Below are 144,179 nucleotides of genomic sequence, written 5' to 3'. Positions count from 1 at the left end.
CCCTTTAACACATACCATAAATCATGATGCACAGATACGGATACTGATTTCACTTACTTCTTACTTTACGCGAGTGATATCTATTATAAATTCTACAATAGCGCAGACAGTATAGTCCTCCATACAGTATAATGGACACCACATAGTGATCCATATAGATTAATGAGCCTCATATATTTCTCCATACAATATAATGGACCCCATATAATGCCCCCATACAGAATAATGGACCCCATATATTGCTCCATACAGTATAATAAGCCCCATATATTGCTTCATAAAGAATAATGGACCCCATATAATTAGTATAATGAGCTCCATAAGATGCTCCATATATAATGGGTCCCATAAGATGCTCCATATATAATTAGCCCCATAAGATGCTCCCCCAAAATCAAGTTACTGCCTCTCCTTTTGGCATATGAAATAATTTTCTGATCATTGGGCGTCTGACCTCTTGAACCCTCAGCAACCTTGGGAATGTGATCCTGAATTGAGCATGCTTGGTTTCTGCCCCATTCATTGTCTATGGGACTGATGAGGACAGTGCTCGGCTACTTGTCGGTCCCATAAACAATGACTGTTGGATCCATCCAAAACGGGCTGCAGATCCACAACCTTAGGGGTGCTAAAGCCCTGTTCTTGGGACTGCTAGGGGGTCCCAGCAGTTAGGATCCCAGGGATAAGAATGTTATTTAGGGGTAACCTGATTTCTTTGGGATTAACCGTTTAATGTTCCTGCAGTAACATCTTGACATGAACATGTCACCCGATACTGCCAGTGATTGTCTGCAGCAGTCAAAGTCCATGTTCAGATGTTATCTGAGACTGGTGGGAAAAGCATAATAGCCAAAGAGGTGGGAAGTTTTTTGAGTGTATTTATCTATGGCAGGAAACCCTCTTTAAAGTGATTGGCAGAAAAAGAGATAGATTTTTTACACCCAAATATACATTGCTATAAATGAATCAATACTCCTCACATTCATGGTGGTCTGAAATGATAAATAACAGTTATGATCGGCACCCTCACCCCAAATATTGGTTGTCAAGGCCAACAATTGGGGTGGTTTTTAGGGGGTTAAATCAGTGCATCTCCTTGCTGTCTCCATGGCAACCCCCTTACATCAGATCACCGTGCTGGGCACTGCCATACCCTGTCCAGCCCTCCATGGGTGACTGCACGGTACCTGCACAGAATGAATCGGAGGTACTGCGGAGTGATGCCATCCAGCGGCAGAAGGGGTGCACCTATCAGCGCAGAAAACCCTCCGCCCCGCCCACGTCCCCACAGCAGCGATACAGAGCCCCCACCATCTCCCCAGCACTTCGAGCAGCTCAGTGTGCAGAGCCCCTGCCATCTCCCCAGCACTGCGAGCAGATCAGTGTGCAGAGCCGTGCACCTGCCATTCCTGCCTCCCTTTCTCCCGCTGCTAACCTGTCCCTTCCCTCTCTCCCTCACAATCTGCTGGCCCAGCTGCAGCACCTCCATCTCTCACCTTACTTGTTTGTTGTCCTTGAGTCATCGTGGACGATCCGTGACATCGGGGGCAGAGATGGAGCGCAGCTGGTGAGCCACTCCACGTGACCCCGGGGACTCGATATCCTAGACAGCGTGAGTGGGCCCCCTGTCTCGCCAGGGCCCCGGCACTTGCCCGGGTACGCCGGGTGCTGACGCCGGCCCTGCCTTATACAGTGCCCTCTCTTGCTATGTACAGCACCGTCCCTTACATATTGGATAATATAGAGCCCATACCGTCCTCTCTTGTTAGATATATAATGCAATGATGGCTGATGGAGCATGGGAAAGCTTCTTTTCTAATGGAGGAGCTGATGGACTGGTAGTCTGATCACCGGCTCCTCCATCAGCAGTCATTTTATATCTAACAAGAGAGCGGACTATGTAATAAAAGAGGGCACTGTAAATAACAAAAATAACAAGAATACACTATGTAATAGACAGCACTGTACATAACAGCAGAGAAAGCTATATAATAAGGGACGGCACCATATATAACTAGAGAGGATGGTACGTAATAAGGGACGGTGTTATACATAATAAAAGAGGAAACTATGTAACTAAGGATGGTGGTCTACAGAATTAGTGAGTACACTATATACTAAGGGACTGTGTTAGACATAGTGAGTACACTATATACTAAGGGACTGTGTTAGACATAATAAGCGATAATAATGTCTTCCTCCACCTTCGCCTGTTCCTAAATCCATTATAATTCCCCCTTCCTCCCTTTCAAATCCCCCACACCCCTCATTGTCCTCCTCCCCCCGCATCCCCATCATTGCCCTTTCCACCACCCCATCATTGACCATTCCACCACCTCCATCATTGCTTTCTCCCCTATCACCCTCATCATTGTCCTTTCCACCACCTCCATCATTGCTAGCTTCCGCCACCTACATCATTGCCTCCTTCCCCACCACCCCTATCAATGTCCTTTCCACTGCCACCATCATTGCTTTCTCCCCCACCATTGCCCTTTCCTCCACCGCCAGCATTTTCTCCTCCCCCACCACCCCCATCGTTGCACTCTCCGTCACCCCATCATTGGCCTCTCCTCCATCTACACGCTACGCATGCACACACACACACCACCACTCATCTCTACACACACACACAGCACCTGTCACCTCTCTGCACGCTCTCCTGCAGCAGCATCACTATCAGCTTCCTCTATGGTGTTATCCAGCCTCGCCGCAGAAAGTAGGATGGATCCCTGCAGCTCCACTGCCATTTTCTCTTGTAGGCAGCGGAACTGCAGGAATCTCTTCCCTGCCCACCAGATTGCCCTCATTATTAGCCGCCCTGCAGGAGCCCCCCAGAGCTTTTGGGCCCTGGTTCAGCAGTATGCTGTACACCCTGTGTGCAGGGGATGCAGAAGCAGGGGGCTCCCTTTGTGGGTGGAGGTCCTAGGCAGTTGCCTTCTTTGCCTGCCCCCAGTGCCGACCTTAGTTATAATATAATAATAATCTTTATTTTTATATAGCGCTAGCATATCCCACAGCGCTTTACAGTTTGCACACATTATCATCGCTGTCCCCGATGGGGTCGGCCCTAGTTATAATATAATAATAATCTTTATTTTTATATAGCGCTAGCATATTCCGCAGCGCTTTACAGTTTGCACACATTATCATCGCTGTCCCCGATGGGGCCGGCCCTAGTTATAATATAATAATAATCTTTATTTTTATATAGCGCTAGCATATTCCGCAGCGCTTTACAGTTTGCACACATTATCATCGCTGTCCCCGATGGGGCCGGCCCTAGTTATAATATAATAATAATCTTTATTTTTATATAGCGCTAGCATATTCCGCAGCTCTTTACAGTTTGCACACATTATCATCGCTGTCCCAGATGGGGCACTCACAATCTAAATTCACTATCAGTATGTCTTTGGAATGTTGGAGGAAACCCACGCAATCACAAAGAGAACATACAACCTCCTTGCAGATGTTGTCCTTGGTGGGATTTAAACCCCGGACCCCAGCGGTGCAGTGCTAACCACTGAGCCACCGTGCTGCCCGTTAACCAATAGTTATGGTTAATGATGCACACAGTGAGGAAAATAAGTATTTGAAATACTGCCGATTTTGCAAGTTTTCCCACCTACAAAGAATGGAGAGGTCTATAATTTTTATCATAGGTACACTTAAACTGTGAGAGGCAGAAAATCACATTGTATGATTTTTTATATAATTGCATTTTATTGCATAAAATAAGTATTTGATCACCTACCAACCAGCAAGAATTCTGTCTCTCACAGACCTGTTAGTATTTTTTTAAGAAGCCCTCCTACTCTGCACTCATTACCTGTATTATTTGCACCTGTTTGAACTCGTTATCTGTATAAAAGACACCTGTCCATACACTCAATCAATCAATCACACTCCAACCTTTCCACCTTGGACAAAACAATAGAGCTGCCTTAAGGGCACCAGGGACAAAATTATAGACCTGCATAAGGTTGGGGTGGGCTACAGGACAATAGGTAAGGAGCTTGGTGAGAAGGCAACAACTGTTGGAACAATTATTAGAAAATAGAAGAAACACAAGATGACTGTCAATCTTCCTTGGTCTGGGGCTCCATGCAAGATCTAGCCTCTTGGGGTAAGGATGATTCTGTGAAAGGTCTGGAATCAGCCAAGAGCTACATGGAAGGAGCTGGCCATTGACCTGAAGAGAGCTGGGACTACAGCCTCAAACATTATCATTAGTAACAGACTATGCCGTCATGGATTAAAATACTGCAGGACACACAAAGTCCCCCTGGTCACACCAGCACAGGTCCAGGCCCTTTTGAGTGGGGACATGTATTGCGAGATTTTAGCCACAACCTCCTTCCCTCAGTAAAAGCATTGAAGATGGGTCGTGGCTGGGTCTTCCAGCATAAAAATGACCCAAAACACACGACTAGGGTGTCTAAGGAGTGGCTCCGTAAGAAGCATTTCAAGGTCCGGGAGTGGCCTAGCCAGTCTGCAGACCTGAGCCCAATAGAAAATCTTTGGAGGGAGCTGAAACCCAATGTTGCCCAGTGACAGCCCCGCAATCTGAAAGATCTGGAGAATATCTATATGAAGGAGTGGGACAAAATCCCTGCTGCAGTGTGTGCAAATTTGGTCAAGAACTACAGGAAACGTCTGACCTCTGTAATTGCAAACAAAGGTTTCTGTACCAAATATTAAATTCTGTTTTTCTATTGTATCAAATACTTATTTCATGCAATAAAATGCAAATTCATTATGTAAAACTCATACAATGTGGTTTTCTGGATTTTTTGTTGTTGATTGTAAGTGGCTTCAGGCTCTGTCACTTAGTGGGAGGGAAGGAGGGTGTTTTTCAGTTTGGTTAGGGGGAGGGAATGCCTATCTGCTGTGCAAACCTGCTAAAGGTCTGGAATGTATGATGGGTAATATATCTGAAATGGGTGATATTGACAAGGATATTTGCATTTAGTCACTCTCAGAACGTTCTCAGAATGAGACTCCATAGGTATACTCGCGGTCAGCAGCAGGCACAAGAACTTTCTCAAAATGAGACTCCATAGAATTCCATGGGCGTCATGAGACATATCACTATGGGATTACTATAGGAACTTCCTGGATTTATTTTTGTAGGCAGTGGATTACTTAGGATTAGTGTTGAGCATTCCGATACCACAAGTATCGGGTATCAGCCGATATTAGCTGTATCAGAATTCCGATACTTAGTTCCGATACTTTTTTCATATCGAATACCGGAATTGGAAGTTCCCATAATGCTAGGAGCCCGCTCGATTTGATTCAGCCAATGGGGATCCTCAGAAGTGTGGGCACATCCTGTTAGGCATGTAGGCATGTTAACTACTGGCATGGCTGTGATTGGCTGCTGAAATGATGTCATGATGCACTATAAAAAGCGCTGCAGCCGCCATTTCTGGTCACTCTGCTGTGAATTCAGTTAGGGACAGGCTGCTGTTGAAGACTGTGAGGGACAGTTAGAAATAGCGATTCCACAAAACATATAGTGCTTAACCCAGGCTACATAAACCACCACTGTAGCTTGCTTTTCCCTAGCAGCGCTGTTTTCACAGCTGTCTGCAAGGGCTGTGTGAGTGCAGACCCACGCTGTGTAGTGTGTCCTGCAGGCACGTCTGCTTGTAGGCCGCCCAGCGTGTGTCTCTGCCTCATACACATTTTTCTTTTATTGCTGCTTTTTTTTTCTCCTGTATAGTGTGCTTCCATACGTATCCATATACGTTGGTTGCAAACACTAAAGGAGTGGACAGCAGAGCCTTTCAGCAGCCTTTCAGTGCTATAGCCCATTTCTCTGCACTGTTTTTGGCTGTCTGATAGGTCTCTCTGTGTGTGAGTGCAGCTCACGTTGCAGTGTGTTCTACAGCCACCGCTAGCTGTAGTCCGCTCAGCGTGCGTCACTGCCTCATACATAGTCCTTTTTTTGCAGCTAATTTAGCCAGATTTTTGCTCCTATATTAGTGTGCTTCCAACTGCATCCATTGTCATTGGTTGGTTGCAAACACTATATAGGATTAGATAGAGGAGCCTTTTTGCTGGCTTGTGCCCTTCAGGGCCAGCCAGGCTAGTATCACCCTATTTTTTGGAGCCTCATCAATTGCATTGTAGGTTAGCTTCCTGCATTGTAATCGCTCCAAAAAGTTTGTGATACTATAGCTTTCAAACTTTGGTCACATCTTTTTCTCCCCCCCCCCCAAAAAAAAGGGAAATAAAGTTCACCAAACACTCCACTTTACAGTTGTCTAGGCCACATTAGATCATATTAAAGTGTAGTACACACACTCTTAGCCAAATTAGTGTTTCTTATACTGGTTAGCAGGTGTTCAGGAATAAGAACACTAAGCCACCCCTTTTTTACTTTTCTGCCTATCTTTATCAGTCTACCAAGATGAAGAAGGCAGGGAGTAAGGCACGTGGTCGTGGCCGTGGAGTTTCAGCAGGGAGAGGACGGGGGGATTCAGCAGGGAGAGGACGTGGGGATTCGGTGTCTGCTGCGGCCACCAGTGACCCGGCATCCCCCACTTTTACCAGGCAATAGTCCTTCATGCGCAGCTTTGTAGGACCTCGCCGTACCCCACTGCTGCGTGACGAACAAATTGAAGCCGTTGTCGGATGGATGGCAGCTAACGCATCCACTTCAATGACTTCCGCATCCTCCCAAAGCCAGAGCACTGAAGAGCAACCATCTGTCTCTTCACCACCTGCCAAATTGCCCAGGCAGTCTGAGAGCCCTGGACAGGAGCCATCTCAATCTTTACTTCTGTTCTCAGAATCTGTTGGCTTGGAAAGAGGTGGCCAGCCATGCAGCATTATAGAGCGTGAAGAAGAGGGAGTATGCAGTGATGCGCAACTGCTTTGTCCCTCTGAATCTGAAGAGGCGGGTGGGCCAGTGCCTATTGTCAGCACACCTCAGTACTCATCTGATGATGATGAGACTCAGTTGCCAATTTCTGGTGCGTACGGTGCTGGCGAGACAACCCAGGACCAGCCGGTGCTTGAAGAGGGGAGTGGAGATGATGAGGTCCTTGACCCATCATGGCGTCAGCCACAGGAAGGTGGTGGGAGCAGCTCTGAGGAAGAGATTCCCTGAACGGCCAAAAGAGGAGGGAGAGGGCTGGGGCAGACTTGGTTGCCTGTAGCCTCCACTTTGGCACCCGTGAGGAGCAATCCTCTTCCAAAACACAAAACGGGCGCTCCCAGGACTTGCAGTGCGTGGTCTTTTTTTGACACAGTTGCAGATGACATTTGCTTTGTCAAATGCAAGCTGTGTCATCAGAAAGTGAAACGAGGGAAAAATGTGAGCAACCTCAATACCACAAATATGTGGAAACATGTGCGTACCAAGCACGAGGTGGAGTTACACAGACACACTGAAGATGTAGGCCAACCTTCAGCAGCACCTACCACCTCTTCAGCTCGTGTTGGGGCCTCTTCCTCTAGCTCACACACAGCTGGTTCGGCTTCCTCACTGGAACGCCATGGAAGAACCACTGCCACTGTTGTCCAGAGACCCAGTAAAATTCCACCCACTGAACCACGTTCGCAGTCATCATCACACTCCCAGGCCACTCACCAGCAATCGGTAGCACAGGCATGGGAGAAAAAGCGGCCATACTCGGCAAACCATCCCCGAGCACTGGCTCTGAATGCCGGCATTGCCAAACTACTGGCCCTTGAGATGCTGTCATTCAGGCTGGTGGAGACTGACACCTTCCGGAACTTTATGTCATTGGCAGTTCCACAATACAATGTGCCCAGCCGCTTTTATTTCAGCAGGCAAGCCGTCCCTGCCCTGCAAAAGCATGTGGAGGGAAAAATTAAAAATGCGCTACTAAATGCCGTCAGTAGCAAGGTCCACCTGACCACCGATGCGTGGACCAGTAGCCATGGACAGGGACGATACCTTTCCCTCACTGCCCATTGGGTCAATGTTGTGGAGCCGGGTACAGATCTGGAGAGTGGCTCTGTACGTATTCTGCCAACTCCAAGGATTGCAGGAATGCAGTCTGTACATATTGAGTCCTCCTCCTACTCTAGTTCCTCGGAATCAGCACTGCGTGAGCCTGATAGGCCAGATATGAGCACAGGTGTGGCCAAACGTCAACAGGCCGTCCTTAAATTAATTTCTTTGGGGAATCGGAGCCACACAGCACAGGAGCTCTGGAATGCCATCAAGCAGGAGAGCGATGTGTGGTTTGTGGCAGCGAATCTCCAGCCAGGTTTGGTAGTGAGTGACAATGGCCGAAATCTAGTGGCAGCTCTGGGCCTAGGCAACCTCACTCACATACCATGTCTGGCACACGTGCTCAATTTGGTCGTGCAGAGCTTTCTGAGGGACTATCCGGATCTTGATGCACTGCTGCACAAGGTTCGCCTAGAGTGTGCTCACTTGCGGCGTTCCAGCATGGCAAGATCGCGCATTGCATCTCTGCAACGCCGATTCCGCCTGCCAGAACATCGCATCATATGTGATCTCCCCACCAGGTGGAATTCAACGTTACATATGTTGGAGCGGTTGTGTGAGCAGCAGGCAGCAGTAATGGAGTACCAGCTGCATCAGGCGCAAACAAGTCGCACTGTGCGCCGGACACACTTCACCACCACTGAGTGGGCCACTATGAGGGACATCTGCCAAGTTTTGCGTGCCTTCGATGACTCCACGCGGATGGCCAGTGCAGATGATGCACTAATCAGCATGACTGTCCCCCTCATCTGTCTGCTTCAAAAAACCTTACAAGCACTAAGTGAGGAGGTTTTTGAAGAGGTCGAGGATGAGCAGTCAGAAATGCCATCTGCTTCTGGCAAGTCTGCGCAACGTGCTTCCACACAAAGGCCCAGGCAGGGGACACTTAGTGAGGAGGATGACGAGGAGTCAATGGAGGAGGAGGAACACATCTCTCCAGAGGAGGGAGGTACACAAGGCTCTAGTAGTCAGTGTGTACAGCGAGGGTGGGGTGATGCTGAGCAGGCAGAGATGCTGCCTCAAGCTGGGGACAGCGTTTCCGGTCCAGTTGGCAGTCTGCAGCACATGGTTGATTTCATGCTGCAGTGCTTGTTAAATGACCGCCGCATCGCCAAGATTCTCCACACGGCTGATTATTGGGTTTACACCCTTCTAGATCCTCGCTACCGGGACAACTTACAAAGCCTCATACCACAGTTGAACCGGGAGCGAAAAATGCGGGAGTACCAAGAAACACTTGTGCAGGCCATCATGTTCTCCATTCCCCCCGCAAGTGTTGCTCGTAGTGCTTTTCAAAGCAGCCATGTGGGTAGAGGCAGTGGAGGAAGCTCTGCACAAAGAGGTAGCAGAGGCAGTGCCGCAGGACAAGGCAAGGCCAGTATGGCCCAAATGTGGAAAAGTTTTGTGGGACCGCCACAAACGGCTACACCATCACAGACGGCTCCAGTCAGCAGGAGGCAACGTTTCCGTCAGATGGTGACAGACTACTTGTCTTGCCCTGTTATTGTTCTCCCAGACGGCTCTTCCCCGTTCAAGTATTGGGTCTCTAAGCTGGATACATGGCCAGAGCTTAGCCAGTATGCATTGGAGGTGCTGGCTTGCCCTGCTGCCAGTGTATTATCGGAACGTGTCTTTAGTGCTGCAGGTGGTGTGGTAACAGACCGTCGCACGCGACTATCCGCCGATAATGTTGACCGGCTTACTTTTCTGAAAATGAACAAGGCCTGGATCTCACCTGAATTTGCCAGTCCTCTTCCAGAATAAATAATTGGCTGGCAACAGGATCCAGGTCTCCTGTTGTGTTCATGTTTCTATGACCTGAACTTTATTTCCTGGGCTATAGCAACGCCCGTTGTTGCTCAGAAGTGCTGTACAGCACAGACAAAACACTCGCTCATGTGTAAGTGGGGTTCGGTAACGTCAGCTGATCCCCTGCTGTGTGTATGGCAAAGTGTCCTGCTCCCTCCACAGTCAAACAAACTCAGATTTACACCTGGCTCCAAGTAGGCCTCGGCCTACTACGTGATTTTCCCTGGGCTCCGACACCGCCAGTTGGTGCTCAGAAGTGCTGTCCGCACAGACAAAACACTCGCTCATGTGTAAGTGGGGTTCGGTAACGTCTGCTGATTCCCTGCTGTGTGTACGGCAAACTCTCCTGCTGCCTCCAAATTCAAACAACGTCTTATCTTAAACTGCCTCCAAGTAGGCCTCAGCCTACAAAATGACTATCCCTGGGCTCCAACATCGTCAGTTGTTGCTCGGAAGTGCTGTTCACACAGAAACAAACACTCGTTCATGTGTAAGTGGGGTTCGGTAACGTCAGCTGATCCCCTGCTGTGTGTATGGCAAAGTGTCCTGCTCCCTCCACAGTCAAACAACCTCAGATTTACACCTGGCTCCAAGTAGGCCTGGCCTACTACCTGATTTTCCCTGGGCTCCGACACCGCCAGTTGTTGCTCAGAAGTGCTGTCCGCACAGACAAAACACTCGCTCATGTGTAAGTGGGGTTCGGTAACGTCAGCTGATCCCCTGCTGTGTGTACGGCAAACTCTCCTGCTGCCTACAACTTCTGACTACCTCTGATTTAATATGTTCTCTGATTTGCCCTCTGTCTCCACTCTGTTTTGAGTATTTCCTCCGGCCTACAACACCGCCTGTTTTTGCTTTCAAGTGCCGTCTGCACAATCAACACTTGTTCCTGTGTTACCTGGGTCCTGTAACATCTGCTCATCTCCAGAGGTGAGTCCGGCAATGTCTCCTGCTTTGTCTATATTCCCACTATTTGTAGTGGAAAAGTGGACAGAGCAGGAGACATTGCCTGACTCACCTCTAGGGAGAAGCTGCTGTTACAGAACCCCAGTAACACAGGAACAAGTGTGGGTTGTGCAGATGGCATTTCAGAGCAGCAACTGGCGTGGTTGGAAGCCTGAGGAAATATTCGAAACAGAGTGAAGACAGAGGCCTAATTGGAGTACGTAGACAGTTAGTAGTAGTCTAGAAACAATCTAAAACAGCCACCAAGTAGGCCTCAGCCTACTACCTGATTTTCCCTGGGCTCCGACAACAGCAGTTGGTGCTCAGAAGTGCTGTCCGCACAGACAAAACACTCGCTCATGTGTAAGTGGGGTTCGGTAACGTCAGCTGATCCCCTGCTGTGTGTATGGCAAAGTGTCCTGCTCCCTCCACAGTCAAACAACCTCAGATTTACACCTGGCTCCAAGTAGGCCTCGGCCTACTACCTGATTTTCCCTGGGCTCCGACAACGCCAGTTGGTGCTCAGAAGTGCTGTACGCACAGACAAAACACTCGCTCATGTGTAAGTGGGGTTCGGTAACGTCAGCTGATCCCCTGCTGTGTGTATGGCAAAGTGTCCTGCTCCCTCCACAGTCAAACAAACTCAGATTTACACCTGGCTCCAAGTAGGCCTCGGCCTACTACCTGATTTTCCTTGGGCTCTGACACCGCCAGTTGGTGCTCAGAAGTGCTGTCCGCACAGACAAAACACTCGCTCATGTGTAAGTGGGGTTCGGTAACGTCAGCTGATCCCCTGCTGTGTGTACGGCAAAGTGTCCTGCTCCCTCCACAGTCAAACAAACTCAGATTTACACCTGGCTCCAAGTAGGCCTCGGCCTACTACGTGATTTTCCCTGGGCTCCGACACCGCCAGTTGGTGCTCAGAAGTGCTGTCCGCACAGACAAAACACTCGCTCATGTGTAAGTGGGGTTCGGTAACGTCAGCTGATCCCCTGCTGTGTGGAGGGCAAAGTGCTGCTGCCTCCAAATTGTAACTACTTCAGATTTAAACATTCTCTGATTTGGCCTCTGTCTCCACTCTGTCTCTAGTATTTCCCCTGACCTCCAACACCGCCAGTTCCTGCTCACAGTTGCCGTCCACGCATTCCACACGTGTTCCTGTGTTACTGGGGTTCTGTAACGTCAGCAGATCCCCCAATATGTGTCCGCCACTGTCTCCTGCGCTGTCCACCTTCCCACTGCAAGCGGTGGGAATGTGGACAGAGCAGGAGACAGTGGCAGACACTCATCAGGGGATATGCTGACATTACAGAACCCTAGTAACCGAGGAACACGTGTGTATTGGGTAGACGGCTGCTGTACGCATAAACTGGCGGTGTTGGTCGTCAAGTGAAATCCTGGAAACAGAGTGGAGACAGATGCCTAATTGGAGCACGTTGACAGTCTGTTGTAGCCTACAAACAATCTAAAACTGCCACCAAGTAGGCCTCGGCCTGCACCCTGGTTCTCCCTGGGCTCCAACAACGCTAGTTGGTGCTCGGAAGTGCTGTCCACACAGAAAAAAACACTTGTTCATGTGAAAGTGGGGGTCGGTAACGTCAGCTGATCCCCTGCTGTGTGGAGGGCAAACTGCTGCTGCCTCCAAATTGTAACTACTTCAGATTTAAACATTCTCTGATTTGGCCTCTGTCTCCACTCTGTCTCTAGTATTTCCCCCGACCTCCAACACCGCCAGTTCCTGCTCACAGTTGCCGTCCACGCATTCCACAGACAAAACATTCACAAGTTTCTCTTAGATTGCTCTTATATTTAGGGAAGTCCTGTGCCTTTAATGCTCTTTCTGCTCTGGATTCATTGCTGCTGCTTACATGCTGCGTTTGTCTCTTGTATTCATCCACAAGTTTGCCTTTAACATACTCTAGTGACAGCTCATCATCTGGCCGTGCAAGGAAGACCACTTAATAGAGGTGCAGCAACATGAAAATCTTTAATTTCTTCTCCAATGCCCCTGAGACGCTACACAATCTCTAGGGTGTGTCTTTTATTGTCCTGCATATTGTTTCCATCACTTAGCTTAGACTGATACAGCTTTCTCATGAGCTAAAGCTTATTGCTGAGACTTGATCTTTCATGCACTCTCTGTAACTCATCCCACATCTTCTGATTATCAGCTACACTGAGGGAGATCGTGCATTGTGCTTTCTGAGCCTTCTCTAGCCAATCATCTGGAAATGGATGAGGCACTTGTTCATGAGTATATTTCCATATACCTTGTCTTACGAGCAGCATCTTCACCTTGAATTTCCAGGACTGGTAGTTCTGGTTAGTGAGGCTTGGTACAGAGAATTGACAGGATTGCTGCTAGTGGACATCTTCTCTGTTGCTCTGTGCTGCTTTTACTCTGGGCTTCTGTTGCTGTGTTACTCTGGGGTTCTTTGTCACTCTGGGCCCCTAACCTGTTGGCAGCGGATTATTCAGGATGCTCTCCAAGCGTGTAACAACAGAACTTCTTTATTCAGGAACAAACAGGAACAATACATGATAAGCTTAATAGATCAGGAAAAAAATCATTTCTGTGTCTCTATCTGTGCAGCATCTACAGCAAGATGCTTCTCACATGCACAGACACACTAAAAACAGGAAATACAGTCACATGAACTTCCTGTGTGAGCCTCTGGGAGTTTTTTTTCTAACTTTATGAACAGCATACAAATCTAGCAACTATACACTCATAGACAGGAATGGAGTTGTTGCACCAAACATATTCCAACAATTTTTAGTTACCATAATTAATGGGTAAACAAGGAAGTGTGGGGGAGTCTTTATTCAAATAAAGTATTTTTTTCTGTGTGTTTATTTATTTTTACTATTAGGTTAGTAATGGGGGTGTCTGGCTGACACCTCTCCATTACTAACCCTTGAGCTTGGTGTCAGGAAGCTGTGGGCATGAACCCCAAAACAATTAACTTGATTGCCACTGCACCAGAGCAATCAGGAAACGCCAAGACTATGCGCCAAAATTGGCTCATCAAATATGATTCCCTGCTCCCGGGGCAGCAGCAGACTGATATTTTTCAGTTTGAAATGGCCTAATTACCATGGGCATTCCTAGCCTGTTAATATCAGTCCCTAGGTGTGTGCTTTCCATTAGCTGGTTATTAAAAATAGGGGGACCCCATACTTTTTTGTTTTTCATTTATTAATTATTACTAATAAATAGAGTTGAGCGAAACGGGTCGAAAAAATTCAAAAGTCCCCGACTTTTGGCAAAGTCGGGTTTCATGAAACGAAACCCGACCCTAGGATGAGGTCGGCCACGAGGTCGGCGACTTACGCGCCAAAGTCGCGTTTCAAAAGTTTGTTTTGCGCTCTTTTTCAGCCAATCAGGATCCACGGACACTGTGGGCAACGTGATGACCTAGGCACGGGTCACCACCATCTTTCAGAAGGGCATGCAAGTGATTGGCTTGCTTTGGTGGGCGTCACAGGGGGTATAAAAGGGCGTGCACGCCGACCGCCATCTTACTTCTGCCGATCTTAGTATAGGGAGAGGTTGCTGCTGATTCTGTAGGGAGAGCGTTAGGCAGGGAAGAAGACAAAAAAACTGCTTCTGCTGCTAGCGATTTGGCCTGCACAACACACAAGTCACTGTGTGTGCAGTGCAAGGGGAGGCTATATTGTGGTGTATCAGTGGTGTTGGTTGTTGGGCTGCCTTTTAAGGCTTCCTGACACTCTGGCATTGCTGTTTACCCACTGCTCCGCAAACTGCTTTTTTAAAAGCAATCCAATCTCCCTTATCCTCTAGTCACTTTTGTCACAGCTGCGCCATCGAGCCTGTCACATAGCGCTCAGATATCAGTGGGCCTCACACAATCCACAAGTGTCCAGTGTCCAAAAGTGTGCGCAGAGATTCAAAATCTCCATTATCCTCTCGTCACTTTGGTCACAGGCAGCTGTGCCATCGAGCGTGTCACATAGCGCTCAGATATCAGTGGGCCTCACATAATCCACAAGTGTCCAGTGTCCAAAAGTGTGCGCAGAGATTCAAAATCTCCATTATCCTCTTGTCACTTTGCTCACAGACAGCTGTGCCATCGAGCCTGTCACATAGCGCTCAGATATCAGTGGGCCTCACACAATCCACAAGTGTCCAGTGTCCAAAAGTGTGCGCAGAGATTCAAAATCTCCATTATCCTCTCGTCACTTTGGTCACAGGCAGCTGTGCCATCGAGCGTGTCACATAGCGCTCAGATATCAGTGGGCCTCACACAATCCACAAGTGTCCAGTGTCCAAAAGTGTGCACAGAGATTCAAAATCTCCATTATCCTCTCGTCACTTTGGTCACAGGCAGCTGTGCCATCGAGCCTGTCACATAGCGCTCAGATATCAGTGGGCCTCACACAATCCACAAGTGTCCAGTGTCCAAAAGTGTGCGCAGAGATTCAAAATCTCCATTATCCTCTCGTCACTTTGGTCACAGGCAGCTGTGCCATCGAGCGTGTCACATAGCGCTCAGATATCAGTGGGCCTCACACAATCCACAAGTGTCCAGTGTCCAAAAGTGTGCGCAGAGATTCAAAATCTCCATTATCCTCTCGTCACTTTGGTCACAGGCAGCTGTGCCATCGAGCGTGTCACATAGCGCTCAGATATCAGTGGGCCTCACACAATCCACAAGTGTCCAGTGTCCAAAAGTGTGCGCAGAGATTCAAAATCTCCATTATCCTCTCGTCACTTTGGTCACAGGCAGCTGTGCCATCGAGCCTGTCACATAGCGCTCAGATATCAGTGGGCCTCACACAATCCACAAGTGTCCAGTGTCCAAAAGTGTGCGCAGAGATTCAAAATCTCCATTATCCTCTCGTCACTTTGGTCACAGGCAGCTGTGCCATCGAGCGTGTCACATAGCGCTCAGATATCAGTGGGCCTCACACAATCCACAAGTGTCCAGTGTCCAAAAGTGTGCGCAGAGATTCAAAATCTCCATTATCCTCTCGTCACTTTGGTCACAGGCAGCTGTGCCATCGAGCGTGTTACATAGCGCTCAGATATCAGTGGGCCTCACACAATCCACAAGTGTCCAGTGTCCAAAAGTGTGCGCAGAGATTCAAAATCTCCATTATCCTCTCGTCACTTTGGTCACAGGCAGCTGTGCCATCGAGCCTGTCACATAGCGCTCAGATATCAGTGGGCCTCACACAATCCACAAGTGTCCAGTGTCCAAAAGTGTGCGCAGAGATTCAAAATCTCCATTATCCTCTCGTCACTTTGGTCACAGGCAGCTGTGCCATCGAGCCTGTCACATAGCGCTCAGATATCAGTGGGCCTCACACAATCCACAAGTGTCCAGTGTCCAAAAGTGTGCACAGAGATTCAAAATCTCCATTATCCTCTCGTCACTTTGGTCACAGGCAGCTGTGCCATCGAGCCTGTCACATAGCGCTCAGATATCAGTGGGCCTCACACAATCCACAAGTGTCCAGTGTCCAAAAGTGTGCGCAGAGATTCAAAATCTCCATTATCCTCTCGTCACTTTGGTCACAGGCAGCTGTGCCATCGAGCGTGTCACATAGCGCTCAGATATCAGTGGGCCTCACACAATCCACAAGTGTCCAGTGTCCAAAAGTGTGCGCAGAGATTCAAAATCTCCATTATCCTCTCGTCACTTTGGTCACAGGCAGCTGTGCCATCGAGCGTGTCACATAGCGCTCAGATATCAGTGGGCCTCACACAATCCACAAGTGTCCAGTGTCCAAAAGTGTGCACAGAGATTCAAAATCTCCATTATCCTCTCGTCACTTTGGTCACAGGCAGCTGTGCCATCGAGCCTGTCACATAGCGCTCAGATATCAGTGGGCCTCACACAATCCACAAGTGTCCAGTGTCCAAAAGTGTGCGCAGAGATTCAAAATCTCCATTATCCTCTCGTCACTTTGGTCACAGGCAGCTGTGCCATCGAGCGTGTCACATAGCGCTCAGATATCAGTGGGCCTCACACAATCCACAAGTGTCCAGTGTCCAAAAGTGTGCGCAGAGATTCAAAATCTCCATTATCCTCTCGTCACTTTGGTCACAGGCAGCTGTGCCATCGAGCGTGTCACATAGCGCTCAGATATCAGTGGGCCTCACACAATCCACAAGTGTCCAGTGTCCAAAAGTGTGCGCAGAGATTCAAAATCTCCATTATCCTCTCGTCACTTTGGTCACAGGCAGCTGTGCCATCGAGCCTGTCACATAGCGCTCAGATATCAGTGGGCCTCACACAATCCACAAGTGTCCAGTGTCCAAAAGTGTGCGCAGAGATTCAAAATCTCCATTATCCTCTCGTCACTTTGGTCACAGGCAGCTGTGCCATCGAGCGTGTCACATAGCGCTCAGATATCAGTGGGCCTCACACAATCCACAAGTGTCCAGTGTCCAAAAGTGTGCACAGAGATTCAAAATCTCCATTATCCTCTCGTCACTTTGGTCACAGGCAGCTGTGCCATCGAGCCTGTCACATAGCGCTCAGATATCAGTGGGCCTCACACAATCCACAAGTGTCCAGTGTCCAAAAGTGTGCGCAGAGATTCAAAATCTCCATTATCCTCTCGTCACTTTGGTCACAGGCAGCTGTGCCATCGAGCGTGTCACATAGCGCTCAGATATCAGTGGGCCTCACACAATCCACAAGTGTCCAGTGTCCAAAAGTGTGCGCAGAGATTCAAAATCTCCATTATCCTCTCGTCACTTTGGTCACAGGCAGCTGTGCCATCGAGCGTGTCACATAGCGCTCAGATATCAGTGGGCCTCACACAATCCACAAGTGTCCAGTGTCCAAAAGTGTGCGCAGAGATTCAAAATCTCCATTATCCTCTCGTCACTTTGGTCACAGGCAGCTGTGCCATCGAGCCTGTCACATAGCGCTCAGATATCAGTGGGCCTCACACAATCCACAAGTGTCCAGTGTCCAAAAGTGTGCGCAGAGATTCAAAATCTCCATTATCCTCTCGTCACTTTGGTCACAGGCAGCTGTGCCATCGAGCGTGTCACATAGCGCTCAGATATCAGTGGGCCTCACACAATCCACAAGTGTCCAGTGTCCAAAAGTGTGCGCAGAGATTCAAAATCTCCATTATCCTCTCGTCACTTTGGTCACAGGCAGCTGTGCCATCGAGCGTGTCACATAGCGCTCAGATATCAGTGGGCCTCACACAATCCACAAGTGTCCAGTGTCCAAAAGTGTGCGCAGAGATTCAAAATCTCCATTATCCTCTCGTCACTTTGGTCACAGGCAGCTGTGCCATCGAGCCTGTCACATAGCGCTCAGATATCAGTGGGCCTCACACAATCCAAAAGTGTCCACTGTCCACAAGTGTGTGCAGAAATTCTAAATCTCCCCTGTCCTATAGACACCTTGTACCTTGTTTTACATTACTATATAGTTTGTTGGATTTTGTCTACATTTCTACCAAAAATGAGGAAGGCTGGTGGAAGAGGCCGTGGAATTGGGCGGGGGTTGTCAGCTGGTAATGATGGTGTTGGTGGTGGATCTGATGGTAGTGGCAAGAGCAAAATAGGACCGAATGCAGGAGGTGCTGACCCTGCGTCATCGTCTGGCTACATAAGGCCTCGAACGCTTAGTTTTCTAGGAGTTGGCAAACCGCTTTTAAAGGCAGAGCATCAGGAAAAAGTTTTGTCTTACATTGCTGACTCAGCCTCCAGCTCTATCGCCTCCTCTTCTTCAGTTGTAAAAAGTAAAAGCACTGAGTCGTCATTGGAGGCTCATGTTCATGAACCACACCTTTCCTTGTGTCCTTCACCCCAACCAAGATTGAAGGATGACGCAGGCCATACTACTGATTACTCCATGGAGCTGTTTTCACATACCATGCCTGGATTATCAAGTCAAATGGTGAATTACCCAGGCCAAGATGAATCTGACATGGAGTGCACTGATGCACAGCCGCTGATGGATGATTCTGCTGGTACATTCACTCAGAGCACTACATTGTGCTCGCAGTGTACAGAGCCAGATTTTGACCCTGATGAGACTCAGGTGCCCCTTCCCGCACACTATACCACCATACACGGTGACACAGAGAAAGGTGCACATGACATAGAAGAGGAGGTGATGGATGACCCAGTTGTTGACCCAGATTGGCATCCATTGGGGGAAGAGGGTGCTGCTTCCAATAGCTCAGATGAGGAGCATCCACAGCAGACATCGACATCGCAACAGCTGTTATCTGGCAGGCCCGGAGCACTCCAAAGACAGGTTCCAAACATCAAAAGAGTTGCTGGACAGCTTGTCCAGAGGGTCAAAAGATCACAGCGTGCTAGGCCGCAAAATGTCTGCCAAAGTAGGAAGAGTGCAGTGTGGCACTTTTTTGAACAAAATCCTCATGATCAGGCCAAGGTTATCAGTAAGAAGTGCGCAAAGACCTTTAGCCGAGGGAAAAATCTGAAAAATTTAAATACCAGTTGCATGCTTAGACATTTAACCAGCATGCACTTGCAAGCGTGGACACAACACCAAACCTCAAGTGCCACATGTGCAACTGATCACAACGAAGGTAGTCAGCAACGCTACATTGTTTCCCCCACTGTAAGCCCACCGGTTAGCACAGCAGCAAGTGTTGAGGTGTCGTTGCAAGACCACAGCAGTCAGGGAATCCCACTGTTATATCAACGAAAGACTGATTCTAGGCCATCAGAAAGAACACCAACTCCATCACCATCATCAACCCTCTCTCAGTCCGCCCTGTCCACCGCTACTTCCACCATATGCAGCTCTCAAGTCCAGCTCACCCTCCCAGACACTATGAGTAGGTCAAGAAAGTACTCAGTCTCTCATCTGCGTACACTGGGTTTGAACGCCCACATTGCCAAACTAATCTCGTTTGAGATGATGCCCTTTCGGTTGGTGGAAAGCACAGCTTTCCGCGAACTCATGGCCTATGCAGTACCACGCTATGACCTACCCAGTCGCCACTTCTTCTCTCGCAAAGCCATCCCAGCCCTCCACCATCATGTGAAAGACCGCATTGTCCATGCACTCAAGCAGTCAGTGAGCGGAAAGGTGCACCTCACAACTGATGCATGGTCCAGTCGGTATGGCCAGGGCCGTTACGTGTCCATCACTGCGCACTGGGTTAATGTGATGGATGCAGGGTCCACAGGGGACAGCGGTGGTGGGACAGTGCTGCCTAGCCCACCGTATAGGAAACAGTTGGCTGTAGGCGTTCGACCCTCCTCCTCCAGAAGCGAAAGCTCGTCCACAGAGCGCAGTCGTACGAGCACTCCATCTGCAGCTGCCACTGTTGCACACGATGTGTCCCCCTATCGAGCAGCTAGTGGAAAGCGTCAGCAGGCTGTGTTGCAGATGATGTGTTTGGGCGACAGACACACCGCCGAGGTGCTGGCCGAGTACTTGAAGCGACAAACTGAGTCATGGCTGGGCAGTGTACATCTTGAGGCAGGCAAGGTAGTTAGTGATAACGGCCGTAATTTTGTGGCAGCCATAGCCCTTTCAAAACTCAGCCACATACCTTGCTTGGCTCACACCTTGAACCTGGTGGTGCAGTGCTTCCTCAAAAATTATCCGGAGTTAACAGCCCTGCTCCAGAAGGTGCAAAGACTGTGCGCGCACATCCGCCGGTCGCCTGTACACTCCGTTCGTATGCAGAAGCTGCAGCGATTGCTCCACCTTCCCATCCACCGCCTCATTATCGACATTGCAACAAGGTGGAACTCCACCCTGCACATGGTGGAGCGGCTGTGCGAGCAGAGGCAGGCCATAATGCATTTGTGGGAGGATACACGGCCAGGCACTTTGAGAGCAGACATGGAGTTGACAGGCGTGCAGTGGTCGAAGCTGAAAGACCTTTGTAAAGTCCTTCAGTGTTTTGAGGAATGCACACGGCTGGTAAGCACAGACGACGCCATCCTAAGCATGAGCATCCCACTTATGCGTCTGCTCATGCAAACTTTGACGCACCTTAAAGAGCAGGCGTCTGCAGCCAATGTTGATGAGGAGGAAGAGGAGGAGGGAATAATTGATGACATTCAGCCATTGTCTGCTCAGGGACCTCTCCTGGACGAGGTGGAGGAAGAAGAGGAGGAGGAGGAGGATGATGGGGATGATTACTTAGGGGAGGAGGATGCATCTCGTGGGGCAAGTGAAAATGTTGGCGTGGCAAGGTCTGGTACAGGGTTTGTGCGTGACTGGAGGGATGTGGATTTGCCAGAAAGTGCTCCTCCACCCAGCACTCGCAGTGCATCATTGACACCGGGAACATTGGCCCACATGTCAGATTATGCCTTGCGGATCCTAAAAAGGGACCCCCGCATTGCCAAAATGATGAACGATGACGACTACTGGTTGGCCAGCATCCTGGATCCACGCTATAAAGGCAAATTACAAAACATCATGCCACAGGAGAACCTTGACCTAATATTGGCTAATAAACAAGCAACTCTGGTAAATCGGTTGCTTGAGGCATTCCCAGCACACAGCAGCGGTGATGGTTCTCACACGAGCCGTACGGGCCGGGGGCAACTTGGCAGAGGTGTTCGTGGTGCACACAGCAGAAGTGGCGTTGGAGACAGGGGTTTCATGACAATGTTGTGGACTGATTTTTCAAATACCGCTCACACAACTGGTAATACTGCATCGATGGAAAGTGACAGGAGACAGCAGTTGTCAACTATGGTTACAAACTACTTTTCCTCCCATATCGATGTTCTCCCACACAGGTCATTCCCCTTTGACTATTGGGCCGCTAAACTGGACACCTGGCCTGAATTGGCCCAATATGCCTTACAGGAGCTCGCTTGCCCAGCTGCAAGTGTGCTATCGGAAAGAGTCTTCAGTGCAGCTGGATCAATCCTGACAGAAAAAAGGACCCGTCTGTCAACCCAAAATGTGGATGATCTAACCTTCATTAAAATGAACCACGCATGGGTTTCCAAGGATTTTGTCCCACCTTCCCCTGATGACACATAGGGTGACAGAAAAATGGCTTGCTTTGGTCCACCTCTTCCTGGTACTTCACCTATTTCGCCTTTTGCATCAGCTGAATGTCCAACATCAACATATGCCACTTTCTAAAACTCCCTAACTGTGCTGCCTCCCCCCCCATGGCCGGGGTCACCACCTACCGCACAACACCGTGCGAGTGCCGTTGCCCTGGACAGGTGGGTAGGCCGACTCTTGGGCGCGGGCACTGGCACAGGGTCCCTCATAGTGCAATCAAGTGTCTCTGACGGTGATGGTGCACACCCACCGTCAGACACACCGCCGTACTATGAGGGGCCCAGTGCCAGTACCGACGCCCACGAGTGGGCCCCCCTTGCTTGGGCAGGGCCCCAGCATTTGCAATCTTTACCTCTCCATGCTCCTCCGCTGTGTAATCTGGGCCGTCAAATCCATACTGTGCCTGACACCGTCTGAGCCTGCCTCCTGAGACATATATTTTGAATGTGTACGCTATCCATACATGTTATCCGGGGATACGGTACCCTTTCTAACCTTTGTGCAATCACGTGCAATCCATACTGGGCCTAACACCGTCTGAGCCTGCCTCCTGAGACATATATTTTGAATGTGTACGCTATCCATACATGTTATCCGAGGATACGGTACCCTTTCTAACCTTTGTGCAATCACGTGCAATCCATACTGGGCCTAACACCGTCTGAGCCTGCCTCCTGAGACATATATTTTGAATGTGTACGCTATCCATACATGTTATCCGGGGATACGGTACCCTTTCTAACCTTTGTGCAATCACGTGCAATCCATACTGTGCCTGACACCGTCTGAGCCTGCCTCCTGAGACATATATTTTGAATGTGTACGCTATCCATACATGTTATCCAGGGATACGGTACCCTTTCTAACCTTTGTGCAATCACGTGCAATCCATACTGGGCCTGACACCGTCTGAGCCTGCCTCCTGAGATATATATTTTGAATGTGTACGCTATCCATACATGTTATCCGGGGATACGGTACCCTTTCTAACCTTTGTGCAATCACGTGCAATCCATACTGGGCCTAACACCGTCTGAGCCTGCCTCCTGAGACATATATTTTGAATGTGTACGCTATCCATACATGTTATCCGGGGATACGGTACCCTTTCTAACCTTTGTGCAATCACGTGCAATCCATACTGGGCCTGACACCGTCTGAGCCTGCCTCCTGAGACATATATTTTGAATGTGTACGCTATCCATACATGTTATCCAGGGATACGGTACCCTTTCTAACCTTTGTGCAATCACGTGCAATCCATACTGGGCCTGACACCGTCTGAGCCTGCCTCCTGAGACATATATTTTGAATGTGTACGCTATCCATACATGTTATCCGGGGATACGGTACCCTTTCTAACCTTTGTGCAATCACGTGCAATCCATACTGGGCCTGACACCGTCTGAGCCTGCCTCCTGAGACATATATTTTGAATGTGTACGCTATCCATACATGTTATACGGGGATACGGTACCCTTTCTAACCTTTGTGCAATCACGTGCAATCCATACTGGGCCTGACACCGTCTGAGCCTGCCTCCTGAGACATATATTTTGAATGTGTACGCTATCCATACATGTTATCCAGGGATACGGTACCCTTTCTAACCTTTGTGCAATCACGTGCAATCCATACTGGGCCTAACACCGTCTGAGCCTGCCTCCTGAGACATATATTTTGAATGTGTACGCTATCCATACATGTTATCCGGGGATACGGTACCCTTTCTAACCTTTGTGCAATCACGTGCAATCCATACTGGGCCTGACACCGTCTGAGCCTGCCTCCTGAGATATATATTTTGAATGTGTACGCTATCCATACATGTTATCCGGGGATACGGTACCCTTTCTAACCTTTGTGCAATCACGTGCAATCCATACTGGGCCTAACACCGTCTGAGCCTGCCTCCTGAGACATATATTTTGAATGTGTACGCTATCCATACATGTTATCCAGGGATACGGTACCCTTTCTAACCTTTGTGCAATCACGTGCAATCCATACTGGGCCTAACACCGTCTGAGCCTGCCTCCTGAGACATATATTTTGAATGTGTACGCTATCCATACATGTTATCCGGGGATACGGTACCCTTTCTAACCTTTGTGCAATCACGTGCAATCCATACTGGGCCTGACACCGTCTGAGCCTGCCTCCTGAGACATATATTTTGAATGTGTACGCTATCCATACATGTTATCCGGGGATACGGTACCCTTTCTAACCTTTGTGCAATCACGTGCAATCCATACTGGGCCTGACACCGTCTGAGCCTGCCTCCTGAGACATATATTTTGAATGTGTACGCTATCCATACATGTTATCCAGGGATACGGTACCCTTTCTAACCTTTGTGCAATCACGTGCAATCCATACTGGGCCTGACACCGTCTGAGCCTGCCTCCTGAGACATATATTTTGAATGTGTACGCTATCCATACATGTTATCCGGGGATACGGTACCCTTTCTAACCTTTGTGCAATCACGTGCAATCCATACTGGGCCTGACACCGTCTGAGCCTGCCTCCTGAGACATATATTTTGAATGTGTACGCTATCCATACATGTTATACGGGGATACGGTACCCTTTCTAACCTTTGTGCAATCACGTGCAATCCATACTGGGCCTGACACCGTCTGAGCCTGCCTCCTGAGACATATATTTTGAATGTGTACGCTATCCATACATGTTATCCAGGGATACGGTACCCTTTCTAACCTTTGTGCAATCACGTGCAATCCATACTGGGCCTGACACCGTCTGAGCCTGCCTCCTGAGACATATATTTTGAATGTGTACGCTATCCATACATGTTATCCAGGGATACGGTACCCTTTCTAACCTTTGTGCAATCACGTGCAATCCATACTGGGCCTAACATATATTTTGAATGTGTACGCTATCCATACATGTTATCCAGGGATACGGTACCCTTTCTAACCTTTGTGCAATCACGTGCAATCCATACTGGGCGTGAGAACGGCTGGCGAGCTGTTAAGCAAGCTACAGCACCTGTCCAGACAAGTACAGGGATTCCCTAGCGAGGAGACTTATTTGCTTGTTTTCAATGTTGGGACAGCAATTTTTGGGGAGCACTATACTCTGGAGAATGATAGATGGGGCCCACCATACACTGGAACATTCCAAAGGTGGACATCAGACACTGGAGCAGCATTTACAGGGCCCATTATACACTAGAGCATTAGAAATGGGGCCCATTATGTTTGGAGCATTATTTGGGCCCATAAGACAGTGGAGCTTCATCCATGGGGACCAACATATACTGTAGCATTATGTGGAGCTCATCATATACTGTTTCAAACATTATATGGGACAAATGATTCTGTATGGAGAAATAGATGGGCCTCGTCATGAGATGTAAAAAGTGAGGTATTTTTCATTGTACTATACCGCTATTTATCTGCCGTATCGGAGCATGATGAGTTGTGGTATGTGTTAAAGGGGCGCTCTTTCGCCCAGGGCACATGAAAACCTGCAGCCAGCCCTCCCCCCCCCACAACTTTAGCCAAATAACCCCCATTTTTCAGTGCGTAACTTGTATTATGAAGTTAATTAAGGTTGACAAGCTTAAGTAAGAAGAATTGATGCTTTTGGCATTCAAATGGGCACTGTAGGTGTGTTTCCTGTCCTCCTCTCACTGCTGACTTTTATTCCCCATTGACTTACATTGGGTTTCGTGTTTCAGGATGACCCCGACTTTTCCCTATAATCGGACGATCTTGCTCGACCCGACTTTTGGAAAAGTCGGGTTTCACGAAACGAAACGCGACCCTAAAAAAACAAAAGTCGCTCAAGTCTACTAATAAATACATGAAAGAAAATATATAAATTAATAAATGACCTGGGGTCCCCTGTATGTTTAATAGCCAGCCAAGAGAAAGCTGGGGGCTCATATTAATTGACTGGGAAAGGCAATGGATTTTTGCACCTTCTCAGCCTAATAAGACCAGATTTCAGCCGCCCAAGTAATGGTGCATACATTAGATGCACCAGTTTTGGCGCTTATCCTCGGCTTGTCCCGATTGCACTGGTGCAGTGGTCATCAGGATAATGGTATTCTTGGATTGATGTCAGCTGTGTAATTTCCGCTGACATTAAGCCCACAGGTTAGTAATGGAGAGGTGTCTATCAGACACCCCCATAACTCCCCCATAACTATCTCAGGATTCAAAAAGAGAAAATAACACACCGAAAAAAATCTTTATTTGGAGAAAACACAGAAAAAGCATTTTTTAAAAAAAATCCTATTTCTTCCATTTTTTAAAAAGATAAATAATCCACAGGCTCCGCAGTAATCCAAATGGAGGCACCACGACGATCCCTGTCTTCTTCATCCAGTGTATGTAGCCCCATTCATAGAACACAGCTCCACTGACTGGAGCAGCAGCCAGGGAGCATTTAAAGGAGACTTTAAGGTTACTGGAGTTTCCTGCTGCTGGAGGACCTGAAGGCTGTGAATTCTGGTAACCTTAGTTCTCAGCCTCTAGGTGTTCCAGCAGCTGAAAACTTCAGTAACCTTAAAATCTCCCTTAAAGGCTCCCTTAAGGTGACCGAGCCTCACAGCTGCCAGGAGACCTGGTGGCTGTGATGCTGGTTACCATTAAGGTTACATGAGTTCACAGCCAAAGGGTCTTGCGGTAGCCCAAGTGCTGGAATGATGAGTGCCGAACTCGAAGTCACTTTTTTGGCCAGCTGCCCTCGTGAGAAGCAGCCACTGTGAACTGAGGTAACATAAGTGTAGTTACCTCAGTTCACAGTGGCACTGCCTTCATGAGAACCAGCTGTTGTGAACTGAGATAACCTTAATGACATCTGCTTAGTTCACAGCAGCTGGGTCATGCAGAGTGCAGCGTGAGACCCGACAGTGGATGCTGCTCCAGTCTATGGAGCTGCATTCTCTGAATGGAGCTCCATAGTCTGGATGAAGAAGATTGGAATCATTGTGGGACCTCCATATTATGGATTACGGTGGAAGCTGTGGATTATTTTCATTTTTTTTTAGTAAATAGGGAAAGAGGGAAATAGTTGGGGAGTTTTTGCTCAATTAAAGATTTTTTTCGCTGTGTTTTCTTCTCTTTTTACTTACTGGGATAGTTATGAGGTGTCTGATAGCGGACATCACACAGATGACATCAGCCCCACAATTCCATTAAAACGATTGCCACTGCACAAGGGCACTCTGGAAGTGCCAAGGCTAAGCACCATAATTGGAGCTTTTAATGGATGCACCATTTCTGGGGAGGCAAAGGAATGTATTTTTAGGCTGAAAAGGGGCCAATATCCATGGCTCTTCCCAGCCTATTAATGTCAGTCCACAGCTGTCTGCTTTGCCTAAGCTGGTTATTAAAGATAGGTGGGATCCCACGTAATTATTTTTATTCGGACTCCCATGACAGCACCACGAGAGAGGGGATCCGCCCTTCAGGAACAGGAAACCTACAGATACAAAAGGACGGCACCTCTCCCACGCATCAGTTGGTTTCCTGTTCCTGAGGGGACGGGATCCTGAAGATGACTAGATCCCAGGCCGGCTGGCCGGTTCAGGTAGCGGGGGGGTCTCCTACCTCGGCCTGGTGTGGAGCTCCTGGAAGACGCCACGGTGGCCCAGGATGGATGGCACGGCAGTGGCGTAGACAGCAGGGAGCGGCGTCCGGAGGAGGTCCGTCTCCATAAGCAGACCGCGCCGTGAGTATACCCCCCGGGGACTCCCAGCTCCAGCGGCGCGATCGTGGTGGTCGGGGGGGCCGGCGCGGCTGCAGGGCGAGCGCGGCTGCAGGGCATTGGGGCCGGGGAGCGCTCCATAGTGCAGGGCCCGGGCATTCCACGTGACTTCCGGTTATGTCGGGAGTCGCGGTGACGTCAGGGGGCGGAGCCTCGGGGCGCTTCCGGGTCGGCGGCACCACTGCACAGGCGCGGGGACCCAAGATGGTGGCGCCCATCGGGAGGACGCCGGTAGGCGCCGGTTCCCCTGCCAGAAGCGGCGCCAGCTGGGGGGGAGGAGCCCTAGTAGAAGGGGGGGCGCGGCAGGAGATAGCTGCTGTCCGGAGGAGGGGTATATAGGCAGGACCCTAGATGGGTGCCTTGCCTTGGCCACATTATTGCAATCAGTAATGGAGAGCGATCAGGAGCAGCAGCAGCAGCAAAAGCAGCAGCAAAAGCAGCAGCTACGGCGGCAACAGCTACAATCTTCACTGCCGCCCCTGGATGACCTTAGGCAGGTCAAACAGAAGAAGAAAGAGGCCCGTGACAGCAAGAAGCGTCCGGAACGAAGTGACCAGTCCAGTCATAAGAGCTCCGCTAGGCGGACAGGAGCATCGACTGAGAAAAATCCCCCTCATTCTCCGGGGAAGAAAGCTACGAGTAAAACCAGACACACGGAATGCGCACTCTGTGCATGCCTGTTACCAGATTTATGCCCCAAAAAGTTATGTCCCCCCTGTATCCAGCAGACAGTGGCGGAGGAGTCGCCCGCAGTAGCGGCGTGTTTAAGGGATATAGTAAGGGCAGAGATGAAGGAAACCCTAAAATCCCTGTCCCAACCAGAGAGTGTGAGAGGTGAGGACCCGGTGGAGTCGGATTCCTCAACAGAGTGGAGGAGAAGTAAGGGCTCCCACATTTCATCTCCCTCGTCCTCCTCAGAAGACGAGGACTCTGGTCGGTTTTGCCTGCCGCTCGACCGAGTAGACAAATTGGTAAAAGCGGTCAGAGGAACAATGGAGGTGGAGGAGCCGAAGCCTCAATTATCCATGCAGGATGTGATGTTCGGGGGGCTGGAGCAGAGGAAGCGTAGGGTCTTCCCACTAAATGAAAAGATCCAGGATCTCATCCGCAGAGAGTGGAAAAAGCCAGATAAAAAAGGGTCGCTACCACCAGCCCTCAAGCGGAGATATCCTTTTGACGATACAGCAATGAATACTTGGGACAAGGCCCCCAAATTAGATGCAGCTATAGCGAAAGCATCGAAAAAATCCTCGCTACCCTTTGAGGACATGGGGTCCCTTAAAGATCCTCTTGACAGGAAGGCAGATACCTTCCTTAAAAATACCTGGGAAATGGCAGCCGGTTCCTTAAGACCAGCAGTAGCATCGACTTGCACGGCCAGGTCCATGATGGTCTGGTTGGACCAGTTAGAGTCACAGTTAAAACAAGGAACATCTAGACAGGCAATCCTTGGGGCCCTTCCAATAATCCAGGATGCCTCGGCTGATGCAGTCAGAATGGCCGCCAGGGCAGCAGGACTCTCTAATGCGGCTCTGAGCCCTGTGGCTGAAGTGCTGGCCGGGAGATATTCAGTCCAGGGCGAAACTCTGCACTATCCCGTGTGAGGGGGAATATTTATTCGGAGCAGTCCTGGACGAGCTACTGGAGAAGGCCGGGGATGATAAAAAGAAATTCCCAAATCTTTGGTCCGCATCTTACGACGTCCGTTTAATAGAAGGAGATTCGGTCAAGGGAGAAGGCGTAACCCGTCACCTAATAGAGACCGTCCCAGATGGGAGGATAGAAGGAGAAGAGGTATGGGCTTCATGTTCAGACGCTCGTCGAGAGAGCGTAAAAGACAAAACCAATGACTAGCAATTCCCGTGGGGGGTAGACTGTCATCCTTCCTCCCAGCATGGCTACAGATCACCAATAGTGACTGGGTGCGGAATGTGATATCCACCGGACTCAGGTTGGAGTTCACTCAGGTCCCACGGGATACCTTTAAACCTACACCCTTAAGGTCTTCACCCTTCGAGCAGGCGGCTTTAGAAGCAGAGGTCGTGAGCCTGTGTCTAAAAAACGTTCTGATAGAGGTTCCAGAGTCTGAGAGAGGAAGAGGGTTCTACTCTCCCTTATTCCTAATCCAAAAGCCGAATAAAACATTCAGAACGATTATCAATTTACGTTTCCTTAATGAGTTTTTGTTTAAACGCACCTTTAAAATGGAGTCCATTAGTTCTACAATAAAGATGCTGTTTGAAGGGTGTTTTATGGCGGTAGTGGACTTAAAAGACGCATATTATCATGTGCCCATCCATGCAGATTTTCAGCAGTTCCTGAGAGTGGCGGTATCAATAGATGGTATAATCCATCATTATCAATATAGAGCCCTTCCCTTTGGTCTCTCAGCAGCGCCCCGGGTATTTACAAAAATAGTGGCCGAAGTTATGGCTCATTTACGGGAAGTTGACATCTTAATTATTCCATACTTCGATGATTTTTTGATTGTGGGAAATTCAGTAGACCATTGTCTGTCTCAGATTAAAAAAGCTGAGTCCAGATTAGAGAACCTCGGATGGATAATAAATTACGAGAAATCCCGTTTTCAGCCCTTAAGGGTCCAGAAGTTTCTAGGCTTGCTGTTAAATTCAGAAACTCAGCAGTGTCTGTTACCCGTAGATAAATTACAGCAGATACAGCAGCAGGTTCTTCGGGCAATCGATAGACCCTCCATGACCCTCAGGCAGGCCATGTCCCTGTTAGGCTCCCTAACCTCATGCATTCCAGCGGTCAAGTGGGCACAATTCCACACTAGGGCCCTTCAGAAAGACGTCCTGGTTAATAGTAGAACCTTAGAGGGCTCCTTGCAGGGTCAAGTATTGCTGAGCCCCTCAACTATTACATCTCTTAGGTGGTGGCTCGATGTCGGAAATTTGGCCTCGGGGGTTCCCTGGGTAATACAGATAACCCGCGTAATAACCACAGACGCTAGTCTTTGGGGTTGGGGGGCCCATATGGGGGAAATAGTGGTACAGGGACAATGGGGCTCCAATGCTGAGATATCATCTAACCAGAGGGAGCTGCTGGCAATTGAATTGTCCATTAAAAAACTCATTATGTATCTACAGGGCCATCATGTGAGGATACTCTCGGACAACCAGGTAGCGGTAGCCTATGTCAACCACCAAGGTGGAACCCGCTCCAACGCCCTGATGCGGATAACCGAACGTCTCCTTCAGATAGCAGAGAAAAATTTTCTATCTTTAACCGCACTCCACATCAGCGGAAAAGACAACATGAAGGCAGACTTTCTAAGCCGCAGGGCCCTAAGGCAGGGAGAATGGGCGTTAAACTCACACATCTACAACCAGATTGTCCGCAAATGGGGTCAACCGGAGGTGGACCTCTTTGCCACCAAGGAAAACAGGAAGGAAAAAACTTTCTGTTCCCTAAATCCCAGGGAAAATCCACTGGCAGTGGACGCCCTCCTAATAAAATGGGACTTCTCGCTGGCTTATGCCTTTCCACCTTTGAACCTTCTACCTCTGGTAGTGAGGAAGATCAGGGAAGACGGGGCAAGTCATATTGATTGCCCCCTTCTGGCCCAGAAGGACCTGGTTTGCATGGTTGAGGACCATGTCAGTAAGCGATCCTTGGGTACTGCCGAACCTTCCAGATCTCCTCTACCAGGGGCCAGTCAACCACCCACAAGTAGCAGGACTCCGTTTGACGGCATGGTGTTTGAGAGGACACTATTGAGGGATAGAGGGTTCTCAAAAAACCTAATCAATACACTTCTAAAAAGTAGGAAACAAACCACCACAGGTATCTATGCTAGAACCTGGAGGCGATTCCTGTCCACCTGTGAGTTTAATATCAGGGATGGAATACCCATAAAACAGATTCTAGAATTCCTCCAGAGGGGTCTCGAGTTGGGCCTTTCCACGAGTACACTGAAAGTACAAGTTTCAGCTTTAGGGGCCCTATTTGCATGCGACATTGCCGGTAACCATTGGGTTGCAAGATTCATTAAGGCACTTACCAGATCGAGACCCATACTCAAAGATAGGTGTATGCCTTGGGACTTAAATTTAGTCCTGACAGTCATGACAGAGAGACCGTTTGAACCTCTGGATTCGGCTTCACTAAAAACGATATCACTTAAGACAGCCTTTTTGGTAGCAATAACATCGGCACGTAGAATAGGCGACATACAGGCACTTTCCAGATTACCTACGTACACAGAATTCATACAGGATAGAGTAATCCTAAGGCCAGACCCGGCATACCTTCCCAAGGTAGCATCTCATTTTCATAGGACACAAGAGATAGTTCTGCCTTCCTTCCTCCCTAATCCAACCAATCCTAAAGAACAAAAACTTCCGGCTCTAGATGTTAAGAGATGCCTACTTAAATATTTAGCAGCCACAGATCCTTGGAGGAAGGAGAACGCATTATTTTTATCCTTCCAAGGTTCCAGGAAAGGGTATAGAGTGTCAAAGCGCACGTTAGCGAGGTGGATTAGGGAGGCTATCACTCTTGCCTACACAGCAGGTGGCGGTCCGGCTCCACAGAACCTGAGGGCGCATTCCACTCGTGCCATGGCATCATCCTGGGCAGAGAGAGCGGGAGTATCAATTGACCAGATATGTAAGGCGGCCACCTGGTCATCTCCTTCCACCTTTTTTAACCACTATCGGTTAGATATGGGTGCCTCCTCAGATCTCACCTTCGTGCTAAGGGTGCTGCAGGCTGTAGTCCCTCCCTAAATTAGTTTGCATCTCTGTAATTCTCTCGTGGTGCTGTCATGGGAGTCCTTACGTACCGGTAACAGTATTTTTTGGAAGCCCATTACAGCACCCTTAGTTCCCTCCCTTGTTCACGTATAGGGGTGCACCCCTTTAGAAGATTGTTTCACGAATTTACCTTATGTGGGAGATGGTATAAAGAATTGTAAATAGGATAGATAGGTTGTATATATTGTGTATATGCGGTGTACTAACCATGGTAGCCTCTCAAGCTCTGTAATCCAACTGATGAGTGGGAGAGGTGCCGCCCTTTTGTATCTGTAGGTTTCCTGTTCCCGAAGGGCGGATCCCCTCTCTCGTGGTGCTGTCATGGGCTTTCGAAAAATACCGTTACCAGTACGTAACTTAACACTTTAGGGTCCCCCCATTTTTAATAACCAGCAAAGGTAAAGCGGAAAGCTGTGTGAGCTGATAAATTACTTAGCTGGCAAGGTCTATGGTTATTGGCCCTTTCCAACATAATAAGACCAGCTCACAACTGTCCGCTTACCCTTGGTTATAAAAATAGGGGGCCCTGATGTCATTTTTCATTTATTTATTAACAAGTACAGGAAAATACACATGCAAGGCACTGGTCCATTTGGACCTCCGCCTCCTGGTTCAAGATTTTTTATTATTATTCTATGTTATTTGAAGTAATTTACCTATCCACATTAATTTGCAATTGTCCTGCTCTTACCCCCCATTTTGCTTCCTTTTTCAGCCCCCTAGCCATTACAATGACCATTTTACAGCACCAAAGTTCGGGTCCAGGATCAAGTTTGGATACTTGGACAGATCTTTTTCTCAAATTTGGCCGAACCCGCTGAACGCGAATTTCCACTTTGTAGCTCATCCCTAAATATCTCCCCTTAAACTTGAGTCCATTGGTGACTAGGTCCAGATTAAAGTTGAAGCATGGTTGAAACTTGCCTCTCTGGGCTTTGGAAAGACAAATCTGAAAGAAAGAAAAAAATTAGCCTTATGCCAAGCATTCTTTATGTACTGCATAATTCTCCCTTCTGGATTCCCAAATATTGATTTAGGAAGATGCATAACATTTTCAGGGACTTGGTTTGGAAAAGAATATACCTAGGAAAAAGTGGGAGAAGATATAGCTACCTATAAATATGAGGGGGAAGGGGTTGGCCTTTACACATACTGTACTTGGGGTTATTTTCTAGCCTCTCATTATCAGCATTTTAGATGATGGGCTTTGTAGAGGTTACAGGGGGCAGGTGTCCCAGTGCTGAAATTTCTTGCGGAGAGAGGTAATTTAGTAGAACTATTAGAGTCTTTCAGGCTTAGGTCCAAGCCCGGATGCTTCCCAACTTTAATCAGTGTCCATAAAATCTGGTGAGCATGTAAAAAATGATTGGGAATGGGAGAATATTTCAAGTACATCCCTATCTGGTATAATCCCTGCTTGAGAGAATTGTAACATTTGGAAGGTTTTGGGGAAGAGGAGGGGATTATGTAAGGAGAGTTATTTTTGCACATTTGAGCATTTAAAACAGACCTTTAATTTAATGGAATTTCTCCCCTTTTTGAAGGACAGATATGCAAGGACAGTATGCCCCAGTTTCCACTCTCGCCTTAGAGTTTCCTAAGGTCTATGTGTTGGACAGCAGTGTCCCAAAATGTAATCAGCAAAAAGAGTTGAAACAAATGTGAATTATTAGATAGCTCTACGGGTATTAGCTTCACTTTGCTTTAGTAACTTTGTTGATACCCTTTACTTTTTAATTCTTGATCTCCTCAAAGTAAAAGAGAAATTTCTATCTTAGAAAGTCTTGGGATGCTTTCCAACAAGCAACAGGTCACCACGAGTTACTCTGGGAAGCAGATATTGATAACATTTTAACATTAAAAGAAGGGTTCAATTTCATGGATTGGGTTCAAACACATCTTTTTTTATTAAAAAAGATCAAACAAAACATTGCACCGCTGTTATTGGTGACCAAGACAAATATTTTATTCCATATATAGTTGTTCTGTCGAACTTCTTCTAGTAGAATATTTTCTTACTAACAGTATATCTCAAATATCACACATAGACCTATGGAGAATCCCTCATTTCCAGAATTGGTAGAGACCCAGTTGATAAGAGATGTGGCCAGTTGGAGTCTGTGGTCAGAGACAAACAGCTGTGAAAGCCTGTATCTTCTTTCTACTAACCTATATCGATAGGTTATATCGAAAGTCATCACCTCTCAAGAGCACATATGACCATTAGATACACATGTGGTCAAAATTGTTGGTACCCCTCGTTTAATGACAGAAAAACCCACAGTGGTCACAGAAATAACTTGAATCTGACAAAGTAATAATAAATCAAAAATCTATGAAAATGAATAAATGAAAGTCAGACATTGCTTTTCAATCATGCTTCCACAGAATTTAAAAAAAAAATAAAACTCATGAAATAGTTCTGGACAGAAACGATGGTACCTGTGAGGATTCTAATAATAATAATAATCTTTATTTTTTTAATAATAATCTTTATTTTTATATAGCGCTAACATATTCCGCAGCGCTTTACAGTTTGCACACATTTTCATCACTGTCCCCGGTGGGGCTCACAATCTATATTCCCTATCAGTATGTCTTTGGAGTGTGGGAGGAAACCGGAGTGCCTGGAGGAAACCCACGCAAACACGGGGAGAACATACAAACTCCTTGCAGATGTTGTCCTTGGTGGGATTCGAACCCAGGACTCCAGCGCTGCAAGGCTGCAGCGCTAACCACTGAGCCACCGTGCTGCCCTAAAGGGGCAACCCGAAAGTGGACCCTCTGGGTCGTGGCTCCAGAGCCCCCTGAGGGTGAGCGGACCAGGTGATAACCACCCCCTATACAGGAAGTGTTAGGGGCAGACCCAAGTGAGATGGAACCACGATGGCCAGAGCCAAAGGGGCAACTTACGGCTACACAGGAAAGTAGAAGAGGGAGGCAGGAGTGAAGCCGGAGCGTAGGTGTGCACCGACAGGTACCAGAAGTGGAGGGCCACGGGAGGCACAGGACAGGCTTGGGGGCTGGTGCTGAAAAAGAAGAAGGGACAAAATGAGACAAGGGAGCAAAGGACTGAGAGGTACGGCTGAAGTCACAGGGTTGACCGGCAGGGTCAGAGTTACAGGGCAGACGGACAGTGTCAGAGGCACAGCACAGACAGGCAGGGTCAGAAGTACAACGCAGACTGACAGTGTCAGAGGCACAGCGCAGACAGGCAGGGTCAGAGGTACTGTGCAGACGGACAGGGTCAGAGGCACAGCGCAGGCAGGCAGGAACAGAGGTACTGCGCAGACGGACAGTGCCAGAGGCACAGTGCAGACAGGCAGGGTAAGAAGTACAACGGAGACAGACAGTGTCAGAGATGCAGGGGCCTGAGGACGAGGAGTGATGCTGGGCAAGAAGCTGGTGCCACTGTACATGACGAACAGGTGTCTTACCAGAGGAGACGCCGAGCAAAAATACCCGGTGGGTGCCGCCATGATGGGGCGATGCCCCCGGGTTACAGCTTCCTAGGAGGCTCAGTGGTGAGGCAGGCGCTACTGCGCATGCGCAAACCCCTGACGCGCTGCGACCCCGAGAAGGTAGACGGGGAGTGACGCAGGGATATGTCGGGAGCGCGCCAGGAGGCGGGAGCGGCCGGGTGAGTGGGCGTAACAGTACCCCTGAAAATAGTGTGACAAAAGGGACATGTTAAATCAAGGTGTGTCCACTAATTAGCATCACAGGTGTCTACAGTCTTGGAATCAGTGAGTGGGCCTGTATAGAGGGCTACAGATACTCACTGTGCTGTTTGCTGACATGGAGTTTATCACACTCAATTTTGACCAGAGGAAGCGAAGGAAAGAGTTGTCTCAGGAGATTAGAAAGAAAATTATAGATAAACATGTTAAAGTAAAATTTATAAGACATCTCCAAGCAGCTTGATGTTCCTGTGACTACAGTTGCACATATTGTTCAGAAATTTAAGATCCATGGGACTGTAGCCAACCTCCCTGGACGTAGCCGCAGTAGTAAAATTGATGACAAATCAAAGAGACGGATAATACAAATGGAAACAAAAGAGCCCAGAAAAAAGGTGAACTTCAAGCTCAAGGAACATCAGTGTCAGATCGCACCATCTGTCGTTGTATGAGCCAAACTGGACTTCATGGGAGATGACCAAGGAGGACACCATTGATGGAAAAAAATCATAAGAAAGCCAAACTACATGTTGACAAGCCACAAAGCTTCTGCAACTTTTTGGCAAGGCACATCAGCTCTATGTTCACAGACAGAAAAATGAAGCCTATCAAGAAAAGAACACTGTCCATACTGTGAAACATGAAGGAGGCTCTGTTATGTTCTGGAGCTGCTTTGCTGCATCTGGCACAGGGTGTCTAGAATCTATGCAGGGTACAATGAAATCTCAAGACTATCAAGGGATTCTAAAGAGAAATGTGCTGCCCAATATCAGAAAGCTTGGTCTCAGTCGCAGGTCATGGGTCTTGCAATAGGCTAATGATCCAAAACACACAGCTAAAAACACTCAAGAATGGCTAAAGATGAAAACATTGGACTATTCTGAAGTGGCCCTGACTTAAATCCTATTGACCATATTTGGAAAGAGCTGAAACATGCTGTCTGGAAAAGGCAGCCTTCAAACACGAGACAACTGGAGCAGTTTACTCTTGAGGAGCGGGCCAAAATACCTGTCGAGAGGTGCATAAGTCTCATTGACAGTTACAGGAATCGTTTGATTGCAGTGATTGCCTCAAAAGGTTGTGCAACAAACTATTAAGTTAAGGATACCGTCATTTCTGTCCAGGCCTATTTCATGAGTTTTATTATTTTTTTTAAATTCTGTGGAAGCATGGTTGAAAAGCAATGTCTGATGACTTTCATTTGTTCATTTCCATAGATTTTTTTTATTTATTATTACTTTTGTCAGATTCAAATAATTTCTGTCACCATTGTGGGTTTTTCTGTCATTTAACGAGGGGTACCAAGAATTTTGACCACGTGTGTAGAATGCATCCAGGAATTAGAGGATCATCACTTGATGGAACTTGTCTCAGTATAAAGAACTTTTGGATCCATAGAGTGGATTTCATTTTTACGAGGTTATAGCTAGTCAAGAAACTCTCCAGTGATGTGTGTACAAGATACAGTGGAATCGGGGCACATTTTTGCAGATAATTTGAGAATGCCTGATGATTAAATTATTTCAGTCTGGGGCCATACTTTCCTAAATGTACTGTATTGAGAAAAGTTTTGGGACACCTCAATATTATGTCTTATTGGAACCTGTAATGTTGGTTTTAGCTATTCAACTGCCTCTAGTGCATTGTTAGTGATGCAATGTGCATCACTAACATGGTTTTTCCTAAAAAAAGCTCCCAATATTATGCTTAAATAACACTTTCTATCATTAGTGGATTCCCTTAACATACCTTTCATTTTACAAACTGACGGCACATCTAGAACTAGTCTGAATAGGTGCATACCAAAAAACAGCTTACATATCAAATAAGAAAATGGTTGCACTCAATTGCATTAAGGCATATCAAATATGAAATATGTGAAATACGAATAGCATAATGGCTTTTGTAATCTAGAAAAACATATGAGATACTTGGCACAAAATTTGGCCAAAAGATGTGAGCCCATTCACCAACGTCAAGGTGATCTCATTGAACGGGTCCCTATTCTAACTGCCTAGTGTGAACTAACCTCTGGCTAATAACATGGTAAAGCCTGTATTTATAGGAAGATAGGAACCAAAATGTGATTGGATGTAATAAATGTTATTAGCCAGAGGTTAGTTCACACTAGGCAGTTAGAATAGGGACCCGTTCAATGAGATCACCTTGACGTTGGTGAATGGGCTCACATCTTTTGGCCAAATTTTGTGCTAAGTATAAGTATCTCATATGTTTTTCTAGATTACAAAAGCCATAATGCTATTCGTATTTCACATATTTCATATTTGATATGTCTTAATGCAATTGAGTGCAACCATTTGATACCTTTTATTTTAGCTATAGGGATGGCACATTTCATCATTTCAGTCACGGCTCAGTCAGTGTCCTGTTCAAATTATGCATGTCCACATCATTTCGAATGATTGCTGTGAGTTGCCTCTTTGAAATACCTTGCGTGCGTACTGACCATTCGCTCCCTAGAGTGCAGAGTGGAGGGGGGACAGTGGCATGCAAAGCGTGCGCAATTACACACAATATAGCCATTGTCTCACAGCGGCTCTGGCGCATGTGCACATCTGACATGAAGCTAGGGCTGTACACCCACAGTCAGCATGCATGCCTGAGGAGCGGATGGGTAGTGTGCATGTGCAGGATCATCTATTTCCTCTTGTTTTCATGAGGCTGATTATAAAATGCTGTCTCTGTGGTATAGAGTCCCAACTCACCTACACTCTAGTTTCCCTGAAGCAAATCCCTGAAGCAAATCCCATGTGTTGGCGATCCAGAGACGAGGAAAGTGATCTGATACATATTTTTTGGTCCTGAAAGCTCCTTACTCCTTTTTGGATGAAGAATAGATGCAAACTTTTTGACAGTGGGGGTGATCAATGAGTGGAACAGGCTGCCACGAGAGGTAGTGAGTTCTCCTTCAATGGAAGTCTTCAAACAGAGGTGGACAGACATCTGTCTGGGATGATTTAGTGAATCTTGCTTTGAGCAGGGGGCTGGACCAGATGACCCAGGAGGTCCCTTCCAACTCTACCATTCTATGATTCTAGTGTTGCGTAGGTTCACAGACCATACAATTGACGTAAACCCAGCTCTTGTCCTCCTCCATCATTGTGACGTTCACATTAAAATATATAGGCACTTTACATTAAGGCTACGTGCCTACGTTGCAGAAATGCTGCGGAATTTTCCGCAGCATTTCCACAACTTCCCGCCACGGGTAAAACACATGCGGAATTCGCATGTGTTTTCCTGCAAAACACAAGCGTTTTGCAAGTGTTTTTAGCTTGCAGAATGCTAGCGCTTTTCCAAGCAATTTGAAGCATTGCTTGGAAAAGTGATTGACAGGTTGGTCACACTTGTCAGGCATAGTGCTTGACAAGTGTGACCAACTTTTTACTATTGATGCTGCCTATGCAGCATCAATAGTAAAAGATAGAATGTTAAAAATAATAAAAAAATAAAAAATATGGTTATTCTCACCTTCTGACAGCCCCCGATCTCCTCAGCGGCACTCCCGGTACGTTCCGTTCCCAGGCACGAAGGACCTTTGCGACGTCATGGTCATGTGACTGCGACATCATCCCAGGTGATTTGCGCAATGCTTCTCTGGGAACGGAAGTTGCCGTCAGTGTCGCTGAGGACCGGGCCGACAAAGGGTAAGTATATCCCTATTTTTTATTTTAATTCTCTTTTTTACAGGAATATGGTACCCAGGGCCTGGAGGAGATGATCCTATGCGATTCCACAGCGGAAAAATCCGCAGCATTAGCACAGCAACTGCGGAATCCCATAAGATTGCATGGAAATGCTTTTTGTTAGCTTTTTTAAGCGTTTCCGTTTCGGTGGAAACACTTAAAAAACGCAACGTGGGCACACAGCCTAATACATTTAATTGCGACTTCTCGAGCATGTGCTCCTCTGTTGTGGAAAAAAGACTATTCCAAAAGTTCCCCTCTGGTTTTCTAGAATGAATGAAGTGATGTTAATGGAGGAACTAACCTCTACTGTCAGTATTTCATAAGATCGTTTTTGCAAAACCTAGTTTCATTGGCTGGAATTCAGATCCTCTGCGTCACACTGGACCCTTATTGGGGAAAATTGAATTGATAAGAACAGGTCCTCATGCCTGCTCACTAGAGTTGAGCAACTTTTGGTTTTTTAGGGTCGCGTTTCGTTTCGTGAAACCCGACTTTTCCAAAAGTCGGGTCGAGCAAGATCGTCCGATTATAGGGAAAAGTCGGGGTCGTCCCGAAACACGAAACCCAATGTAAGTCAATGGGGAATAAAAGTCGGCAGTGAGAGGAGGACAGGAAACACACCTACAGTGCCCATTTGAATGCCAAAAGCATCAATTCTTCTTACTTAAGCTTGTCAACATTAATTAACTTCATAATACAAGTTACGCACTGAAAAATGGGGGTTATTTGGCTAAAGTTGTGGGGGGGAGGGCTGGCTGCAGGTTTTCATGTGCCCTGGGCGAAAGAGCGCCCCTTTAACACATACCACAACTCATCAAGCTCCGATACGGCAGAGAAATAGCGGTATAGTACAATGAAAAATACTTCACTTTTTACATCTCATGACGAGGCCCATCTATTTCTCCATACAGAATCATTGGTCCCATATAATGTTTGAAACAGTATATGATGAGCTCCACATAATGCTACAGTATATGTTGGTCCCCATGGATGAAGCTCCACTGTCTTATGGGCCCAAATAATGCTCCAAACATAATGTGCCCCATTTCTAATGCTCTAGTGTATAATGGGCCCTGTAAATGCTGCTCCAGTGTCTGATGTCCACCTTTGGAATGTTCCAGTGTATGGTGGGCCCCATCTATCATTCTCAGACGGTGTTAGGCCCAGTATGGATTGCACGTGATTGCACAAAGGTTAGAAAGGGTACCGTATCCCCAGATAACATGTATGGATAGCGTACGCATTCAAAATATATGTCTCAGGAGGCAGGCTCAGATGGTGTTAGGCCCAGTATGGATTGCACGTGATTGCACAAAGGTTAGAAAGGGTACCGTATCCCCAGATAACATGTATGGATAGCGTACACATTCAAAATATATGTCTCAGGAGGCAGGCTCAGACGGTGTTAGGCCCAGTATGGATTGCACGTGATTGCACAAAGGTTAGATAGGGTACCGTATCCCCAGATAACATGTATGGATAGCGTACGCATTCAAAATATATGTCTCAGGAGGCAGGCTCAGACGGTGTTAGCCCCAGTATGGATTGCACGTGATTGCACAAAGGTTAGAAAGGGTACCGTATCCCCAGATAACATGTATGGATAGCGTACACATTCAAAATATATGTCTCAGGAGGCAGGCTCAGACGGTGTTAGGCCCAGTATGGATTGCACGTGATTGCACAAAGGTTAGAAAGTGTACCGTATCCCCAGATAACATGTATGGATAGCGTACACATTCAAAATATATGTGTCAGGAGGCAGGCTCAGACGGTGTTAGGCCCAGTATGGATTGCACGTGATTGCACAAAGGTTAGAAAGGGTACCGTATCCCCAGATAACATGTATGGATAGCGTACACATTCAAAATATATGTCTCAGGAGGCAAGCTCAGACGGTGTTAGGCCCAGTATGGATTGCACGTGATTGCACAAAGGTTAGAAAGGGTACCGTATCCCCGGATAACATGTATGGATAGCGTACACATTAAAAATATATGTCTCAGGAGGCAGGCTCAGACGGTGTCAGGCACAGTATGGATTGCACGTGACTGCACAAAGGTTAGAAAGGGTACCGTATCCCCGGATAACATGTATGGATAGCGTACACATTCAAAATATATGTCTCAGGAGGCAGGCTCAGACGGTGTCAGGCACAGTATGGATTTGACGGCCCAGATTACACAGCGGAGGAGCAGGGAGAGGTAAGGATTGCAAATGCTGGGGCCCTGCCCAAGCAAGGGGGGCCCACTCGTGGGCGTCGGTACTGGCACTGGGCCCCTCATAGTACAGCGGTGTGTGTGACGGCGGGTGTGCACCACCACCGTCAGAGACACTTGATTGCACTATAAGGGACCCTGTGCCAGTGCCCGCGCCCAAGAGTCGGCCTACCCACCTGTCCAGGGCAACGGCACTCGCACGGTGTCGTGCGCTAGGTGGTGACCCCGGCCATGGGGGGGGAGGCAGCACAGTTAGGGAGTTTTAGAAAGTGGCATATGTTGATGTTGGACATTCAGCTGATGCAAAAGGCGAAATAGGTGAAGTACCAGGAAGAGGTGGACCAAAGCAAGCCATTTTTCTGTCACCCTATGTGTCATCAGGGGAAGGTGGGACAAAATCCTTGGAAACCCATGCGTGGTTCATTTTAATGAAGGTTAGATCATCCACATTTTGGGTTGACAGACGGGTCCTTTTTTCTGTCAGGATTGATCCAGCTGCACTGAAGACTCTTTCCGATAGCAAGCGAGCTCCTGTAAGGCATATTGGGCCAATTCAGGCCAGGTGTCCAGTTTAGCAGCCCAATAGTCAAAGGGGAATGACCTGTGTGGGAGAACATCGATATGGGAGGAAAAGTAGTTTGTAACCATAGTTGACAACTGCTGTCTCCTGTCACTTTCCATCGATGCAGTATTACCAGTTGTGTGAGCGGTATTTGAAAAAATCAGTCCACAACATTGTCATGAAACCCCTGTCTCCAACGCCACTTCTGCTGTGTGCACCACGAACACCTCTGCCAAGCTGCCCCCGGCCCGTACGGCTCGTGTGAGAACCATCACCGCTGCTGTGTGCTGGGAATGCCTCAAGCAACCGATTTACCAGAGTTGCTTGTTTATTAGCCAATATTAGGTCAAGGTTCTCCTGTGGCATGATGTTTTGTAATTTGCCTTTATAGCGTGGATCCAGGATGCTGGCCAACCAGTAGTCGTCATCGTCCATCATTTTGGCAATGCGGGGGTCCCTTTTTAGGATCCGCAAGGCATAATCTGACATGTGGGCCAATGTTCCCGGTGTCAATGATGCACTGCGAGTGCTGGGTGGAGGAGCACTTTCTGGCAAATCCACATCTCTCCAGTCACGCACAAACCCTGTACCAGACCTTGCCACGCCAACATTTTCACTTGCCCCACGAGATGCATCCTCCTCCCCTAAGTAATCATCCCCATCATCATCCTCCTCCTCCTCTTCTTCCTCCACCTCGTCCAGGAGAGGTCCCTGAGCAGACAATGGCTGAATGTCATCAAGGATTCCCTCCTCCTCTTCCTCCTCATCAACATTGGCTGCAGACGCCTGCTCCTTAAGGTGCGTCAAAGTTTGCATGAGCAGACGCATAAGTGGGATGCTCATGCTTAGGATGGCGTCGTCTGCGCTTACCAGCCGTGTGCATTCCTCAAAACACTGAAGGACTTTACAAAGGTCTTTCAGCTTCGACCACTGCACACCTGTCAACTCCATGTCTGCTCTCAAAGTGCCTGGCCGTGTATCCTCCCACAAATGCATTATGGCCTGCCTCTGCTCGCACAGCCGCTCCACCATGTGCAGGGTGGAGTTCCACCTTGTTGCAATGTCGATAATGAGGCGGTGGTTGGGAAGGTGGAGCAATCGCTGCAGCTTCTGCATACAAACGGAGTGTACAGGCGACCGGCGGATGTGCGCGCACAGTCTTCGCACCTTCTGGAGCAGGGATGTTAACTCCGGATAATTTTTGAGGAAGCACTGCACCACCAGGTTCAAGGTGTGAGCCAAGCAAGGTATGTGGCTGAGTTTTGAAAGGGCTATGGCTGCCACAAAATTACGGCCGTTATCACTAACTACCTTGCCTGCCTCAAGATGTACACTGCCCAGCCATGACTCAGTTTGTCGCTTCAAGTACTCGGCCAGCACCTCGGCGGTGTGTCTGTCGCCCAAACACATCATCTGCAACACAGCCTGCTGACGCTTTCCACTAGCTGCTCGATAGGGGGACACATCGTGTGCAACAGTGGCAGCTGCAGATGGAGTGCTCGTACGACTGCGCTCTGTGGACGAGCTTTCGCTTCTGGAGGAGGAGGAGGAGGGTCGAACGCCTACAGCCAACTGTTTCCTATACCGTGGGATAGGCAGCACTGTCCCACCACCGCTGTCCCCTGTGGACCCTGCATCCACCACATTAACCCAGTGCACAGTGGTGGACACGTAACGGCCCTGGCCATGCCGACTGGACCATGCATCAGTTGTGAGGTGCACCTTTCCGCTAACTGACTGCTTGAGTGCATGGACAATGCGGTCTTTCACATGATGGTGGAGGGCTGGGATGGCTTTGCGAGAGAAGAAGTGGCGACTGGGTAGGTCATAGCGTGGTACTGCATAGGCCATGAGTTTGCGGAAAGCTGCGCTTTCCACCAACCGAAAGGGCATCATCTCAAACGAGATTAGTTTGGCAATGTGGGCGTTCAAACCCAGTGTACGCGGATGAGAGACTGAGTACTTTCTTGACCTACTCATAGTGTCTGGGAGGGTGAGCTGGACTTGAGAGCTGCATATGGTGGAAGTAGCGGTGGATAGGGCGGACTGAGAGAGGGTTGATGATGGTGATGGAGTTGGTGTTCTTTCTGATGGCCTAGAATCAGTCTTTCGTTGATATAACAGTGGGATTCCCTGACTGCTGTGGTCTTGCAACGACACCTCAACATTTGCTGCTGTGCTAACCGGTGGGCTTACAGTGGGGGAAACAATGTAGCGTTGCTGACTACCTTCGTTGTGATCAGTTGCACATGTGGCACTTGAGGTTTGGTGTTGTGTCCACGCTTGCAAGTGCATGCTGGTTAAATGTCTAAGCATGCAACTGGTATTTAAATTTTTCAGATTTTTCCCTCGGCTAAAGGTCTTTGCGCACTTCTTACAGATAACCTTGGCCTGATCATGAGGATTTTGTTCAAAAAAGTGCCACACTGCACTCTTCCTACTTTGGCAGACATTTTGCGGCCTAGCACGCTGTGATCTTTTGACCCTCTGGACAAGCTGTCCAGCAACTCTTTTGATGTTTGGAACCTGTCTTTGGAGTGCTCCGGGCCTGCCAGATAACAGCTGTTGCGATGTCGATGTCTGCTGTGGATGCTCCTCATCTGAGCTATTGGAAGCAGCACCCTCTTCCCCCAATGGATGCCAATCTGGGTCAACAACTGGGTCATCCATCACCTCCTCTTCTATGTCATGTGCACCTTCCTCTGTGTCACCGTGTATGGTGGTATAGTGTGCGGGAAGGGGCACCTGAGTCTCATCAGGGTCAGAATCTGGCTCTGTACACTGCGAGGACAATGTAGTGCTCTGAGTGAATGTACCAGCAGAATCATCCATCAGCGGCTGTGCATCAGTGCACTCCATGTCAGATTCATCTTGGCCTGGGTAATTCACCATTTGACTTGATAATCCAGGCATGGTATGTGAAAACAGCTCCATGGAGTAATCAGTAGTATGGCCTGCGTCATCCTTCAATCTTGGTTGGGGTGAAGGACACAAGGAAAGGTGTGCCTCCAATGACGACTCAGTGCTTTTACTTTTTACAACTGAAGAAGAGGAGGCGATAGAGCTGGAGGCTGAGTCAGCAATGTAAGACAAAACTTTTTCCTGATGCTCTGGCTTTAAAAGCGGTTTGCCAACTCCTAGAAAACTAAGCGTTCGAGGCCTTATGTAGCCAGACGATGACGCAGGGTCAGCACCTCCTGCATTCGGTCCTATTTTGCTCTTGCCACTACCATCAGATCCACCACCAACACCATCATTACCAGCTGCCAACCCCCGCCCAATTCCACGGCCTCTTCCACCAGCCTTCCTCATTTTTGGTTGAAATGTCGACAAAATCCAACAAACTATATAGTAATGTAAAACAAGGTACAAGGTGTCTATAGGACAGGGGAGATTTTGAATTTCTGCAGACACTTGTGGACACTGGACACTTTTGGATTGTGTGAGGCCCAATGAATATCTGAGCGCTATGTGACAGGCTCGATGGCACAGCTCTGACCAAAGTGACTAGAGGATAAGGGAGATTTTGAATCTCTGCACACACTTTTGGACACTGGACACTTTTGGATTGTGTGAGGCCCACTGATATCTGAGCGCTATGTGACAGGCTCGATGGCACAGCTGTGACCAAAATGACTAGAGGATAAGGGAGATTTTGAATCTTTGCACACACTTTTGGACACTGGACACTTTTGGATTGTGTGAGGCCCAATGAATATCTGAGCGCTATGTGACAGGCTAGATGGCACAGCTGTGACCAAAGTGACTAGAGGATAAGGGAGATTTTGAATCTCTGCACACACTTTTGGACACTGGACACTTTTGGATTGTGTGAGGCCCACTGATATCTGAGCGCTATGTGACAGGCTCGATGGCACAGCTGTGACAAAAGTGACTAGAGGATAAGGGAGATTTTGAATCTCTGCACACACTTTTGGACACTGGATGGACACTTTTGGATTGTGTGAGGCCCACTGATATCTGAGCGCTATGTGACAGGCTCGATGGCACAGCTGTGACAAAAGTGACTAGAGGATAAGGGAGATTTTGAATCTCTGCACACACTTTTGGACACTGGATGGACACTTTTGGATTGTGTGAGGCCCACTGATATCTGAGCGCTATGTGACAGGCTCGATGGCACAGCTGTGACAAAAGTGACTAGAGGATAAGGGAGATTTTGAATCTCTGCACACACTTTTGGACACTGGATGGACACTTTTGGATTGTGTGAGGCCCACTGATATCTGAGCGCTATGTGACAGGCTCGATGGCACAGCTGTGACAAAAGTGACTAGAGGATAAGGGAGATTTTGAATCTCTGCACACACTTTTGGACACTGGATGGACACTTTTGGATTGTGTGAGGCCCACTGATATCTGAGCGCTATGTGACAGGCTCGATGGCACAGCTGTGACAAAAGTGACTAGAGGATAAGGGAGATTGGATTGCTTTTAAAAGAGCAGTTTGCGGAGCAGTGGGTAAACAGCAATGCAGGAATGTCAGGAAGCCTTAGAAGGCAGCCCAACAACCAACACCACTGATACACCACTATATAGCCTCCCCTTGCACTGCACACACAGTGACTGGTGTGTTGTGCAGGCCAAATTGCTAGCAGCAGAAGCAGTTTTTTTTTCTTCTCAGCAGGACAAAAAAAAAAATTGGGATTGCTTTTAAAAAAGCAGTTTGCGGAGCAGTGGGTAAACAGCAATGCAGGAATGTCAGGAAGCCTTAGAAGGCAGCCCAACAACCAACACCACTGATACACCACTATATAGCCTCCCCTTGCACTGCACACACAGTGACTGGTGTGTTGTGCAGGCCAAATCGCTAGCAGCAGAAGCAGTTTTTTTGTCTTCTTCCCTGCCTAACGCTCTCCCTACAGAATCAGCAGCAACCTCTCCCTATACTAAGATCGGCAGAAGTAAGATGGCGGTCGGCATGCACGCCCTTTTATACCCCCTGTGACGCCCACCAAAGCAAGCCAATCACTTGCATGGCCTTCTGAAAGATGGTGGTGACCCGTGCCTATGTCATCACGTTGCCCACAGTGTCCGTGTATCCTGATTGGCTGAAAAAGAGCGCAAAACAAACTTTTGAAACGCGACTTTGGCGCGTAAGTCGCCGACCTCATGGCCGACCTCATCCTAGGGTCGGGTTTCGTTTCATGAAACCCGACTTTGCTAAAAGTCGGCGACTTTTGAATTTTTTCGACCCGTTTCGCTCAACTCTACTGCTCACCTCTCCCCTCGCTCCTGCTCTCCTTCTTCCTTTTTCTTTTCTCTGCTTTCCTCTTGTATTATTCTTTTTATGGCTACGGTCTCTTACTCAAGTTTGCTTTGTCATGGAAGTTTTAATCCTATTCCTTTAGTGCGAAACTTGTGCTTCTGTCTTGGATCATCCTGATGGCTTTACTGTTCAGACATTACTGCCTTTTCTTTATGATAGTTTTTATTAATACTACAAACTTTATTTCGTTTCTCTGTTTAGCTATCTTGGAATATTCAGTGCCTTGTGGTTGTGTAAGGGATTGAAGGTTTTACACCTTTAAGCTCCCTATGCTAATGTATGTATATATGCATATATATTTCGTTGCTACGTGATCTCATTATAATGCTGTGCTTAATATGTGTATATAAGGCTATTATGTATATATTTACCTTCTAGCATAAAGCAATAATGTTAGTGGGCCTCTAGATGGGGCAATGAAGTGTATACAGTACAGTAAAGGGTTTAGTGGGAATGTAGAAAGTTAATATAGAAGGGGTTACTTAGCTTAAGGGAAGGGAGCTTCCTGGTAAGGGACAGTGGGGGCGAGGATGCCCATAGAGCTCGGGAGGCCTTTGGCCCTGGCAAATTGGATACCCCGCAACGTTATTTAGAAGTGAAAGCCCAGTCTTCCAGAACAGGGGGAACAGCATCACCACAGCCAGAGCAAGAAGCAGTAAAGCTACAGCTGAAGTACAAGTAACAAAGCTATAGCTACAGACATTTTCTAGAGAGGAAACTACATTGGAGTACACGGCAGGACAGACGGGTGGTTACTCATCATGTGGCAGATTCTAGAATGGGCAGACGCCCTCATGGCCAGGGCAAAATGGCCAGGGGAACTCTCAAAGGAAGCCAGGCTGCACAGGGAGAATACTGAGGAAACGTATAGAATGGTGGGACCCGATCTCGAGCCATGTAACAGAGCAAGTAAGGAAGAGAAGGAAGAAGTGTTGTGTGATGTGAATACTCCTGTAAATGCTGTACTGGATCTGGATGCACTGGGAAGTTCCGAGAGTAAAGTTTTGTATTTTGAATTATACTTCGACTGTGTCTCTGATCATTCACCCAAGGCCAAAGGCGACCCCATGAAAAGGAGGGTGGACCTCATCAGCACCAGGAATGTAGAGGCAAGTGAACTACACAAGAAATGTAGTGTGTCTGTGAAGGGAGGCCAGGTCTCTGGTGCCCCGGTGTCCTCGGCCATGACTACGGCCCTGGCCGGCCTTTGCAGTTGTATTACTTCTCTCTCAAAATTCAATAAATAAAAAAATAAATTACAACTTGACTCAAAAAACAACAAGCCCTCATATGATGAAGAAAAGAGGAATATCTCGCTATGAGCACAAAAATCTAAAAAACAACTGTAACCTCAAGAAGTTAAAGGGAACTTGACAGCTTTCCGAAAACCATCAAACCGCCACCATGCATTTATTACTATCTTTATACCATTCCGAACAAGCCCTTTTTATTGTCTTATTAATTACTGCATATGCTAAAAACTACTATAAAAAATACATTGTTTTTTGCTACTTTGAGAAACTTGGATCAGGTTCACGGTTTCCTCCATGGAACAGAATTGAAAATAGAATGATTTTTTTTTTCTCCTTTTAAAATGGCTCTGATACAACTTTATACACGAGTGAAATGAGGAATGTTAGTAAAAAGATATAAGTAGATTTATTTGCTTATCATCAGTATAATCATTTTGAAAGTAAAAATCCTTTTCTCATATGATGTATATTTTTGAGATTGAGTAGTTTTTGAGCCATTCCTGTTACATATATATGCAGACATTTTCTTACAGGATATTATTCATCTTTGTGAAATATATACTTTGGGTACTATTTTCTTTTACCTGTTTTTTTTTTTTGTTAGATTTTTTTTACCTCCCTCTCCTTTTTTTCTTCTCTCTTCTCCTGTGTATACATAGGGTTGACAACTAGGCACATCTGTGACTTGTCTATTCCACATCTACTTTCTACTCTCTATATTTTCATAACTCCTGCATGAGTAAGTGCTTGTGTACCTCGAAAAATGTCGACCATTGCGCTAACATGCTTTTTAAACTTTACTTTTTCCTTTTTTAATCTTCAAATAAATGTGACGTTTTAATGAATTTTGTGATTTCTGGATTTCCGAATTTTTCCATGCTAAAAACAATGTTATAACTGCAGTGGCAATATACTAATTGGTTTGTGACTAGTTATGGGAAACATTGTTTTCCCCAGACTAGTCATCCCACTTATCATGTGGGCATGAGTAACATGATTTACAAAAGCAGCACTACCACTGGCTTGTCATAAATCTCTGCCTCCCTGACAATGCACACTAAGTTTGGTATACGCACCCTAGTTTCAATGCACGTGACCAGGGAGGCAGCAGTGACGCAGATCTCACACAGCCGTTCCTACCAACTCATTGCAAATTTCTGCCTCCTGACATTGCGAAGTAAGTCAAGTCCACCCCCTCGACTTCTTTGACGAACTGAGCATACCCTGATAGGCAGTGGTAACGCAGGACTTACCCAACCATTACCGCTAACTCTGCAAATCTCAAGGATGGTTGTGTCTTATGTCACCACTACCTCCGTGGGCATGTGCAGTGCACCCACAAAGCCGGGGTGTGTATACCCAGGTCACTGAGCATAGTCAGAGAGTCATAGATTTGCAAAGAACCGATGGTGATGCCATTCTTGCATGCCACAATACTCATGCACACAACGTACAATAACATGATTACTAGAATGACTAGTCTGAGGAAAGCAAGAACCCCACGACTAGTAATCCACTAATTAGCATATCATCAGCACAGTTCTAAAATAGTTTTTAACATTTGAAGATATCAATAAGACAATAAAAAGAGCTTGTTAGGAAGGGAATAAAGATAAGTACATGCTGTGGGTTTCGGGAATCTGGGGAACCTGTAAGATGTCCTTTAAGTGAATGTTCTCTCTTGCTGTATGTTGACCCTTAGTACATTAAAGACGTCATTTCATCTTGGCCTCGTTCTTCCTTTCAATTTCTCTTCATTGTGATGTTGGATTGAATCCTAGTCACGTAATGCTCTTCTACTCTTGGATTGGATCCCAGTCTTCATGAGCAGACATATATTAACCATAATTGTGTTGTTTTTTCATCTTTTCAGATGTAAAGGTGAAAAAACAAAAGCATAAAAACCCAAATTGAACTGTGCCCCCATAAGAAGGATTACAGAATACCCCCCTCTACATACGAGGGGTGGATAATTAAAGATTTCCCCTGACCCACTTCTATTTATCACAGGACAATGAAACTACCCATGTGTGATATAAGTCTCTATAGATTACGTGCCAATTTGCAACTCAGGACTGATAACGGTCTTGATTTTACAGGTGCTGAAGTGGTGTGAGGTTTGATAATGGACCCAGTGGAATACAGCACAGTCATCAAGTTCCTTTCCTTGAAAGGCCACACACAACTAAAGGAGACATTTGATGAGATGAAAGAGGTTCCCCATCAGATGATGTAGTCAAGAACTGGCATAGTCAATTCAAATGTGGTCGTACTTTGGTGCAAACAGCTCCAATTCCAGGGCGACCTCACTCTGCTATTGATGAACACACCATCCAGCAAGTGGGGATCTCCATTTTGGAAAATCAACTTTAACCATTCACCACCTAGCCCAAAATGTCAAGATTAGTGTGGGGACCGTGCTAAAAAATCATCCAAGACCATCTTCACATACATAAGGTATCTGCGCGCTGGTTGTCCTAGCTTCTCACACCTTTCCAGAAGCAGGAACGAGTGGAATGCTCTCAGGCTCTATTGACGATGTGCCATGAAAACCAGGAGGACTATTCAACAGACTGATCACACAGGATGAAATCTGGGATCTGTATATGCTTAGAGGTCTCTTCTAGGGTCTGTATTTGTCTAGGGGGTCTGGTCTGGGGTCTGCATTAGTTTATGTGGTGTGATGACTTTGATCATCTATGGGATCTGGTCTGTGGTTTGTATTTGTCTAAGGGGTTTGATCTAGGGTCTGTATTAATTTTAGAGTCTAATCTAGGGTCTGCATTAGTTCAGAGTATCTGGTGACTGTGATTATCTATGGGATCTGGTCTGTGGTCTGTATTATTTCAGACTATCTGGTGACTGTGATTATGAGATCTGGTCTTGGGTCTGTATTAGTTTACAAGTCCTGGTTATAAATACATTAGGGGTCTGCAGGAAATCTGGAACCTCAAGCCTCAAGTATTTGAATAGAAGAAAGTAAAAAAAATTCTGTCTAATCTCCATACTGTTCATTTTGTGTGCCGCTCTAGTTAATCAGACCTTAAAATCTACCCTTGTCATCAAACCCATACATATAGCAGTAACACAAACAGTTGTAGCAAAGCTGAAGGTGTTTTGAAAGTGATTGTGAAATTTCTCTTCCCTTAAAGGATAACCGTTGTTTTGTATTTAATGAAGTGAGTCCATAGTACACTGAACTCCATTCACACTTGTGTATCTTTGCTGGTTTATTTCCTATTTCATTCCCTGCTGTGTTAGCAGCAAACTTTTCTTATTAACCCCTGTCTGTTAATTTATCCCATTCTTTAAATTGTTCTACCTGTCTTCCTGTGTCTCCATCCTTCTGTTCACACCTGGTACCTTTCATGTACAATTAAAGGCATATAAATAGGGAGCACTAGGTCTATGCATGCATCTTCTCAAGTACAGCTTTTCAGTTCACATTAGAAATATACCAGAAGTGTCCCAGAAGTAACCAGAACCTAATAACTAGAACTGTTTATCAGATGTGCTTTCCCCTTCATCACCCACACTTACTTTTCACCATGCTAACTTATGCTCTTATGTAGAAATTGCTGGAACTTGGGATGTCGTCATGGACAGGAGGCAGATCAGGAGTTAACAGGTTTATTAACAACAAGTTTACTCCGCAGAGGAAAAAGGAGAGCGTTAGGAATGAGGGCAGAACTGGGAGCTAGGAAGGGTCAGGGCAGGAACGAATGATAATTCAATAGGAAGACAAAGGAAAAGGCAAATAAACTTATCAGTCTGTAGTCTTCTTGATTGTAGCATCTCGGTTCTCCAATGGTGGCACTGACAACAGCGGCATGTGATGTCTCGGAGCGGTCTGTAGAGGACAGGTTCCAATCCTTGGAGCAAGTGAAAAGTCTGAAGGATGCAAGGGGTTCCCACACTCACTCGTGTATCAAGAAGGTAAATCCAATATGCTTCTCTATCCCGCAATAATTTCTCTCTGTCTCCACCTCAGGTTCTTCTTTTGATTTGTTCTACAGCATAAATTTTAATGGATGAAAGGTTCCTATTATGAGTGGACACAAAATGTTTTGACACATTAGATAAGTTACGAATTGTGGGCTGTACAATATCATATAGATGCTCCCGAATCCTATCCTTTAACTTACGGATAGTCGAACCCACAGATTTTAAGTTACAATGTGTACATTCCACAATATAGACAACAAAGTTTGAATTACAATTTAAAAAATCTTTGATCTTGTATTCTTTGTTGTTTGAAGAATTGAAAAAAGATAAGGAAAAAAGAGAAATTTTATCTACAAAACAGCGGTGTGTCGATGGCGGCAAAATTCTCCCCTTCAGTCGCTAACTTGGTAATAGCATGGTGGGAAGAACTGTTTATTTTCGATGTAAGTAATCCTTTTTTGAACAATATAGAATGGTACATAAGATACATAGACAATCTGTTAATTATATGGAAAGGGGATGCTCATCTTATTCCCCTTTTCATTGATTATATTAATGTTAATCAATTTAACTTGAAATTTACACATTCTTTTGATAGATCCACAATTTGCTGTTTAGATCTTCATTTAACTGGGATACCGCAGCAATGCATTTCCTCTTCTACTTACCGCAAAGAAATAGCTGGCAATACAATTTTGCCTGCACGCTCCCTTCACCCTGCTCACACAATTAAAGCGACTCCTGTGGGCAAACTAATTAGAGCAAAAAGAAACTGCAGTGAGAAATCGTCTTTAGATGGGGAATTTATCTCCATAAAAAGTCGTTTAAACAAATGTGGTTATCCAAATTGAACAATAAATAGAGCCGCCGATATGGTAAATAATAAAACAAGAGAAACATTACTTAAACCGAAGTGTACCTCTAAAAATAGAAACCAACAAAATGATTGTCCCACACTAGTTCTTACTTATAGCCCATATTTTAACCCCTTTCTGACATCCGACGTACTATCCCGTCCATGGGACCCGGGCCCCTATGCCCATGGACGGGATAGTACGTCTCAGCGATCAGCGGCGCCCACGTGGTGAGCGCCGCTGATCGCGGCCGGGTGTCAGCTGATTATCACAGCTGACACCCGGCACAATGTGTCAGGGGCGGTCACGGACCGCCCCCGACACGTTAACCCCTTGCACACCGCGATCAAACACGATCGCGGTGTACCGGGGGTTAAAGGGAAGCATCGGCAGGGAGGGGGCTCCCTCCATGCTTCCCTGAGCCCCACACGGCAGCGCAATGTGCAGTGCTGCTGCGGGGGGCTCCTTTCATGCAGGCCCCCGAATCCAAGATGGCGATGGGGCCTTCGGGGGCCTGCAGGAAGCTGGCTTCCTCAGTGCCTGCAAAGCGCAGGCATGAGGAAGCCTTCTGCACTGTCTGTGACAGATTGCTGATCTGTCACAGTGATCTGTGATGTGACAGATCAGCGATCTGTCACAGGACAGTGATGTCCCACCTGGGACTATTTAATAAAGTTAAAAAAAAAATTAAAAAAAATGTTAAAATAAATTAAAAAAAATCGCCAAATAAATTAGAAAAAAAAAAAAATATTCCGCCAAATAAATCCATTTTTTGGAAATAAAAAAACAAAAAAACAATAAAAGTACACATATTAGGTATCGCCGCGTCTGTAACGACCTGCCCTATAAAACTGTCCCATTAGTTAACCCCTTTAGCGAACCCCTTAAAAAATAAAAATAAAAAACGAAGCAAAAAATAATGATTTATTATCATACCGCCAAACAAAAAGTGTAATAACGCGCGATCAAAAAGACGCATATAAATATCCATGGTACCGCTGAAAACGTCATCTTGTCCCGCAAAAATCAAGCCACCACACAGCATCATCAGCAAAAAAATAAAAAAGTTATAGCTCGCAGAATAAAGCAATGCAAAAATAATTATTTTTTATATAAAATAGTTTTCATTGCATAAAACCGACAAAACATAAAAAAACGACCTAAATGAGGTATCGCTGTAACCGTACTGACCCGAAGAATAAAACTGCTTTATCAATTTTATCGCACGCGGAACGGTGTAAACGCACCCCCCCAAAAGAAATTCATGAAACACTGGTTTTTGTTCATTCTGCGTCCCATAAATCGGAATAAAAAGCGATCAAAAAATGTCACGTGCCCGAAAATGGTACCATTAAAAACGGCAACTCGTCCCACAAAAAATAAGACCTCACATGACTCGGTGGGTCAATATACGGAAAAATGATAGCTCTCAATATGTGGTGATGCAAAAACTATTTTTACAATAAAAAGCGTATTTTAGCGTGCGACAGCCGCCAAACATAAAAACCGCCATAAATAGTAAATCAAACCCCCCGTTATCACCCCCTTAGTTAGGGAAAAATGATAAAATTAAAAAAATGTATTTATTTCCAGTTTTCCATTAGGGTTAGGGTTAGGGCTAGGGTTAGGGTTAGGGCTAGGGTTAGGGCTAGGGTTAGGGCTAGGGTTAGAGTTAGGGCTAGGGTTAGGGTTAGGGCTAGGGTTAGGGTTAGGGCTGAGATTAGGGTTAGGGGTGTGTTGGGGTTCGGGTTGGAGTTAGAATTGGGGGTTTCCACTGTTTGGGCACATCAGGGGCTCTCCAAATGCAACATGGCGTCTGATCTCAATTCCAGCCAATTCTGAGTTGAAAAAGTCAAATGGTGCTCCTTCCCTTCCAAGCTCTGCCATGCGCCCAAACAGTGTTTTACCCCCACATGTAGGGTATCAGCCTACTCAGGTCAAATTGCAAAACAATTTTTGGGGTCCAATTTCTCCTGTTACCCTTAGGAAAATAAAAAATTGAGGGCAAAAATATCATTTTTGTGGAAAAAAATGATTTTTTTATTTTCACGTCCGAGCGTTATAAACTTCTGTGAAGCACTTGGGGGTTCAAAGTGCTCACCACACATCTAGATAAGTTCCGTGGGGGGTCTAGTGTCCAAAATGGGGTCACTTGTGGGGAGTTTCAATAGTTTAGGTACATCAGGGGCTCTCCAAACGCACATGACACCCGCAGACCATTCCATCAAAGTCTGCATTTCAAAACGTCACTACTTCCCTTCCGAGCCCTGACGTGTGTCCATACAGTAGTTTTCTCCCACATATGGGGCGTCAGCGTACTCAGGACAAATTGGACAACAACTTTTGGGGTTCAATTTCTCCTCTGACCCTTGGGAAAATAAAAAAATTGGGGACTAATTGATCATGTTTGTGGAAAAAATACGATTTTTTTATTTTCATGCCCTGGCATTATAAACTTCTGTGAAGCCTTTGGGGGTTCAAAGTGCTCACCACACATCTATATAAGTTCCTTAGGGGGTCTCGTTTCCAAAATGGGGTCATTTGTGGGGGGTTTCCACTGTTTAGGTACATCAGGGGCTCTCCAAATGCACATGACACCTGCAGACCATTCCATCAAAGTCTGCATTCCAAAACATCACTACTTCCCTTCCGAGCCCCGACGTGTGTCCATACAGTAGTTTTCTCCCACATATGGGGTATCAGCATACTCAGGACAAATTGGACAACAACGTTTGGGGTCCAATTTCTCCTGGTACCCTTGGGAAAATAAAAAAATGGTGACAAAAAGATCATGTTTGCGGAAAAAATACGAATTTTTTATTTTCACGCCCGGGCGTTATAAACTTCTGTGAAGCACTGGGGGGATCAAAGTGCTCACCACACATCTAGATAAGTTCCTTGGGGGGTCTAGTTTACAAAATGGTGTCATTTGTGGGGGGTTTCCACTGTTTAGGTACATCAGGGGTTTTCCAATCGCTACATGGTGTCCGATCTCAATTCCAGCCAAAAACGTCAAATGGCGCTGCTTCCCTTCCGAGCTCTGCCATGCGCCCAAATAGTGGTTTACCCCCACATGTGGGCTATCAGCGTACTCAGGACAAATTGCACAATAACTTTTAGGGTCCTGTTACCCTTGGAAAAATAAGAATTGAGGGTGAAAAGATCATTGTTGTGGAAAAAATATGATTTTTTAATTGTACGGCTTTATGTTATAAACTTCTGTGAAGCCCTTGGGGGTTCAAAGTTCTCACCACACATCTAGATAAGTTCCTTAGGGGGTCTAGTTTCCAAAATGGTGTCATTTGTTGGGGGTTTCCACTGTTTTGGTACATCAGGGGTTTTCCAATCGCGACATGGTGTCCGATCTCAATTCCAGCCAAAAACGTCAAATGGCGCTGCTTCCCTTCCGAGCTCTGCCATGCGCCCAAATAGTGGTTTATCCCCACATGTGGGGCATCAGCGTACTCATGACAAATTGCACAATAACTTTTAGGGTCCTGTTACCCTTGGGAAAATAAAAATTGGGGTGAAAAGATCATTTTTGTGGAAAAAATATGATTTTTTAATTGTACCGCTGTACGTTATAAACTTCTGTAAAGCCCTTGTGGGTTCAAAGTTCTCACCACATATCTAGATAAGTTCCTTGGGGGGTCTAGTTTCCAAAATGGGGTCATTTGTAGGGGGTTTCCACTGTTTAGGTACATCAGGGACTCTCCAAACGTGACATGGCGTCCGATCTGAATTCCAGCCAATTTTGCATTGAAAAAGTCAAACGGCGCTCCTTCCATTCAGTCGTCCCCCCCCACATATAAGGTATCAGCGTACTCAGGACAAATTGTACAATAACTTTTGCAGTCCAATTTCTCCTGTTACCCTTGGTAAAATAAAAAAAATTGAACCTGAAGTATTTTTTTGTGAAAAAAAGTTAGATGTTCATTTTTTTTAAATATTCAAAAAAATTCCTGTGACGCACCTAAAGGGTTAATAAACTTCTTGAATGTGGTTTTGAGCACCTTAAGGGGTGCAGTTTTTAGAATGGTGTCACTTTTGGGTATTTTCTATCATATAGACCCCTCAAAGTGGCTTCAAATGTGATGTGGTCCTAAAAATAAAATGGTGTTGTAAAAATGAGAAATCACTGGTCAACTTTTAACCCTTATAACTTCCTAACAAAAAAAATTTTGGTTCCAAAATTGTGCTGATGTAAAGTAATCATGTGGGAAATGTTAGTTATCAAGTTTTTTGTGTGCTGTATCTCTGTGATTTAAGGGCATAAAAATTCAAAGTTGGAAAATTGCGAAATTTTCAAAATTTTCGCCAAATTTCCATTTTTCTCACAAATAAACGCAAGTTATTTGAATGAAATTTTACTACAAACATGAAGTACAATATGTCACGAGAAAACAGTGTCAGAATCACCGTGATCCATTGAAGCGTTCCAGAGTTATGACCTCATAAAGGGACAGTGGTCAGAATTGTAAAAATTGGCCCGGTCATGAACGTGCAAACCACCCTTGGGGGTGAAGGGGTTAAAGAAATCAGTAAAATAATTAATAGAAATCTACATTTACTCCGTAATGATGATATTATGGACAATTTATTAACGAATGGTGTCAGGATTGTTTCTAAGAGAGCCTCAACTTTGGGGAATTTTTTGCCTCCAAGTTTATATAGTACAAATAGAAACAAAAATAATAAAAATAAAAACTGGTTATCGATAATGGGCTATTATAAATATGGTCAGTCCCCCTGTAAAACGTGTTCTTTCTCATTCAAAACCTTATGTTTTTTCAATTATTCAAACAACAAAGAATACAAGATCAAAAATTTTTTAAATTGTAATTCAAACTTTGTTGTCTATATTGTGGAATGTACACATTGTAACTTAAAATCTGTGGGTTCGACTATCCGTAAGTTAAAGGATAGGATTCAGGAGCATCTATATGATATTGTACAGCCCACAATTCGTAACTTATCTAATGTGTCAAAACATTTTGTGTCCACTCATAATAGGAACCTTTCATCCATTAAAATTTATGCTATAGAACAAATCAAAAGAAGAACCTGAGGTGGAGACAGAGAGAAATTATTACAGGATAGAGAAGCACATTGGATTTACCTTCTTGATACACGAGTACCTATGGGTATGAATTTAAGAAAAGAGTTCATGCTTTATTATTAATTATATGTATATAATTTTTTGTTGTTTTTCTTTATGTTATGTATAGTATTATTTATATTTTATTTTATTTATTTTCTTTTTTTGATTTTCTGATATATCCTGGATTTTGACTTTGTAATTTCCTAAATAATTAATTATGTGTGTCATGTCAGCCATGTCTGTCATGTCTGCCTTGTCTTTTTTGCCTCAAGAACCCCTGGAGCGGTGTGCACGCGCATCTCGTGTCTGCTATCTTGCATGTTCCCTAGAGCAGTGTGCACACTCACCTCATGTTTGTTGAGCTGCAGGATGCCTGCGTTTCTGCTCTGCCTTCTGTGATCATCTCATCATGTCTAGAACCCCTGATCATGTGTCCTTCCTATGCTCCAGCATAGGCTGGTTTTGCAATCATCCCTGCATGTCTGGAATCCTGATCATGTGACTGCTTCCTGTGATCCTGGAGGATCTGAACTGGAAGTTCTCCGCTGGTCCTGACCCCGAAGTGGAGGTGCTATGCCCTATATCAGACCGCCCCTTCCTTTTCTCAGGGTCTGAGTATTGTGTTGCTTCCCTGCATGGCTGCTTGGTCTGCTGGGTCGCTCCTTCTATTCTGTGCCCTTGCACTTTGCTCTGTCGTGCGTCTCTGCACACGCTCCGTGCTCGTATTCCGTCTCTTGTCTCGTGCTTTGTCTCGTGTTGTCCTTCGTGCTTTGTTTGTCCTCGCTATGCTTCCTTGTTATGCTATGTTCTGTACCCTGTCCCTGACGTGTCTTTCTACACGTGCAGGCCTCCGCTCTGTACCTTGTCCCTGACGTGTCTCTCTACACGTGCAGGTCACCGTTCTGTACCCTGTCCCTGACGTGTCTCTCTACACGTGCTGGCCTCCGCTCTGTACCCTGTCCCTGACGTGTCTCTCTACATGTGCAGGCCTCCGTTCTGTACCCTGTCCCTGGCGTGCCTCTCTACACGTGCAGGCCTCCACTCTGTACTCTGTCTAGTCCCAAGGCTCTCCCTTGGCCCGGCTCTGGGCTTCGGTCTACGCTTCGCTGCTAGACTCTGTCCCTGTCCCTGGCGTGTCTCTCCACACGCGCAGGCCTCGTCTTGTACTTTGCCCCTGGCATGCCCTCTGCATGCGCAGGACTCTGCCTCTTACCCTATGCCTTGTCTCTGATGTTTCGTGCGCCCTTGCACTTTTCATACTAGGCTTTGCCATGCTGTTTCGCACGCGTCTCTGTCCTGTACCTTTGCCTAGCCCTGCTTTGTGGCTCCGTGCCCTCGTGCACGCGCCTGGTCGCCCTGTGCCTGCCTGTTGTGCCTCAGCCATGCCGCCTCTAGTCGTGCTCGCCTGTGTGCCTCAGCCATGCTCGCCATCCAGTGCTATAGTGGTTACCTGCTGTGTGAGCTGCAGCTGTGCCGCCACTAAGTCGTGCCTGCTTGCTTATGCCACCGTCGGTACCGCTTGCCGGTGCCCCAGCCGTGGTTACCGTGCTCCCTTGCACGCACGCTGGTTTTCGCACTGTGCCTTTTCATGCTACTCTTGCACAAAGTCTTTTCCTTACTTTGCTCTGCTCTGAACCCTGTCTTGCCTGCCGGATTCCGTAACCTGCCGACCGCTGCCAGAGGTCCGGACCTAGATGACTGCGGCCTGATGTCCGGAACTGATTTCCGCAGTCTGATTCCTGGACCCTGTCGGTCGATGCCAGCACCCCGGATTCTGATGCCACTGTACCCTATCTTGGTCCCTGGTGTGTCCTCTGCATGCGCAGGCCACCGTCCCTGTACCTGTCCCTGGCATGCTCCTTGGCCTGTGAACCTGACCCGGGCGTGTTCGTTGACATGCATCCTGTTTCTAACTTTGTCTTGTCTCCTTGCATGGAACCCTGGTTTGCTTACCGGATGTCCGGAACCTGCCGATCACCTTCAGAGCTACAGAACCTGATGTCCCGGTTGATCGTTGCCTGCTGTCCAGAGTCCAATGTCCTCGTGCCTCTGTCTACCATCTGCACGTACCATGCTTTGGACCTTGGCGTGCCCTTGCACGCACCTTGCTCTATGTACTCTGTGTGTTCACGTTTTGCACCTGTTATACCCTGAAGTGTTCCTCATGCCTTGGACCTCGGCATGCCCTTGCACGCATCTTGCTTTATGTACTTTGTGTGTTCACATTTTGCACCTGTTGTACCCAGAAGTGTTCCTTAATGAAGTTTCCTTGAACTAACGTCTTGTTTCGCCTTGTCTTGTTTCCCTGAGCCAGCCGTCTGGTTCAGCTGCCGTGGTGGCTCACCTCCTTGGTCTTGCCCCTGACACTCCCTGTATAGGGGGTGGTTCCTCACTAGGTCAGCTCGCCCTAGGTGGGTGGGTGCCACGGCCCAGAGGGTCCCCACTCATTCAAGAAAAACGACTCAGCGTAAGCTGACGCTCGTCACAATGTGCACCTGTACATTGTCTTAATATGCTGCTAAGTTACCTCCATGGGGTCATTCTGAGTTTAAGAGCGCTCAGCGCTCGAAACACGTTCAGAACCTCCTGGGCATCTCTCTGTGCGGTCATCCCATGCCAGGGTAAAAACCGCAATGACGATCATAGCAGCCATATCTGTATTTTGATGAAATGAATAAAGAAACCTTTGGATTTTATTCCTTGAGCTGGACTTCCCTTTTTCCTTGGAGTATTTCAGGACATGTCCTTGCTCGGATCTTGCTGCCTTACTAGTAACTAAAGGGGTGAGCTGAATCTAACCTTTTTTTTTTTCCTTTGCATATAGTAGTAGTACAGAACATGGAATTGACTACCAATATGTACAATATTTATTGGTAGCACTAAGAACGTGTTTTCCAAGAGTAACACATTGTAATTGTATTAAATTGTGTATTCAAGTGTATAGTTATATATTTAGGCATGCAGGTTTATTTAAAAAGACCAATTGTTTTAAGTTCCTACATAGTTGGGACTCTTTCCCAAGAGTCAATCTCTATATATAAAAATCAATGTGTGTGTATCACCAACCAATCACGAAGCATCTTTCATTTCACCAGAGTTGTTCAAAAGAAGCTAAGCTGTGATTGGTTGCTATGACCAACAGTTTTCCTTGCAACCAATCACTAAGCATCTCTCATTTCACCAGAGCTGGTTAAAAGTAGCTGAGCTGTGATTGGTTGCTATGCGCAAGTTTTCCCACTTGACAACACCACTGACATGGTGGGAGAAATCTAGCATCCCCAGGAACATAAGCTCCAGCCATCGTCTGTCCCCCAGAAAGGAGCAGTGAGTACATGACAGAAATGAATCCCCCCTCCCGTATGGTATCATTATGTGACACACATGAATGTAGGAAAGTGCACATAGTAAATGTCATGTGGATTTAATATTTTCTCACAGACACTTTTATGTATTAATGATGTGTTACTGTGCTCTGATGCTGAGTTTTTTAAAGTGCTACTTTCCCCATATTTCACCTGAATATACCCATATAACACGAAATGCTTTTCCCATAACAACCCATTAAATATGATACTATACTGCATACAGATGCTGTACATCCATAAGCAACTCAGCCGGACAAATTACAAGTTGACGGTGCATGAAAATGTGTGTGAAGGTTTCTCTACTGTACTAATGTATAAGGTTTGCGCCTGTCCATTGGTGAAAAGCATGACTGTGATATTTATGGTGTCAGATAAGTGAGAATATCATTAATCCACTAAATGTCCACAATATTGAAAAAATCGCACTTCCATACAATTGCACAAAAAACAATGGAGGCAGCTATTCATACCGACATCCAAAAAGAAGAAGAGAACCATAAGTATGACAAACAATTTTGTTTATTAAACAGTAAAAATATTTAAAAGAGCTACCAATTGTTTTCATCCAAACATATACCCCTGGGGGGCAGCATCAACTATAGCACATATAAATTTACAATATAGTCTTTGTATGATAATATCGCTCAATAAACATAAGAGCACAATATTATAAGCACACCAATAATAGCAATAATAAGTGTGTAATAAGAGGATGGCAAAAAGGAATCCAATTAAACCGAGCCACAATCATGCATACTCACTATGTACCTCAATGTCATATACCTCCAAATATCCTAATCCATGCCCAATAGATAAATACTATATGCATGAGTATGCCCAAATATAACGCGTTTCGCCCCCGGAAGAAGCAAGCGGGCGAAACGCGCGTCGGGTCGCGGGGACAGCATCACACACGGCACATATCCCTGTTTATATTTTAAGTAAGTACACCATTATATTTGGGCATACTCATGCATATAGTATTTATCTATTGGGCATGGATTAGGATATTTGGAGGTATATGACATTGAGGTACATAGTGAGTATGCATGATTGTGGCTCGGTTTAATTGGATTCCTTTTTGCCATCCTCTTATTACACACTTATTATTGCTATTATTGGTGTGCTTATAATATTGTGCTCTTATGTTTATTGAGCGATATTATCATACAAAGACTATATTGTAAATTTATATGTGCTATAGTTGATGCTGCCCCCCAGGGGTATATGTTTGGATGAAAACAATTGGTAGCTCTTTTAAATATTTTTACTGTTTAATAAACAAAATTGTTTTTCATACTTATGGTTCTCTTCTTCTTTTTGGATGTCGGTTTGAATAGCTGCCTCCATTGTTTTTTGTGCAAGTGAGAATATCAGCCTGATCAGTAGAAAACCTGGGATCTTAGTGAACCATGTTTCTGTGCAATTTCACTATTCTACTTTTACTGGCTTTGAAGGGATGATATGGGATATTAGGGGTAGTAGTCCGGTAGCTCTGGCTGATGGGATGATGTGGGATATTATAGTGAATGTGGCTATGCGGAGCGGGCGGGGCTATATACTCAGATTTATATATAGATATAATCATTATAATTTGTTATAACTAACCGTAGTTAGTTACTATGCCCGGGAAGCGCTGGGCTCTTCAGCTAGTATATTATATATAATAATAACCATATTGTATAAATATTTTGAAAATTGATTGTTGCTTTTAATTTAAATGTGTTCATTCCACATTTGATATATGATGGCAAAGAAGGGGCATATTTGGCCCCCATAGCAGTTCTACAAAGAAAGTTGTCTTATTATATGTTGTAATATTTTTGGACCCTCTTGTTTGTGCATTGGAGAAACTGATGGAAGTCCAGAAAGTCGTTATAATATAAAACAATTCTTCATTATCTGAAGAATCACTGCTTCTACACAAAGGTAACTGATATGTATCAGACAAGCTCAAGAACATTGGTACTGATTCCCTATAACAATATTTCCACATCAATGTCACTGTCCATGACTTACAGCAGTATTATAGACCATGACAATGGGTATTTAGATGTACATACAGTATATAGTGGCAACACTGTAGACCTGTTTCACCAGAGCAACATATTGTGACTGTGTATAATTGTGTATGCAAGTATATATACTGCTCCAAAAAATAAAGGGAACACAAACAGCCTGTTGCAAATAGAATAGTGTTCACTTTTTATTTTTTGAGCAGTATATTTATGTACGCATGCATTTTTATTTATCATGCCCAAGGATGCCAAATTATGGAAATTTTACTGTTCAGCATTTGAACTTGTTGATATACATTGAATGTCCCATAAGTAAAGTGTTTCCTAGAAATGATATTAGAATGACTTCCTCTAAATTATTAGGAAATTTATCTGGTGGGAGCAAAGGGATTATGTCTTCAAAGGAAATATTCATTTGGAGCCAAAATCTAAAATACCTGCAACAAAGTCATTATTTCCACTCATTTTTAAGAAATGTATTCTCGATTTCATCGAAAATGATGTTTTCAGGGGTTGACTGCGGGTAAAGAAACATTGCAGCTTTCTTTCAAAAGCAGCGCCACACCCATTCCAGTTTTTAGTGGTATTGCAACTTTACCATACATACTTCATCTGAGCAGAGCTACACTACCACATACAACCCAGGGACACATATTTAAAGAAGAAAGTCAACATGTTCTTCTAATCATGATTAACCATGTAGGGAAGGTGTACAATTTTTTTTATGTCCCCTTTATGAATTATAACTGCTCTACTGTCCACTCTTATGAACTATATATCTTTTTTAGCCCCCCACTGTTCTTGATTTATAAGCTATGACCTCCACCCGGTCCCCACTTCATGCTGTCCTTATCCAGTGTTTCCATTCATGCTGTCCCAATTTACACAATTTTGCCGATGCTACCCAATCTTCAGGTGGTGCCCATCTTTACACTGTCTTCCCCATGATGCATCCTCCGAATACGGTGCCTCACATCCCACTGACCCTACTGCCCCACTCCCCATTTACAGTAAAAAACACTTTAATTTTAAGCTCCAATAAGGAGTGCTTACAGTCCCCACCATCTTTGCCACCTCTGTGATGCTGCAGTGTAATGACAGCAGCGTGAACAGGTGACCTCAAAACACCACTGCACCTTGAGGCACTAAGCTGATTTGTTCTTTTCTGCCTTTGCATCACTCATAATTTTATTGTATTTGTATCCTAAAGATGCAAATACAATTGAATCCAGGAGGAAGGAACCATGCAAGCTTCCTATGTTATATAGGTTTGCTGTCATTGTAACAAATGGTTAGAGTGAAACTGTAAGAACTGATTAAATTCCATCCTTGATTTTTCTACAATGTCATGAAAATGTAGCAAATTTGCATTAGAAAATAAAATTATAATTAAAAAATTGAAATGCATTGATGGATATAGGGACAGACATATAGCCTGTGCAGATAGTGCAGCCACATAGTGGCCCAGAAGGCAAAGGGGACACTTCATAACTACTTTAAATGGGGGAAGGGCTTAGCACTACTAACGAGTGGGGCTTAACTCTTAACTGTTGGTTGGAACATTGGAACTTCTAACTTGAAACTGTTAATGCCGTTGAAGTAAGCCTAACTGATTATGATGTAGCTTATGCAGTGATAATTGGTGCAATGCTGTGTGCATTTGAGCTTGTCTGATGTATATGTTTAAATTATGGTTTGCATTGTGTTTGTGTAACATGTCTTATGCGTTTGCTTTTCTTCTGTGATATGTCTGATGCAAGCACTGTGCTTGTATATGAAGTGTTCTACTTGAGTTATGTGTCTGATGTGTGCGCTGTGCTTGAGTGACTTGTCTGATGTGTGATCTGTGCTTGGATGACGTGTCTGATGTGTGCCCTGTGCTTGTGTGACATGTGTGATGGGTGTGCTATGCTGTGTGACATGTCTTATGTGTTCCCTATGTTTGTGTGATGTGTCTGATGTGTGCTCTCTGCCCTGTGCTTGTGTGACATGTGTAATTGGTGCACTGTGCTGTGTGACTTGTCATATGTGTTCCTTATGTTTTTGTGATGTGTCTGATGTGTGCCCTGTACTTGTGTGTGTTGAGTGCACTATGCTGTGTGATTTTTGATATGTGTTCCCTATGTTTGTGTGATGTGTCTGATGTGTGATCTGTGCTTGGATGACGTGTCTGATGTGTGCCCTGTGCTTGTGTGACATGTGTGATGGGTGCGCTATGCTGTGTGACATGTCATATGTGTTCCCTATGTTTGTGTGATGTGTCTGATGTGTGTGCCCTGTGCTTGTATGTGTTGGGTGCGCTATGCTGTGTGACTTGTCATGTGTTCCCTATGTTTGTGTGATGTGTCTGATGTGTGTGCTGTGCTTGGATGAGATGTCTGATGTGTGCCCTGTGCTTGTATGTGTTGGGTATGCTATGCTGTGTGACATGTTATATGTGCCCCCTATGTTTGTGTGATGTGTCTGATGTGTGATCTGTGCTTGGATGACGTGTCTGATGTGTGCCCTGTGCTTGTGTGACATGTGTGATGGGTGCGCTATGCTGTGTGACATGTCTTATGTGTTCCCTATGTTTGTGTGATGTGTCTGATGTGTGCCCTGTGCTTGTGTGACATGTGTAATTGGTGCACTGTGCTGTGTGACTTGTCATATGTGTTCCTTATGTTTTTGTGATGTGTCTGATGTGTGCCCTGTACTTGTGTGTGTTGAGTGCACTATGCTGTGTGATTTTTGATATGTGTTCCCTATGTTTGTGTGATGTGTCTGATGTGTGATCTGTGCTTGGATGACGTGTCTGATGTGTGCCCTGTGCTTGTGTGACATGTGTGATGGGTGCGCTATGCTGTGTGACATGTCATATGTGTTCCCTATGTTTGTGTGATGTGTCTGATGTGTGTGCCCTGTGCTTGTATGTGTTGGGTGCGCTATGCTGTGTGACTTGTCATGTGTTCCCTATGTTTGTGTGATGTGTCTGATGTGTGTGCTGTGCTTGGATGAGATGTCTGATGTGTGCCCTGTGCTTGTATGTGTTGGGTATGCTATGCTGTGTGACATGTTATATGTGCCCCCTATGTTTGTGTGATGTGTCTGATGTGTGATCTGTGCTTGGATGACGTGTCTGATGTGTGCCCTGTGCTTGTGTGACATGTGTGATGGGTGCGCTATGCTGTGTGACATGTCATATGTGTTCCCTATGTTTGTGTGATGTGTCTGATGTGTACGCTGTGCTTGGATGAGATGTCTGATGTCTGCCCTGTGCTTGTATGTGTTGGGTGGGCTATGCTGTGTGACTTGTCATGTGTTCCCTATGTTGGTGTGATGTGTCTGATGTTTGCGCTGTGCTTGAATGACGTGTTTGATGTGTGCCCTGTGCTTGTCTGATGAGTGCAAAGGGTGCGCTGTGCTGTGTGACTTGTCATATGTGTTCCCTATGTTTGTGTGATGTGTCTGATATGTGTGCTGTGCTTTGCTGATGAGTCTGATGTGTGCCCTGTGCTTGTGTGACATATGTGACATGTGTGATGGGTGCGCTATGTTGTGTGACTTGTCATATGTGTTCCTTAGGTTTGTGTGATGTGTACGCTGCACTTGAAAATCCAGCAATTTAATATGGCTTTGCCCGTTCCAGGTATCACATCTGAGTGCGCAGAAAATACTGGCATTTTTTGTGGTACTGTAGTATTTTTTGGAGTGTCTTATAAAATTTTTTTTACCCCATTTGGCTGCCCCAAAAATACTTATCTGGCAAAAAGATATTTAGCGGGCCAAAAAATATTTAGCTGCCAAAAAAATAATTACCTGCCGAAAAAAATATTTAGCTGCCAAAAAGAATATTTAGCTTTAGTTCATATATTTAACACTGTGTTTTGTCACGGATCGCATATCATTGCGCTAAATATTTTACAATTTCAGTCTTCCAAAAAAATTTTTTTGGTAGTGTCATAGCCTACTTATTCACACAATTTTACTGTCAACAAAAGAAAAGGGCCACACATTTAACAGTGTGCTATCTCCGTTAGACGCCTGATCTATCTCTGGGCTACAAATTTGAGCATTTCAGGCCTGCATTCACCTTTATTGGCTGTGTGTTACCTTAGTTCTCAACACTATTGTGCTGTAAAAAAAAAATACAGGCCACATATTTTACAGTGTGGCATCTCCGTGACATGCCTCATCTATCTGTGGTGTACAAATTGTGGCATTTCAGGCCTACATTCACCTTTTATTGCTGTGTGCTACCCTAGTTCTAAAGACTATTTTGCTGTTAAAAATAAAAATACAGGCCACATTTTTTACAGTGTAGTATCTCTGTGACACGCCTCATCTATCTGTAGTGTACAAATTGTGGCATTTCAGACCTGCATTCACCTTTTTTTGCTCTGTGTTACCCTAGTTCTAAACACCTTAGTGCTGTAAAAAAAAAAAATACAGGTCACATATTTACTATGTAGTATCTCTGTGACACGCCTCATCTATCTGAGATGAAATTCCATGTAGAGATGCCCAAATATTTGAGCAGCTACGGTCACATGATGGTGACGGTGGGAACGTGTCACAAGAGGTGGACTATGATGAGACATAATTGCCAGACACTCAGGAGGAGGACCAGGAAATGGAAGAAGAGGTGGTGGATGATATAGAAACTGACCCAACCTGGCAGGAGAACATGCAGAGCAAGGACAGCACAACACAGGAAGAGGGAGGCGTAGCACCCCAACAGGCAGGAAGAAGCAGTGTGGTGGCCGCAGACAGAAGGCGGGCAACCAATCCCCGTAATACCAACATGACGGAAGTTGCCAGTCCAACTGTTAGGTCTAGAGTTGAGCGACTTTTGTTTTTTTAGGGTTGAGTTTCGTTTCGTGAAACCCGACTTTTCCAAAAGTCGGGTCGAGCAAGATCGGCCGACTATAGGGAAAAGTCGGGGTCGTCCCGAAACACGAAACCCAATGTAAGTCAATGGGGAATAAAAGTCGGCAGTGAGAGGAGGACAGGAAACACACCCACAGTGCCCATTTGAATGCCAAAAGCATCAATTCTTCTTACTTAAGCTTGTCAACCTTAATTAACTTCATAATACAAGTTACGCACTGAAAAATGGGGGTTATTTGGCTAAAGTTGTGGGGGGGTAGGGCTGGCTCCAGGTTTTCATGTGCCCTGGGCGAAAGAGCGCCCCTTTAACACATACCACAACTCATCATGCTCCGATACGGCAGAGAAATAGCGGTATAGTACAATGAAAAATACTTCACTTTTTACATCTCATGACAAGGCCCATCTATTTCTCCATACAGAATCATTGGTCCCATATAATGTTTGAAACAGTATATGATGAGCTCCACATAATGCTACAGTATATGTTGGTCCCCATGGATGAAGCTCCACTGTCTTATGGGCCCAAATAATGCTCCAAACATAATGTGCCCCATTTCTAATGCTCTAGTGTATAATGGGCCCTGTAAATGCTGCTCCAGTGTCTGATGTCCACCTTTGGAATGTTCCAGTGTATGGTGGGCCCCATCTATCATTCTCCAGAGTATAGTGCTCCCCAAAAATTGCTGTCCCAACATTGAAAACAATCAAATAAGTCTCCTCGCTAGGGAATCCCTGTACTAGTCTGGACTCCTCGTCGTCCCCATCTTCCATCTCACTGCACAGTATTTCAACCTTGCAAGTGCTGTGATCCTGAGCAAGCAGGGGGGGCCCACTCGTTGGCGACGGCACTGCCACAGGGCCCCTGATAGTACGGTGGTGTGTCTGATGGCGGGTGGGCCGAACCTGCACTTTCATCTGCAGCTTCCTCTTTGTCATCGTGTAAGATGGAACTGTATATGGGAAGGGTAACCTGAGTTTCATCAGGGTCAGATTCAGGCCGTGTAGCGTGCGAGGGGAATGTAGTGGTCTGGGTCAATGTACCAGCAGATTCATCGAGCAGTGGCTGGGCATCAGTGCACTTGTGTCGCCCCCAGGAGTACGGTCGCCACAGTGGCATTACCTTCCTCCTAGGGAGTGTGATGTCATGCTTGGGAGCAACGAAGGATCTCTCTAGCAGGTTAACTGATTGGGCGGCGTTATTTCCACGAGTCATGACCCTCCAAACAGCGTTCATGAAGGCAAAGTGTTTGTTTTACGTGGGCAGTATGGTTGCAAAGCTGAACCTTAAAGGAATGTCCAGAAGGGCACCACCAGGAGTGGAGCCTACGGTTTAATTCGACTCCACCTGGGAAACCTCAACCATGCCAGCTACAGAAAAGATGCACACATTGCAAGCTTAATTCCGTTAATGAACGAGACTTCGTCATGCCCCGCGGTCCGAGTCCGGCTTACTAGAGGGACACGTGAGGCTCTGGCACATGAGATTGGCCAATAACTGGTGTGTCATGCCCTTACATGTCCGTGGCTGCATGTGCGCTACACTGAAAAGGCCAGCGTTTGTCGCTTACAGGTGCAGATAACCCGCTGAACAACGTTAGTGATGGGGATCTGTGATTACAATTATTACCCGCGAACGATGATTTCCCAGTAAGTGCAGGTCAACCGCAGTTCCGGAATTAGGCCTAACGTCATTCCTGAAAAAATGAAAAAATTACGTGTGCAAACCACAGGTGCTGTAGCTTGCTTAACAGCTCGCCAGCCATTCTCAGGCCCAGTATGGATTACACGTGATTGCACAAAGGTGAGAAAGGGTACCGTATCCCCGGATAACATGTATGGATAGCATAATGTACACATTCAAAATATATGTCTATACATCAGGAGGCAGGCTCAGACGGTGTTAGGCCCAGTATGGATTGCACGTGATTGCACAAAGGTGAGAAAGGGTACCGTATCCCCGGATAACATGTATGGATAGCATAGTGTACACATTCAAAATATATGTCTATACATCAGGAGGCAGGCTCAGACGGTGTTAGGCCCAGTATGGATTGCACGTGATTGCACAAAGGTGAGAAAGGGTACCGTATCCCCGGATAACATGTATGGATAGCATAGTGTACACATTCAAAATATATGTCTATACATCAGGAGGCAGGCTCAGACGATGTTAGGCCCAGTATGGATTGCACGTGATTGCACAAAGGTGAGAAAGGGTACCGTATCCCCGGATAACATGTATGGATAGCATAGTGTACACATTCAAAATATATGTCTATACATCAGGAGGCAGGCTCAGACGGTGTCAGGCACAGTATGGATTTGACGGCCCAGACTACACAGCGGAGGAGCAGGGAGAGGTAAAGATTGCAAATGCTGGGGCCCTGCCCAAGCAAGGGGGGCCCACTCGTGGGCGTCGGTACTGGCACTGGGCCCCTCATAGTACGGCGGTGTGTCTGACGGTGGGTGTGCACCATCACCGTCAGAGACACTTGATTGCACTATGAGGGACCCTGTGCCAGTTCCCGCGCCCAAGAGTCGGCCTACCCACCTGTCCAGGGCAACGGCACTCGCACGGTGTCGTGCGCTAGGTGGTGACCCCGGCCATGGGGGGGGGGGCAGCACAGTTAGGGAGTTTTAGAAAGTGGCATATGTTGATGTTGGACATTCAGCTGATGCAAAAGGCGAAATAGGTCAAGTCCCAGGAAGAGGTGGACCAAAGCAAGCCATTTTTCTGTCACCCTATGTGTCATCAGGGGAAGGTGGGACAAAATCCTTGGAAACCCATGCATGGTTCATTTTAATGAAGGTTAGATCATCCACATTTTGGGTTGACAGACGGGTCCTTTTTTCTGTCAGGATTGATCCAGCTGCACTGAAGACTCTTTCCGATAGCACACTTGCAGCTGGGCAAGCGAGCTCCTGTAAGGCATATTGGGCCAATTCAGGCCAGGTGTCCAGTTTAGCGGCCCAATAGTCAAAGGGGAATGACCTGTGTGGGAGAACATCAATATGGGAGGAAAAGTAGTTTGTAACCATAGTTGACAACTGCTGTCTCCTGTCACTTTCCATCGATGCAGTATTACCAGTTGTGTGAGCGGTACTTGAAAAATCAGTCCACAACATTGTCAGGAAACCCCTGTCTCCAACGCCACTTCTGCTGTGTGCACCACGATCACCTCTGCCAAGCTGCCCCCGGCCCGTACGTCTCGTGTGAGAACCATCACCGCTGCTGTGTGCTGGGAATGCCTCAAGCAACCGATTTATCAGAGTTGCTTGTTTATTAGCCAATAGTAGGTCAAGGTTCTCCTGTGGCATGATGTTTTGTAATTTGCCTTTATAGCGTGGATCCAGGATGCTGGCCAACCAGTAGTCGTCATCGTTCATCATTTTGGCAATGCGGGGGTCCCTTTTTAGGATCTGCAAGGCATAATCTGACATGTGGGTCAATGTTCCCGGTGTCAATGATGCACTGCGAGTGCTGGTTGGAGGAGCACTTTCTGGCAAATCCACATCTCTCCAGTCACGCACAAACCCTGTACCAGACCTTGCCACGCCAACATTTTCACTTGCCCCACGAGATGCATCCTCCTCCCCTAAGTAATCATCCCCATCATCATCCTCCTCCTCCTCTTCTTCCTCCACCTCGTCCAGGAGAGGTCCCTGAGCAGACAATGGGTGAATGTCATCAAGGATTCCCTCCTCGTCAACATTGGCTGCAGACGCCTGCTCCTTAAGGTGCGTCAAAGTTTGCATGAGCAGACGCATAAGTGGGATGCTCATGCTTAGGATGGCGTCGTCTGCGCTTACCAGCCGTGTGCATTCCTCAAAACACTGAAGGACTTTACAGAGGTCTTTCAGCTTCGACCACTGCACACCTGTCAACTCCATGTCTGCACTCAAAGTGCCTGGCCGTGTATCCTCACACAAATGCATTATGGCCTGCATCTGCTCGCACAGCCGCTCAACCATATGCAGAGTGGAGTTCCACCTTGTTGCAATGTCGATAATGAGGCGGTGGTTGGGAAGGTGGAGCAATCGCTGCAGCTTCTGCATACGAATGGAGTGTACAGGCGACCGGCGGATGTGCACGCACAGTCTTCGCACCTTCTGGAGCAGGGCTGTTAACTCCGGATAGTTTTTGAGGAAGCACTGCACCACCAGGTTCAAGGTGTGAGCCAAGCAAGGTATGTGGCTGAGTTTTGAAAGGGCTATGGCTGCCACAAAATTACGGCCGTTATCACTAACTACCTTGCCTGCCTCAAGATGTACACTGCCCAGCCATGACTCAGTTTGTCGCTGAAAGTACTCGGCCAGCACCTCGGCGGTGTGTCTGTCGCCCAAACACATCATCTGCAACACAGCCTGCTGACGCTTTCCACTAGCTGCTCGATAGGGGGACACCTCGTGTGCAACAGTGGCAGCTGCAGATGGAGTGCTCGTACGACTGCGCTCTGTGGACTAGCTTTCGCTTCTGGAGGAGGAGGAGGGTCGAACGCCTACAGCCAACTGTTTCCTATACCGTGGGCTAGGCAGCACTGTCCCACCACCGCTGTCCCCTGTGGACCCTGCATCCACCACATTAACCCAGTGCGCAGTGATGGACACGTAACGGCCCTGGCCATGCCGACTGGACCATGCATCAGTTGTGAGGTGCACCTTTCCACTCACTGACTGCTTGAGTGCATGGACAATGCGGTCTTTCACATGATGGTGGAGGGCTGGGATGGCTTTGCGAGAGAAGAAGTGGCGACTGGGTAGGTCATAGCGTGGTACTGCATAGGCCATGAGTTCTCGGAAAGCTGCGCTTTCCACCCACCGATAGGGCATCATCTCAAACGAGATTAGTTTGGCAATGTGGGCGTTCAAACCCAGTGTACGCGGATGAGAGACTGAGTACTTTCTTGACCTACTCATAGCGTCTGGGAGGGTGAGCTGGACTTTAGAGCTGCATATGGTGAAAGTAGCGATGACAGGGCGGACTGAGAGAGGGTTGATGATGGTGATGGACTTGGTGTTCTTTCTGATGGCCTAGATTCAGTATTTCGTTGATATAACAGTGGGATTCCTTGACTGCTGTGGCCTTGCCACGACACCTCAACATTTGCTGCTGTGCTGACCGGTGGGCTTACAGTGGGGGAAACAATGTAGCATTGCTGACTACCTTCTTTGTGATCAGTTGCACATGTGGTACTTGAGGTTTGGTGTTGTGTCCACGCTTGCAAGTGCATGGTGGTTAAATGTCTAAGCATGCAACTGGTATTCAAATTTTTCAGATTTTTCCCTCGGCTAAAGGTCTTTGCGCACTTCTTACAGATAACCTTGGCCTGATCATGAGGATTTTGTTCAAAAAAGTGCCACACTGCACTCTTCCTACTTTGGCAGACATTTTGCGGCCTAGCACTCTGTGATATTTTGACCCTCTGGACAAGCTGTCCAGCAACTCTTTTGATTTTTGGAACCTGTCTTTGGAGTGCTCCATGCCTGCCAGATAACAGCTGTTGCAATGTCGATGTCTGCTGTGGATGCTCCTCATCTGAGCTATTGGAAGCAGCACCCTCTTCCCCCAATGGATGCCAATCTGGGTCAACAACTGGGTCATCCATCACCTCCTCTTCAATGTCATGTGCACCTTCCTCTGTGTCACCGTGTATGGTGGTATAGTGTGCGGGAAGGGGCACCTGAGTCTCATCAGGGTCAGAATCTGGCTCTGTACACTGCGAGGACAATGTAGTGCTCTGAGTGAATGTACCAGCAGAATCATCTATCAGTGGCTGTGCATCAGTGCACTCCATGTCAGATTCATCTTGGCCTGGGTAATTCACCATTTCACTTGGTAATCCAGGCATGGTACAGCTCCATGGAGTAATCAGTAGTATGGCCTGCGTCATTCTTCAATCTTGGTTGGGGTGAAGGACACAAGGAAAGGTGTGGTTCATGAACATGAGCCTCCAATGACGACTCAGTGCTTTTACTTTTTACAACTTCAGAAGAGGAGGCGATAGAGCTGGAGGCTGAGTCAGCAATGTAAGCCAAAACTTTTTCCTGCACCTCTGGCTTTAAAAGCGGTTTGCCAACTCCTAGAAAAGTAAGCCTTCGAGGCCTTGTGGAGCCAGACGATGACGCAGGCTCAACACCTCCTGCATTCGGTCCTATTTTGCTTTTGCCACTACCATCAGATCCACCACCAACACCATCATTACCAGCTGCCAACCCCCGCCCAATTCCACGGCCGCTTCCACCAGCCTTCCTCATTTTTGGTAGAAATGTAGACAAAATCCAACAAACTATATAGTAATGTAAAACAAGGTACAAGGTGTCTATAGGACAGGGGAGATTTTGAATTTCTTCACACACTTGTGGACACTGGACACTTATGGATTGTGTGAGGCCCACTGAATATCAGAGCGCTATGTCACAGGCTCCATGGCACAGGTGTGAAAAAAATGACTACAGGATCACGGAGATTTTGAATTTCTGCACACACTTGTGGACACTGGACACTTATGGATTGTGTGAGGCCCACTGAATATCAGAGCGCTATGTCACAGGCTCGATGGCACAGGTGTGAAAAAAGTGACTACAGGATCACGGAGATTTTGAATTTCTGCACACACTTGTGGACACTGGACACTTATGGATTGTGTGAGGCCCACTGAATATCAGAGCGCTATGTCACAGGCAGAAATTGGCTAGTGTATCACAAACTACAAGGTGTATATAGAATTGGGCAGAATAGGAATCTCCCTAGAGTGTAGGTCTGTAAGAACGGAACAAGTCCTCCACTTATCCTTCCACAGTGACACACAGATAGCTTCACTGTGGCCGTGATAACAGCCGTTACACGGTACTGAGAGGAGCGTGCACGTACACGGCTGTCCGGTGTACGTAAAATTGTCAAGCTCCGTGTTTTTTAAGTATACGGACTGACACACGCTGTCTCTCTATAGTTTTGAATGGGATCAAACAGCAAATATATTTAACTGTTTGAAACCTAGACAAAACTAGAAGGTGCAGGTCTGTAAGAACGGAACATGTCCTCGACTTATTCTCACAGAGTGACACACAGATAGCTTCACTGTGGCTGTGATAACAGCCGTTACACGGTACTGTGTGAGGAGTATGCACCGCTGTATGGTGTGAAAAAATGCACGCTCAGTACCTCAGCAGGACAAAAAAGAAAAATTGGGATTGCTTTTAAAAAAGCAGTTTGCAGAGCAGTGGGTAAACAGCAATGCAGCCGTCAGGAAGCCTTAGAAGGCAGCCTAACAACCAACACCGCTGATCCACCAAAATATAGCCTCCCCTTGCACTGCACACACTTGCCTGCCTAACGCTCTCCCTACAGAATCAGCAGCAGCACCTCTCCCTATGCTAAGATCGGCAGAAGTAAGATGGCGGTCGGCGTGCACGCCCTTTTATACCCCCTGTGACGCCCACCATAGCAAGCCAATCACTTGCATGCCCTTCTGAAAGATGGTGGTGACCCCTGCCTATGTCATCACGTTGCCCACAGTGTCCGTGGATCCTGATTGGCTGAAAAAGAGCGCAAAGCAAACTTATGAAACGCGACTTTGCCGCGTAAGTCGCCGACCTCGTGGCCAACCTCATCCTAGGGTCGGGTTTCGTTTCATGAAACCCGACTTTGCCAAAAGTCGGCGACTTTTGAAATTTTTCGACCCGTTTCGCTCAACTCTAGTTAGGTCTTCTTGAGTCTGGTTGTTGTTTAAATACTCTGCCGATAACCCCAAACAGGCCATTTGCACCACCTGCCATGCCTGCATCAGCAGGGGTAGCAAAACTACCACACTGACCATCACCAGCATGATCAGGCACATGACAACAAAGCACCCGACTTTATGGGCGAAACCACAGGCTCCAGGAACAGTGTCTGCGGGTAACACCACTGCTCCTTCCACTGTTTTTCGTGAAAGTCAATCCTCTGTCCACGGTGCATGCGAAGATGCCTCCTGCCCTGCACCTGTTGTTACCCACACTAACTAGCACCATCATCGAGAACGTCCACGTACTTGTCCCTTGCGCTCGAAATGTTGCCTTTTAGGCTCATGGAGATGGAATTGGGTCGCCCTTCCAGGGCTGTGGGATACTCGGTACCGGGCCGGTGTCGGCGGGATGTGTCACAGCAGCGGTGACCCAGTCTGTGGCCCTGGGCACCCAATTAATGGGGGAAATTGAATGGTAGAAAGTAGTGAATGGAATAGTTTGTGACGCCACCCGTGGTGTTCGGCAAGTGAGATGTTAGGCCGACGCTGCATGCAGATCCTCTGGGGCTGGTGGTGTGTTGCAGCCAAGATGGTGAAGCTCCCCTCAGGTGGAGCTGTAGCCCCAGGGCAGTGTAGATGTAGGGGAAGAGGAGAGGCACCCGCGGTGTAGAAGCTGGTACCCAGATGTAGCGGTGCTGGGTACGTTGGCGCAAGAATGAATGGAGGACACAAGGGCTTGTAGTTCCAAAGCTTTACTCACAGTCTGTAGTACACACAGGTGCCTGCCTCCGTGCCGTGTCCTCCAGGTCAGGGACTCAGTCAACCTCCAGGCAAGATGGAATGCTCTCTTCCAATGCTCCACCAACATGTACCTTTCTGAACGTCTCCTCTTATAGCGCCTTTAAGTGTGAAGATCTCCTAGTACTGAGTTACACTGGAGTTCCTCCTGACAGATGTTCCCAAGAGCTCTACTTGTACATCAGACAGCTGTAGCCTGTTTCGGGGACTCCTCACTCCTGAGTCCCGGCTCACTATCCAAGTTGCTGTTGTGCCCCAAGTCTTAGATGGGAGTAGTGCATTTACAGCCCACTACTGCACCGGTGTCTGCTGCAGGACCATTAGCATCCATACAACCTCGGAGACCGGGCCCCGGCCTTACGCTTAGAACTTCTATGCAGGGTTCTCTCCTAACCCACGTCCTCTGGTCCCTTTTACTCCTTCGTTCTGTACTAATCTCTCTCTCTTATGGAAGATCAGGTTTCAGTTGAATGTCTTTCTCCTTCTTTCCTTTCCCGTGCTAGCAGACCCAGGTCACTGAGGTCTGCTGCAGCACCTCCTTCCTCCATCCCTCTCTCAGGGATCTTCTTTCCTCACTCCTCTGAGTAGCTTCCTCTCCCAGACTGACCTGTAATCCTAAATATTCCAGCTCTTTTATGTATTCTCAACTCCACCCGCCTCCCAGCACGTTTATTGTTCCAAGCAGGGAACCACCAAAGGTGCTCTGCTACTCTCTGAGCAAGGAGCCGCAATGTGGCTTTGCTGAACTACTCTGTTGTGTGGGGTGCGAGTGTTGGAGCATGGTCAGGAGCCTCCAACTTACCTGGATGGTGGGGCACCACACCTCAGGAGGAGGTGCAGTACCTCTGTGGCGACTGAGCCTCATGGGCGCCACAGAAGCTTTCTGCAACCTGATGGCGGCGGCCGTCCCAAGGTATTCGGTCCCCAGCTGGCACCATTAGCCGTGCCCTCAACAATGCTGTTACTGGGAAAGTCCACCTTACCATGGACACGTGGACAAGTGCTTATGGGCAGGGACAATACATCTCGCTGACGGCACACTGGGTTAACATAGTGGAAGCCGGGATACAGTTGGACCTTATGATGGAACAAGTCCTCCCAACGCCTAGGATTGCGGACCCTACGTCAATTAGGGTTGCCCCCACAGTGTACAGCTCCTGCATCTCCTCCTCCTCCTCCTCTTCAGCTTCCATCTCCGAAATGAGCACATCAGTCTCAAGCTGGAAGCACTGCCTCAGCCAAGCGGCAACAGGTTGTGTTGAAGCAATACAATTTCTTTTTTGGGAGGTGTATTCCCATGCACCTTTTCACACCCACACATTTGTATACACTTCCTGATTTTGGCTATTTGGTGTCATCCTCCTCCTTCGCCTCATCTTCATCATCCACCACAACTAGAACACCAGGGTCAACGTATTCCATCATGCTACAGCCACTTTAGTTTTTGGCAAGGGTGTTATGATGCCCGTAAACAAATTTAAAAAAATGTACCCCCCTAGGGGAAAATGTTTGTCAGCCCGTACAGTTAGTGTGTGGGCATTCCAAGTATAGGAGACCCGTTCACAATCCATGATTAAGACTGTTTAGGTTGAAACATGTAGGATTCCTTCCCTGCACTGGGATTTTTTTTTCCATACATCTGTGCTTTTTTAATATAATGGCTTAATAAATATCAAGTTGTAAGAATCATATCTCCTGTGGTCGCTGGATACAACTCTTCTTGCACATTGGAGCTCCTTTATAATGGGAACATTTTTTATGAGGCCTTCTTTCACGTCTCTTTCAAGGGGCATTGGAGTGCCTCCTAATTTTTGGCAGGCCTTACATTCACTGTATAGGAAACCACAATGGAAGACCCACTTCCTAATAATGGAAACATTTTTTTCAGGAGGCCCAATTCTACTTTGGTGCAGGCCAGGCCTTGCATTAAATGCATAAGCAAACAGTATGGGAGACCCACTTTCTTATAATGGGAACATTTTTGTCATGAGGCCCTCCTGTATGTCTCGTGAAAGGGGTATTGGGGTGCATGTGAATTTGGTGCAGGCCAGGCTTTGCATTCAATGCATAAGCAAACAGTATGGGAGACACACTTTCTTCTAATGGGAACATTTTGATCATGAGGCCCTCAAGTACGTCTGTTGAAAGGCTTATTGGGGTACATGTGAATTTGGTGCAGGCCAGGCCTTGCATTCAATGCATAAACAAACAGCATGGGAGACACACTTTCATATAATGGGAACTGTAGGGATTGGTCAGCTGCTTCAACACTGCAATTCTCCACTACAGCTTCATCTTCAACACTGCAATTCTCCACTACAGGGTCTTTAGCCTCAACACTGCAATTCTCCACTACAGGTTCTTCAGGCTCACCACTGCAATTCAAAAATGCAGGTTCTTCAGGCTTAGCACTGCAATTCACTGCATAGTCAAACTGTATGGAAGACACACTTTCTTCTAATGGGAACATTTTTGTCATGGGGCCCTCAAGTACGTCTGTTGAAAGGGTTATTGTGGTGTATGTTACTTTGGTGCAGGGCAGGCCTTGCATGCAATGCTAGCCAAACAGTATGGCAGTACCAAATGAATAAAGTGAACTTGGTTTTCCTGTGGCCATCCAGTACATGGGCTCAAAGGCTTATTGGGGTGCGTGTTACTTTGGGGCAGGGTAGGCCTTGCATTCAATGCATAAGCAAACAGTATGGGAGTACCAAGTGAATACTGGAACTATGGTTGCATGTGGCCATCCAGTACATGGCTTCAAAGGCTTATTGGGGTGCGTGTGAATTAGGTGCAGGGCAGGCCTTGCATTCAATGCATAAGAAAACAGTATGGCAGTACCAAATGAATAATGTGAACCTGGTTTTCATGTGGCCATCCAGTATGTGGCTTCCAAGACTTATTGGGGTGCATGTAACTTTGGTGCACGGCAAATATGGCAAAAAAAATGTCAGCTTACCCCAATGTCTGTAGATAAGTTCCAATCCAATTCCTCGCACGGATCAGTCAGAGCAACCAGAAAGTGCAAGACAAAAAAATCCAGCGTGGAATGAAAAGGTAAAAAATGTGCTTTATTACTAGTTACTAAAAAGGAAAAACATTTTCCAAACAAGCATGCAGGCAGTTACAGCTCCATGTAGGACAAGTGACACAGATCTACGTGTTTCAACGCTAGTCATTTTCAAGATCTGGCTCATGGTGAGAACACAGATCTAGAAATACTGAGCTTCTCTGTAGCAGATGCGACCTGACAATAATTAGCTGATTAAACACACATGAACATGAAATGGTAACAGGAGAGGGAAGAAGAAAAAAAAAGATATTTCTACACAAAAACCATAAAAAATTAAACAGATAATGCAGAATACAGGTAGTTAAACAGAAAAACATTTAAAAAAACTTTGTCGATGCTAAGATCAATACTGCTTAATCAAATCACATCTGGCATTCAAGCCAACTGGAGTGCGAGTATCTAGAGTAAAGATCCAGTAAGATTCCCTGTTAAGGAGTTTGCGTCTGTGATCGCCTCCTCGTTGCGGTTTAGAGACTCTTTCAATGCCATTGAATTTAAAAGATTTTAAATGGCTGTGTTCCCAGCAGCCACAAGTTTGCTGGCAAAAAAACTTGGAGACAAGAGATTGTTTAAAGTTGGTGCCCGTTTAGCTGAAAAATACACATGATCGTTAATCACAGTTCTGAGCTTATGATCTAAATTAAGTATAGGAAGATATTTCTTAACAATGGATACAATTTTGTGATATTCAGAACCATATTGTGTAGTGAAGGCAATGGAGCTTTCAGAAATTTTATTTTTTGGGGTGTTTTCTGTAACAAAAGATCCCTTCTATCACGTTGTGAAGCTTTACTAATGACTCTATTTAGGATATGATGAGAATAACCACGCTGTAAAAATTTATCTCGTGTTTTGGCCACCTCCTTTGTGTATATATCAATATTAGAGCAGTTTTTTTTCAGCCTGATAAATTCACCATATGGTAAATTATTAACTACATGAGGAGGATGGCAAGATTTAGCTGTCAAAAGAGTTACATGCTGTGGATTTAGTAAAGGGTGAAATAATCACAGAATGTTCAGTTTTATTGTAGGGAAGGTGGATTGACGGGCGGACCTGTTTGCAGTGGAGAGACAGAGATGTAGTGTATTGTCGGTGGACTGGGTGAAGAGACAGCTGGGAGTAGAGCAGACAACAGTCCCTATGTTAGACCCCGAGTACCAGCCATACACCCCCACAAAAGACAGGAAGACGCTGATGATGACCTTGTAGGTTAGAGCCTTGGGCATGGTGGTCCGAATGAAAGAAGTTGACAGAAGGGGAGAAGAGTGGGAGGAATGCATCCGTAGAGTAGTCCGGATGGATCTAACCAAACCTAAAGGAATTGTCATGGTGGCATATGCGCTGCGAGTGAGCCGTAAGCTACTCGGAGCGCTATTGCTCCCGGTTTGGTTCAGCACCCGCGTATTGCGAGTCTGGCTCAGCAACCGGCCTGACAAAAGAAGGTGGGGAAGTTTCAGAACGGAAAAGAGGGAGGCAAGATTGTCGAGGACAACAATGGATAAAGGAAGGGGGAGTGTGGGAAGGTGGATTGACGGGCGGACCTGTTTGCAGTGGAGAGGCTGAGGTGTAGTGTATTGTGGGTGGACTGTTAGAGTAAAAGATGGGAAACAGCTGGAGATAAAGAGAAAGAGTGTAGTATTGTAGTTTGACCATTAGAGGGTAGTGGAGAGTGTAGGGATGGGACTGAATAACTGCCATTGGTTGAAGAAACTGTCAAGTCATGGTGGGCGGGGTTACCAGAACAGGATGGATAAAGGGCTGAGGGAAGGTTCTGGAAAGGTCAGTCAGTGAGGGGAGCTCAAGAGATAGGATGCTCTGCTGAGGAGAGAGGACAGAGAAGAGGCTCCGTAGGGGACTGACAGTTGAGACGGTCACGGGGGGGTGGCCAAAACAACAGAAGCCACAGACGGAGATGGCCTGGGGGTACCAAACGGACGACGTACTCAGAATGGTGAAGCGCTGTGGTAGATAGGCCTAGGGCAGCCACGGCGAAAAGAACCATGGGGGGACGCCGAGACTACAGCAAAAGAGAGTGAAGGTATCCGGGCCTGTGTTCGAAGAAGTGTGAAGCTGCTGTGGTGTATTGCTGTGAATTTTGTTCTCATGATAAATGGTAGGTAAATTTCAAGTGGAATTCATTGGCATTGAAATATTTCACAAAATGAATGGCTTCCTCATTAGAGCCTCCACAGACAAACAGGAGGTCATCAATATAACGACCATACCATAATATCTTACTACTGTATAAATTGTCATTGTTATATAAAAAAAGGCTCTTCCCAACGGGACATTACCAAATTAGCCAAAGAAGGGGAGAATTTGGCCCCCATGCTGGCGCCACTTGTTTGTAGAAAGTACCTGTTGTCAAAAGTAAAATAGTTATGGCTAAGTCGAAAATTTACTGCCATATATAGAAAATCTTTTGTTTCGGTATTGTACAGACTGTATTTGCTTAGATGGTATTTAAGACATTCAAGTGCCACAGAATGGGGAATCGAAGGATACAGGCTCACAACGTCGCATGAAAGCCACATATAATTATCCCTCCAGACAAAATTATCAAAAATACTGGTTACATATTTGGTATCCCAAATGAAGTTGGGAATCTCTTGAACAAGCGGCTGGAGATGAAAGTCCACCCATGCACCTAGATGTTCTCCTATGGATTCAATCCCAGAAACTATTGGTCTCAAAGAAGGTGGAAACAATCCTTTATGTACAGTTGTGGCCAAAAGTATTGACACCCCTGCAATTCTGTCAGATAATACTCAGTTTCTTTCTGAAAATGATTGCAAACACAAATTATTTGGTATTATTATCTTCATTTTGTCTTAAATGAAAAAACACAAAAGAGAATGAAGCAAAAAGCAAAACATTGATCATTTCACACAAAACTCCAAAAATGGGCCAGACAAAAGTATTGGCACCCTCAGCCTAATACTTGGTTGCACAACCTTTAGTCAAAATAACTGCGACCAACCGCTTCCGGTAACCATCAATGAGTTTCTTACAATGCTCTGCTGGAATTTTAGACCATTCTTCTTTGGCACACTGCTCCAGGTCCCTGATATTTGAAGGGTGCCTTCTCCAAACTGCCATTTTTAGATCTCTCCACAGGTGTTCTATGGGATTCAGGCTGGACTCATTGCTGGCCACCTTAGAAGTCTCCAGTGCTTTCTCTCAAACCATTTTCTAGTACTTTTTTAAGTGTGTTTTGGGTCATTGTCCTGCTGGAAGACCCATAGCCTCTGAGGGAGACCCAGCTTTCTCACACTGGGCCCTACATTATGCTGCAAAATTTGTTGGTAGTCTTCAGACTTCATAATGCCATGCACACGGTCAAGCAGTCCAGTGCCAGAGGCAGCAAAGCAATCCCAAAACATCAGGGAACCTCCACCATGTTTGACTGTAGGGACCGTGTTCTTTTCTTTGAATGCCTCTTTTTTCTCCTGTAAACTCTATGTTGATGCCTTTGACCAAAAAGCTCTACTTTTGTCTCATCTGACCAGAGAACATTCTTCCAAAACGTTTTAGGCTTTTTCAGGTAAGTTTTGGCAAACTCCAGCCTGGCTTTTTTATGTATCGGGGTAAGAAGTGGGGTCCTCTTGGGTCTCCTACCATACAGTCCCTTTTCATTCAGACGCCGACGGATAGTACGGGTTGACACTGTTGTACCCTCGGACTGCAGGGCAGCTTGAACTTGTTTGGATATTAGTCGAGGTTCTTTATCCAACATTCGCACAATCTTGCGTTGAAATCTCTTGTCAATTTTTCTTTTTTGTCCAAATCTAGGGAGGTTAGCCACAGTGCCATGGGCTTTAAACTTCTTGATGACACTGCGCACGGTAGACACAGGAACATTCTGGTCTTTGTAGATGGACTTGTAGCCTTGAGATTGCTCATGCTTCCTCACAATTTGGTTTCTAAAGTCCTCAGACAGTTCTTTGGTCTTCTTTCTTTTCTCCATGCTCAATGTGGTACACACAAGGACACAGGACAGAGGTTGAGTCAACTTTAATCCATGTCAACTGGCTGCAAGTGTGATTTAGTTATTGCCAACACCTGTTAGGTGCCACAGGTAAGTTACAGGTGCTGTTAATTACACAAATTAGAGAAGCATCACATGATTTTTCGAACAGTGCCAATACTTTTGTCCACCCTCTTTTTTATGTTTGGTGTGGAATTATATCCAATTTGGCTTTAGGACAATTCTTTTTGTGTTTTTTCATTTAAGACAAATTAAATGAAGATAATAATACCAAAGAATTTGTGTTCGCAATCATTTTCAGGAAGAAACTGAGTATTATCTGACAGAATTGCAGGGGTGTCAATACTTTTGGCCACAACTGTATCTTGGGAAACGCATCATATATCGGTGTAACTGGGTAATCATTATAGAGAGAATCAGCGATTTTTTTTTTATCAAAGACTTTCATATGAAGACCCTCTTGAACGATGTTATAAATATCTTGGTTGTATTCCAAAGTAGGATTAGCCGATATTTCTTTGTATACACATGTATTTTCAAAATCTGAAAAAATTAATTTCTTGAACATTCCAGCATTCATGAGAACAATAGTGCCACCTTTGTCTGATTTCTTGATAATAAGATCTCTATTATTTCTCAATTCCTCCAAAGCTGATCTCTCTTGTGATGTCAGATCATCCTTGTAATTTTTATTATTTTTAGACTCTGATTTTAAAGCGATTAAGTCTCTCTCTATAAAGTCCTGGAACTGGTCCAAGACAGGTGGTCTGGACTGGAGAGGATAGAAACAAGGATTACTTGTGGTAAATCTGTTATTAATAGACAAAGGTTCAAAACTGGATTCTTTCCTCAAAGCATAAAGATTAAGCAATGTTTTTTGTTCATTAAACGATTTCATAGTGTCAGGAGGGTACTCATCTTGTTGTGCTTCAAAAAAATAAGCCTCATCAGGTCCTGTTCCAAAAAAATGGCATTTTACGGTTAAATTGCGGACAAACCTATTAACGTCCAAAAGAGTATTAAAAAGATTAAATTATGTAGATGAGGAAAAACCCAAGCCTTTATTCAAGAGAGAGATTTGGTCCTCAGAAATTATGTAGCTGGATAAATTCCATATCGTACCTCTTTTAATAGCGTTTCTTCTGCCGGAAAGGATAGCAGCTTCTTTCTGTACTTTCTCCCCGCACGTTTGCGTCGTTTTTTGGATTCTCATTAACAGGTTTGAAAGGCATTTTTTTATTTTGAAAAAGTTTTTTGCACTGCTGGTTGATGCTGCAGAGGAGTCTGAATGATTATCTGAGGAAAACACTGAGATGTCAGAAAATTCTTCTGAATCTTTAAAGCTGACTCTATTAATGTTGTTACTCAGTTTAAAAAAGCATTTTTTCAAGATGGAGTGGGGTTTATTTTACCAATTATATACCCTGTCTAGGGTGTAGTCTTCCACATCTCGTGCAAATTTTGGTCCACGGCAGGCCTTGAATTCAATGCATAAGGAAACAGTATGGGAGTACCAAGTGAATACTGGAACTATGGTTGCATGTGAGCATTCAGTACGTGGCTTCAAAGGCTTATTGGGGTGTGTGTAACTTTGGTGCAGGGCAGGCCTTGCAGTCATAGAATCATAGAATCATAGAATCGTAGAGTTGGAAGGGACCTCCTGGGTCATCTGGTCCAACCCCCTGCTCAAAGCAGGATTCGCTAAATCATCCCAGTCAGATGTCTGTCCAGCCTCTGTTTGAAGACTTCCATTGAAGGAGAACTCACCACTTCTCGTGGCAGCCTGTTCCACTCATTGATCACTCTAAATGTCAAAAAGTTTTTTCTAATATCTAATCTGTGTCTCCTCCCATTCAGTTTCATCCCATTGCTTCTAGTCTTTCCTTGTGAAAATGAGAATAAAGATGATCCTTCTACAATGTGACAGCCCTTTAGATATTTGTAGACAGCTATTAAGTCTCCTCTCAGTCTTCTCTTTTGCAAACTAAACATTCCCAAATCCTGCAACCTTTCCTCATAAGACAGGGTTTGCAGACCAGTCACCATTCTGGTCGCTCTTTTCTGAACTTGCTCCAGTTTGTTGATGTCTTTTTTAAAATGTGGTGCCCAAACCTGGACACAATATTCCAGATGAGGTCTGACCAAAGAGGAGTAGAGGGAAATAATGACTTAACGTGATCTAGACTGTATGCTTCTGTTAATACATCCTATAATTGCATTTGCCTTTTTTGCTACTGCATCACACTGTTGACTCATATTAAGTCTGTGATCTATTAGTATACCTAAGTCTTTTTCACATGTGCTGTTGCTTAGCCCTATTCCTCCCATTCTGTATATGCTTTTTTCATTTTTATTGCCCAGATGTAGCACTTTGCATTTTTCCCTGTTAAAAACCGTTCTGTTAGTTGCTGCCCACTGCTCCAGTTTATTTATATCTTTTTGAATCCTCTCTCTCTCTTCTCTAGTATTAGCTATCCCTCCTAGCTTTGTGTCATCAGCAAATTTAATCAGTTTACCCTCAATTCCTTCATTTAAATCGTTGATAAAGATGTTGAACAATACAGGGCCCAGGATAGAGCCCTGTGGTACCCCACTTGAGACATTCTTCCAACTGGATGTGCAGCCTTTTACGACCACTCTTTGGGTCCGATCACTAAGCCAGTTATGAATCCACCTTACAGTTGCCTTGTCCATTCCATACTTAGTCATTTTTTCAATAAGGATTTTTATTGCCCAGATGTAGTACTTTGCATTTTTCCCTGTTAAAAACCGTTCTGTTAGTTGCTGCCCACTGCTCCAGTTTATTTATATCTTTTTGAATCCTCTCTCTCTTCTCTAGTATTAGGTATCCCTCCTAGCTTTGTGTCATCAGCAAATTTAATCAGTTTACCCTCAATTCCTTCATTTAAATCGTTGATAAAGATGTTGAACAATACAGGGCCCAGGATAGAGCCCTGTGGTACCCTACTTGAGACATTCTTCCAACTGGATGTGCAGCCATTTACGACCACTCTTTGGGTCCGATCACTAAGCCAGTTATGAATCCACCTAACAGTTGCCTTGTCCATTCCATACTTAGTCATTTTTTCAATAAGGATTGTATGAGATACTTTGTCAAATGCTTTGCTGAAGTCAAGATATACTATATCTACAGCATTTCCTTGATCCACCCAATCAGTGATTCTGTCATAGAAGGAAATTAAGTTAGTCTGACATGATTTATTAATTACAAACCCATGCTGACTCTGTTTAATCACTTCATTCTTATCCAGGTACTGACATACATGTTGTTTAATAATTTGTTCAAAGATCTTTCCTGGTATAGAAGTCAGACTCACCGGCCTATAGTTGCCTGGGTCCACCTTCTTCCCCTTTTTGAAGATAGGAACAACATTTGCTCTTCTCCAGTATTCTGGGACTTCTGCTGTTCTCCAAGAATTTTCAAAGATTATGGAGAGGGCTTCAACAATTTCTTCTGCTATCTCCTTCAGTACTCTGGGGTGTAATTCATCTGGACCTGGAGACTTGAATTCATTTAGGTTAGCTAAGTGTTTCCTCACTATCTTTCTGTTTATAGATATCCTGGATTCTTCTATTCCCTTAATAGGACAGTGAAGAACAGTTGATGTTACATTTCCTTTCTGAGAGAAAACAGATGCAAAATAGGAATTTAGAAGTTCGGCCTTCTCAACATCCTGTCTCACCATTTCATCATTTTCATCCTGTAAAAATCCTATAGCATCTTTGACTTTTCTTTTACTTTTAACATATACCCAAAATCCTTTATTATTGCTTTTGACATCTCTTGCAAGCCTCAATTCATTGTCAGCTTTAGATAATCTGATTTGTGCCCTGCAGGTTCTGCAGACAGCATTATATTCTTCTTTAGATATGCCTCCCTCTTTCCATTTTATAAACATTTTTTTCTTCCTTTTTAGCATGTGCTTAAGTTCTGTGTTCATCCATCCTGGCTTCCTTAAATGCTTCCTATTCTTCCATCTTTTCGGAATTGTTAACAATTGTGCTTTGAGAATTTCATTTTGCAAGATTTCCCATCCTTCCTGGACATTTTTGTCTTTAAGGATATCCAGCCATTGGATCCCTCCAATTCTCTTTCTGAATCCCTTAAAATCTGCCTTTCTGAAATCTAACCTTGACGTCTGAGTCTTCACAGGTCTTCCTCCTCTAGTTATCCAAAATTCTAAAATAGCATGGTCGCTACCTCCTAGGGTCCCAGACACTTTTACCTCCTCAACCATTTCCTCCCTGTTTATAAGGATTAGATCCAAGGTAGCAGTTCCCCTTGTTTTCTCCCCTACCTTTTGGAAGATAAAGTTGTCACAAGAGAGGATAAGAATTTCCTTGACCTGTTAGTTTTGCCTGAGAGAGATTCCCAACAAATGTCTGGATAGTTGAAATCTCCCATGACAACTATGTCATATTTTTTGGAGAACTTGGCCATTTGATGCATAAAGAGTTCATCCATATCTTCAGCTTGCACAGGCAGCCTATAGTAAATGCCTACAATGGTGTCCTTTCCATTGTTCTGTCCTTGTATTCTTACCCAAACAGTTTCCACAGAACTCCCAGTCTCTGAAGCTTCAATCTCTGTGCAGATATACGCGTTTCTAACATACAATGCGACACCTCCTCCTCGTTTATCAAGTCTGTTTCTTGCAAATAAGTTGTATCCTTCTAGCCTTGTATTCCAATTATGTGTATTGTCCCACCAAGTTTCAGTGATTCCAATGACATCATATTTCTTTTCCTGCGTTAGTAGTTCCAATTCTCCTTGTTTGTTGCCCATGCTTTGTGCATTAGTATAGAAACATTTTAGTTCGTGTTTGGTTTCTCTTTCTCCAATATTTTTATTAATTAGATTCTTTTGTCTTTGTTCTTCCTTTCCACTTCTAATAGCAGAGTTCTCAATAGCATTTGTCAGGTGTATGGCTTTTTCTGGCCTTTTGCTTCCCTTCCCATGTTGTTCTAGTTTAAAGCTCTCCTTACAAGTGTAGCAAGGCGACTTCCAAATACATGTTTTCCAGTCTTCGTAAGGTGCACCCCATCTCTAGCAAGTAGTCCATCATATCGCTTACTCAATGCATAAGCAAACAGTATGGGAGACACACTTTCGTCTAATGGGAACATTTTTGTCATGAGACCCTCAAGTACGTCTGTTGAAAGGGTTATTGGAGTGCGTGTTACTTTGGGGCAGGGCAGGCCTTGCATTCAATGTATAGGCTAACAGTATGGCAGTACCAAAGGAATAAAGTGAATTTGGTCTTCCTGTGGCCATCCAGTACATGGCTTTAAAGCTTATTGGGGTGCATGTAAATTTGGTGCAGGGCAGGCCTTGCATTCAATGCATAAGCTAACAATATGGCAGTACCAAATAAATAAAGTAAACTTGGCTTTCTTTTTGCCATCCAGTATGTGGGTTCAAAGACTTATTGGGGTGCATGTGACTTTGTGGCAGGGTGGGCCTTGCATTTAATGCAATGGCTAACTGTTATGATTGAGTCACCGTAGGAGGCAAAAACAGAAATGCTAGCTAAGTCCAGAAAACCAGAGAGGTTGGCAGCTATCGGATTGCAGACCCCTGAACCTATCAACACAACTAGCAGTAGCCGTGGGGGGTTCCTACGATGCCCTAGACCCCTCGATCACAGCCGGAGAATTAAATAGCCTAAAGACAGAAAGGGAAATCTAAACTGCCCCAGAGCAGACCCCAAAACAAAAGGCAGCCCCCCACATATAATGACAGTGAAGCAAGAAGAAAGAACACAACACAGACAGAAAGATATACTGAGCAAAGACGGGGCCCAAGCTAACTAGATAGGAAAGGACAGGAAGGCTGCTGTCTGAAAAACCCTATGAAAATAAGAACCAACAGACTGACAGTGAAAAAGGCCCTGAAGACGCTAGGATTCAAAAAGACTATGTCAGTACTCAGGAATATTCTGAAGACAGAGCAACAGGCAAAAGAAGAATCAGCTCACCCCAGCAGGGAATGGCAGAATCCAGAAAAGCAAGGCAAACAAACACAAAACACAAATGCTAAAAGGCAAAGCAGAAAACTTAGCTTTAGAGGAGCAGGAATCAGACTGGTTTCCTAGAAGTCCACAGAGAAATCACCCGCAGGGCAGAAGGGCGTCGGCAGCCTTATATCCAGTCCATGACTCCACTCAGCCAGTCATCATCATTAGACTCAGGTGCCTGATAATCAGGCTCACTACCTTCCTTTACCAGAATAGGGGGTTCACCAGACCTCAGTGACGAAGGGGAAAATGAACTCACAACAGTACCTCCCCCTTGAGGAGGGGTCACCGAACCCTCAACCACGCCACCAGGGCGATCAGGGTGAGCCCGATGAAAGGCACGCACCAATCTTTTGGCATGAATATCCCTGACCATAACCCTTCCACTTAACCAAATACTGGAGTCTCCGTCTAGCCAGACGGGAATCCAGTATTTTCTCTACCTCATATTCTATGTTACCTTCAACCAATACAGGGTCTGGAGGTGCCACCCCAGGAACAACTGGTTCAACAAACCTCTTCAACAAGGACTTATGGAACACATTATGGATTTTAAATGTGACAGGGAGAGCCAAACGAAAAGAGACCGGATTAATAATCTCCAAAATCTTGTAAGGTCCAATAAATCTAGGCTTAAACTTAGGAGAAGCCACCTTCATAGCAATATTTTTTGATGATAACCACACCATATCACCAATCTTAAACTGGGGACCAATGGTCCTATGTCGATTGGAAAACCGCTGGGCCTTTTCCTGCCCTGAAGAAAATCGAGGATGAAACCCAAAGTTACAAAAAAAAGGTGACATCAAAGTGGCAGAACTAGCTCTATTATTTAAAGCAAATTCGGCCAAGGGCAAAAATGAAATCCAATCATCCTGATCAGCGGAAATAAAACATCTCAAATACGACTCCAAGGTCTGGTTTGTTCTCTCTGTCTGCCCATTGGTCTGAGGGTGAAAAGGAGAGGAGAAGGACAACTGAATTCCCAGCTTGGAACAGAAAGTCCTCCAAAATCTAGACACAAACTGAACTCCTCTGTCAGATACAATGTTCTCAGGAATCCCGTGCAAGCGAACCACCTGTTGCAAAAACAGGGGCACCAACTCAGAGGAAGACGGCAACTTAGGGAGTGGTACCAGATGAACCATCTTAGAGAACCTATCACAAATCACCCAAATAACAGTCATTCTTTGAGAGACCGGCATATCAGAGATGAAATCCATTGAAATATGGGTCCATGGCCTCCTGGGGACCGGCAAAGGCATCAACAACCCACTAGAGCGAGAACAAGATTTAGACCGGGAGCAAGTCCCACAGGACTGCACAAAATTCCTGACATCATGAGACAAGGTGGGCCACCAAAAAGAGCGACTCACCAGGTCTCTAGTACCAAAAATACCTGGATGACCAGCCAATGCAGAGCAATGAACTTCAGACATCACTCTCTTCTTCCACTGGCCAGGAACATACAACTTTCCACTGGGACAACGCTCAGGTTTGTCCTCCTGGAACTCTTGTAGAGCAAGTCTCAAATCAGGCGAGATGGCAGAAAGAACTACCCCTTCGCCTAAGATGGTAGCAGGCTTGGTCACCACAGGAGAATCAGCAAAGAAGCTCCTAGAGAGGGCATCTGCCTTGACATTCTTAGTTCCAGGAAGAAAAGAGACCACAAAATCAAAACGTGTAAAAAACAAGGCCCACCTAGCCTGTCTAGGGTTCAAGCGTTTAGCCGACTCTAGGTAAATCAAATTCTTGTCGTCAGTGAGGACCACAACTTGATGTTTAGCTCCCTCCAACCAATGTCTCCACTCCTCAAAAGCCCATTTCATGGCCAACAGTTCCCGATTCCCCACATCATAGTTACGTTCAGATGGAGAGAACTTTCGGGAAAAGAAAGCACAGGGATTCATTTTAGATGTTACAGGATCCTTTTGGGACAAAACAGCTCCTGCACCAATCTCAGAAGCATCCACCTCTACCTGGAACGGGAGTGAGACATCAGGTTGCCGCAAAACCGGGGCGGAGGTAAATCTTCGCTTCAGCTCCTGAAAGGAAGCAACAGCCTCCGGAGACCAATTCAACACATCAGTACCCTTCTTAGTCAGATCAGTCAATGGCTTGGCAATACTAGAAAATTTTGCTATAAACTTCCAATAAAAATTAGCAAAACCCAAAAACTTCTGGAGGGCCTTCAAAGAAGTGGGCTGAACCCAATCATAAATGGCCTGTACCTTGGCCGGGTCCATTTCAATAGTTAATGGAGACAAAATAAATCCCAAAAATGAAATCCTCTGTACTCCAAAAAGGCATTTCGATCCTTTGACATACAGGGAATTCTCCCTCAAGATCTGGAACACAGTCCGAATATGTTCCACATGAGAATCCCAATCCTTGGAGAAGATCAAAATATCATCCAGATAGATAATCAAAAATTTATCGACAAAGTCTCGGAAAATATCGTTCATGAAGCACTGGAAGACAGAAGGGGCATTAGTGAGCCCAAAAGGCATCACCAGGTACTCAAAATGTCCCTCCGGAGTATTAAACGCCGTCTTCCATTCATCCCCCTGCTTAATGCGGATAAGATTATACGCCCCCCTGAGGTCAAGCTTGGTAAACCAGCAAGCACCTCTAACTCTAGAGAATAGATCCGAAATCAGGGGTAACGGATACTGATATTTAATAGTAATTTTGTTGAGGGCACGATAATCAATACAAGGCCTTAAAGAACCATCATTTTTGGCCACAAAAAAAAAAACGGCACCTAAGGGTGAAGAGGATGGTCTAATATGACCCTTCTCCAACGCCTCCTTAATATAGGACCGCATAGCCTCGTGCTCGGGTACAGATAAATTGAAGAGCCGACCCTTGGGAAATTTACACCCCGGGCTCAGTTCAATTGCACAGTCATAACTCCTATGAGGAGACATGGACGCAGACTCATTCTCACTAAATACATCATAAAAGTCCTCCAAATAGTCAGGAACATCATGCGACTGAGGAGAGGTGGAAAAAAACCGGAGCCTCACTACAGGCACACAGACAACCCCAACTCACCACAGACACAGATTTCCAATCCAAGACTGGATTATGAATCTGCAACCAGGGAAACCCCAGAACAATCATGCAGACCATGTAACACCAAAAATCTGCAATTTTCTTGATGGTCTGGGGCGACCCGCATGACCACCTGGGTCCAAAACTGAGGTTTATTTTTCGCCAAAGGAGTAGCATCAATCCCCCTCAAAGGGATACGCGTCTGCAGAGGTGTCATCGGAAATCCACAACGTTTAGCAAAATCCAAGTCCATTAGGTTTAGCGCTGCTCCCGAATCAACAAAAGCCTTGGCGGAAAATGTGAACAGGGAGCAGATCAGAGTTATTGCCAGAAGAAACTTAGGTTGAACACCACCAACAGAAAACGTGTGTGCAAAGCGTTTCTCTCGTTTAGGACAAACAGAAATAATATGCGAGGCATCGCCACAGAAAAAACACAGCTTATTACGCCTTCTGAACTCCTGACGTTGTGCCTTAGACAAAACTCTATCACATTGCATAGGTTCAGACGTCTGTTCTACCGGTGGCAACACCTCTCGTGCAATCCTGCGTTCACGTAAACGCCGATCAACCTGAATGGCTAATGACATAGAATCGTCCAGACCAGAGGGAACAGGAAATCCCACCATAGTATCTTTTACGGCTTCTGACAAACCCTTCCGAAAGAGAGCAGCCAAGGCATTATCATTCCAGGTAGTAAGGACCGCCCACTTTCGGAACTTTTGACAGTACAACTCTGCAGAATCTCGACCCTGGTTCAATGCCAACAGGGTCTTTTCAGCCTGATCAATAGCATTAGGTTCGTCATACAACAACCCCAAGGCTTGAAAGAATGCATTCACATTAGTCAGAATAGGATCATCTGGTTTCAAAGAAAACGCCCAATCCTGGGGTTCGCCACGCAGCAAAGAGATGACAATTTTAACCTGCTGCGCGGAGCTCCCTGACGAGTTAGGCTTCAAGGCAAAAAATAATTTACAATTATTTTTGAAACTCAAAAATTTAGATCGATCCCCAAAAAATACATTAGGTGTAGGGATCTTTGGTTCAACAGCATGCGAACGAGCAAGGTAGGCGGAAATTCCCCGCACTTCCGCAGCGAGCTGCTCCACACGATCAGACAATTGCTTTATCTCCATTGAGAGAAAAAAAATTCCCCCTATGGCCTCAGAGATATAGAGGAAAGAATATACACACTCTTTTTTTTTTTTTAAACACAATTCTTCCCTGCTATTGAGTACCCTAGGATCTGCGGTATGGCGGGTGATTCTGTTATGATTGAGTCACCGTAGGAGGCAAAAACAGAAATGCTAGCTAAGTCCAGAAAACCAGAGAGGTTGGCAGCTATCGGATTGCAGACCCCTGAACCTATCAACACAACTAGCAGTAGCCGTGGGGGGTTCCTATGATGCCCTAGACCCCTCGATCACAGCCGGAGAATTAAATAGCCTAAAGACAAAAAGGGAAATCTAAACTGCCCCAGAGCAGACCCCAAAGCAAAAGGCAGCCCCCCACATATAATGACGGTGAAGCAAGAAGAAAGAACACAACACAGACAGAAAGATAGACTGAGCAAAGACAGGGCCCAAGCTAACTAGATAGGAAAGGACAGGAAGGCTGCTGTCTGCAATCCGTGAAAAACCCTATGAAAATAAGAGCCAACAGACTGACAGAGAAAAAGGCCCTGAAGACGCTAGGATTCAAAAAGACTATGTCAGTACTCAGGAATATTCTGAAGACAGAGCAACAGGCAAAAGAAGAATCAGCTCACCCCAGCAGGGAATGGCAGAATCCAGAAAAGCAAGGCAAACAAACACAAAACACAAATGCTAAAAGGCAAAGCAGAAAACTTAGCTTTAGAGGAGCAGGAATCAGACTGGTTTCCTAGAAGTCCACAGAGAAATCACCCGCAGGGCAGAAGGGCGTCGGCAGCCTTATATCCAGTCCGTGACTCCACTCAGCCAGTCATCATCATTAGACTCAGGTGCCTGATAATCAGGCTCACTACCTTCCTTTACCAGAATAGGGAGTTCACCAGACCTCAGTGACGAAGGGGAAAATGAACTCACAACAGCTAACAGTATGGAAACCAAATGAATCATCTGAACTTGGTTTTCCTGTGGCCATCCAGTACGTGTGTTCAAAGAGTTATCGGGATGCTTGTTACTATGGGGAAGGGCAGGCCTTGCATTCAATGCATATGCTAACAGTATGGGAGTACAAAATGAATAATGTGAACTTGGTTTTCCTGTGGCCATCCAGTACGTGGCTTCAAAGGCTTATTGGGGTGCATGTGACTTTGTGGCAGGCCAGGCGTTGCATTCAATGCATATTCTAACAGTATGGCAGTACCAAAGGAAAAATAATGGGAACTTTGGTCTCATGTGGCCATCCAGGACATCTGTTCCAAGGGTTATTGGGGTGCATGTAACTTTGGGGTAAGTCAGGCCTTGCATTCAATGCATAGGCAAACACTATGGGAGACCCACTTTCCTATATTGGGAATATTTTTTCAGGAGGCCCTCCTGTACGTCTCATTAAAAGGTGTATTGGATGTGTTGTAATTTTTGGCAGCCAAGCCATTCACTGCATAGGCAACAACTGTATAAGAGACCCACTGTTTAATAATGGCCCTTTAAGAAGATTAATACCGCCTGATGCCCATGAAAAAATAGGCTCTGTGACTATAAGAGTCCCTCCTTCATAAATGAAACAAGATGTGTCTGATGATGTGTCACACACCACATGGCCCGCTAAGGTTGTAAAATGTTACAATGACATTTCCCAGTGAATGCATTTGTATTGGTTGAAAGCAATGGTAACATTGAAAAACGCATCAAAAACGCTATGTGTGAACATAGCCCAAGTGGGGGAGGAACATTTTTGTTTTGGGTTAATTATTTTGCCTTATATAATAGTCATTACCCTGGAAAGGATGGAAAGGATGTTCCTTAACATATTTCCCAGGAAAATCAATTTGGCTTCGTTTTTGTATGTTTTTTGGTGCGCCTGTAAAAATGGTGTAAGACTGACAATATTGCTCAAAGCTGTGACCTGGGAGTCAGAAATGCTTCCAGGGGTGATCCCCATAATGGTCCTATGTCATTTCAGCAGTGTTTCCATCATTTTCAGATGTTTTTAGACCTTAAAAGGACCCCCGGGGGGAAACATGGTAAAAATGCTTGGGTCTCCCATAGACTTACATTGGGCTCGTTGTTCTGGTCTAGTCCAAATTGCTCGACCCGAGAAGCGAGCACCCGAGCGTTTTAATGCTCGCCCATCACTACTCATATGTGTTGCATATGTTTGTGTGATGTGTCTGATATGTACGCTGCGCTTGGATGAGATGTCTGATGTGTGCTCTCTGCCCTGTGCTTGTGTGATGAGTGTGATAGGTGCGCTGTGCAGTGTGACTTGTCATATGTGTTCCATATATTTGTGTGGTGTGTCTGATATGTACGCTGTGCTTGGATGACGTCTCTGATGTATGCGGTGTGCTTGTGTAACGTGTGTGATGCGTGTGCTATGCTGTGTGACTTGTCATATGTGTTGCATATGTTTGTGTGATGTGTCTGATATGTACGCTGTGCTTGGATGACGTGTCTGATATGTGCTCTCTGCCCTGTGCTTGTGTGATGAGTGTGATAGGTGCGCTGTGCTGTGTGACTTGTCATATGTGTTCCCTGTGTTTGTGTGATGAGTCTGATGTACCCGCTGTGCTTGGATGACGTGTCTGATGTATGCGGTGTGCTTGTGTAACGTGTATGACAATTGTGCTGTGCTTTGTGACTAGTCATATGTGTTCCCTATGTTTGTGTGATGTGTCTGATGGGTGATGCGCTGTGCTGTGTGACTTGTCATATGTGTTCCCTGTGTTTGTGTGATGTGTCTGATATTTGCGCTGTGCTTTGTGTAATGTGTCTCATGTGTACGCTGTGCTTGGATGAGATGTCTGATGTATACGGTGTGCTTGTGTAACGTGTGTGACAATTGCGCTGTGCTGTGTGACTTGTCATATGTGTTCCCTATGTTTGTGTGATGTGTCTGATATTTGCGCTGTGCTTTGTGTAATGTGTCTCATGTGTACGCTGTGCTTGGTTGACGTGTCTGATGTGTGCCCTGTGCTTGTGTAACGTGTGTGACAATTGCGCTGTGCTGTGTGACTTGTCATATGTGTTCCCTATGTTTGTGTGATGTGTCTGATATTTGCGCTGTGCTTTGTGTAATGTGTCTCATGTGTACGCTGTGCTTGGTTGACGTGTCTGATGTGTGCCCTGTGCTTGTGTAACGTGTGTGACAATTGCGCTGTGCTGTGTGACTTGTCATATGTGTTCCCTATGTTTGTGTAATGTGTGTGATGTGTACACTGCATTTGGATGAGATGTCTGATGTGTGCCCTGTGCTTGTGTGATGTGTGTCTGATGTTAGTGCTGTGTTTTTGTAAAGTATTCTTTTCTTGTTACATGGCATGCACTATGATTTGTTGACATGTGTCTAAAAGTGTCTAAAATGATTTTGTTGCAGGAAATGTGTTAATTTAAAGGGAACCTATCAGGTGTTTTGGCTGATATAAGATACGGCCATCACCTTTCAGGGCTTATATACAGCATTCTATAATGCTGTATACAAGCCCCCAACGCGACCTGGAAGAACTGAAAAATAAGTTTTATTATAATAACCTGCGGGGCGGTCCGATCCGATGGGTGTCGCTGGTCTTGGTCGGGCACCTCCCATCTTCTTACAATCACCGCCCTGCTGCTTGCTTTTTGTGGATGATGTGACCCTGCATGCATCATCCACACAGGCTCCCTGGCATCGCACTCCTGCGCAGGCGTACTTATCTGCCCTGTTGAGGGCAGAGCAAAGAACTGCAGTGTGCAGGTAGTGGAAAAGGTCAAAGAGGCCCAGCGCCTGCGCACTGCAGCCCTTTGCTCTGCCCTCAACAGGGCAGATAAGTACGCCTGCGCAGGAGCGTGATGCCGGGGAAGCCTGTGTGGATAACGCAGGGTCACACCATCCACAAGAAGCAAGCAGGAGGACGGAGATTGTAAGAAGATGGAAGGTGCCGGACCAAGATCAGCAACACCCATCGGACAGGACCACCCCGCATGTGAGTATAATAAAACTTATTTTTCAGTTCTTCCAGGTCGGGTTGGTTACTTATATACAGCATTATGGAATGCTGTAGATAAGCCCTGAAAGGTAATGGCCGTATCTTGCTGACAGGTTCCCTTTAAGGAATGTTCTAGTGCACATTTTTTTTTATGCCCGTTGATTTGAACTAGAGTAAAATATTAAAATCAGAGTTGGTCATCCTCCCATCCAAAATGTCTTTTCTCTACAGATATTTTTACAACCTGAAGTGGTCACATCATTAATAGAACACACTTGACCGCTGCAGCCAGTGACTGAGCTCAGCATCTATGATGAAAGCTGCTAAACCCAGTGATTGGATTAAGTGGTCAAGTGTGTTGTAGTGGTTACATCACCACTACAGCCTGTAAACATAGCCAAGAGGCATTGCTGGACCTGGGTCGGTGAGTAGCTATGATTTTACTAATTCTTTCTAGCGCAAGCCTATTGATATACTGTATAAAAATCTAAAATGGAAACCCCCTTTAAGTGGGGTGGGCCCATACATGGCTATTTGCTCTGTTGTGTCTATACCTGAATGGAAACATATATTTGGTATATCCTCTGGAGATTTTCTATAAATGTCTTTTACGGAAATACCCTTTTGATAACACATTTACAAAAAAAAATGTCAGAAATTACCTTGAAGGGACACTAATTTCAAAATATGACAGAATTTGACAAATTTGTTAAAAATAAAATAAATGGAAAATTATTTATGTTCTATAGATTGAAAAAGACATTGTGAAATATTGTCGTTATCCACATAGTACTGACATCCAGAAGCCAAAGAAGCCGTCAATCTTCTAGGAAGGAAGCCGTCCTCAGTCTTCTACCAGCATCCAGTGAATAGAAATAGGAGATTAGAGGGAATTTGTTTAAGAAAAGAAATAGGGTACCGTTACACTTAGCGATGCACCAGCGATCCCGACAACGATATGGATCACTGGTGCATCGCTAAGTGGTCACTAGTGAGCTGCCAAACAGGCAGATCTCACCAGCGACAGCAGCGGTCGGGGGTCGCTACTTACCTGTCAGGCGATCCTGACGTCCTCCCGCCCATGTCCACGCATCGCTCGTCGGCGCCACAGGAAGCCCAGCAGGAAGCGCCCAATGAGAAATGGTCCAGGACGTTCCCGCGCGACCAGCGATGAGCAGCGGGGGAGCCGGTCGGAGGTAGGTATCAGACATAGCGATATCGCTAGCAATATCGCTGCTACTTCACAAAATCGGTGAGGTTACAGCGATATTGCTAGCGATATCGCTATGTGTAACGGGCCCCATAACGAGTAAAGTGAATTAAACATTGAGAAGTGTTTATTATCATGAACGTTTACATAGTACTAAAAAATCTTTACTTACCGATTGAAACCTCAGCAACTCACGCAGTGATGTTTCGGTGATGTCCATGGACTTTGTTTGCTTTCCTGCAGTGATGACGTCATATATAGTTGTGCTCAAAAGTTTACATACCTCAGCAGATTTTTTGCTTTCTTTGCCTTTTTTCAGAGAATATGATTGATAACACCAGAACTTTTTCTCCTCATGGTTAGCGTTAAATCATAAAGACAACCCAAAACATCTAAATAACCCTGATCAAAAGTTTACATACCCCATTACTTAATACCGTGTATTGCCCCCTCTAACATCAATGACAGCTTGAAGTCTTCTGTGGTAGATGTGGATGAGGTTCTTTCTTTTCTCAGATGGCAAAGCTGGCTGCTCTTCTTGGCAAAAGCCTCCTGTTCCTGTAAATTCCTGGGCTGTCTAGCATGATCTCCGTGCTTGAGATCTCCCCAGTGTGGCTCAATGATATTGAGGTCAGGAGACTGAGATGGCCACTCCAGAACCTTCACTTTGTTCTGCTGTAGCCAATGACAGTTTGACTTGGTCTTGTGTTTTGGATCGTTGTCATGTTGGAACATCCAAGTATGTCCCATGCGCAGCTTCTGAGCTGATGATTGCAAATTTGCCTCCAGTATTTGCTGATAACGTGCTGCATTCATCTTTACTTCAACTTTGTCCAAGTTTCCTGCGCCTTTGTAGCATACACATCCCCAAAACATCATCGATCCACCTCCGTGCTTAACAGTAGAAATGGTGTTCCTATCATCATAGGCCTTGTTGACCTCTCTGTACATGCATGTGACCATGGCATCCAATCACTAGCCTCACTACATCCATGTTACTACTGCAGCAACCAATCAATCTCACCAGAGATGCAGCCAAAAATGGTACAAAGGGAAATAAGAGACCATTAGTGACTACTGAAGCTTTGGCTCTAGAGGATAGGGGACACTGATTGGAGTTTTTTTTTATTTCATTCTTTTTTTAAGCAGTATTATGCTTGACTTTTTGAAATCCCAAACCACTCCCTGTAATTTATCTTTTCTTTGAAAGGTTTCTTATAAACTAATTAGTTTAAGGAGCTCTAGAAGATTGACAATCCCTGGGGGCTAGGGCTGATGATATTACTGCACCTCTCACAAATTCCAAATTCTTTTGACTTAATGGAAAAAAAATCTCTTGTGCTATAGTGTAGGGAAGGTGGACGGACGGACTAGTCTGAAGAAGAAGGAAAGGGATGCACAGTGTAGGTAGGTGTCAGTTATTACAGTGGGGAAACAGCTAGGAAAGTGTAGTGGACGTGCAGTACCTTGGGTGGACATTAGATGGCAGGGAGGAGTGTGAGTAAAGGACTTGACAGCAGCTTAGGGCTTTAGAAACCGTTGGTCATGGGGGGCGTGGTGACAGTTGGAGTGACAGTTTCAAGGAACCGGGTGAGCTATAAATTCTGAGGGAGGGTTCCAGAAAGTTCCAGTCCCCAGGGGGAGCTCAGGTGACAGGAGGACTACGACAGTCTGTGCACTCTGAGGAGAATCCAGACCAGGGGGACTGAGGAGAGAGGACGTCAGGGGGGTGGTCCTGACAGGAAAGGACCGCAGTTGAGACGAGGTACTGGGTGTAAGACACCGTATGTGACACGACGACTGAGCAGTAGAAGCGCTGTTGGTTAATGGGCCTAAGGCGGCCACAGTGACGGAACTGTCAGGAGCGTCGACAGTAAAGGAGGGGACGGTGTGTGCAGACACGTCTCCAGTGTACGGTGTGAGAAGCGGCTCTGGAAACGGAGGGCCGCGAGGTGTGCCGTCAGTCGGACGGCAAGTGAAGAAATAAACTTGGACCTGTTGCACCCAGAATCTGCCTCCATCGTGTCTCTGTTGTCATCTCTGCGCGGTATAAAAGTAGGACCACCCCCCCCAGCTCGGCACCCCACCACCGACACTACATTTGGCGTAGTCGGCAGGATCGCCGCCGCTAATACCCCATCTTCTGCGGCAGACCTGCCTCAAAGAATGGAAAAGGACTTGGACTACTCTGTTTGGATTACAATTACCTGTGGATTACAAATGACCTACCTGTGGAATACAAATGGGAAGCGCTGTGGCGGATCTGTGTGGCCAGCAGAGGATCCGGGGCGGTACCAGGTACTGTGCAGTATGGCGGTGTTGCTTCAGCGCAGAGGAGAGGTCTGGGTGTTTGCAGTCGTGTTGAATGGACTGGGACCCCCTCCAACGTACCCCAAAAGGAAGCAGTATGTGCCTGGAAATCGACGCTTCCATATATTGGACCCTGACAGGATGGTGGAGAGGCCTGCCGACACCTCACCTCACAGAGGGAGTGGCACAGAAGAAAAACTTGGCTGCGGCTGTCTGATGCCATTCGAGTGCTGCCCAACGGACGGTATGAGACTCTGCAGGTGTCGGGGCATCGGCCGCCTAGAATGGCAGTGGCGGCAGGAGAATGAGCTGAGACAGAAGACGTCATCTTCGGGTCCATGGGCAAGAAGAGGAATCTGTGCGGAGCCCGTGCGGAACCAGAAGGAGCGGCCGCCATTGATACCGGCGGAGAGTCTCCCCGCGGAGCCCCTGAGTCTGGAAGCTAGGCCCGCTGAGCAGCGAGTTGGAGAGCGGAGGCTGCGGGATGAGCCGTGCGGTGGTGTGACGGAGGCCGTGGCGCCGGGGAAGGTGAGAGTTCCCCCGGCCCTGCCGGCGGCTTCACAAGCGGCCCCTATCATTTTGCCACAACACGCAGCCTCCAGTGTACCGGAAGGCCCGGCTGCGGAGGGCCCTATGCTATACGTGGAATTGAGCAAGGCCCTAGCTCCCGTTCCCGAGCCTTCCCGCCCGGAGTCACCAGGGCGGAGCTTATTTACAGAAGGCGCGGTTGCGCTCCCTCGGCCGGTGTCAGCCTCATCACCCGAACCGGCCGTTACTCCGGCTTTGCTGGAAGTTGTGGATGCGGCCTACCCTGCGGCCGTGGTAATGCCAGTATTGGAACCGGCTAGGGTCTGTTTAACGGGCCCTGTGGACCAGCCCTCCGGAATCACGGCTGCTCCCATCTGCTACCCGGCCCCAGCGGCTGCTGGGCCACAGATATCATCGACCGCCTCTGCCCCGCGCCCCTTCTCGGCAAGGTCCCGCCCACCGGACTCTGGGACTGGCGCGGTACCCTCCGTTTGGGTTGCGGAGGTGGTAAAACAAAAGAAGGTTCGAGAGCAGGAGGTATGGAGCCTGCTTCATTCAAAAGGGGAGGCTGGCATGGCGGTGGAAAGATCCTGGGGGCGGCTGGTGTACACCAATGTGGCCCGGGGGTATGGCTTCATATGTGATCAGACTGGTCAGAAGGTATACGTGAACGTAGCCTCCATACGCCACGGCCGTGCCCTGGAAATAGGGGACTTTGTCTCTTATTATAAAGAATACTGCCCCCGCGGGTATTATGCGGTGGCGGTACTGGCGGTACCTGAGGAACGCGAACCCCCGTAAAGAGGACTGTATTGGACACTCCCTTCACCCCAGGAGTTCCACGGCTGTGGGCCCCTTGCTACTGGCCATCAGGAGATGGCCTGGACTGTCAGAGTCTGAAAGAACAGTTCTAGTTTTAAAAAAAAAAAATGTTTTATGTGATTAAGCTGTTTTTTTTTAGAATGTTCCTCTTACAGGATGTTATTTTACTGATTTGGAAACTTGACAGAACGGGGATACGAAGACAAGAGGGAGTGTTCATGTCCAAGGAAGGGGGAGGGAAAAGGAGTACTGGCGATGTTTATTGTTGAACGTTGAGTTTTAAAGCAAAAGAAAATGAAAAAAAAAATAATATAAAAATGGGTACTTGTGCTATTATAAAGTTGTTTGATGTATAATATGCAAAGTAAAATGCAACAGGTCCGGGTAAGGGAAGGTCTGCGGGACCAAAGGAAAGTGTGAGATCCGGTAGGGATCTAAGAGTTGAGGAGGTCTGGGAGACCGGGACGCCGACCATGACATGTAATTGAAAGAAGGAAAATGAGTTGGAAGACGTGAGAAAGACAGCCGTCCTAGGTCAGGTCCCCAACACCACGGACACCCCTGAAGAAGGAAAGGCGGGCGCCGGCAATGATCTGGTAGGTGAGTGGCCTCGATCATGGCGTACCGGATAGTGAAAGGTAACAGTAGGGGAGAGTAGGGGAAAGATACACGCCGTAGAGAGAATACGGGTGTACCTTGCCCAATTTGAAAGACGTTGTCATGTGGCGTGCGCGCTGGTGAGTAGCAGTAGGCTGCTCAGAGCATAGTGCTCCCAGTATAGTTCGGCCCCCGCAGATAGTGGGTTTGGCTCAACTTCTGGTCCGACAACAGAATGTAGGTGTAGATTCAGAACGACGAAGGCAGGGATGACGATTGTCGAGGACGACAATGGACAAAGGAAGGAGGAGTGTAGGGAAGGTGGACGGACGGACTAGTCTGAAGAAGAAGGAAAGGGATGCACAGTGTAGGTAGGTGTCAGTTATTACAGTGGGGAAACAGCTAGGAAAGTGTAGTGGACGTGCAGTACCTTGGGTGGACATTAGATGGCAGGGAGGAGTGTGAGTAAAGGACTTGACAGCAGCTTAGGGCTTTAGAAACCGTTGGTCATGGGGGGCGTGGTGACAGTTGGAGTGACAGTTTCAAGGAACCGGGTGAGCTATAAATTCTGAGGGAGGGTTCCAGAAAGTTCCAGTCCCCAGGGGGAGCTCAGGTGACAGGAGGACTACGACAGTCTGTGCACTCTGAGGAGAATCCAGACCAGGGGGACTGAGGAGAGAGGACGTCAGGGGGGTGGTCCTGACAGGAAAGGACCGCAGTTGAGACGAGGTACTGGGTGTAAGACACCGTATGTGACACGACGACTGAGCAGTAGAAGCGCTGTTGGTTAATGGGCCTAAGGCGGCCACAGTGACGGAACTGTCAGGAGCGTCGACAGTAAAGGAGGGGACGGTGTGTGCAGACACGTCTCCAGTGTACGGTGTGAGAAGCGGCTCTGGAAACGGAGGGCCGCGAGGTGTGCCGTCAGTCGGACGGCAAGTGAAGAAATAAACTTGGACCTGTTGCACCCAGAATCTGCCTCCATCGTGTCTCTGTTGTCATCTCTGCGTGGTATAAAAGTAGGACCACCCCCCCCAGCTCGGCACCCCACCACCGACACTACACTATGAAAAGATTGTGCTGAGCATTTGTCTTGAAATGAAAGTCTCATTAGAAAATTATCTCAAATTTACATCAAGTTTTTAGTTTAATCATATTTTAAATAGGTCTTTTACTTCTAAAAGTTTTTCAAGCCACTGTAATGAAACATTTAAATCCTAGTCCTAGGTGGCTTGAGAGCCTTAATTTCCATATCTCTCTCACACAGATCTGTTCTAGCTTTCAGCATAAAAAATACATGGCTGCTTTTTTCTGAAAATGCATCTCAACCTCAGCCAGTGGTGGACCACATAGCCTCAACGATGTCCCAGTGTGGGGACACGCAGCCCAAGGTCTGCGTCACCGTGCATCTGTGGTGCCCCCAGGGGTATAGTCGCCACAATGGCATTGCCTTCCTCCAGGGAGGGTGATGTCATGCTTGGAAGCAAGGAAGGGTCTCTCCAGCAGTTTATCTATACATGCAACACAGTTCCCACTCCAGGCCAACAGAGGGAGCTCTGAACCAGGATTGGGGGAGGAGTGCTCTCTGAGGGCCAGGAGGGGAACAGTTAGTTAGTGTGAGGAGGGTGAAGTGTGCAGATGTGGAGAAAGAGCTGGGAGATCGAGCAGAGAGGAAAGGCTCATCTCCAGCGACAGCGCATGATCTGGAGCCTGGTCTCCATGGTTGTATGGACACTCATGGTCTTGCAGCAGAAACCAGAGGAGTAGGAAGTTGTAAATACTCGACTCCCACCTAAAACTCGGAGGCACAACAGCACGGTGTCAGCCAAGAGAGAAATAGCGGCTACAGCTGTCTGCCATACGAGGTATTCAGAGAAAAGATAATAAGGAGGAACGTCAGTGTAACTCAGTACTGGATTTCCCTCAAGTGAGCGCTAGGAAGGAGACTACACAACCCATCTGCTGACAGAGAGATCCCTGAATTGCTTCCAGGCTAGCCTGCCCTTGTACCATCTGTAATCAGGACCCTGGACTGCATTTGCCAAATAAAGGTAAAGAAACTGCACCCTGTCGTGTCCTTACCTCCTTTCTGCTACTTCCCCAGCACCTATACATCCCTGTGCCTACCACTGCACCCTGCCCGCAATATTCATCCACACTGCCCTGGGACTACAGCTCCACCTGTGGGGAGCTATAACATCTTTGCTGCGCCATACCATCAGTCCCAGAGGATCTGCATGCAGCATCGGCTTAACACCTCCCTTGCCGAACACCACAGGTGGCGTCACGAACTATTCCTTTAATCAACTACATTCCACCATTCAATCTCCCTTTTACTTGGGCGCCCAGGGCCATGGACCAGGTCACCGCTGCTGTGACATTCCCATCTGAGAGACCGGCCCGGTACCGAGTACCCCACTGACCCAAACTTGGCGTCACAAACAGGATTACGGAGCCCGGCAACCCTGGGTCCTATGTGCAAGAGACTGTATTGTGTATTGTTAACTGTTGGCGCCATTGCCGCCATTATCCCGCTGCTTGGCGCGCGCAGGAAAACAAAAGAGGCAGGCCTTTGTGGGAGGAGCCTGCCGAAGAGCGCGAAGCAGTGAAGTCCCACGTGGGAAGAGGAAAAAGCGCGCAAGAAGTGGGAGGAGCTGAGGTCTTCAGCCCGGAGCATCGGGCCTGCGAAGCGGCCGCCGGTAAGCTCACACAACCCCCTGCCCTGGCTAATGTTAACTAGGGGGGGAAGAGGATGTCTGCGCCACGCAGCAATGCAAATTGATCCTGACAGTGTGAAGGAGGAAGACAAACTGTTAAAGGAGCAGTTCATTGAAGGACTCATATCCAGTACCCACAGAGCTCAGCTGCGCATCATCACCCTACAAAACCCTGACCTGGACTTTGCTGATTTCAAGGACAGGGCTATTCGGGTACTGCAGGAATCAATTGCCAACCATCCAGTGCCCCCTAGGCGCCCAGCGATCACCTACCACCAGGAAGCAACATCTTTCCCTTCATCCCTGTGGAGGCTGATGCCCAGACTCTGGATAAAGACCCATCTGATCTACGTCTTCAGGTCCAGGAGTTGACCAAAGGAATGGCTGCACTTACTAAAACTGTGCAGTCCTTGCAAGTGTCCTCCAAGGAGAAGATCCAGCTCGCCTCCAGTCCAGAGGATGTCCCGTGGCTCCGGAAGAAGAGGATTCCGCCACTCCGAGGAAGGAACAACGACCGCTATGACAAGGACGGACATCCCATCTGTCGTAACTGCTACAGGACAGGCCACATCGCCATGTTCTGTCATTTAAACGAACAACCCCTGGGGCAGAGGGCAAACCCCCAGGAATAGGATCCCCAGGCCCAAAGAACTGGAGAGCCAAGTATGTTGGAGGGAGACCAATCCTTCCAGAGGTGATTGACGGCATTCCCCTGAACGCTTTGCTGGACACTGGCTCCCAGGTGACCACCATGCTGTACATTCTTTACAAGAGGTACTGGGCTGACTCTGAACTTACCCATGGCCCAACTGATGAACGGACAGTAGTTGCCAGTAATGGCCAGTCTTTACCCCAAGTAGGATGTAAAGAAATTACTGTTAAAGTGGGTAGAGTAGAGTTAAAATCTCAAGGTCTGATAGTTGTGGATATTGATCGACGTGAATGTAATCCCATGATGACTTTTAGTACCAATGTAATTGAAAATTGTCTTTCCGAGGTTATTGTCTTGTTGCAACAGGTGGCTGAGACTGCTGGTTCCGGTGAACAAGTCTTGCAGAAGGAGATCAGAGCCCTGATGCAAAGACAACAGGTAGAACTCTCTGGCGGAGAAATTGGCAGTGTCAGAGTGAGTGATGGTTTCCCCATTGCAATACCCCCCAGATGTGTAATGTTGATTTGGTGTCGGGCAGCTATAGGTCTCAGAGGAAAGGATTACCAGGCATTGGTAGAACCAGTGTACTCTGATAGCCGGCCCACTGTCCTGACAGCCAGAGGGGTAGTTGATGTACTGTACGTAAAGGGAGAGTACCTGTACGCCTTTTGAATTGTGGGGAGGAGGAGGCCACAATACCTCGGTACGCCACAGTTGCTAAGCTGCTCACTGTTAGTAACAACGCATTGCAGGCAGCAGAGCCCTTGGTCTCACCGATCAGGTGGAGGACAATGGCTCTGTGAAGCAGCTGGAGGAGTGGTGCCAGCAACTGCAGGTGGGGCCTGACTCTACACCTTCATACCAGAAAAATGGGGTTTACAGAGTGACCCAGGAATATGAGTGGGTGTTCAGTAAACATCCCCTAGATTTTGGGAAGGCAAAAGGGGTTCAACATCATATCCCCACTGGAGATCATCCACCCATAAAAGAAAGGTACCGGCCTATACCCCCAACACAATACCAATGTGCTAAAGGTATGTTGAGAGAGATGAAGGAAGCAGGGGTTATCAGAGACGGTTGTAGTCCATGGGCAGCTCCCATAGTTTTTGTAAAGAAAAAGGATGGAACCATGAGAATGTGTGTTGATTACAGAAAAATTAACAGCATTACACATAAAGATGCCTACCCATTACCTAGAATTGAGGAATCATTAGCTGCACTTAAGACTGCTAACTACTTTTCCACCATGGATCTCACTAGTGGGTATTGGCAGGTTCCTGTGGCAGAGGCAGACAAGGAGAAAACAGCATTTACCACCCCAATGGGTCTCTGTGAGTTTAACTATATGCCATTCGGGCTCTGTACCGCCCCAGGAACATTTCAACGGCTGATGGAGTGCTGCCTGGGACACATGAACTTTGAGACAGTTCTGTTGTACCTTGATGATGTCATTGTTTTCTCCAAGACGTATGAGGACCATCTGGAGCACCTGGCTGAGGTGTTTGAGGCTTTGTCCAATTTTGGCCTGAAGGTGAAACCTTCCAAATGCCAACTCCTGAAGCCCAAGGTACAGTACCTCGGTCATGTGGTGAGTGCAGAAGGTGTGTCACCAGATCCTGACAAGGTCACAGTCATCAGGGACTGGCCGAAGCCCAGCAACCTCCATGAAGTACGCCAGTTCCTTGGACTGGTAGGCTACTACCGAAGATTCATCAAAGGCTTTACTGAAATAGATATCCCTGGATGCAAAATCTTCTTGTGGGGCAGTCCAACAAGACCAAACAGAAAAATTCCACCTTTGAATGGACTGAGGAGTTGGAGAGATCCTTCACTCGACTGAAGATGGCTCTCACAGGTGATGAAGTTCTGGCCTACCCAGATTATGACAAACCCTTAGTGTTGTACACTGATGCCAGCAGCGTGGAGCAGTACTGTCACGGCGTCACTGCTGCTGTGACATTCCCATCTGAGAGACTGGCCTGGTACCGAGTACCCCACAGCCGTGGGAGGGAGACCCACATCCGCTCTCCTGCCAGGCGTCCTTTGAAGCCCCTAGGTATCCGCATGCCAGTCGGGCATCCCCTAAAATCACCTCTGTCCCTGAACATGCTGATCACCCTGGAGACTCTGCGGCTGCAGAATCCCCTCCAGCCCTCACCGGGGCATCAATAGGAAAAACTGCGCAGAATGCGCGCCACTGAACTTACTGTGCTTAACCCTTCTAGTGCCAGTTGCACATTTCAGGGGCTGTTCCGCATCCCCTCTCAGTAAGGGAACCATGCAACGCTCTTCTGGAGAGCCTATTTTGTGAAAATGCTTTTTTTCTTGTGTTTTTCCAAGAAGCCCTGATGCGCTCTCAAGGTTGGAAGTAATGCGGCCGGTACGGCCTATAGAGAACGTTATTTTGTATATTTGTTGTTGTTATGGTGCTTCTACTGAAGGACTTCCCTTGCGTGGGGCCATAGGTCCATGGCCTTTGGGACCAAATGCGGCTGCAGCAACAGACTGCGTTTTACTACCAGACACATGTAGCACCGGACTGTGCTGTACACCAAGGAAGGGGGTGTACCCCTTTGAGAATTGCTAAAATGACTTGTTCGAGTCCTTGACAACGTGGACATACGCGGTGCTCCCCTCACAGGAAGAGGGGGAAGAGGACACTTTTTCGTTTTTTTCTCTGAAGAAGATTTTATATTTGTGTGGACATTCTACCTCATATTAATGGAAGTAAAATTGCACTTTGATGTTTTTGTAGAAGTGATAAGAATTTTGACAGGTGTAATATGTACAGAATAACTGTGTTTTATAGGGGAAAGAGATTGATATATTTATAGAAAAGAAAAAATGAAAAAAAAATAGTTTTGATATGTAGGAAAAATATATAGAAACGTGTATATATATGTTAGTAAAAAAAAATAATAGGTGAGTTTATGTTTACAGGAAAATGCATGTAGAGTGATCTTTTATAGTAAAATGCTATTGTTGCTGTTGCATTGCCAGGGACGGCAATGATTTCAGGAAGGGGGAATGTAAGGAGGTCAGGGCATAGCCCTGTAGAAGTGTATATTTGTTGCATTCCTTACATGTCTGTTTGCAGTATGCATGTCATGTGTATGTGTGTGTGTGTGTGTGTTTGCAGCCAAATGACATTAGTTAGATATGTAGAGATAAGTGTATTAGAAATGGGACACTAGATGGGGGCACTGAGCACAACTAGAGGGACATGAGAGGAGTGGCTAGCTGGGAGCAAAAGGAGAGATAGATTTCCTGCTTGAATCAGTGCAGCTGGGGGTAGCCATCCTAAGCTGAAGTCTGAAAAGAGTCTGAAAAGAGTGCCTACAGCAGCAGCCAGTGAGTAGTGTCACTGGAGGTCCTTTAGCTAGAGACTGGGAGCTAAAGGACTAGGGAGACTAACAGGAGAGTCTCAGAAGTCAAGTCAGCTAGAAACAAAGAGCTGAAGTGACAGCAAAGCCTGTCTGTGGAAACCAGCCCGTGTCTGGAATTAGTCAAGCCAGGGAGGTCAGTTGGTCAGCCCCCTGTGGAAGTGACAGCTGGAGTGCAGCAGCTGTGTGAAGAGTCTAGTGAGCTGCAAGCCTTGTACACGTGCAGGAGCAACAGTGCCATAAAGAAGTGAACTTTAACGGAGTAGACAGGTACCTTCGTGGGCTGAAGTCGGTCGCAGGAAGAAGGGTCGAAGTGCGGTGTTCTCTGTGTTCCGTGTAGTGTGCTCGCTTGTTTGTGTGGTCCAACCGTGTGAAACAGAAGAGAAGAAGTAGTGTGCTGCTGTAGAGGAAGCTGTATCGCTGGTACCGTGTAAAGAGTCCTGTACCCGTTGTGGATGTGCTGTTCCCTAAAGAGAATAAAGTAGAACTGTTTAAGTTGTTTCCAACCTCTGTCTGCAGTCATTTGAACCTCAAAGGTGAACAACTTACCAGGAATGGAACAGCCTATCTTTACATTTTTCTACCAATAGTAGTCGATGACACTGTTCTTTTATAACCGCTGATAATGTCACACAGAAAATAATGCCACAACCAAGATGGGAACGGCATTACATTGACGCACAGACAATTCCTGCATGCTTATTGGCTGTATAAGAGGCACCAAAAATGCGAGGTGGGGATGCAAGTTTTACATAGAGCACCACCCATTACTCACCGAGTAACAAGCACATCCAAGCACTGTGATACTCGAGTGATAACCAAGTATCACTGAGCACATTCGTTCATCCCTATTTACCAGCCCTGCAGTGGAGAGGAGATTTTCAGAGTAAATAGGGAGTTCCTTCCTGGTTAGAGGAGTCAGCAGTTAGTGAAGAAGTGAAGTGACTGAAACCAATCACAGGGAGTTAGACAGACTAGGCCACATACTTGGTGTTAGAGTTGAGCGAAATGGGTCGGTCAAATTCAAAAGTCGCCGACTTTAGCTAAAGTCGGGTTTCGCCGATCGAAACTCGACCATAGCATGAGGTCGGCCATGAGGTCGCCGACACGCGCACCAAAGTCATGTTTCAAATAATGCTTCCAGCTCCTTTTCTCAGCCAATGATGGAGGACGCACACTGCGGGCAACGCGATGACATGGGCAGCAGCCACCACCATCTTAGAGAAGGGCATTGAAGTGATTGGCTGGCTTTGTGTGGCGTCACAGTGGCTATAAAAGGCCCTGACCGCCGACCGCCATCTTACTTCTGCCGATCTTAGAATAGACAAAGAAAAGGATAAGGAGAGTCAGCAAATTTTTTTTTATATATTTATAATAATATCGTATTAATAAACAATAATATATAATAATATATCGCTGACCAGTATTGGACTAATTATAGGACAGTCGTGATAGACAAAAAAAGCAACACACAGAACCACAAACGACCATAAGTCCCCCAAAAAATTATTATTTATTACTATATCAAATCATTAATAAAATAATTATTAAAAACATTCCATAAAAATAGATGTAATATTCATATACTGAAGCATTATTACAAAAGGGTCATGTCACCCAGATATAGAACATACAATGTGTGGACCGGGTAGCTATCCCAGGTGACCAGGAGAGGTTGTATATTATAATTACTTATTCACTTTTTTCACAACTTTTTTCACATTGGTTCTCTTTTCCTGGTCGGAAGGCATCCGTCATTTTATGGTGACACAATTTGTGTCTCTCCTTTTGATATTATATGGATGCACTGCATAGGCATACTGTGACATACACTGGTTTATTGTGGTAGTGCTTTACACGTTATATATATGGTTACACACTGTGGTTGTTTTTACTTCGATTGCATGGGAATTATATGCACTGTATTATTATTATCATTATTATAAATAACAACACTGCAGTTTTGTTATCATTATCACAATCATTTGTATATCATTTATATATTTTAGATTTTTATTTTTTCACACACATTGTATGTTCTATATCTGGGTGGCATGACCCTTTTATAATAATGTTTCAGTATATGAATATTACATCTATTTTTATGGAATGTTTTTAATAATTATTTTATTAATGATTTGCTATGATAATAAATAATAATTTTTTTGGAGACTTATGGTCATTTGTGGTTCTGTGTGTTGCTTTTTTCGATCTTAGAATAGGGAGAGGTGCTGCTGCTGATTCTGAATAGGGAGAGCGTTAGGCAGGGAAGAAGAAAGAAAAATTGCTTCTGCTGATAGCGCTTTTCACTGTACAGTTAGAGTGCAGTGAAAGGGGAGGATTTCTGTTGTGTGCAGCAGCGCTGGTGGTGATTAGGCTGCCTTTTAAGGCTACGTGATAGCTGCATTGCTGTGTGCACATTGCTGTTCAAACTTCTTTTTTCAAAGCACTCCAACTTTTATTATTTTGTTCTGGTCAGTTACCGAGCGCTCATTTTTTCACACACCGTATAGAGGTGTACGCTCCTCACACACTACCGTGTACCGGCTGGTATCACGGACAAATACAAGCTATCTGTGTGTGACTCTGGAAAAACAAACCGAGGAGATTTTCCATTTTTCCGGACCTACACCATATAGAACTGTCCACTTTTCAAACAGTTTCGTATATCTGCTGTTTGATACCGGTCAAAACTATACAGAAACAGCGTGTGTCACTCCGTATGAAACTAGATGGAGATTTACAATTTTCCAAAAAGACACCGTATAGAGCTGTCCGATTCTTAAACAGTATTGTATATCTGCCATTTGCATTACGGTCACATCTATACAGAGTCAGCATGTGTGTGTGACACTCTGTAAATACATATACGGACATTTCCATTTCTCCATACACCGTATTGAGCTGTCCGATTCTCAAACAGTATTGTATATCTGCTGTTTGCATTACAGTCACATCTATACAGAGTCAGCATGTGTGTGTGATACTCTGTAAATACATATACGGAGATTGTTAGTTACACAAAAAACGTATACAGCTGTACACTTCTGATACAGTACCTTATATCTGCTTGTTGGATTACGGTCAAATAAATACTGGGAGAGCATATGTGACTAACAAAATATATACGTAGATTTAATTTTTTTAATACACCTTACACAGCTGGACGCTCCTCTTACAGTACCATCTCTCTGCTGGTATTTTTGGTACATTTTCCCAAACATGAGGAAGTATGGTGGAAGAGGCCGCGAACGTGGGCAGGGGGCACGGCAGGTACTGATGGTGGTGCATTGGCTGGTTCTGGCAAAAGCACAGTAGTAGCTAAGGCAGGAGGTGTTGAGTCTGCATCATCGTCTGGTCCAAGAAGGCCTGTAAGGTTCCCTTTTCTTGGAGTAGGAAAACCGCTTTTAAAGCCGGAGCATCAGGAACAGGTTGTGGTGTACATTGCCGAAACAGCCATCAGCTCTATTGCTTCCTCTTCTGAACGTTCGAAACCTGCAAGCACGGAGTCGACAGTGCTGGGTTCTGATCAGGAAAAACACCTTTCCGTGTGTCCTTCACCCCCACCAAAAGTTAAGGATGCAGCAGCCCACACTTCAGATTACTCTATGGAGCTCTTTTCACATACATGGGTTATCCAGTCAAATCCTGAATTCCACAGTCCAAGATGAATCTGACATGTAGTGCACGGATGCACAGCCACTGCTAGATGATTCTGCTGGTACATTGACCCAGAGCACTACATTGCCCTCGCAGTCTACTGAGCCAGAATCTGACCATGATGAAACTCAGGTGCCCCTTCCCGCATACTATACCACTTTACACGTAGACACAGAGGAAGGTAAAGAGGAAGGTGCAGATGACTTTGAAGAGGAGGTGATGGATGACCCAGTTCTAGACCCGGATTGGCATCCATTGGGGGAGGAGGGTGGCGCTGGCAATAGTTCAGATAAGGAGAAGGATCCGCAGCAGGCATTGACATCGCAGCAGCGGTTATCTGGCAGGACCGTAGCTGTCCAAAAACGTGGACCAAAAACTAAAAGAGTTGCAAGACAGCTTGGCCAGATGGTCAACTTAGCACAGAGTGCAAGGCCAGAAAATGTATACCATATACAAGGAAGAGAGTAGTGTGGCACTTCTTTGTCCAAAATCCTACTGATGAGGCAAAGGTTACCTGTAAGAAGTGGGGAAGGACCTTTAGCCGAGGTAAAAAACTCAGAAATTTGAATACCAGTTGCATGCTTAGACATTTAATCAACATGCCCTTGCAAGCGTGGACGGACTACAAAACCTCAGGTAGCACATGTGCACCTGCTCCGACTGAAGGTAGCCAGCAACGCTCCATCGCTTCCCCCACTGTAAGACCACCGCCACCATTAAGTACACCACCAGCACTAAATGTTGAGGTGTCATCGCAAGGCCAAAGCTCTCAGGGAATCACAATGGTTTTGCAACACAACACTGAATCTAGGCCATCACCACCAATACCATCACCAACCCCCTTTCACTCCGGCCGGTCCACCGCTACTTCCCCCATATGCAGCTCTCCAGTCCAGCTCACCCTACCAGACACTCTGAGTAGGACAAGAAAGTACGCATCCTCTCATCCGCGTACACTGTGTTTGAATGCTTACATTGCCAAACTAATCTCATTAGAGATGATGCCCAACCGTTTAGTTGAAAGCGAAGCTTTCCACGCGCTCATGGCCTATGCAGTCCCACGCTATGACCTACCCAGTCGGCACTTCTTTTCTTGAAAAGCCATCCCAGCCCTCCACCTGCATGTGAAAGACCGCATTGTCCATGCACTCAAGCAATCAGTGAGTGGAAAGGTGCACCTCACAACAGATGCATGGTCCAGTAGGCATGGCCAGGGCCATTACGTTTCCATCACTGCGCACTGGGTTAATGTGGTGGATGCAGGCTCCACAGGGGACAGCGGCGGTGGAACAGTGCTGCCTAGCCCACGGTATAGGAAACAGTTGGCTGTAGGCTTTCGACCCTCCTCCTCCTCCATAAGCGAAAGCTCATCCACAGAGAGCAGTCGCACGAGCACTCCATCCGCAGCTGGCAGTGTTGCACACAAGGTGTCCCACTACCGAACAGCTAGTGGTAAGCGTCAGCAGGCTATGATGTCTTTGGGTGACAACAGACACACCGCGGAGGTACTGGCTGACTACTTGCAGTGACAAACTGAGTCATGGCTGGGCAGTCTACATCTTGAGCCAGGCAAGGTAGTCAGTGATAATGGCCGTAATTTTGTGGCAGCCATAGCCCTTGCAAAACTCACACACATACTTTGCCTGGCTCAGACTTTGAACCTGGTGGTGCGGCACTTCCTTGATAATTATCCGGAGTTAACATGCCTTCTCAATAAGGTGCGAAGACTGTGCTCGCATGTCCGTTGCTCGCCCGTACACTCCAGTCGCATGCAGAAGCTGCAGCGATTGCTCCACCTCCCCAAGCACCGCCTAATCATAGACGTTGCAACAAGGTGGAACTCCACCCTGCACATGGTTGAGAGGCTGTGCGAACAGAGGCAGGCTGTAATGCATTTGTGGGAGGATACATGGGCACGCAGTTTGAGGGAAGACATGGAATTGTCGGGTGTGCAGTGGTCAAAGCTGAAAGACCTCTATAAAGTCCTTCAGTGTTTTGAGGAATGCACACGGCTGGTAAGCGCAGACGATGCCATCATAAGCATGAGCATCCCACTTATGCGTCTGCTCATGCAAAGTTTGACGCACATTAAGGATCTGGCGTCTGCGGCGGAGGAGGAACAGGAGGAGGAGGGAAGCCTTGCTGACAGTCATCCACTGTCTGGTCAGGGAACTGTCCCGGACGAGGTGGAGGAAGAAGAGGAGGAGGATGAGGGGGAAGATTATATTGGGTAGGAGGATGCTTCTCAGGGGGCAAGAGAATATGTTGGCGTTCCAAGGTCAGGTACAGGGTTTGTGAGTGACTGTAGGGATGTGGATTTGCCAGAAAGGGCTCCTCCACCCAGCAGTGGCAGTTCATTATTGACTAGAGTTGAGCGAAATGGGTCGAAAAAATTCAAAAGTCGCCGACTTTTGGCAAAGTCGGGTTTCATGAAACGAAACCCGACCCTAGGATGAGGTCGGCCACGAGGTCGGCGACTTACGCGCCAAAGTCGCGTTTCAAAAGTTTGTTTTGCGCTCTTTTTCAGCCAATCAGGATCCACGGACACTGTGGGCAACGTGATGACATAGGCACAGGTCACCACCATCTTTCAGAAGGGCATGCAAGTGATTGGCTTGCTTTGGTGGGCGTCACAGGGGGTATAAAAGGGCGTGCACGCCGACCGCCATCTTACTTCTGCCGATCTCAGTATAGGGAGAGGTTGCTGCTGATTCTGTAGGGAGAGCGTTAGGCAGGGAAGAAGACCAAAAACTGCTTCTGCTGCTAGCGATTTGGCCTGCACAACACACCAGTCACTGTGTGTGCAGTGCATGGGGAGGCTATATAGTGGTGTATCAGTGGTGTTGGTTGTTGGGCTGCCTTCTAAGGCTTCCTGACAGGCTGGCATTGCTGTTTACCCACTGCTCCGCAAACTGCTTTTTTAAAAGCAATCCAATCTCCCTTATCCTCTAGTCACTTTGGTCACAGCTGTGCCATCGAGCCTGTCACATAGCGCTCAGATATTCATTGGGCCTCAAACTGCTTTTTTAAAAGCAATCCCAATATTTTTTTTTTGTCCTGCTGAGAAGAAAAAAAAACTGCTTCTGCTGCTGATAGCAATTTGGCCTGCACAACACACCAGTCACTGTGTGTGCAGTGCAAGGGGAGGCTATATAGTGGTGTATCAGTGGTGTTGGTTGTTGGGCTGCCTTTTAAGGCTTCCTGACAGGCTGGCATTGCTGTTTACCCACTGCTCCGCAAACTGCTTTTTTAAAAGCAATGCAATCTCCCTTATCCTCTAGTCACTTAGGTCACAGTTGTGCCATCGAGCCTGTCACATAGCGCTCAGATATCAGTGGGCCTCACACAATCCAAAAGTGTCCAGTGTCCAAAAGTGTGTGCAGAAATTCAAAATCTCACTTATCCTCTAGTCACTTAGGTCACAGCTGTGCCATATAGCCTGTCACATAGCGCTCAGATATCAGTGGGCCTCACACAATCCAAAAGTGTCCAGTGTCCAAAAGTGTGTGCAGAGATTCAAAATCTCACTTATCCTCTAGTCACTTAGGTCACAGCTGTGCCATCGAGCCTGTCACATAGCGCTCAGATATTCATTGGGCCTCACACAATCCAAAAGTGTCCAGTGTCCAAAAGTGTGTGCAGAGATTCAAAATCTCACTTATCCTCTAGTCACTTAGGTCACAGCTGTGCCATCGAGCCTGTCACATAGCGCTCAGATATTCATTGGGCGTCACACAATCCAAAAGTGTCCAGTGTCCAAAAGTGTGTGCAGAGATTCAAAATCTCACTTATCCTCTAGTCACTTAGGTCACAGCTGTGCCATCAAGCCTGTCACATAGCGCTCAGATATCAGTGGGCCTCACACAATCCAAAAGTGTCCAGTGTCCAAAAGTGTGTGCAGAGATTCAAAATCTCACTTATCCTCTAGTCACTTAGGTCACAGCTGTGCCATCGAGCCTGTCACATAGCGCTCAGATATCAGTGGGCCTCACACAATCCAAAAGTGTCCAGTGTCCAAAAGTGTGTGCAGAGATTCAAAATCTCACTTATCCTCTAGTCACTTAGGTCACAGCTGTGCCATCGAGCCTGTCACATAGCGCTCAGATATTCATTGGGCCTCACACAATCCAAAAGTGTCCAGTGTCCAAAAGTGTGTGCAGAGATTCAAAATCACACTTATCCTCAAGTCACTTAGGTCACAGCTGTGCCATCAAGCCTGTCACATAGCGCTCAGATATCAGTGGGCCTCACACAATCCAAAAGTGTCCAGTGTCCAAAAGTGTGTGCAGAGATTCAAAATCTCACTTATCCTCTAGTCACTTAGGTCACAGCTGTGCCATCGAGCCTGTCACATAGCGCTCAGATATCAGTGGGCCTCACACAATCCAAAAGTGTCCAGTGTCCAAAAGTGTGTGCAGAGATTCAAAATCTCACTTATCCTCTAGTCACTTAGGTCACAGCTGTGCCATCGAGCCTGTCAAATAGCGCTCAGATATTCATTGGGCCTCACACAATCCAAAAGTGTCCAGTGTCCAAAAGTGTGTGCAGAGATTCAAAATCTCACTTATCCTCTAGTCACTTAGGTCACAGCTGTGCCATCAAGCCTGTCACATAGCGCTCAGATATCAGTGGGCCTCACACAATCCAAAAGTGTCCAGTGTCCAAAAGTGTGTGCAGAGATTCAAAATCTCACTTATCCTCTAGTCACTTAGGTCACAGCTGTGCCATCGAGCCTGTCACATAGCGCTCAGATATTCATTGGGCCTCACACAATCCAAAAGTGTCCAGTGTCCAAAAGTGTGTGCAGAGATTCAAAATCTCACTTATCCTCTAGTCACTTAGGTCACAGCTGTGCCATCGAGCCTGTCACATAGCGCTCAGATATCAGTGGGCCTCACACAATCCAAAAGTGTCCAGTGTCCAAAAGTGTGTGCAGAAATTCAAAATCTCCCCTGTCCTATAGACACCTTGTACCTTGTTTTACATACTATATAGTTTGTTGGATTTTGTCTACATTTCTACCAAAAATGAGGAAGGCTGGTGGAAGAGGCCGTGGAATTGGGCGGGGGTTGGCAGCTGGTAATGATGGTGTTGGTGGTGGATCTGATGGTAGTGGCAAGAGCAAAATAGGACCGAATGCAGGAGGTGTTGAGCCTGCGTCATCGTCTGGCTACATAAGGCCTCGAACGCTTAGTTTTCTAGGAGTTGGCAAACCGCTTTTAAAGCCAGAGCATCAGGAAAAAGTTTTGTCTTACATTGCTGACTCAGCCTCCAGCTCTATCGCCTCCTCTTCTTCAGTTGTAAAAAGTAAAAGCACTGAGTCGTCATTGGAGGCTCATGTTCATGAACCACACCTTTCCTTGTGTCCTTCACCCCAACCAAGATTGAAGGATGACGCAGGCCATACTACTGATTACTCCATGGAGCTGTTTTCACATACCATGCCTGGATTATCAAGTCAAATGGTGAATTACCCAGGCCAAGATGAATCTGACATGGAGTGCACTGATGCACAGCCGCTGATGGATGATTCTGCTGGTACATTCACTCAGAGCACTACATTGTCCTCGCAGTGTACAGAGCCAGATTCTGACCCTGATGAGACTCAGGTGCCCCTTCCCGCACACTATACCACCATACACGGTGACACAGAGGAAGGTGCACATGACATAGAAGAGGAGGTGATGGATGACCCAGTTGTTGACCCAGATTGGCATCCATTGGGGGAAGAGGGTGCTGCTTCCAATAGCTCAGATGAGGAGCATCCACAGCAGACATCGACATCGCAACAGCTGTTATCTGGCAGGCCCGGAGCACTCCAAAGACAGGTTCCAAACATCAAAAGAGTTGCTGGACAGCTTGTCCAGAGGGTCAAAAGATCACAGCGTGCTAGGCCGCAAAATGTCTGCCAAAGTAGGAAGAGTGCAGTGTGGCACTTTTTTGAACAAAATCCTCATGATCAGGCCAAGGTTATCTGTAAGAAGTGCGCAAAGACCTTTAGCCGAGGGAAAAATCTGAAAAATTTGAATACCAGTTGCATGCTTAGACATTTAACCAGCATGCACTTGCAAGCGTGGACACAACACCAAACCTCAAGTGCCACATGTGCAACTGATCACAACGAAGGTAGTCATCAACGCTAAATTGTTTCCCCCACTGTAAGCCCACCAGTTAGCACAGCAGCAAATGTTGAGGTGTCGTTGCAAGGCCACAGCAGTCAGGGAATCCCACTGTTATATCAACGAAATACTGAATCTAGGCCATCAGAAAGAACACCAACTCCATCATCAACCCTCTCTCAGTCCGCCCTGTCCACCGCTACTTCCACCATATGCAGCTCTCAAGTCCAGCTCACCCTCCCAGACACTATGAGTAGGTCAAGAAAGTACTCAGTCTCTCATCCGCGTACACTGGGTTTGAACGCCCACATTGCCAAACTAATCTCGTTTGAGATGATGCCCTTTCGGTTGGTGGAAAGCACAGCTTTCCGCGAACTCATGGCCTATGCAGTACCACGCTATGACCTACCCAGTCGCCACTTCTTCTCTCGCAAAGCCATCCCAGCCCTCCACCATCATGTGAAAGACCGCATTGTCCATGCACTCAAGCAGTCAGTGAGCGGAAAGGTGCACCTCACAACTGATGCATGGTCCAGTCGGCATGGCCAGGGCCGTTACGTGTCCATCACTGCGCACTGGGTTAATGTGGTGGATGCAGGGTCCACAGGGGACAGCGGTGGTGGGACAGTGCTGCCTAGCCCACGGTATAGGAAACAGTTGGCTGTAGGCGTTCCACCCTCCTCCTCCTCCTCCTCCTCCTCCTCCAGAAGCGAAAGCTCGTCCACAGAGCGCAGTCGTACGAGCACTCCATCTGCAGCTGCCACTGTTGCACACGATGTGTCCCCCTATCGAGCAGCTAGTGGAAAGCGTCAGCAGGCTGTGTTGCAGATGATGTGTTTGGGCGACAGACATACCGCCGAGGTGCTGGCCGAGTACTTGAAGCGACAAACTGAGTCATGGCTGGGCAGTGTACATCTTGAGGCAGGCAAGGTAGTTAGTAGTGTTGAGCATTCCGATACCGCAAGTATCGGGTATCGGCCGATATCAGCGGTATCGGAATTCCGATACTTAATTCCGATACTTTTTTCATATCGGATTCCGGGATCGGAATCGGAATAGGAAGTTCCCATCATGCTATGAGCCTGCTTGCTTTGATTAAGCCAATGGGAATCCTCCGAAGTGTGGGCACATCCTGTTAGGCATGTAGGCATGTTAACTATTGGCATGGCTGTGATTGGCTGCCGAAATGATGTCATGATGCACTATAAAAGCCACCGCAGCCGCCATTTCTGGTCACTCTGCTGTGAATTCAGTTAGGGACAGGCTGCTGTAGAAGACTGTGAGGGACAGTTAGAAATAGCGATTCTAAAAACAATATTGTGCTTTATCCAGGCTACATAAACCACCACTGTAGCTTGCTTTTCCCTAGCAGCGCTGTTTTCACAGCTGTCTGCAAGGGCTGTGTGAGTGCAGCTCACGCTGTGGAGTGGGTCCTGCAGCCACGTCAGGCTGTAGGCCACCCAGTGTGATCACTGCTGCCTCATACATCTTTTATTTTTTGAGCTGCATTTTTTAAATAATTTCAATCTAGTGTGCTTCCATCCGTATCCATATACGTTGGTTGCAAACACTAGTAGTAGACAGCGGAGCCTTTCTGCAGCCTTTCAGTGCTAGTGTCCACTTTGCTGCACTGTTCACGGCTGTCTGAGAGGTCTCTGACTGTGTGTGAGTGCAGCTCATGCTGAGTAGTGTGTCCTGCAGCTACATCTGGCTGTAGGACGCTCAGCGTGCGTCACTGCCTCACACATATTTTTATTTGAGTGCAGCTCATTTTTTCTTCTATTAGTGTGCATCCATCCGTCTCCATCTACGGTGGTTGCAAACACTATATAGGAGTACACAGCGGAGCCTTTCTGCAGCCTGTCAGTGCCAGTGCCCACTTAGCTGCACTGTTGACGGCTGTCTGAGAGGTCTCTGACTGTGTGTGAGTGCAGCTCACGCTGAGTAGAGTGTCCTGCAGCTACGTCTGGTTGTAGGACGCTCAACGTGCGTCACTGCCTCACACATATTTGTCTCTGAGTGCAGCTCATTTTTTCTTCTCCTATTAGTGTGCATCCATCCGTATCCATCAACATTGGTTGGTTGCAAACACTATATAGGAGTAGATAGAGGAGCCTTTTTTTCTGGCTTGTGCCCTGCCGGCGCAGCCAGATTAGTATTACCCAATTTTTTTGGAGCCTCATCTTTTGCATTGTAGGTTACCTGCCTGCATTGTAATAGCTCCAAAAAGTTGGTGATACTATCAGTTTCAATTCTTTGTTCTCATACTTTGAGTTTGTTTCAAACAAAGAAACCACATAAAAAGTTCACCAAACACTACATTTTGAACTTGTGTAGGCCACATCAGCTCCTATTAAAGTCTAGTCCACACACACACACTTCATAAAATTAGTGTTTCTTGTACCTGTAACCAGCTGTTCAGGAATAAGCACACTAAGGCCCCCCTTTGTCCTTTTTTGCCTATCTTAAGCAGTCTTGCAAGATGAAGAAGGCAGGGAGTAAGGCGCGGGGGCGTGGGCGTGGGCGTGGAGTTTCAGCAGGGAGAGGACGTGGGGATTCTGCAGGGAGAGGACGTGGGGATTCTACAGGTAGAGGACGTGGGGATTCTGGGCCTGCTGCGGGCACCAGTGGATCAGCATCCCCCAGTTTTAGCAGGCAACAGTCCTTTATGCGCAGCTTTGTAGGACCTCAACGTACCCCACTGCTGCGGGAGGAACAAATTGAAGCCGTTGTCGGATGGATGGCAGCTAACGCATCGACTTCAATTACTTCCGCATCCTCTCAGGGTCAGAGCACCGAAGAGCAACCATCTGTCTCTTCACCACCTGCCAAAGTGCCCAGGCAGTCAGAGAGACATGGACAGGAGCCATCACAATCTCTACTTCTGTTCTCGGAATCTGTTGGCTTGGAAAGAGGGGGCCAGCCAAGCAGCATTCCTGAATGTGAAGAAGAGGGAGTATGCAGTGATGCGCAACTTCTTTGTCCCTCTGAATCTGAAGAGGCGAGTGGGCCAGTGCCTATGGTCAGCACACCTCAGTACGCATCAGATGATGACGAGACTCAGTTGCCACTTTCTGGTGCGTACGGTGCTGGCGAGACAACCCCGGAGAAGCAGCTGTTTGAAGAGGGGAGGGAAGATGATGAGGTCCTTGACCCATCATGGCGTGAGCAACAGGAAGGTGGTGGGAGCAGCTCGGAGGAAGAGATTCCCCTACCGGCCAAAACAGGAGGCAGAGGGAGGGGGAAGACTTGGTTGCCTGTACCCTCCACTTCGGCACCCGTTAGGAGCATTCCTCCTTCCAAAGGCAAACCGGGCGCTCACAAGAGTTGCAGTGCGTGGTCCTTTTTTGACACAGTTGCAGATGACATTTGCTTTGTCAAATGCAAGCTGTGTCATCAGAGAGTCAAAAGAGGGAGAAATGTCAGCAACCTCAATACCACAAATATGTGGAAACATGTGCGCACCAAGCACGAGTTGGAGTTGCATAGACACCCTCAAGACGTAGGCCAACGTACAGCACCACCTACCACCTCTTCAGTTCGTGTTGGGCCCTCTTCCTCCAGCTCACACACTGCTGGTTCGGCTTCCTCACAGGATCGCCAAGGAAGAACCTCTGCCACTGTTGTCCGGAGACCCTGTCAGATTCCACCCATAACAGCACGTTCCCATCCATCACAGCCATCGGTAGCACAGGCATGGGATAAAAGGCGCCCTTACTCGGCAAACCATCCCCGAGCACAGTCTCTGAATGCTGGCATTGCCAAACTTCTGGCAGTTGAAATGCTGTCATTCAGGCTGGTGGACACTGACACCTTCCGGGACTTAATGGCATTGGCAGTCCCCCAATACAACGTGCCCAGCCGCTTTTATTTCAGCAGGCGAGCCGTCCCTGCCCTGCAGAAACATGTTGAGGGCAAAATAAAACATGCGCTACTAAACGCCGTTAGTAGCAAGGTCCACCTGACCACCGATGCGTGGACCAGTAACCATGGACAGGGACGATACCTTTCCCTCACTGCCCACTGGGTCAATGTTGTGGAGCCGGGTACGGATCTGGAGAGTGGCGCTGTACGTGTTCTTCCAACGCCACGGATTGCAGGACTCCAGTCTGTACACATAGACTCCTCCTCCTACTCAAGTTCCTCAGAAACAGCAGAGCAGGAGCCTGTTACGACCGATATGAGCACAGCCGTGGCCAAACGTCAACAGGCTGTACTCAAATTAATTTCTTTGGGGAATCGAAGCCACACAGCGCAGGAGCTCTGGAATGCTATCAAGCTGGAGAGCGATGTGTGGTTTGGGCCAGCGAATCTCCAGCCGGGCTTGGTAGTGTGTGACAATGGCCGAAATCTGGTGGCAGCTCTTGGCCTAGGCAACCTCACACACATCCCATGTCTGGCACATGTTCTTAACTTGGTCGTGCAGAGCTTTCTGAGGGACTATCCGGATCTTGATGCACTGTTGCACAAGGTCCGCATAGAGTGCGCTCACTTGCGACGTTCCAGCACGGCAAGATCGCGCCTCGCTGCTCTGCAGCGACGATTTGGCCTTCCAGAACATCGCATCATATGTGACCTACCCACCCGGTGGAATTCAACGTTACATATGTTGGAGCGGTTGTGTGAGCAGCAGGCAGCAGTCATGGAGTACCAGCTGCATCAGGCGCAAACAAGTCGCACTGTGCGCCGTTCACACTTCAGCACCATTGAGTGGGCCTCTATGAAGGACATCTGCCTCGTTTTGCGTGCCTTCGATGAATCCACGCGGATGGCGAGTGCAGATGATGCACTAGTCAGCATGACTGTCCCCCTTATCTGCCTGCTTCAACAAACACTGCAAGCACTAAGGGATGAGGTTTCAGAAGAGGTGGAGGATGAGGAGTCCCAAATGCCATCTGCTTCTGGACAGTCTGCGCTACGTGTTTCCTCACAAAGGCCTAGGCAGGGGACACTTTGTGAGGAGGATGAGGAGGAGTCGATGGAGGAGGAAGACATCTCTCCAGAGGAGGGAGGTACACAAACCTCTACTCAGTATGTACAGCGAGGGTGGGGTGATGCAGAGCAGGTCGAGGTCACGCCTCAAACAGGGGACAGCGGTTCTTTGGCAGTTGGGAGTCTGCAGCACATGGTTGATTTCATGCTGCAGTGCCTGAGAAACGACCGCCGCATCGCCCACATTCTCGTCTCGGCTGATTATTGGGTGTACACCCTCCTAGATCCTCGCTACCGGGACAGCGTACAAAGGCTCATACCAACGTTGAACCGGGAGCGTAAAATGCGGGAGTACGAAGAGTCACTGGTGCAGTCCATAATGTTTTCCATTCCACCCGACAGCATTGTTGCAAGTGCTTTACAAAGCAGCTCTGTGCGTCGAGGCAGTGGAGGAAACTCTGCACAAAGAGGGAGCAGAGGCAGTGCCGCAGCACAAGGCAAGACCACTATGGCCCAAATGTGGCAAAGTTTTGTGTGTCCACCACAATTGTCTACACCATCAGCGACGCCTCGAGTCAGCAGGAGGCAACGCTTCCGTCAGATGGTGTCAGACTACATGTCTTGCCCTGTCGCTGTACTCCCAGATGGCTCTTCCCCCTTCAAGTTTTGGGTCTCTAAGCTGGATACATGGCCAGAGCTTAGCCAGTATGCATTGGAGGTGCTGGCTTGCCCTGCTGCCAGTGTATTATCGGAACGTGTCTTTAGTGCCGCAGGTGGTGTACTAACAGACCGTCGCACGCGACTATCTTCCGATAATGTTGACCGGCTGACTTTTCTGAAAATGAACAAGGCCTGGATCTCCAAAGACTTTGCCATTCCTCTTACAGACTAAATTAGTGGTTGGCAACTGTATCCAGGTCTGCTGGTGTGTTCATTTTTCTACCACCTGAACTATAATCCCTGTGCTTCAACACAGCCAGTTGTCGCTCAGATGTGTCGTCTGCACAGAGAAACACACTAGCTCCTGTGTTACTGGGGTTCAGTAATGCCAGCTGATCCCCTGCTGTGTGGACGGCAGAGTCACCAGCTCCATCAACATTCAAACCACTACTGATTTTTAACCGTGCCCAACTTAGGTCTCTGGCTCCACTGTCTCTACTATTTCCCCTGACCTCCAACCCCGCCATCTACATCTCTGAAGTGGCGTCAGCACAATCTACACTTGTTCCTGTGTTCCTGTGGCTCAGTCCCATCAGTTTATCCCCTGATGTGTGTCCGGCAAGGTCTCCTGCTCTGTCCACATTCCCATAACCAGTAGTGGGAATGAGGACAGAGCTGGCGAACTTGCCGGACAAACATCAGGGGATCAACTGATGGGACTGAGCACCAGTAACACAGGAACAAGTGTAGATTGTGCTGACGCCACTTCAGAGATGTAGCTGGCGGGGTTGGAGGCCAGGGTAAATAGTAGAGACAGTGGAGCCAGAGGCCTAAGTGGAGCATGGTTAGAATCAGTAGTAGTCCACAACCTCCATAAAAACCGCTGCCCATTGGCCTCTGCATGCGGCATGCGTAATCCTGGGCACCAACAGCGTCAGTTGGTGTTCAGAAGTGTCGTCTCCACAGAGCCAAACACATTCGTTCAAGTGTTAGTGGGGTTCAGCACTGCCAGCTGTTCCCCTGCTGTGGAGATGGCAAGTCTCCTGCTGCCTTCACCTGCCCAAATCCAGTAGGCCCCAGCCTGCTCCTCGCCTAATCCTGGGCTCCAACAGCGCCAGTTGGTGTTCAGAAGTGTCGTCTCCACAGAGCCAAACACATTCGTTCAAGTGTTAGTGGGGTTCAGCACTGCCAGCTGTTCCCCTGCTGTGGAGATGGCAAGTCTCCTGCTGCATTCACCTGCCAAAATCCAGTAGGCCCCAGCCTGCTCCTCGCCTAATCCTGGGCTCCAACAGCGTCAGTTGGTGTTCAGAAGTGTCGTCTCCACAGAGCCAAACACATTCGTTCAAGTGTTAGTGGGGTTCAGCACTGCCAGCTGTTCCCCTGCTGTGGAGATGGCAAGTCTCCTGCTGCCTTCACCTGCCAAAATCCAGTAGGCCCCAGCCTGCTCCTCGCCTAATCCTGGGCTCCAACAGCGTCAGTTGGTGTTCAGAAGTGTCGTCTCCACAGAACCAAACACATTCGTTCAAGTGTTAGTGGGGTTCAGCACTGCCAGCTGTTCCCCTGCTGTGGAGATGGCAAGTCTCCTGCTGCCTTCACCTGCCAAAATCCAGTAGGCCCCAGCCTGCTCCTCGCCTAATCCTGGGCTCCAACAGCGTCAGTTGGTGTTCAGAAGTGTCGTCTCCACAGAACCAAACACATTCGTTCAAGTGTTAGTGGGGTTCAGCACTGCCAGCTGTTCCCCTGCTGTGGAGATGGCAAGTCTCCTGCTGCCTTCACCTGCCAAAATCCAGTAGGCCCCAGCCTGCTCCTCGCCTAATCCTGGGCTCCAACAGCGTCAGTTGGTGTTCAGAAGTGTCGTCTCCACAGAGCCAAACACATTCGTTCAAGTGTTAGTGGGGTTCAGCACTGCCAGCTGTTCCCCTGCTGTGGAGATGGCAAGTCTCCTGCTGCCTTCACCTGCCAAAATCCAGTAGGCCCCAGCCTGCTCCTCGCCTAATCCTGGGCTCCAACAGCGTCAGTTGGTGTTCAGAAGTGTCGTCTCCACAGAGCCAAACACATTCGTTCAAGTGTTAGTGGGGTTCAGCACTGCCAGCTGTTCCCCTGCTGTGGAGATGGCAGTCTCTCCTGCTGTCTCCGCATTACAAAGACAGTAGGCCTCTGCCTACACCCTCCTATTTCCTGGGCTTCAACACAGCCAGTTGTAGTTCGGAAGTGCCGTCCACACGGAAAGAGATACTTGCTCCCGTGTCTCAGTGGGGTTCAGTAACGTCAGCTGATCCCCTGCTGTGTGGATGGCAGTCTCTCCTGCTGTAAACTCATTCAAAATACAGTAGGCCTCTGCCTACACCCTCCTATTTCCTGGGCTTCAACACAGCCAGTTGTAGTTCGGAAGTGCCGTCCACACGGAAAGAGACACTTGCTCCCGTGTCTCAGTGGGGTTCAGTAACGTCAGCTGATCCCCTGCTGTGTGGATGGCAGTCTCTCCTGCTGTAAACTCATTCAAAATACAGTAGGCCTCTGCCTACACCCTCCTATTTCCTGGGCTTCAACACAGCCAGTTGTAGTTCGGAAGTGCCGTCCACACGGAAAGAGACACTTGCTCCCGTGTCTCAGTGGGGTTCAGTAACGTCAGCTGATCCCCTGCTGTGTGGATGGCAGTCTCTCCTGCTGTAAACTCATTCAAAATACAGTAGGCCTCTGCCTACACCCTCCTATTTCCTGGGCTTCAACACAGCCAGTTGTAGTTCGGAAGTGCCGTCCACACGGAAAGAGATACTTGCTCCCGTGTCTCAGTGGGGTTCAGTAACGTCAGCTGATCCCCTGCTGTGTGGATGGCAGTCTCTCCTGCTGTCACCTCATTCAAAATTCAGTAGGCCTCTGCCTACACCCTCCTATTTCCTGGGCTTCAACACAGCCAGTTGTAGTTCGGAAGTGCCGTCCACACGGAAAGAGACACTTGCTCCCGTGTCTCAGTGGGGTTCAGTAACGTCAGCTGATCCCCTGCTGTGTGGATGGCAGTCTCTCCTGCTGTCACCTCATTCAAAATTCAGTAGGCCTCTGCCTACACCCTCCTATTTCCTGGGCTTCAACACAGCCAGTTGTAGTTCGGAAGTGCCGTCCACACGGAAAGAGATACTTGCTCCCGTGTCTCAGTGGGGTTCAGTAACGTCAGCTGATCCCCTGCTGTGTGGATGGCAGTCTCTCCTGCTGTAAACTCATTCAAAATACAGTAGGCCTCTGCCTACACCCTCCTATTTCCTGGGCTTCAACACAGCCAGTTGTAGTTCGGAAGTGCCGTCCACACGGAAAGAGACACTTGCTCCCGTGTCTCAGTGGGGTTCAGTAACGTCAGCTGATCCCCTGCTGTGTGGATGGCAGTCTCTCCTGCTGTAAACTCATTCAAAATACAGTAGGCCTCTGCCTACACCCTCCTATTTCCTGGGCTTCAACACAGCCAGTTGTAGTTCGGAAGTGCCGTCCACACGGAAAGAGATACTTGCTCCCGTGTCTCAGTGGGGTTCAGTAACGTCAGCTGATCCTCTGCTGTGTGGATGGCAGTCTCTCCTGCTGTCACCTCATTCAAAATTCAGTAGGCCTCTGCCTACACCCTCCTATTTCCTGGGCTTCAACACAGCCAGTTGTAGTTCGGAAGTGCCGTCCACACGGAAAGAGATACTTGCTCCCGTGTCTCAGTGGGGTTCAGTAACGTCAGCTGATCCCCTGCTGTGTGGATGGCAGTCTCTCCTGCTGTCACCTCATTCAAAATTCAGTAGGCCTCTGCCTACACCCTCCTATTTCCTGGGCTTCAACACAGCCAGTTGTAGTTCGGAAGTGCCGTCCACACGGAAAGAGACACTTGCTCCCGTGTCTCAGTGGGGTTCAGTAACGTCAGCTGATCCCCTGCTGTGTGGATGGCAGTCTCTCCTGCTGTCACCTCATTCAAAATTCAGTAGGCCTCTGCCTACACCCTCCTATTTCCTGGGCTTCAACACAGCCAGTTGTAGTTCGGAAGTGCCGTCCACACGGAAAGAGATACTTGCTCCCGTGTCTCAGTGGGGTTCAGTAACGTCAGCTGATCCCCTGCTGTGTGGATGGCAGTCTCTCCTGCTGTAAACTCATTCAAAATACAGTAGGCCTCTGCCTACACCCTCCTATTTCCTGGGCTTCAACACAGCCAGTTGTAGTTCGGAAGTGCCGTCCACACGGAAAGAGATACTTGCTCCCGTGTCTCAGTGGGGTTCAGTAACGTCAGCTGATCCCCTGCTTTGTGGATGGCAGTCTCTCCTGCTGTAAACTCATTCAAAATACAGTAGGCCTCTGCCTACACCCTCCTATTTCCTGGGCTTCAACACAGCCAGTTGTAGTTCGGAAGTGCCGTCCACACGGAAAGAGATACTTGCTCCCGTGTCTCAGTGGGGTTCAGTAACGTCAGCTGATCCCCTGCTGTGTGGATGGCAGTCTCTCCTGCTGTCACCTCATTCAAAATTCAGTAGGCCTCTGCCTACACCCTCCTATTTCCTGGGCTTCAACACAGCCAGTTGTAGTTCGGAAGTGCCGTCCACACGGAAAGAGACACTTGCTCCCGTGTCTCAGTGGGGTTCAGTAACGTCAGCTGATCCCCTGCTGTGTGGATGGCAGTCTCTCCTGCTGTCACCTCATTCAAAATTCAGTAGGCCTCTGCCTACACCCTCCTATTTCCTGGGCTTCAACACAGCCAGTTGTAGTTCGGAAGTGCCGTCCACACGGAAAGAGATACTTGCTCCCGTGTCTCAGTGGGGTTCAGTAACGTCAGCTGATCCCCTGCTGTGTGGATGGCAGTCTCTCCTGCTGTAAACTCATTCAAAATACAGTAGGCCTCTGCCTACACCCTCCTATTTCCTGGGCTTCAACACAGCCAGTTGTAGTTCGGAAGTGCCGTCCACACGGAAAGAGATACTTGCTCCCGTGTCTCAGTGGGGTTCAGTAACGTCAGCTGATCCCCTGCTTTGTGGATGGCAGTCTCTCCTGCTGTAAACTCATTCAAAATACAGTAGGCCTCTGCCTACACCCTCCTATTTCCTGGGCTTCAACACAGCCAGTTGTAGTTCGGAAGTGCCGTCCACACGGAAAGAGATACTTGCTCCCGTGTCTCAGTGGGGTTCAGTAATGTCAGCTGATCCCCTGCTGTGTGGATGGCAAAGTCTCCTGCTGCCTACACAGTCGTACCACTACTGATTTTTAACCGTGCTCCAATTAGGCCTGTGGCTCCACTGTCTCTCGTATTTCCCCTGTCCTCCAACCCTGCCAGTTACAGCTCCGAAGTGGCGTCTGCACAATCCACACTTGTTCCTGTGTTACAGGTGTTCAGTCCGATCAGTTAATCCCCTGATGTGTGTCCGGCAATGTCGCCTGCTCTGTCCACATTCCCATTATCGGAATGTGGACAGAGCAGGCGACATTGCCGGACACACATCAGGGGATTAACTGACCGGACTGAACACCTGTAACACAGGAACAAGTGTGGATTGTGCAGACGCCACTTCGGAGCTGTAACTGGCGGGGTTGGAGGACAGGGGAAATACGAAAATCAGTGAATCCACAGGCCTAAGTGGAGCTTGGTTCAAATTAGTAGTCTACAACCGATCTTAAAATTTCTTCAATGCAGCCTAAGCCTGCTCCGTGCTTGTCCCTGGGCTTCAACACAGCCAGTTGTTGCTCGGAAGTGCCGTCTTCACAGAGTAAAACACTAGCTCCTGTGTTTGTGGGGTTCAGTAACGTCAGCTGTTCCCCTGCTGTTTTGATGGCAATCTGTCCTGCTGCCTCCCAATTGACAGCACATCAGGCCTCAGCCTGCTAAGTGCTTGTCCTGGGCTCCAACATCGCCAGTTGCTGCTCATAACTGACTTTGGCACGGGTACTCCCTCCTGCCCAGCTTGGTTCCAGCCCTGCCTGCTGTTTCCGGGAAGTGTCAATGTCAGTTTGCCACCCCAAGTTGCCATGTCGTGTTGCGGTTGGGTTAGCCGAGGCTAGGGTGCCAGCAGTTTAGGTGCTTCCTATGTGGACTGCGGGTTCTGGTAAGAAAGGTTTGTTCCATAGTGCCAGTAGGACAAGCACCCCCTGTAGGACTGTGTGATTCGGTAACTGCGGCCAGCTTGCGGCATGCCAACTTTGCTTTTCAGGGGTAACTTCTGATACCCCTCCGGGTTCCAGCACCGTCAGCTGGTTCTCATCAGAGCCTTTGGCCTAGGTGCCTCCATCTCGGTATCCGAGTTCCAGCAACGTCTGCTGGTCCTTGGTAGTGCTTTGTAGCACAGGTACCTCCTGCTTAGTAACCGGGTTCCAGCACCGTCAGCTGGTCCTCGGTTGTGCCATTGGCTCTTATTCCTTCTGCTGCCCCTCCGGGTGCCAGCACTGTCAGCTGGTCCTCGCTATTTCCATTTGCTCTTGCAGCTTATGCTACCCCTCCGGGTTCCAGCACCGTCAGCTGGTTCTCGTCAGAGCCTTTGGCCTAGGTGCCTCCATCTCGGTATCCGAGTTCCGGCAACGTCTGCTGGTCCTTGGTAGTGCTTTGTAGCACAGGTACCTCCTGCTTAGTAACCGGGTTCCAGCACCGTCAGCTGGTCCTCGGTTGTGCCATTGGCTCTTATTCCTTCTGCTGCCCCTCCGGGTGCCAGCACTGTCAGCTGGTCCTCGCTATTTCCATTTGCTCTTGCAGCTTATGCTACCCCTCCGGGTTCCAGCACCGTCAGCTGGTTCTCGTCAGAGCGTTTGGCCTAGGTGCCTCCATCTCGGTATCCGAGTTCCGGCAACGTCTGCTGGTCCTTGGTAGTGCTTTGTAGCACAGGTACCTCCTGCTTAGTAACCGGGTTCCAGCACCGTCAGCTGGTCCTCGGTAGTGCCATTGGCTCTTGTTCCTTCTGCTGCCCCTCCGGGTGCCAGTACCGTCAGCTGGTTCAAGAGGACAAAGAACAGGAAGACAACCACCAAGATGCAGAACAACAAGAGAGAGAAGACAAAGAAGCATAAAAAAAACAAAGCAGAAGAACATTAAGCATAAGACTAATACTCTGAGCAAATGATATTATCTTATTTATAAGCAGAAGAAGACTAAGCAGTGTATGGGGGTGAGTCCGTTCCTCCTCGTGGTGCCCCTGGAAAAGGCCTGCTTCTGCAGGCCAAACTGAACGCGGACAAATCCTGTTGTAAATCTTTTGTGACAGGCAGAACGGAAGGTGTAAACTTCTAACTTTTCTAGATAACAACTACAGGAATGCCTGACACAAACAAGAATATGATGAAGAAGAATAGGAAGAAGATGAAGAAGCTGAATATGTAGAATAATAATTGTTGAATAAGAAGAATATGAAGAATGTAAGAAAAGGAAGAAGAAGAAGAAGAAGAAGAAGAAGAAGAAGAAGAAGAAGAAGAAGAATGTAAAAAAAGGAAGTAGAAGAAGAAGAAGAAGAATGTAAAAAAAGGAATAAGAAGAAGAATGTAAAAAAAGGAAGTAGAAGAAGAAGAAGAAGAATGTAAAAAAAGGAAGTAGAAGAAGAAGAAGAAGAATGTAAAAAAAGGAAGTAGAAGAAGAAGACATACATGTCTGGCAAAATATAAATGAGGCTAACATAGTCAATATCTTTGTAACTCCTAACATCTTTAAAAAAAAAAGTTTAATTCCTGCTATTCCATTTGATTGGGCTAAACCTCTATGGCTTTAATGTCTCCTCCACCTCCCACAATACATTCTACATTATTCTTAGTTGTTTTTCTTCATGTAGAATTAACCTACAAGGAAAGAAAGGTTTTTTTTTAATTCCGATATTTTGGCCCCATTGACTTGCATTGGTTCCCGGTATCGGAATCGGCGATACCGATACTTTTTTTTAAGATCGGCCGATCCATTCCGATCCGATATTTTCAAGTATCGGCTGGTATCGCTCAACTCTAGTAGTTAGTGATAACGGCCGTAATTTTGTGGCAGCCATAGCCCTTTCAAAACTCAGCCACATACCTTGCTTGGCTCACACCTTGAACCTGGTGGTGCAGTGCTTCCTCAAAAATTATCCGGAGTTAACAGCCCTGCTCCAGAAGGTGCGAAGACTGTGCGCGCACATCCGCCGGTCGCCTGTACACTCCGTTCGTATGCAGAAGCTGCAGCGATTGCTCCACCTTCCCAACCACCGCCTCATTATCGACATTGCAACAAGGTGGAACTCCACCCTGCACATGGTGGAGCGGCTGTGCGAGCAGAGGCAGGCCATAATGCATTTGTGGGAGGATACACGGCCAGGCACTTTGAGAGCAGACATGGAGTTGACAGGTGTGCAGTGGTCGAAGCTGAAAGACCTCTGTAAAGTCCTTCAGTGTTTTGAGGAATGCACACGGCTGGTAAGCGCAGACGAAGCCATCCTAAGCATGAGCATCCCACTTATGCGTCTGCTCATGCAAACTTTGACGCACCTTAAGGAGCAGGCGTCTGCAGCCAATGTTGATGAGGAGGAAGAGGAGGAGGGAATCCTTGATGACATTCAGCCATTGTCTGCTCAGGGACCTCTCCTGGACGAGGTGGAGGAAGAAGAGGAGGAGGAGGATGATGATGGGGATGATTACTTAGGGGAGGAGGATGCATCTCGTGGGGCAAGTGAAAATGTTGGCGTGGCAAGGTCTGGTACAGGGTTTGTGCGTGACTGGAGGGATGTGGATTTGCCAGAAAGTGCTCCTCCAACCAGCACTCGCAGTGCATCATTGACACCGGAAACATTGGCCCACATGTCAGATTATGCCTTGCGGATCCTAAAAAGGGACCCCCGCATTGCCAAAATGATGAACGATGACGACTACTGGTTGGCCAGCATCCTGGATCCACGCTATAAAGGCAAATTACAAAACATCATGCCACAGGAGAACCTTGACCTAATATTGGCTAATAAACAAGCAACTCTGGTAAATCGGTTGCTTGAGGCATTCCCAGCACACAGCAGCGGTGATGGTTCTCACACGAGCCGTACGGGCCGGGGGCAGCTTGACAGAGGTGTTCGTGGTGCACACAGCAGAAGTGGCGTTGGAGACAGGGGTTTCATGACAATGTTGTGGACTGATTTTTCAAATACCGCTCACACAACTGGTAATACTGCATCGATGGAAAGTGACAGGAGACAGCAGTTGTCAACCATGGTTACAAACTACTTTTCCTCCCATATCGATGTTCTCCCACACAGGTCATTCCCCTTTGACTATTGGGCCGCTAAACTGGACACCTGGCCTGAATTGGCCCAATATGCCTTACAGGAGCTCGCTTGCCCAGCTGCAAGTGTGCTATCGGAAAGAGTCTTCAGTGCAGCTGGATCAATCCTGACAGAAAAAAGGACCCGTCTGTCAACCCAAAATGTGGATGATCTAACCTTCATTAAAATGAACCATGCATGGGTTTCCAAGGATTTTGTCCCACCTTCCCCTGATGACACATAGGGTGACAGAAAAATGGCTTGCTTTGGTCCACCTCTTCCTGGGACTTGACCTATTTCGCCTTTTGCATCAGCTGAATGTCCAACATCATCATATGCCACTTTCTAAAACTCCCTAACTGTGCTGCCTCCCACCCCAAGGCCGGGGTCACCACCTAGCGCACGACACCGTGCGAGTGCCGTTGCCCTGGACAGGTGGGTAGGCCGACTCTTGGGCGCGGGCACTGGCACAGGGTCCCTCATAGTGCAATCAAGTGTCTCTGACGGTGGTGGTGCACACCCGCCGTCAGACACACCGCTGTACTATGAGGGGCCCAGTGCCAGTACCGACGCCCACGAGTGGGCCCCCCTTGCTTGGGCAGGGACCCAGAATTTGCAATCTTTACCTCTCCCTGCTCCTCCGCTGTGTAATCTGGGTCGTCAAATCCATACTGTGCCTGACACCGTCTGAGCCTGCCTCCTGAGACATATATTTTGAATGTGTACGCTATCCATACATGTTATCCGGGGATACGGTACCCTTTCTAACCTTTGTGCAATCACGTGCAATCCATACTGGGCCTAACACCGTCTGAGCCTGCCTCCTGAGACATATATTTTGAATGTGTACGCTATCCATACATGTTATCCAGGGATACGGTACCCTTTCTAACCTTTGTGCAATCACGTGCAATCCATACTGGGCCTAACACCGTCTGAGCCTGCCTCCTGAGACATATATTTTGAATGTGTACGCTATCCATACATGTTATCCGGGGATACGGTACCCTTTCTAACCTTTGTGCAATCACATGCAATCCATACTGGGCCTAACACCGTCTGAGCCTGCCTCGTGAGACATATATTTTGAATGTGTACGCTATCCATACATGTTATCCAGGGATACGGTACCCTTTCTAACCTTTGTGCAATCACGTGCAATCCATACTGGGCCTAACACCGTCTGAGCCTGCCTCCTGAGACATATATTTTGAATGTGTACGCTATCCATACATGTTATCCGGGGATACGGTACCCTTTCTAACCTTTGTGCAATCATGTGCAATCCATACTGGGCCTAACACCGTCTGAGCCTGCCTCCTGAGACATACATTTTGAATGTGTACGCTATCCATACATGTTATCCAGGGATACGGTACCCTTTCTAACCTTTGTGCAATCACGTGCAATCCATACTGGGCCTAACACCGTCTGAGCTTGCCTCCTGAGACATATATTTTGAATGTGTACGCTATCCATACATGTTATCCGGGGATACGGTACCCTTTCTAACCTTTGTGCAATCACGTGCAATCCATACTGGGCCTAACACCGTCTGAGCCTGCCTCCTGAGACATATATTTTGAATGTGTACGCTATCCATACATGTTATGCAGGGATAAGGTACCCTTTCTAACCTTTGTGCAATCACGTGCGATCCATACTGGGCCTAACACCGTCTGAGCCTGCCTCCTGAGACATATATTTTGAATGTGTACGCTATCCATACATGTTATCCGGGGATACGGTACCCTTTCTAACCTTTGTGCAATCACGTGCAATCCATACTGGGCCTAACACCGTCTGAGCCTGCCTCCTGAGACATATATTTTGAATGTGTACGCTATCCATACATGTTATCCGGGGATACGGTACCCTTTCTAACCTTTGTGCAATCACGTGCAATCCATACTGGGCCTAACACCGTCTGAGCCTGCCTCCTGAGACATATATTTTGAATGTGTACGCTATCCATACATGTTATCCGGGGATACGGTACCCTTTCTAACCTTTGTGCAATCACGTGCAATCCATACTGGGCCTAACACCGTCTGAGCCTGCCTCATGAGACATATATTTTGAATGTGTACGCTATCCATACATGTTATCCAGGGATACGGTACCCTTTTTAACCTTTGTGCAATCACGTGCAATCCATACTGGGCCTAACACCGTCTGAGCCTGCCTCCTGAGACATATATTTTGAATGTGTACGCTATCCATACATGTTATCCGGGGATACGGTACCCTTTCTAACCTTTGTGCAATCACGTGCAATCCATACTGGGCCTAACACCATCTGAGCCTGCCTCCTGAGACATATATTTTGAATGTGTACGCTATCCATACATGTTATCAAGGGATACGGTACCCTTTCTAACCTTTGTGCAATCACGTGCAATCCATACTGGGCCTAACACCGTCTGAGCCTGCCTCCTGAGACATATATTTTGAATGTGTACGCTAACCATACATGTTATCCAGGGATACGGTACCCTTTCTAACCTTTGTGCAATCACGTGCAATCCATACTGGGCCTAACACCGTCTGAGCCTGCCTCCTGAGACATATATTTTGAATGTGTACGCTATCCATACGTGTTATCCAGGGATACGGTACCCTTTCTAACCTTTGTGCAATCACGTGCAATCCATACTGGGCCTAACACCGTCTGAGCCTGCCTCCTGAGACATATATTTTGAATGTGTACGCTATCCATACATGTTATCCGGGGATACGGTACCCTTTCTAACCTTTGTGCAATGATGTGCAATCCATACTGGGCCTAACACCGTCTGAGCCTGCCTCCTGAGACATATATTGTGAATGTGTATGCTATCCATACATGTTATCCAGGGATACGGTACCCTTTCTAACCTTTGTGCAATCACGTGCAATCCATACTGGGCCTAACACCGTCTGAGCCTGCCTCCTGAGACATATATTTTGAATGTGTACGCTATCCATACATGTTGTCCGGGGATACGGTACCCTTTCTAACCTTTGCGCAATCACGTGCAATCCATACTGGGCCTAACACCGTCTGAGCCTGCCTCCTGAGACATATATTTTGAATGTGTACGCTATCCATACATGTTATCCGGGGATACGGTACCCTTTCTAACCTTTGTGCAATCACGTGCAATCCATACTGGGCCTAACACCGTCTGAGCCTGCCTCCTGAGACATATATTTTGAATGTGTACGCTATCCATACATGTTATCTGGGGATACGGTACCCTTTCTAACCTTTGTGCAATCACGTGCAATCCATACTGGGCCTAACACCGTCTGAGCCTGCCTCCTGAGAAATATATTTTGAATGTGTACGCTATCCATACATGTTATCCGGGGATACGGTACCCTTTCTAACCTTTGTGCAATCACGTGTAATCCATACTGGGCGTGAGAACGGCTGGCGAGCTGTTAAGCAAGCTACAGCACCTGTGGTTTGCACACGTAAGTTTTTCATTTTTTCAGGAATGACGGTTAGGCCTAATTCCGGAACTGCAGTTGACCTGCACTTACTGGGAAATCATTGTTCGCGGGTAATAATTGTAATCAGTGATCCCCATCCCTAACGTTGTTCAGCGGGTTATCTGCACCTGTAAGCGACAAACGCTGGCCTTTTCAGTGTAGCGCACATGCAGCCACGGACATGTAAGGGCATGACACACCAGTTATTGGCCAATCTCATGTTCCAGAGCCTCACGTGTCCCTCTAGTAAGCCGGACTCGGACCACGGGGCATGACGGAGTCTCGTTCGTTAACGGAATTAAGCTTGCAATGTGTGCATCTGTTCTGTAGCTGGCATGGTTGAGGTTTCCCAGGTGGAGTAGAATTTAACCGTAGGCTCCACTCCTGGTGGTGCCCTTCTGGACATTCCTTTAAGGTTCAGCTTTGCAACCATACTGCCCACGTAAAACAAACACTTTGCCTTCATGAACGCTGTTTGGAGGGTCATGACTCGTGGGAATAACGCCGCCCAAACAGTTAACCTGCTAGAGAGATCGTTCGTTGCTCCCAAGCATGACATCACACTCCCTAGGAAGAAGGTAATGCCACTGTGGCGACCGTACTCCTGGGGGCGACACAAGTGCACTGATGCCCAGCCACTGCTCGATGAATCTGCTGGTACATTGACCCAGACCACTACATTCCCCTCGCACGCTACACGGCCTGAATCTGACCCTGATGAAACTCAGGTTACCCTTCCCATATACAGTTCCATCTTACACGGTGACAAAGAGGAAGCTGCAGATGAAAGTACAGGTTCGGCCCACCCGCCATCAGACACACCACCGTACTATCAGAGGCCCTGTGCCAGTGCCGTCGCCAACGAGTGTGCCCCCCCTGCTTGCTCAGGATCACAGCACTTGCAAGGTTGAAATACTGTGCAGTGAGATGGAAGATGGGGACGACGAGGAGTCCAGACTAGTACAGGGATTCCCTAGCGAGGAGACTTATTTGATTGTTTTCAATGTTGGGACAGCAATTTTTGGGGAGCACTATACTCTGGAGAATGATAGATGGGGCCCACCATACACTGGAACATTCCAAAGGTGGACATCAGACACTGGAGCAGCATTTACAGGGCCCATTATACACTAGAGCATTAGAAATGGGGCCCATTATGTTTGGAGCATTATTTGAGCCCATAAGACAGTGGAGCTTCATCCATGGGGACCAACATATACTGTAGCATTATGTGGAGCTCATCATATACTGTTTCAAACATTATATGGGACCAATGATTCTGTATGGAGAAATAGATGGGCCTTGTCATGAGATGTAAAAAGTGAAGTATTTTTCATTGTACTATACCGCTATTTCTCTGCCGTATCGGAGCATGATGAGTTGTGGTATGTGTTAAAGGGGCGCTCTTTCGCCCAGGGCACATGAAAACCTGCAGCCAGCCCTCCCCCCCCACAACTTTAGCCAAATAACCCCCATTTTTCAGTGCGTAACTTGTATTATGAAGTTAATTAAGGTTGACAAGCTTAAGTAAGAAGAATTGATGCTTTTGGCATTCAAATGGGCACTGTAGGTGTGTTTCCTGTCCTCCTCTCACTGCCGACTTTTATTCCCCATTGACTTACATTGGGTTTCGTGTTTCGGGACGACCCCGACTTTTCCCTATAATCGGACGATCTTGCTCGACCCGACTTTTGGAAAAGTCGGGTTTCACGAAACGAAACTCGACCCTAAAAAAACAAAAGTCGCTCAACTCTATTATTGACACTTGGAACATTGGCCCACATGTGCGATTATGCCTTGCGGATCCTAAAAAGGGACCCCCGCATTGCCAAGATGATGAAGGATGACGACTACTGGCTGGCCAGCATCCTCAATCCATGCTACAAAGGCAAATTACACAACATCATACCACAGGAGAACCTAGAAATAATATTGGCTAACAAACAAGCAACTCTGGTAAACCGTTTGTTTGAGGCTTTCCCAGCACACAGCAGCGGTGCTGGTTCTCCCACGAGCCGTAGTGGGCACAATGGAAGAGGTGTTCGAGGTGCACACAGGCGAAGTGGCGTTGGAGACAGGGGTTTCATGACCATGTTGTGGACTGATTTCTCAAGTACCGCTCACACGACAACTAATACTGCATCAATTAAAACTGACAGGAGACAGCAGTTGTCAACTATGGTTACAAACTACTTCTCCTCCCATATTGATGTTCTCCCTCACATGTCATTCCCCTTTGACTATTGGGCCTCTAAACTGGACACCTGGTCAGAATTGGCACAATGTGCCTTACAGGAGCTTGCTTGCCCTGCTGCTAGTGTGTTATCTGAAAGAGTCTTCAGTGCTGCTGGATCAATCCTGACAGAAAAAAGGACACGTCTGTCGACCCAAAATGTTGATGATCTAACCTTCATTAAAATGAACCATGCATGGGTTTCAAAGGATTTTGTCCCACCTTCCCCTGGTGATACATAAGTTTGCCAGAAAACTGCCTCGCTTTTGTCCTCCTCGTCCTCGGACTTGCCCAATTCCGCCATTTGCAGCTGCTGAATGTCCAGCCTACACATCAACATATGCCATTTTTTAAACCTCCCTAACTGGGCTGCCCACCCCCCAAGGGCTGGGGTCAACACCTGGAGCACTCGGGCAAGTGCCGTTGCTCTGAACAGGTGGATGGGCCCACTGATCGCCGACGGCACTGGCACAGGACCCCTCATAGTACAATACAGTGTCTCTGATGGTGGGGGGGCCCACTCGCCGTCAAACACACCAGCGTACTATGAGGGGCCCTGTGCCAGTACCATGGCCTACGAATGTGCCCCCCTGCTTGGTCATGGCCACAGCACTTGCAATTTGCAAAACTTACCTCTCCCTGCTCCACCGCTGTGTAGTCTGGGCAGTTAAATCCTTCACAGGGACGGCCACTAGAAATTTGGTGTATTGATCGGTGATGGTTAAGATGTAGCTATGGCCTGTCCTGCTGGCCTCTACCTTCAGATGATCAATGGCTACCATTTGTAATGGACGTCAACTTACAAGCGGATGCAGTGGTGACATTCCTGCCACCATTTTTCAATGTCTCCAATAGAATCGCCTACAGCCTGTGGCTTTTGTCTTTTGCTCTCCAAAATGACCAGACACATCATGAATCATGATAGGCAGTGAGGACCATGTCTACATCTCTCCCTGTGATCACAATTTGATGGAGATGATTAAGGCCTCTTTCACACATCAGGTTTTCGCCGTCACGCGCGATCCGGCTCTTTTGACAAAAAACGGATCCGGCGAAATGCAATGCCGGATCCGGTTTCCCCCCCATTGACTTGCATTAGTGCTGGATCACGCCGGATGGCCATGCGTTTCGTCCGGTTTTCGCCGGATCCGGCAATGTGTCGCAATCCGGCGTCTGGAAACAACGGCTACTTGTAATGTTTTTTGTCTCCGGCGAAAAAGCCGGACCCGCCGGATCCGGCGCGTCCGGCTTTTTCACACAATGAAAGTCTATGAGCGCCGCAATGTGCCTGATCCGGATACGGTTTTTTGGGTCTGAGCATGCTCAGTAGCTCTGCCCACAGCACACATATATAAAACCATGACAGTGGGACCTCAGCCACACCCAACATGCCACCCAAGACAGGAACCAGCCACAGGAGAAGGCAGGAGACTACTGCACCACCAGCACCACCACCTCAAATGGAGCTAAGTGACCATGCGGAACAACCTGAGGGGAGTCCACCAGCAGATGACAGACGGTAATTATCAAATCCCCCATTCCTCAAAACTAGGGCCATGGAATATCAAGATATTCACTGGCCCTTTGTTTCTCTTTATTCAACAGCCGCCCGAGAGATGCAGCAGCAGCACTGGCAGTAGCAGCAACATCACCCACAGGAGTGGAGTCTGGCCAGCAGGAGGACACCACATCTTCTTCTGGGAGCCCTCCCTCGCATCGTCAGCGTTTGATGGTAAGTTTTTATTTCCAAAATCCATCATCTCTGTAATATATGTCTATTCATTGGCTTTTATTTCAAAACAGGAATCACAAGCTGAAGAGGAGCTCCCAGAAGAAGAAGGAAGGGGTGGACAGACACCTGGAGTGGGCTCACAATTGGTAATTTTTTTGCATCAAACGCAGAAACACAACATCACACTACACAGAACACATAGAAAACAATGTAGCGCAGACATCACACAGCAAACACATATGCCTACATCCAAACACATAATTTTTTTTCTTTTCTTCTCTAGTCTTCCCAATCTGGGGCTCGGCCAAGAGGTCCTCGCAGTGCCTCCCAGGGTCGTCGGCGACAGCAACGTGGCGGTCTCCAGCGTGTAAGTATAATATTTTTGCTTTGTTTTGTTGTACACTTTTTATTTAATTTATTAAAGTGTGGTGCATAATTTTGGTATTTTTCTCTTTTTCTTTAACAGCCTTCACAGCGTGCTCCCGACTCTGACGGTGAGGAGGGGGGATTGACGTGGACCGCCTCACCGATCTGGTCAGAGAAAGGGAGCCGCTATGGAATATGGGTGACCGCCGCCATGCTGATGTGATAGTTACCCGACGGCTCTGGGAGGAAATCTGTTCGCTCCTTGTGGACTGCTGGGAGGACCTCGATGCTCGGGCCCAGATTCAAGAGCGTAAGTATATACAGTACCGTTTGCTTGATGTAAACCAGTGTTTCCCGAACTCCAGTCCTCGTGGTCCCCACGGATCATGTGTTCAGGATTTCTATTTACTATGGAAATCATGAAAACATGACCCCTGGGGACCACGGGGACTGGAGTTTGGGAAACACTGATGTTGTATACTAACCACTTTGTCCTTTCTCGTTTCAGGGGAGAGAATTGTGAAGCGGTGGTGGTCTGTGAGGGATCGTTTCAAGAAGGAGTTCAATAAAGAGATGCGGGCCCCGAGTGGATCTGGAGGACGCAGGAGCAAGTACAAGT

The sequence above is a fragment of the Dendrobates tinctorius genome, unplaced genomic scaffold (assembly GCF_039654945.1).
Source record: "Dendrobates tinctorius isolate UK_male_01 unplaced genomic scaffold, ASM3965494v1 ptg000014l, whole genome shotgun sequence".
Classification (NCBI taxonomy): Eukaryota; Metazoa; Chordata; class Amphibia; order Anura; family Dendrobatidae; genus Dendrobates; species Dendrobates tinctorius.
This window is presented reverse-complemented; position numbering follows the sequence as displayed.